This window comes from Nycticebus coucang, chromosome Y (assembly GCF_027406575.1).
Source record: "Nycticebus coucang isolate mNycCou1 chromosome Y, mNycCou1.pri, whole genome shotgun sequence".
Classification (NCBI taxonomy): domain Eukaryota; kingdom Metazoa; phylum Chordata; class Mammalia; order Primates; family Lorisidae; genus Nycticebus; species Nycticebus coucang.
In genome coordinates, this window is record NC_069805.1 from 30,179,213 (window position 1) to 30,323,391 (window position 144,179).

At 40.3% G+C, this 144,179-nt stretch overlaps 2 protein-coding genes and 2 pseudogenes across 6 annotated transcripts; 3 read left to right on the forward strand and 1 right to left on the reverse strand.

Moving 5' to 3' along the window:
* Positions 1-33,920: 33,920 nt before the first annotated feature.
* LOC128579086 (zinc finger protein 679-like) lies at positions 33,921-100,014 on the forward strand. Of its 5 annotated transcripts, none has more exons than XM_053581362.1 (5): positions 33,921-34,030; positions 86,510-86,581; positions 91,832-91,958; positions 92,423-92,518; positions 99,971-100,014. In XM_053581362.1, the coding sequence occupies exons 1-5, from the start codon at positions 34,028-34,030 to the stop codon at positions 99,997-99,999; spliced, it is 327 nt and encodes a 108-aa protein (XP_053437337.1). In that variant the 5' UTR covers positions 33,921-34,027; the 3' UTR covers positions 100,000-100,014. The 5 variants fall into 5 exon arrangements, with proteins under 5 accessions (XP_053437337.1, XP_053437339.1, XP_053437335.1 ...); XM_053581364.1 differs by lacking the exon at positions 99,971-100,014 and adding an exon at positions 98,545-99,234; XM_053581360.1 differs by lacking the exon at positions 99,971-100,014 and adding an exon at positions 96,003-96,100.
* Positions 39,042-40,908, reverse strand: LOC128579085 (actin-related protein 2/3 complex subunit 1A-like; annotated as a pseudogene).
* On the forward strand, positions 60,224-60,323 carry LOC128579224 (uncharacterized; annotated as a pseudogene).
* Positions 100,015-100,369: 355 nt separating the features above from the next.
* LOC128579051 (zinc finger protein 493-like) lies at positions 100,370-104,362 on the forward strand. The gene is made up of 2 exons (XM_053581344.1): positions 100,370-102,514; positions 104,354-104,362. Exons 1-2 carry the CDS (start codon positions 100,370-100,372, stop codon positions 104,360-104,362), a joined length of 2,154 nt encoding a protein of 717 aa, XP_053437319.1.
* The last annotated feature ends 39,817 nt before the right edge of the window (positions 104,363-144,179 follow it).

A 144,179-nucleotide genomic window follows, 5' to 3' on the forward strand; every position in this document is an offset into this window, starting at 1 on the left:
CTGGAACATTTTCTGTAGAGGGGAAGACAAAGAATAAAGTTGGGAATAATGGAGACTTGAACAAGTTCAATTGCCTATATTTGAGAACCTAGTGATGGTTCCCCAAACTGTGTGGTTGAGAGCTTCCACTGAGCTAACCTGAATTCCTAAGGGCTACCTGAACCCATGCTGCTGGATAGGAAGCTTTGTGGAGGCTAAAGTACCCCCATCTTGGATGCTAATATGCTATACTGACTTCTGATTAACCCCTGTTTGGGGAATACTTCTCAGATTTTAATTTATCAACTGTTCCTTGTGTAAGGGCACATATTACCATACATTCTCCTCTTAGGTCAAAAAGCCCTTGGTGTTATCACACGAGTTAGAGATAATGATGCAAATGGAATTGGCATTTTCCTATGTTCCAGGAAGGCCAACTTATTTCTCCTCCACATTAACATGTATACCCATTTCTTATACTATATAAGCACTCTGGGTTGTAACAGCATGGACATCTACCTGTCTTGTTGCTACCCATGTTCATGCACCTGTCCATAAATTCTCTAATAAGTCATGACTTCTACTGATGAACTGAATTTCTCTGCCTTTTCCTGTGGTTTCTTGACTCTGTGTGTGTTTGGGCATCACGTTGAATGTATGGACGTTTTATAAAACAATGATGAGCTAGCCAGCAACAGTCAAGTCACCAAAATATGGGCAAGGGTAAGTAAGTGTTAGAGCGGAAAATCTGGAGTGTTTACTCCTCTTCAATTTGGGGTAGGGTTGGCCAATAGGGAGTGAGATGCAGGTGGACTATTAAGTGACTACAGGGATGCCCCTAAAAGGCAGAGGGACTAGAGAATGTGAAAATAGAAGACTGCATTGTACTGTAGGGTAATTACGGTCACCATGTGACATTAACAGTGAATTGGCCCTTCCTAAGAGCTTTGATGTGTCCACAGACACAAGTTAACTTCTGACATGAAGGTTAAAAAGCTAGATGAAAATTACTGTTATAATAGCATATGAAAATACCAACATCTATGTTAGCATTTAGCTTTGTGGAGAAGTGAGCAACTGAGAAGTCACAATAGGAAACTCTATCCTGCCATTTGGTGCAACTTGGAGAGTTGAAGCTGAAACATCCTAAAGTGTGACTATGTGATAGTCCATCTATGTTCAACAATTTGAGGGAGAAAAAGTTTGCATAATTACCTTAACTGAACAGGTGGCAAGTAAAAAAGAGGATTTCTATGGGAGTGATTCTGCACCCTGCAGACATGAGATATGTTAAGAAATAAATTTAATGTAGAGAAACTAAGTTGGGTTTGAGAATGTGGAAGGTTGAGTTTGCTTGGATATCATCAATGTTTCTGAAATTTTCTGTTTTGATCCACCATTTCCATTTTCTTCTGAAGGTTGGTACACTCACACATATTTCTGCCCCTACAGTCCTCTTACACAGTTTATTTTTGTTGTGGTATTTTTTTGTTGTATTAAATTTAAATCAAGACAAAATATTTCTATCTTTTCAATTGGCGTAGAAAAGGGCCATGTGCAAAAAAAAAATGGGTTAAAATTTTATGAATGGCGATACAGAAATTAAAGGAAACACTTTAAATTATAGTCCCAAATAATCTTTATTATAACAACATCTCCATTGTTATGGGAAACGAAATGAACACAAAATAATAACTTTGAGGACAGTATTCTCTAAAATATTTCAATTTTAGAGCCACAGGAAAGAGATTGTTAAAGAGGTTATTCCAGTGTATTACCGAAATAATACGTTATTTTCACCTGTCACTACAATCTTGTACAAGATAAGAAAGTTTAGCATTAGTGGAAGAATCACATTTCATTCATTGTACATCAATGTTAAAACATTAAAAAACAATTTGTTTCATTAATTCAGGCAAGTTTATTATCTCATGGTCTGAATAAACCATTTGGAAATTCATTATGTACTCCTTGGTCACAAGCACTCAAGAGGCATTACTTTTATCTAAGATAGTACTGCTAAAGCTTTCTTTAAAATGGAGGCTAGGGAGGCACCTGTGGCTCAGTGAGTAGGGTGACAGCCCCATATATTGAGAGTTGTGGGTTCCAACCGGCCTCCACCAAACTGCAACAAAAAAATAGCCAGGCTTTGTGGTTGGCACCTGTACTCACAGCTACTTGAGAGGTTGAGGCAGGAGAGTCGCCTAAGCCAAAAAGCTGGAGGTTGCAGTGAGATGTGATGCCATGACACTCTACTGAGGGCAACAAAGTGAAGACTCTGTCTCTTAAAAAAAAAAGGATGCTGTTTAGAGCACATAATGTCACCTTTAGGTAGGAGTTATCTTTACTATCCTTTTATATCTGTAGAGAAGTAGGGATTATTTTTATTTTCTTGATATCTGTAAAGAATTTTTTTTTGAGACGGAGTCTCATTGTGTCACTCTCTGTAGAGTGCTCTACCATCACAGCTCACTGCAACATCAAACTCTTGGGCTCAAGCATGTCCCTCCATTCAGCCTCCCAAGTAGCTGGGTCAACAGGCACCTGCCACAATGCTTGCCTATTTTATTTTGTTATAGTTGTCATTATTGTTTGTAGCAGGCCCAGGCTGGGTTGGAACATGCCAGCCATGGTGTATGTGGCCAGTGCTCTATCACTGAGCTACAGGCATCGAGTCAGTAAAGATGTTTTTATATCTAATTACATTACATCAATTAATATTCAAGATTTCTATGTGTAGCCGGGCATTGTGGTGGGCGCCTGTAGTCCCAGCTGCTCGGGAGGCTGAGGCAAGAGAATCGCATAGGCCCAAGAGTTGGAGGTTGCTGTCAGCCGTGTGACGCCATGGCACTCTACCCCAGGGCGGTACAGTGAGACTCTATCTCTACAAAAAAAAAAAAAAAAAGATTTCTATGTGTTCTATCAAATCAAATAATAGTCAAGACTTGTATTTCCTTTTACTATCAAAATATGTCAGTTTTTAAAGTAATGGGCCAGTTTGTTTTTTACTTGAGACATAAGTGGTAAAACCATGCATTTTCAAAATTTAGAAAGATTTACTCTTAAATCCAGAGGAAAAAAGTCCAAATTACCCATTATATGCTTATATGCATCATACTTTAATGACTCAAAGCTCCCCCCCCAATTTTTCTTTAGACTTTCTTAGTGTAGTTTACATTTACCATCAAAATTCCATGGAAAATTTGATACTAATCATGTTCACATAACATTAAATGGCCACGCATAGCCCCAAGGCAGAAAAAACAGATCACATATTTTCTTTCTTTCTTTCTTTTTTTTTTTTTTTGCAGTTTTTGGCCAGGGCTGGGTTTGAACCCACCACCTCTGGCATATGGGGCCAGCACCCTAACCCTTTGAGCCACAGGCACCTCCCCACATATTTTCATATGCATGTTAAGAATGAACTTATAGCATCAACTAATATGAGGATTGAACTACATCAACACTTGCTTCTGAATATTTTCTGTGGGTGTGAGAAAGAATCTCACTCTGTCACTTGGGTAGAGTGTCCTAGTGTTTTGACTGACAGCAACCTCAAAATCCTGAGCTCAAGCAATCCTCTTGCCTCAGCCTTCCAAGTAGCTGGGACTAAAGGCACCTGTCAGAATGTTCAGAATTTTTTAATTTAGTAGATTAAAATGGGGTCTCATTTAGTAATCAATGGTGTCTCATTCTTTTGCTCAGGCCGGTCTAGAATACATAAGCTCAAGCTATCCACCAACCTCCACCTCCCACAGTGCTAAGATTACAGGTGTGACCTACTGTCCTGCCCACTTTTGAATAATTTTAAATATTTTCAGTGCAAAACATCCATGAATATACTAATAATCATACATGTCAAACATAAAAGTTATTGCTCTATTGAAAAATAACATAAAATTATCTGGCCTTCAGATTTTTCTCTACAGTAACTACTTGAAGTTAATGTAAAGTCTGAAAATGTCCTTTAGTTATTACTTGTGTGAATTCTCAGAGGCTCTTAGAGTTAAATTTTAATTAATTACTTGTGCACATTTATTGTACCTTTTAAATGTTTGTCTTTGAATGAACTCCCTAATGATGTCCAAGTTGTGTATTTGGGATAAAACTCTTTTCACTTGTATTATATCTGTAGGGTTTCTGTAGTATAAATGTTCAGGTATTTTTATATTAGTAGGGTTTCTCTTCGATATAAATTTCCTGATATTGTGTAAAGCTTGAACTTTAAGAATATGCTGCCAGTCTTTACATACTTCTGTTTCTTTGTGATACATATTTTCTGATGTTGAATAAGCCTTGAAAGACAGTTAAACATTTGGCTACATTTCTCAAATTTTTAGGGTCTCTCTTCAATATTCAGGATTTTTTGATGTGAAGTAAGATATAAAAATGTATTGCCAAATTCTTCACATTAGTATTATTTCCCTTTAGTATGAAACTTCTGATGTCTATAAAACTGAAGTGAGCGTTAAAGGCCTCCTCATATACATCACATTTGGAGAGATTCTCTCCAGTGTAAATTCTCTGGTGTTGTGTAAGGTTTTAGTATTTGTTAAAGTCTTTGCCACATTCTTTACAATTGTAGGGTTTTTCTCCATAGTGAATTCTTTTATGTCCAGAAAAGTATGAGTACTGGTTAAAGACCTTGCCATATTCTTGACATTTGTAGGGTTTCATTCCAAAATGAATTATTTGGTGCCTAGAAAGGATTGGGTACTGATTAAAGGCTTTGCCACATTCTTCACATTTGTAGGATTTCTCTCCAGTATGAATTCTCTTATGTATTGTAAGTACTGAGCCCCATTTAAAGGCTTTACCACAATCTTCACAATTGTAAGGTTTTTCTCCAGTGTGAATTCTCTGATGTCATTTAAGTTTTCAAGCACTGCTTAAAGGCTTTACCACATTCTTCACATTTGTCGGTTTTCTCTTCAGTATGACTTCTCTCGTGAGCTGTAAGATGTAAGCAGTGGTTAAAAACTTTGTTACATTCTTTGCATTTGTAGGGTTTTCTCTCCAGTATGAATTCTCCTATGTGTTATAAGATCTGAGCATGATTTAAAGGCTTTGACACATTCCTTACATTTGTAACGCTTCTCTCCAGTATGAATTCTCGTATGTGCTGTAAAAACTGTGCACCAGTTAAAGGCTTTGCCACATTCCTCACATTAGAAAGGTTTTTCTTCAGTATGAATTCTCTTATGTGCTCCAAAAACTGAGCACCAGTTAATGCCTTTGCCATATTCCTCACATTTGTAAGGTTTCTCTCCAGTGTGAATTCTCCTACATGCTGTAAGATGTGAGGACTGGTTAAAAGCTTTGTCAAATTATTCACATCTGTACGGTTTCTCTCTAGCATGAATTATCTTGTGTGCTGTAAGATATGAGCACCATTTAAAGAATTGCCACTTTCCTTACATTTGTAGGGTTTCTCTCCAGTGTGAATTCTCTGATGTAGTTTACTTTTTGAGCACTGCTTAAAGGCTTTGCCATATTCCTTACAGTTGTAAGGTTTCTCTCCAGTATTAATTCTCTTATTTGTTGTAAGATCTGAGCACCAGTGAAAGGCTTTGCCACCTTCCTCACATTTGTAAGCTTTCTCTCCAGTATGAATTCTCCTGTGTGCTGTGAGATATGAGCACCATTTAAAGACTTTCCCACATTCCTCACATTTGTATGGTTTCTCTTCAGCATGAATTCTCTTATGTAAAACCTGAGCAGCAGTTAAAAGCTTTGCCACATTTCTCACATTGGTAAGGTTTCTCTCCAGTATGAATTCTCTTATGTGTTATAAAAGTTGAAAAATTGTTCAAGGATTAGCCACATTTCTCACATTTGTAGGGTTTCTCTCCAGCATGAGTTCTCTGATGTTTTGTAGGTATTGAGCCCCACTTAAAGGCTTTACCATAATCTTCACATTTGTAGGGTTTCTCTCCAGCATGAGTTCTCTGATGTTTTGTAGGTATTGAGCCCCACTTAAAGGCTTTACCATAATCTTCACATTTGTAGGGTTTCTATCCATTGTTAGTCCTCTGATATTCTTTCTCTAAAGTTAAAAAAAATTAAAATCTTTGCCATATTTTTTACACTTTTAAGGGTTTTCTCCACCATAAATTATGTAATTTCTTAGATTGGAAGACTGAGGCATTTTTGCATGTATTCTATCTGTATAACTTTTTTTACAGTATGAATTTCCTGACTATGGAAAACTTCCATGTATTTAATGCACGAGCTTCAAACATTGATGAAAAACTTTCACACATTTCTTGCATTTGTACAGTATCTCTGGATATTGAGCTTTTAGGCATATTATAGAGTATGAGTCTATATAGAATTCAAGGTCTTTTCACATTCATTGCATTGATAATTTCTCTCATCAGTATAATCACCTAGATAATTATTTAGTTTAAAATTTTGTAAAAAGAATTATCAAATGTTCCTGAATATATAAGATTTTTCCCCAATTATTTAATCCTTGATCATGATCAAGGAATGATTATTGGATAAATATCTTACTATACTGATTTCAGTTGTGGATTTTGGCATGTGAAGGTAAGGTTGTTTGGTGGAAGAATAACAAAGTTTTAATGAAGGAGTCATCAAATTGATGATATTCATAAATATGCTCTTCAATTTTAAATCTCTTTTCTCCAGGAACATCTGGCTGAAAACATATTCCAAACATGTACCCAAATTCCAGGATTTCTCTGGGGCTTTCAAAGGACTAGTTCTTCCTTCCATCAACAGGTGGTGCTGAAAAAATGCAGACACAATTTAAATGTCATCCTGAATCAAGTGAAAATAAAGTAGAATTATTATGGCAGTACCAGACACTGCAGAACATATGGCATTTATCATGGAAGTGAAACATAAAGGTATTTTAACAAGAAGTACACAAAATCTTTTTAGTAGGAAAATACAGAGGAATCCAGAAAAGGCTTATCTTGCCAGCAGTTTGGAGAAGCTCCCAGAGAGCCTGGGAGGGAAGGGGGAGGACTGAATGGTGCTAAATTTTCTGTGAACAAAGCCTTCTCTGAAGGATGAAATGGGAGGCTGTTTTTCTTTTTCTTTCTTTTTATTTTGAGACAGAGTCTAACTATGTTGTCTCAGTAGAGTGTTATGGCGTCATAGCTCACAGCAACCTCATATTCTTAGGCTTAAGTGATTCTCTTGCCTCAGCCTCCCAAGAAGCTGAGACTATAGGTGCAAACCACCATGCCCAGCTTTTTTTTTTTTTTGTAATTGTCATTGTTGTCTGGCAGGCCCAGGCTGGGTTTAAACACACTAGCTCTGGGGTATGTGGTGGCATCCTAGACGCTGAGCTACAGAAGCCTAGCCAGGAAGCTATTTGTCAGTATCACAATCTTATTATAAATGAAAATAAATCAAAGAAACCAAGCAAGATAGTACAATGACTGTCAAAAGTATTCAAGTGACCTAAAGTGAAAATTTATGAAATAATTTTAATGTCTGTCCATAGCTAGGCATTGTGATGGTTGCCTATAGTCTCAGATGCTTGGGAGTCTGAGGCAAGACAATTGCTTAAGCCAAATAGTTTGAGGTTGCTGTGAGTTGTGACGCCACAGCACTTTATGGAGGGTAACATAGTGAGGCCCTATCTCAATGAAATAAATAAATAAATATACATAAATAAATAAACATGTAAAAAAATAAAATATCTGTCTTATGGGAGTTCTATTATCTCAACTAGAACACCTGACAACTAAATAAAAGGAGAAAAACAATGTACAAAGAAAATGAAGTTATTACAAGTAGATTAAAATTAACAAAAACTGCACAAAGTGTGGAGCTGAAAAATTAAATAATGATTTTTAAAAATTCACTAGAAAGGGTCTGCAGCAGACTTGATGTGGCAGGAAAAACAATTCTGAAAACTTGCTAATAGTTCATTTGAAATTATTATGCAAGGCTTGGTGCCCATCTCTCTGTGGTCAGGGCACCAGCCACATACACCAGAGGTGCTGGGTTCAAACACAGCCTTGGCCTGCTAAAACAACATTGACAACTACAAAAAAAGAAAAAGAAAAAAGAAACATCTGGGCATTGTGGAGGACACTTGTAGTCCAAGCTACTTGTGAGGCTGAGAAAGAAAATCACTTTAAGAGTTGGAGGTTGCTGTGAGCTATGATGCCATGACACTTTACTGAGGGCACCATAGTGAGAATAAAAAAAAAAAGAAATTATTAGGCATTAAAACAATGAAGAAAAATGAAGAGAGATTTAGAGACTTATTATCATTAAGCATGCTAAAATATTTACCATGGAAACTCTATAATGATAGAAGAGAGGAAAATAAGCAGGAAGATTACCTGAAGAATTATCTGAGAAATTTCTAAAGTTAAGGGAGAAAATCACATGAATATTAAATAATCTCAACCTGCTTTTACCAGAAATAAAAAAAAAAAAGAAACCTAAATAAGAAACATATACTATCAAAACTTTTAAAGTTACAAACAGGATCTTTAAATCAGCAAGAAAAATGTGACATGGCATGTTCAAGGGCACTCATATGAAATGATAAATAATATTTTTAGCGAACATTCTTACAGACCAGAAAGTTGTAGGATAATATATTCAAAATGACAAAAAATCTATCAAGCACAAAATCTATTTCCTAAAAAAATGTTCTATAAATATAGGCTAATAAAACAAGATTGTTATGGTGGCTCAGAAATGTAATCCTAGCACTTTGGAATGCCTACATGTGTGGATCAGGAGTTTAGGAATTTGAGAGCAGCCTGATAAGAGTGAGACCCTGTCTGTAAAAATTAGCCAGGCACTATGGTGGGTTCTGGTGGTTTCTGCTACTTGGGTGGTTGAGGCAAGAGTATTGCTTAAACCTGAGAGTATGAGGTAGCTGTGAGCTATGATATTAAGGTACTCTAGTGATGGTGACAAAATGAGACTCTGTCTCAATTAACCAATCACTTAATCAATAAAAATTAAAAAATAAAAAATTTCAATGATCAAAATAAAGCTTAATACTTTATACCTAGTCCCAACTCCTGTAGCTCAGTGGCTAGGGCCCACATACATACACTTTGGCTGAAGGGTTTGAACATGGCCTGGGCCTGACAAACAACAATGACAGCTACAACAACAAAAAATAAATATCCGGGTGTTGTGTCATCTGTAGTCCTAGCTACTTGGGAGGCTGAGGCAAGAGAATTGCTTAAGCCCAAGTGTTTGAGGTTGCTCTGAGCTGGGACACCATGGATTTTACCAAGGGTGACATAGTGAGACTCTGCCTCAAAAAAAAAAAAATATATATATATATATATACCTAATTGGCATGGTCTAGAAATATTAGAGATGTTTCAGTTGTATAGCTCTTAAACATCAGAATTTTATGAATTCAGAAATTATACGAATTTCTACAGACTAAATTCTTCATATTGAAAAGAAAAATATTAGCCAGACAGTGATGTGAATTTATAGAATTACATAGACTTCTATAGTTAATGCAATTATATGCATACATATATATTCTGTGACATCATAATGATGGTGAACAAAAATAGTTTGAATTCTGCAATAGATTTGAAAAGATTAAATCTTAAACAAACATAAATTTGTGTTGATGAAAACACAATAGAAAAACAAATATTTCATAACATTAACAGAATGGAATTGAGGATGTGAAAACGCAGTGAGTTTGTATTCAATTAATGATTTTATCTGTTTAAAATAGTTCGTTATAACATTCAGAAGTTTTATGTAACATCTACGGTAACCACTAAGAAAATAACTCTAATACTTACACATCACAATGTTTGGGGAGGTTTAAAGTTAAAAAGAAGAATAATCTAAGAAGTATAGTAGATACACAAAAGGAAATAAGAAAGGAATCAAAATATATCACTGGGAAAATCAACAAAATACAAAGAAAAACAGTAAAATAAAACAAGAACAAAATAGCTGCAAGATCTATGGAAAGCACATATAGTGAGAATAACATAGAGTCTGTCAGGCTATGGCAGACACAACACAGCTGGTCTGGTCGGGTTAGGACCTGCCTGACCTTCACCCACTTTCTCCCATCCTTACTGTTTTGTAAATTTTGTTCCCACCCTAAAGATGCATCTTGAATTGTTTAGGTGGGTTGACCCAGAAGATTAATTTTGAATTGAAATGTTGCTCATTGTTTGAGTCATTAGTTCTGCTGATCATCTTCACTTTGAAGTTAAATTTATAAAACTGTCATTTTGAAATGAAAGAACAGAATAGTCTTGGAAAGGCTACTCTCACTGTTCTCCAGAATCCCAGCCTTCTGACAAATAATGTTTGATGTACCTATCCCCATCTCTGCATTTTGGCTGACAGTTTCAGGACATTGGAACCTCTTAATCCAGTAACATTTCTGGTGTCCAAGAAGGGACCCCAGGCTACTCCAGGAAGTGCTGCTAGGGAACGCTAGCAGTTGCTTGAACAGGCATACCCAGGGAAGAATCCTTTAATGCTCCTGGCAGTGCTGTTCTCTGGAGAATCTTGGGGCTCTGTCCTCACACACATCATTACTAATCAGGAAGGTCCACCTTCTTAATCCAGTTTTATGCTGAGAAATTCTGTTCTCATCAGTTCTGATTTTGTTTTCAAATTTGATTTTCTCTATCTGGTATGTATTATGGGAGCCTACACCTCAATACCAAATGACAGACCTGACTGATCTCAGTATGGGTACCTAACTGTAAGTAAAAAATCAATAAAAGTTTACTGTAACACCACCTAGCCGATTTATTATCTTTGGTCTTTGACTAGGGCCTTGAATTATTATAATGATGTTGATGTTATACGATTTACAATAATAAGTTTGTTTTCTTCTTGGCAAAATTTATGAGTTTAAAACAGTAATTAAAAGTATACATATATAAAATTTATAGAATATAAAATAGCTAACAAAAAAGGAACTTAAAATGATAACTAAAACCTAAATAAATTGCTAAGGTAAATAAATTAGGGAATTAAAGAATTAATTGTCTGAATAAAAATGTATGTTTAAAAGCTGGCGAATAAAAATTCTGCTTCTTGGGTGGGGCCTTGGTTTGTGTCACACCTTTTTGGGGCAAGACATGATTGCAAGAGGGACTTTGCTTAACAAATGCAATCAGTGTAACCTGGTTTATTGTACCCTCAAGGAATCCCCAACAATAAAAAAAAATTCCGCTTTTCTCTATATGTCAGTTTATGTCTCTGTATACATCATGTACCTGTGATATTTCACAAACAAAATGTAAAAAAGAACTCTAATTAATTGACTTTAAAAAAAGTAAATGCTTAGATCAAGCATTTTATCAGAAAAGCAGAAAATAAGTTAAATACCTTTTTGTTCAGATGACTCTTGTACCCTTTGATAAATAAAATATTTTAAAACATATTAAAATTCAGCTGTTTAAGAATTATAGAACTGTGACCTCTTTAATGTTTCTAAATTCTTGTGGATTTGACTGTGAACTTATGTTCTTAATTTTAAGCCTCTAAATTCTGAGCTCAGATAAGTAGGTGGCTGTTGTGAAGCATAAGGACATGTTCTCGTTGCCTCATACAGCAGCTATAAAACTTTATAATCACTTAAAACCTTAAAGTGATGTTACATTTAAAAAAATTCCCGAATCATGTGTAAAATACAATACTGCAGCTGCTAAAATTGTTGGCAAAACTGAGACTTTGTCAAAAATGAGATGTTTGCGGCTCATAGTCCATACACTGACTGGCAGATTTGAGACCAGCCCAGGGCCTGCTAAACAATGACAACTGCAGGCTCAGCTCCCAGAGGACAGTGGACATGGCACCAGCCACATACACTGAGGGTGGTGGGTTTGAACCCAGCATGGGTCAGCTAACCAATTGAAACAAAAAAAATAGCCAGGCACCACAGCACTCTCCCAAGGGCAACATAAAGAGACTATTTCACACACACAAAATAATGATAATAATAATAATAATAGTAATAAGATTTTTGCCTTTTGAATCTTCTAATGATCAGTTTAGCAAAGTAAATAATTAACTTTAGAGTAAACTCTAATTCTGTTTTGGGAAAAGTGGTTTTCTGGGAGTAAGAAACATTAAAGAGAAAGAAAAATAACATTGTAGAAGAAAGAGTCCTACATGATAAATTATGTGTTGAGAAAGAATGACTAGTTATCTAAAAAAGTGAAAGACAGGACAAAACAGAGTTTTAAAATGTTTGTAAGTTGTGTCAACAGGTAAAATAGAACTCACAAAAGGAAATTTGTAATGAAATTTATGCACAATCCAGTTGACTATATATTGCCTTTTGACTTGTGATCTAGTTTGAAAAAATGTTTTAAGCCTTTGATATCTAACAAACCTTTCAAAATCAAAACTCTAAATTCAGTCTGGTCATTTTATCAAAGTTTTAAATAGAATAACACTTTCAGAGGTGTCTAGACTATGTTAAAAAAATAAAGTTGATCCTTACACTCTGGGAGGCTGAGGCCTATGGATTGCCTGAGATCAGGAGTTCAATACCAACCTGAGCAAGGGCCAGACCCCCATGTCTACAAATAGCCAGGTGTGGTGCTGGGCACCTGCACTCCCAGTTACTTGTCAGGGTGAGTCAAGAGTATCACTTGACCCCAAGAGTTTGAGGTTGACTTTCTGACAGGTCCAGAAATCCCACTTTACTTTAGAACTTTGAGAGAAAAAGAATTTACACAATACATACATACCAGTACCTAATAACACAGATAAAACCTGGGAAACTTTCAATAACCTGAAATTCCTTATACAATGTTCCAAGAAAACCAATTCTAAAACAGAAAAAGCCTGGATACATATTATTATTACTATACTTCATGCAAATAATCAGACCCAGTATACTAAAAGTACAGTTTATTTGATAATTAAATTAATTCTACTATGATTTGTATTTAGTAAAATGAGAAATTAGAGAGAGGGAAATATAATTAAAGAAATAAGAAACTGTGGCCCACCTATATTAAATCCAAGCCTTGTCTACAGGACCACTTCATAAAATGAGATATAACTGTTTGACTAAAGTGATCTTTTAACAGGAGGAAAAGACTAGCCAAAAAATTTAAAATTACATACATGAATCAACTTTGCTGTGATTTATTTTTCTTCCTGTTTCTTAACCATAAGATAACACATTAGGTTTTAATTTATAATTTTTTTTCATTTCAAAGTGGACACTGAAAAAAGAAACAAAGTGAAATATATTACCCCAAAGTCCAAGTCTCTGACATATTTTGAGATGACTGTCCCAGAAACAACATTACAAAACCTGACTGAAAATACTTGTCCCAATCTCCAGACTAAATACCAAAAGAAACGTAATTAGAAATTCGTCTGTGGGCCAGGTGTTGTGGCTCATGTCTGTAATCCTAGCACTCTGGGAGGCCCAGTCAGGTAGATTGTCTGAGCTCAGGAGTTGGAGGCCAGCCTGAGCAAGAGCAAGATGCTGTCTCCAAAAACAGGCAGGCTTTGTGGTGGGTACCTGTAGTCCCAGCTACAGAGACTGAGGCAAGAGGACTGGGTGAGCCCAAGAATTTGAGGTTGCTGTTCATACAGGGTAGTAGGTCCTCAGCTTTGGCCAGAGAGGGCCTACATCCCCCTCTGTAGGTACATGGGTCTCATGGAGGTCAGGGCTGGAGAGTCAAATGAAGGAGAGAGGGGTAAGCATGGCCCAAGCCTGGGGATCCCTATTGAGTTGAGAGTGACCATGGCACGACATGTGATGCTGCACATTCCAATCTCAGAACCATCCTTGGACAAAGGGAGACCTCTTCTGGCTGCACAACTCCCCAGTGAGCATTTCACATGCCTATGGGTGATACCGTGTTCTACGATTCAGGGATGAACACTCCCCCCACTTTTTCCTAGGCCTGAGAAATTGAATGGCTCATTCGCCTTGCCCTTTAATCATTCGCCCCCAAAATCCTGGCTAAATTTAACTACAAAGGACAAGCAACTATAGATACCCCTAGAAAAAAACAGGGGTCTTTGTCTCTTCCAAGAGCTCTGCTGCTTTTTTTACTTTTTCTGTATTCTTTTATGTGTAATAAATTTTATCTTATGACTTATCTGTGTTCCTTGGATTCACTCTTTGAATCTCTGAGACCAAGAACTAACAGAAGAAACAATTTCCAGTAACAATGTGAGCTATGATGCCAGGGCACTCAACCCCAGGGAGACTGAGTGAGACTTGGTCTCAAAAAGAAAAAACAAAAATCCAAGCAAATTTGTTTCTGATTCTGAAACTGATAAGAAAATAACTACAAAAGCCTGAAGGCTCAACAAAGATCACCTGCTTGCTACCCAAGAAGAAATCTGTACAATAGTCAACACTGTCTACTGTGTCTATATAAATACCTCAAGAAAAATTAAAACCTGAATAAAAATTTCCCAGTAAGTGATGTGGCTAAAACACGCCCTCACAAGTGACTCCACAACCAACTAATTTTCAGAAATACTTACTTCAATTGCCCACAATATCACATTAGTTCTATAAAAATTTTTAAAACTAAATATAATCTTAAAAACTTTGCTAAAGCTATAAATAAAAAAAAAACTAGTGTTCTCTCATACAAATCCTACACTGAAAATGTAGAACTTCTAAATATTTGTAGGTGACTACTAAATATTTCATTCTTTTACCCTGAACACATCCTTAACTTCATCCCTGTCAGTGTAAGCCAGATTAATGTTCTGTTTCTTTGTATTGGACTAGTTTTTGAGATCTATCTTTCAGATCCTACATTCCAGTAATAGAGCCACTCAGACCAAAAAACTTACTCAGCTGGCCTTAAAGTCTCTACACAGAATACCTTCCTACCTTTTTCACGGCCTCCAGCACATAACCTTTAATCTCTACTATGACAAGCCCTGCTACCTCCTGAGCTACACTGTGCCACACTCTCAATTGCTTAAGAAGAGGTTTCTTGCCCGGCTTCCTGAAATCTATAGACATTGTAGTCATTAACAAAGTTATCCTGAAGACTTCAAAAGACCTGACAATCTCAAAAGAAAGTGTACTAACCTCTGAGACAGCCTACTTACAACCCCTACAATAATCGAGTTGTCTAAATTGCATAATTTCCACTTCTAGGCTTATCCCCTGAATATAAATCCAACAAACTCAAACTGAACCAGTGAACTACAAAACAATCTGAAGACAAGAGTTAAAAATTTCAATTGTGGGTATAGGAAGTGTATTATTATCAGACATCTTTATTTGTTATTAACTTAATTTTATCTTTTATTAATGTTACTACATGTTATTCCCAGTATAACATTAAACCTATCCCTTACCAAAATAAGTTCAATCTCAGAACAAATACAATTAATCATAGTCATTATTTCTATGTGAAACTGTTTCATAGATATGAAATACTATAATAGAAATTGGAAATAGGGAGGCACTTGTGGCTCAGTGGGTAGGGTGCCAGCCCCATATACCAAGGGTGACGGGTTCGAACCCAGCCCCAGCCAAAACTGCAACAAAAAATAGCCGGGCATTGTGGTGGGTGCCTGTAGTCCTAGCTAGTCAGGAGGCTGTGGCAAGAGAATTGCCTAAGCTTAGCAGTTGGAGGAGGCTGTGAGCTGTGTGATGCCACAGCACTCTACCGAAGGAAATAAAAGTGAGATTCTGTCTCTACAAAAAAAAATAAAAATTAAAAAGAAAGAACTGGGGGGCGGTGCCTGTGGCTCAGTCAGTAAGGCGCCAGCCCCATATACCGAGGGTGGCGGGTTCAAACCCAGCCCCAGCCAAACTGCAACCAAAAAAAAAAAAAATAGCCGGTCGTTGTGGCGGGGGCCTGTATTCCCAGGTACTTGGGAGGCCGAGGCAAAAGAATTGCTTAAGCCCAGGAGTTGGAGGTTGCTGTGAGCTGTGTGAAGCCATGGTACTCTACCGAGGGCCATAAAGTGAGACTCTGTCTCTACAAAAAAAAAAAAAAAAAGAAAGAAAGAAATGGGAAATAAAAGCATATATGGTGAAAATAAGATACATTATGTCAAGCTAGGAGACATATGACACAGCTGGTTTGGTCAGTTTAGGTCCATCCTGACTTCACTGCCATTTCCTATTCTTACTGCTTTATAAATTTATCTCCCACCTCAAAAATGCTATCTTAAGTAGTTTAGGTGAATTGATTTAGGAAATTAACTTTAAATTAAAATGTTTATTATTTATGAGTCATAGGTTCTGCCAATTATTGTTTGAACTAAGAGTTGACATAGTTTTCATTTTAAACTTAATGTATCAAACTATAATGTTAAAAATGGACGAACAGAACAGTCTTAGAGAGACTACACTCACTGTTCTCCAGAACCCAGGCTTATAACAAATAAAGTTTAGTGGACCTATCTCTATCTCTACATATTAACTGACAGTGACAGACAGCCTGATCTTCATTATCAGGCAACACTAAAAAAATAAATAAAATGCAACAGTCATTTTTGTTTCAGTATTTCCTTTTATATAAATAAATGAAAAAAAAAGACATCTTTTGTCTGAATAAATTCAAGTAATAACATCCAACATTGCTTTCTTCAAAAGCACTTCAGAGATAAAGACACAAATGGAATGAAAGTTAAAAAAAAAAAAAAAGGAATGTTATTGAAGAGAAGTTAAATACTTGTACATTGGTAAAAAATGTCTTACACCAAAAATTTTCACAAAAGGCACCCTAGCAGGCTGAGGTGGGAGAATAGCTGGAGTTCAGGACTTTGAGACCAGGCTGAGCAAGAGCAAGACCCCAGCTATTCTACAAAGAAACCTTAGCCATCATGGTTGCACCTGTAATGTCAGCTACTTGGGAGGTTGATGGTTCCCTTGAGCTCAGAATTTGAGGTTGCTGTGAGCTAATCTGAAGATACGACACTCTAGCACAGGTAACAGCAATAGGCTTGATCTAAAAAAAAATAAAATTGCCACCAGAAAAGACAAAGAACTTTGTATAATTTTGAACCAATGATCAGAGCTTTTACAAGTATTCCATACATATACACCCACCATACACACAAAGCATTATTTCTGGCTACAGTAGAATAAAACTAGGAATAAAAACCACAATAAGGGATGGGAGTGGTGGCTCATACCTGTGATCCTAGCATTTGGGAGGCCCAGGTAGCTGGATTGCTTGAGCTCACTGGTTCAAGATGAGCTTGAGCCAGAGTGAGATCTCGTCTCTAAAAAAAGCCTGGTATTGTGGACGGTGCTTAAAGTTTCAGGAGGAGGACGAAAGCAGTGGACATGTGACCAGTGGTTGCCATCGGGCACCTGCAGTGGTAACTACAACATCAGTGAGATTGTAGGCAGGGAAGGCCTTTTCTGTGGGTTGTTTGGACTTGGGCACTCGGTTGAATTAACTTGGCAGAACTTGGATGACTTTAAGTATTTTCCAGGGCACAGGACTGGGACACTGGGACGAAAGGAGCTAACATTGTTTGGCTGTGGGCTGTAAATGCAGCCATTGTGGGATAACTGCCCCTGCAGGGTCACAGAACAAGGCTCTCAGCGACCCTGGGAGAGTGATCTCTTGACTGTGAGCATTTCCAAAAGCCACAACTGAGATGCTGGGGAAGAGTGGAGGTATCAGTGTTTGGCAGTGGGAGAGCTATCTTGCATCCTGGGCCCTCACAGGCCAGTTCTGGTGCCTGGATAAGCAAGTAGCCATTTCCAGAGGGATCCCAGAGACAAGTACTTTCTTGAGAAAGCCTCTGCTTAGCCAAGGTTAATGGTTTAAAGTGGGCTGAGGAGAGATTCATGCTCTTAACCCTGCAGGGATTGAGGGTAAATAAGTCAGCAGAGGCCTCCAGTCTCTATCTCATATGCAGTGATTAGCATGTCATACCCCAGAAGATCACTTGTTAGCCAGACAATAACCAGCAAACTACATATACTGCTTTGTTTTTTTTCTTTTTTCTTTTCTACTTCAACATTTTCAACCTAGATTGCTTTTTGTTATTGTTGTTGTTGTTCACTTCTCCTTCTTCCTTTTTCTAGTTTAAATTTAATTTTCCATGGTGGCATTTTTTTTTTTTTTGTAGAGACAGAGTCTCACTGTACCGCCCTCAGGTAGAGTGCCATGGCATCACAGGGCTCACAGAAACCTCTAACTCTTGGGCTTACGCGATTCTCTTGCCTCAGCCTCCCAAGTGGCTGGGACTACAGGCGTCCGCCACAATGCCCGGCTATTTTTTGTTGTTGTTGTTGCAGTTTGGCTGTGGCTGGGTTTGAAAAAGGGTGGCACCTGTGGCTCAGTGGGTAGGACGCTGGCCCCATATACTGAGAATGGCAGATTCAAACCCAATCCTGGCAAAACTGCAACAACAAAAAAAATAGACGGGCATTCTGGTGGGTGCCAGCAGTCCCAGCTATTCAGGAGGCTGAGGCAAGAGAATTGCCTAAGCCCAGGAGTTGGAGGTTGCTGTAAGCTGTGACACCATAGCATTCTACCAAGGGTGATACAGTGAGACTCTGTCTCTACCAAAAAAAAAAAAAAAAAAAAAAGAAGAAGAAGAAGGAGAATATACTTCAGGAGAGAGGTGGAAAACAGTATGTGTTTTATAGTCAGTATTAACGTTCATATTTGTAAAATAAAATAGATATAGAAATTTGTTGACAACTAGGTAAATATGCTTGATAAGACTAAACTGTGCACTTAAAAATATTTGATGACAGTTTTATATTTTTAATCACAATTAACAATGTGCTAAATTTGCTTACCTGAAAGATATAATTAAAACATGTTTTAAAAATTACCTTCAAGGCTTGGTGCCTGTAGCACAGTGGTAAGGGTGCCAGCCACATAAACCCAGGCTGGCTGTTTCAAGCCTGGCCCAGGCCTTCTAAACAACTATGACAACCACAACAAAGAAATAGCCGGGCATTGTGGCAGGAACATGTAGTCCCAGCTACTTGGGAGGCTGAGGGAAGAAAATCTATTAAGCCCAAGAGTTTGAGGTTGCTGTGAGCTGTGATGCCACAGCACTCTAACAAGGGTGAAATAGTAAGAATCTGTCTCAAAAAAAAAATTTACCTTCAAATAAAAAATTTGTTTCTCTTTCAAAATAATATAGATTCAAACAATAAATACATTGTTAATTTAAGAATATTTTCTTCATTGCTCACCAAGACAGGATGAAAAAAATCATTGAACACACACACACACACACACACACACACAAATTTAAGTAATAAATATTGATGGACAATGCAGGTCCTAAACATGCATGGGCAATATTTATAAAAGAAAAACATCACAGATACTTTCATAGTCAATGCACATGCCCAATGCATGTATAACTCATCCCCTACATCATGCTAAAGTGTACAGAGTCGAAAATTCTCATCAAATTGTTAATATTCAGGTTTAAATTTTAAAAAATAAAATTAACTCATCTGGCAAAACATACATTTGAAAAAGAAACAAGGTAATATTGTTTGGCAGAAGAGTTACTATATTTGATAGCTACTATTTTGAATTCTGTGCACCCATGAAGATTGGTGCAATTTTTACACAAAATATATCAGCAATAATACAGCCCTTGGAAACTAAGAAAAGCTTGTGTTTCCAAATGAAGGAATAACAGAAATGCCTAAAGTGTGTTGTGAATTACTCAAATAAAAAGAAAACTTTTGGGATTAAATTATTTCAACATTTAAATACAGGCTGAGAATGATTGATATAAATTTGAGTGATTCCTTGTTTCCTGAAATAAACTTGAAATTACAACCATTTTAATACCTATGTGGGGGCTCGCTAATAATGTAATTTGCTTCTTATATAACATGCAAATTTAGCACTTTATTTCAGAAATTTTTAATCTAAGAACCATGTACAAATTTTTCGTGCAACATTTCAGAAAGTGAAAAATACAGGACAGTAACAGAAGGAAGATGAAAGAAAAGGAGGTCTCCTACTCATATCCCCCACAGCATACTGCGACAACCAAATGAAGAGCCTTTATGGGAGCTTTGGGATTTTTTAGGTCAGTGTTTTGGAAACCCTAGTAGAGAGGAAGATTAAAGAGGATGATTTTGTGAGAGCTGGGACATGACACACTAGCAGACTTTCCAATAATAGTCCTAGCAACAGAATAAAAAATGATCATACTGTACCATAGACTCAGCTATAGCTTTCTTGACCTAGGTTATGCCACTACCACCATCTGCCAAGATCCACAGGATGATTCATACCCTGTGAGCCTCAGGTAAACAGGCCTGTGGACTTTTGAGTCTCAGTTAAACAGGCCTGCAGACTTGGTCCAATCTTTGGCTGCTGAATCAACTTAAAACTCACTTTTTTCACCTCTCAGCCATGTTATGAAAAAATCCTGCCCACATAGGGAGAAACATCCATCTATGCTCCTGAATCCAGAACCACCAAAACTTATCTGAAATGTGTTCTTCGTTGGCAATGTAACCTGGCCTTGGTCACAGTCCAGAACCAATTTTGCTCCATTTGAGGTATGTCTGGAAGCACACATTTCTGTTTCCATGGAGGCAAGCCTGCTAACAATAATTTTACTGTGAATCTTAAAATTGCCATGGTAACAACCTCCAGTTGCTATCAGCCAGGCTCTAGAAGCAGCCCTGCTACTCCAAAACTTGGAAGGGGAACATTATATGGACCTAGTGATAGGCCTAAAAACATTTCTCATAGGCTGAATGCAGTGGCTCACATTTGTAATTCTGGAACTCTGAGAGGCCAAGCTGGGAGGATCTCTTGAGCTCAAGAGTTTGAGACTAGCCTGAGCAAGAGTGAGACCCCCATCTCTACTAAAAATAGGGAAAATTAGCCAACCATTTTGGTAGGCACTTGTAATCCCAGCCTCACAGAAGCTTGACACAGGAAGATCACTTGAGGTTTCTGTGAGGTAGGCTGATGCCATTGCATTAAACATGGGCAGCAGTTAAGACTATTAAAAAAAAAAGACATTTTTCACAGATGTGTATCTGGAAGCAGCCCTATACATCAGTTGCAGACCCTCTCAGCTATAAACAAGGGTGAGTCTGGCCCATTCAACAACCTGTCCAATGAGTGAACACCTACCCACATTCATTGTATCAATGCTGCAATATCAGAAACACTGCAGTTCTTAACCTGAGCATCAGTCCTATGGATCAATACCTTAAAAAAATATTCCACTTCCCAGGGAATAGCCAGGATACACAACTGTATTATCCCTGATAACAAGTCTACCAACCACGAAACACACTCTATTCTGTATAACAGCCATAATATTGGCTTCAACCTTACTCAGCTGCAATCTCATAAAAAAATCCCATCAGCCCAGGCACCCAATAAAAGAAACGTCTCTATAATGACTGGATGAGGTATTTGTTCCTTCAGATTCAGAGTTCAAAACCCTGGGTATCGGGACAATAAAGCATCCAGGTATCCAGACCATAAATCATCAGGCAGATATGAATCGCTGTAAAGGTATCTTTTTAGGCAGAAAACATACAAATAAAGTTCCAGTAAAGAATTTTGAAGCAACGAAGATCTAATAACTGGCTGAAGTTGGCACCCATAGCTCAATGGATAGGGCACTGGCCACATACACCGGGGCTGGAGGGTTCATACCCGCCCCCGAGATGCTAAAACAACGATGACAACTGTAACAACAACAACAGAATAGCCGGGATTGTGACCGGTGCCTATAGTCCAGCTACTTGGGAGGCTGAGGCAGAAGAATTGCTTAAGCCCAAGAGTTTGAGGTTGCTGTGAACTGTGGCACTACAGCATTCTACCCACAGTGACATAGTGAGAATCTTTCCCCATGCTCCCCAAAGAAAGGCTGAAAATGAATTTATCTCAGTGAGACACAAAAGAACCCATATAACTAAAAAAATCATAAAACAACGCATAAACAAAATAAGAATTTTAATAGAGAAATAGGAAAAAAAAGAACAATACAAGAGCTTCAGCTGAAGTCTATGTTGTCAAACTGAAAATGTAATGACATCATAGGAGATTCAGTTATTCAGAATAACAAGTCAACAAATTCAAAGGCAGGCCATTTGAAGTTACCCAAATGCAGAGAAAAAAAGAAAGAGTAAAGGAAATATATATGTCTGAGAGTGCATCATTAAGTGAAGAAATATTTGCATTTTTGATTTTCAAATGAGAAATAAACAGATAAAAAGTTTTTTTAAAAAAGAACATCATCCCCTCAAAACTACATGAACATAGTTTTGTTAAAATCAAAGTATCTGAAGAAAACCCAATAAAAATTGCCCAGGATAAATTTTAATTGGAAAAATCCAAAGAAAAAATGAGAAACTTTTTTGTTGAGATAATCTTACTCTTTCACCCAGTGTAAAGTGCAATGACATCATAGCTCACAGCAACCCCAAACTATTAGGCTCTAGTGATTTTCTTGCTCCAGCCACCTACCAAGACTACAGGAGCAAGACACAGTGCCTAGCTAGTTTCTCTATTTTTAGTAGAGTCAAGACCTTGCTCTCACCCAGGCTGCTCTCAAACTCCTGAGTTCAGCCTCCAAGAGTTCTAAAGAACACCAGCAATAGCGCCCTACTGAGCTACAGGCCCTGATCTAACTTTACTGCCCTTGGTAGAGTGCCGTGGCATCACACGGCTCACAGCAACTTCCAGCTCTTGGGCTTATGTGATTCTCTTCCCTTAGCCTCCTGAGCAGCTGGGACTACAGGCACCTGCCACAAGGCCCAGCTATTTTTTTGTTGCTGTTTGGCAGGGGCTGGGTTTGAACCCACCACCCTCAGTATATGGGGCCGGCGCCCTATTCACTGAGCCACAGGTGCCGCCCAACAAAGGTAACTTTTAAGACAGTCAACATGCCCTGCTCCAGCCACATACTGGGATCTGGCTGGTGGACTCACACATGGCTGAAGACTAAGGAAACTCCTCTCAGGACTTGTCTTAATTGAACTTTGAACTTTGGAAAAAGGGGAGGAGGGATGTAATCTGTGTACCCATACCACACAGAATGTAATTGCTTTAGCCAAAACTCACTTTAGGACATTTACAAGAACAAGGTCACCCTATGAAAATTCTTGCAGCCAAGTAGTACAGGGAAACAAAACAGAAACCCCTGAATTTCTTTTTCTTTTTTTTTTTTTTTTTTGAGAAAGAGCCTCAAGCTGTTACCCTGGGTAGAGTGAGGTGGCATCACAACTCACAGCAACCTCCAAGTCCTGGGCTCAAGCAATTCTCCTGCCTCCGCCTCCCAAGTAGCTGGGACTACAGGCGCCTGCCATAATGACCAGCTATTTTTTGGTTGCAGCCATCATTGTTGTTTTGGCGGTCCTCAGCTGAATTCAAACCCACCAGCTCAGGTGTATGTGGCTGGCGCCTTAGCAGCTTGAGCCACAGGCACCGAGTCAACCCCTGAAATCCTACACTACAAAGCCCCCCTTGAAACCTGGTTTGCTCGCATTAATGGCTTAACCCAATGTACCTCTGGTAGCCTGTTCTCCTATGGACCCCTCCATCTTATGTATACTAGTTCACATTATACCCCAAGTGTACATATATGATGGAAAAGGAGGAAGAGAACACCTAAATTTATACTTTAATCCCTACCATACCAGAATAAAAAGAGCCCCCATTCTCATTCCCCTCTTAATATCAGCAGGCATAGCAGGATCTGCAGCACTTGGTGCTAGCTCTCTAGCCTCACAAGACAGTAATTTGAAATTCCTCAGCCAACAAGTTGCTCGAGATTTAGGACTGTTATAAAGTTCCATCTTCCAGGCTCGGCACCCCTAGCACAGTGGTAACGGTGCCAGCCACATACATGGAGTGTGGCGGGCTCTGGTTCCTGGACAGAACCAGCTAAACAATGAGAATTGCAACCAAAAATAGCTGGGTATTGTGGCGGGTGCCTGTAGTCCTAGCTACTTGGGAAGCTGAGGCAAGAGAATCAATCCCTTAAGACCAAGAGTTTCAGGTTACTGTGAGCTCTGCTGCCAGGGCATACAACCAATGGCTACATAGTGAAACTGTGTCTGAAAAAAAGAAAAAAAAAAAAAAAAGAAAGTTCCATCTCCCAATTAGAAAAACAATTTGAAGGCGGCACCTGTGGCTCAACTGGTAAGGCGCTGGCCCCATATACAGAGGGTGGAGGGTTCAAACCCGGCCCCGGCCAAACTGCAACCAAAAAATAGCTGGGCACTGTGGCGGGCACCTGTATTCCCAGCTACTCGGAAGGCTGAGGCAAGAGAATCACTTAAGCCCAGGAGTTGGAGGTTGCTGTGAGCTGTGTGAGGCCACAGCACTCTACCGAGGGACATAAAGTGAGACTCTGTCTCCACAAAAAAAAAAAAAAAAAAAAAGAAGAAGGAAGAAAAACGATTTGATTCCCTAGTTGAAGTAGTTTTGTAAAACGGAAGAGGACTAGGTCTCCTCTTCATGAAAGAAGGAGGACTATGTGCAGCTTTGGGAGAAAATTGCTGTTTCTCCGCTAACCAGTCTGGAGTCATTAGAGAAACTCTTTAGTGTGTAAAAGTCTAAAAGAAAATTATTATCACCAAGAAGAACAAAAAAACTGGTGGAAATCTCTCTTTTCCTGGTTCCCATGGCTCACAACCTTACTACAGCCACAGCAGGACCATTATCCTCCATTCTGTTGTTTACCCCACCTTGTTACATTTTATTGCCTTGAAAACTGGTTCCACTTGCCTGCGCATTTACTAGTGGTTAGAACTGTAGTATTGTGTGGAAAAATTACTAACTTCCCTTGTTGTGTAAAAGCCCATTACTATCCTCCAGATTACAGCCCTAGTGATCATACCCCTACCCCCTACAATTCTCTTCCTCCTTAGTTTCCCTCAGACCCCACACCTGCCCTTTTAAGGGAAGAATTGTGCTAAGGGCTAATTTCGCTTCTGTAATAACGCTTGCTTAACTTTTTTGCACCCCCTTTGGTTTTATCCTAAAGAAAAACAGAGCCACAAACAACTCAGGGCTGCTCTCAAAAACCCCACGTTGGGACACTGAGGCATTTGCTGGCCAGTTCTTCAATAAAGGACTCTTCTATGAATTTGGCTTGTCTGGCTGTGTTGTCTTTGGAGAACTCCTGGGCATAACACTAGCACTCTGAGAGGTGAAGATGGGTGTACCTTTTTTTTTGTTTTTGCTTTTCTGTAGTTTTTGTCCGGGGCTGGGTTTTAACTTGCCACCTCCGGTATATGAGGCCAGTGCCCTACATTTTTGAGCCACAGGCACAGCCCAAATGGGTGTATTTTTTTAAGCTCAGCAGTTTGAAACCATCCTGAACCAAAGGGAGACATTATTTCTAGTAAAACAAAAGACATTACCCAGGCATTTTGATGGGCACCTGTATTATCAGGTACTGAAAAAGTTGAGAAATGAGGATCACTAGAGCACAAGAATTTGTGGTTGCTGTGAGCCATGATGATGCTGAAGAACCTAAGGAAATTTCATCCGAAAATGTGACTCCCTGATAAAGAATATTTTGAATTAAAGGCCATTTATGATGAAAAAGCATTGGAAGTGTGGCACCTGTAGCTCAGTGGGTAGGGAGCTGGTCACATACACTGAGGCTGGTGGGTTCGAAACCAGTCCGGGCCAACTAAAACAGCAATGACAACTGCAACAACAACAAAAAAATAGCTGGGCATTGTGGTGAAAGAAAGTATTACCATGAGAATGTGACCACCTCTCACCCCCTACCATGAGAATGTGACCTTTTGTAACTGTTCCAGGAGATAGCCCCGAGCTGAAACAGATAAAAGGGCTAAGCAAATGTTTAACTGTTAATCTTGTCTTAAGACAGTTGAGTAATGAACCAGAGTTCTTCTTATCTAGAAAGCCCCTGCTATGTCTGCTCCCCCTTCCTACTTTATGGTTAAAGCCCCTGCTATGTCTGCTACTCCTGCCTACTTTGTGGTTTTTGCCTTTATAAGCTTGTAAAATCTGCTGTTCGGGGCTTAACTCCTCTGCTCCTGAGAGAGTCACGAGCTAAGCCCCAGCATGCTGGAATAAAAACCCTTTTGCTGATTGCATCAAGTGTCGTCTCTTGCGGTTGATTGGGGGTCGCTGTGGCCCAGGACAGAGTGGGGGTCTTGTCCCAAGTCTTTCAGTGGTAGCAGCCCGTAGTTCCAGCTACTTGGGAGGCTGAGGCAGGGGAATCACTTAAGCCCAGCATTTGAGGTTGCTGTGATGCCAAGCACCGTACCCAGGGTGACAGCTTGAGATTCTGTCTCAAAAAAAAGCTGTGGAATGTGGCACCCAAACTCAGTTGTGAGTGTGCAAGCCACATGCTCTGAGGCTGGTGGTTTTGAACCCAGCCTGGGCCTGCTAAACAAACAAAAATGATAGCCGGGCATTGTGGCAGGCGCCTGTCAGTCCTAGCTCCAAGGGAGGCTAAGGCAACAGAACTGCTTGCACCCAAGAGTTTGAGGTTGCTGTGAGTTATGATGCCATAACACTCTAGTGAGGGTGACAAGGTAAGACTCTTATCTCCAAAAAAAAAAAAAAAAAGAAGCATTGGAAGAGTCCTTCCCTCCATGTACTGGACTAACCAGACTGGGAATCAAAGGAGGCTGCTGACTTCTTTGGAACTCAAGAAGACCTGGCCCCAAATAATTTAAAACACAATACCTGTCTCTCCTGTTAATTTGCAAGTCAATCTGACTCCCTCCATCTACACTTGCCCCTTAGCAACCACTTGGTGCACCTATACTTTCCTCATTCTCCCCCTCCCTTCTAAAAGGCATCTATTAAACTCTCTCACCATCATTGAGACATTGGGTAATGATTCTTGTGGTTCCTCCTATGGGCATGGTATTTGGAAATAAACCTTTCTTTTATTAATGTGCTATAATTGTGAATTGATCTTTAATGCCAGGTGCTCAACCCCTGGACAACGCCATTACACTTAAAGGGCAGACAGACTCCATTTTGCGCTAAAAAGCCAGACTGACTCCACTTTGCTTCATAACCTGCGGCACTTCCCCTCGTGCATCTTAAGGTCCCTGTACCTGGTCCATCCCCCCATTTCTTTGCCAGTTGCTCTGCGGTTAAGTACAAACCCTTTGACGAGAAATGGTCTAACTTCTGTTTGATATCCTTTTTAACAACTTATCTTCAGGTGCAAGCTGTTTCACACCCTCTAAAAATATAATGCTGAAAATATTTCTGTTTCTGTAAAATTCTGCTTTGTGCTAGAATACCCCTGCCCAACCCTGGGGGCTGGGAGTTCCTTCTTTCTTCCTACTTTTTTTTTTCTTGAGATACAGTCTTATTATGTCACCCTCAGTAGGGTGCTGTAGCATCACAGCTCACAGCAACCTCAAACTCTCGGGCTTAAGTGATTCTCTTGCCTCAGCCTCCCAAGTAGCTGGGACTACAGGTGCCTGTCACAATGCCTGGCTATTTTTGTTGTTGTTGTTGTTGTTGTTGTCATTATTGTTTGACATGCCAGGGCTGGATTTAATCCCTGCAGCCCCAGTGTATGTGGCCAGCACCTTTGCAGCTGAGCTACAGTTGCTGAGTCTGTGGCTGGGAGCCCACTTGCTGCTAAGGGCAATAAAGGACCCTATACCCAATTTGACCTCAGTGTGGCATATTTTCTGTAATTCCACTCACATTCTTGGGCACAACTATCTCAAAAAAAAAAAAACAAAAAGAAAAAGGAAAAAAAGAAAAGAAGGAAAAAGGAAAGAAAAAGAAGAAAAAAAAAGGCCTGGCACCTGTAGCACAATTGTTACAATGCTGGCCACATACACCCAGGCTGAGGGGGTTCAAACTCATCCCAGGCCAATTAAACAACAATGACAACTGCAACAAAATAATAGCCAGGTTATGTGGAAGGTGCCTTTCATCCCAGCTACCTGGGATGCTGAAGCAAGAGAATTACTTAAGCCCAAGAGTTGGAGATTGCCATGAGTTGTGACCCCATGGCACTCTACCGAGGGAGACATAGTGAGACTCAAAAAAAGAAAAGAAAAAGAAATAAATACTATTTGCATATTTTTAAATGAGTTTAATATAAATGAAAAGACATTTTTTTTTCAAAATCTTTGTTTACTTTTATGTCTTCCATTAGGTGTTTTGTTCTCTTTCTCATCAACCTAAGTGTTCTTTGTTATACAGTCAGAAAACACTGGCCAACAATTCCTAAAATATCGTAGTCTGTGTGGGGAAATTAGAGATTAAAGATCCCAAGCCCTCTAAGAGCAAGATAGAACTTAGAAGATTAACTGAGCAAAGAATCGGCAGTCTAGCTTTAGTATTTCAATTTTTTTTTTTTTTTTGAGACAGAGCCTCAAGCTGTCACCCTGAATAGAGTGCTTTTGCATCACAGCTCACAGCAACCTCGAAGTCCTGGGCTCAAGCAGTTCTCCTGCCTCTGCTTCCCAAGTAGCTGGGACTACAGCCACTTGCCACAAGGCCCAGCTATTTTTTGGTTGCAGCCATCATTGTTGTTTTGGTGGTCCTGGGCTGGATTCAAACCCGCCAGCTCAGGTGTATGTGGCTGGCACCTTAGCTGCTTGAGCCACAGGCACTGAGCCTTTGAATTAGTTTTTAATAAAAATAGCTTTACTGGGTGGCACCTGTGGTTCAAGGAGTAGGGCACTGGTGGGTTCAAGCCTGGTCCTGGCCAAATTCTGCAAAAAAATAACATAAAATATAGCTTTACTGACAAACAACCAGTCTGTGCAGTTCTTGTAGAAAACAATGTTGAGGAAGAAAACAGTGATTGCAAATTGCCTGTTTAAAGATTAAATGCCCCAGGCACATTGGAGTGCACATTGCAGTTTGGCAAGGCCTGACAGGTAATCTGTCAAGCCTGGGGGCCACAGCTCTTAGTATACAAGAATAAGGCTTCAGTTTTTAAGGTGGCTGGAACACAGAAACCCTGGGAGAGAGGTGGGTGTTGCAAAAGTCACTGGAGACAGTGTGCACAACCAATACCTACACAAACAGAGGAAGGAACACTTAGGTGGAGGTAGGAGGAAGGACTTTTTCTCTCCCAGCTTCCAAAGCCTGTGTGGCCCCACCGGTGAACAAGGGGTTTAACCTTCCCTTTGGACTCCTGAAGAGAGAGGCCAACCAAGGAGAAGTGGCACATCATGTTTGCCTTAAGGTTATGTTCCTTGTTTCTCTAGAAGGCAAGGACTAAGTATACTTAACTATCAATTAAGGAGCAGAAGATAATGGAAAAAGGTCATGTATTCATATAATTGCTAATGTATGATGCAAATAGCACCCAGGCTGTTCTTTGCACAGTTCTCTATTAGCTCATAGACCTCCCAAATAAACTTAGCATTGACAGGGGCGCCCCTCTCAATGGTTGAGGTGCTGGCCACATGCACCAAAGCTGGTGGGTTTGAACCCGACTTGGGACTGCTGAACAAAACAAAACAAACAAACAAAATAGCCAGGCATTGTGGTGGGCACCTGTAGTCCAGCTACTTTGGAGGCTGAGGCAAGAGAATCACATGAGCCCAAGAGTTTGAGGTTGCTGTGAGCCATGACGGAATTGCACCCTACAGGGGGTGACAAAGTGAGAGCTGTACTCTACAGTTAATACATAGAACAAGGCTTCTGCCTGTAATCCTAGCACTCTGGGAGGCTGAGGCAGGTGGATAGCTTGAGCTCACGGGCTCCAGTCTAGCCTATGCAAAAGCAAGAACCCCTATCTCTACTAAAATTAGAAAAACTGAGGCAAGAGGATTGCTTAAGCTCAGGTTGGAGGCTGCTGTGAGCTATGTATGATGCGTGCACTCTACCCAGAGTGACAGTTCCAGACTATCTCAAAAAAAGAAAAAGGTCTGGGAAGGTGGCTCATGCCTATAATTTCACCACTTGGGAGGCTGAGATGGGTGGAGTGCCTGAGCTCACAGGTACAAGACCAGTCTGAACAAGAGCAAGACACTATTTCTAAAAAATAGCGGGGCGTTGTGGCAGATGCCTGTATTCCCAGCTACGGAGAGGAAGAGGCAAATGGATCTCCTGAGCCCATGAGTTTGAGGTTGCTGTGAGCTATTATGCCACGACACTCTAAATGGTGACAAAGTAAAACTCTGTCTCAAAATGAAAAAAAATACGTAGAATGAATTTTTTTTTTTTTTTTATTGAGACAGAGTCTCACTATGTTTCCCTTGGTAGAGTGCCCTGGTGTCACAGCTCACAGCAACCTCCAACTCTTGGGCTAACTGATTCTCTTGCCTCAGCTTCCCAAGTAGGTGGGAATAAAGGCACCCACCACCATGCCCGGCTATTTTTTTGTTACAGTTGTCACTGTTGTTTTAGCAGGCCCTCCTGGGTTCGAACCTGCCACCCTCAGTGCATGTGGCTGGTGCTGTAACCATTGAGCTATGGGCACTGAGCCCATGAAATAAATTTTAAAGATACATAACCAAAGTTATCAGTTATGAAAATAATAATATTTTGGAATATATTAGGTGAAATAAACAGTAAAAATCAATTTGACCTATTTCACTATCTTTTCTTTGATGAGGCTACTAGAAAATTTGAAATGACACACATATTCTCAATTCATTTCTTCTTCTTTTCTTTCTTTTTTTTTTTGAGACAGAGTCTCAAGTTGTCACCCTGGGTAGAATGCCGTGTCATCACAGCTCACAGCAACCTCAGGCTTTTGGGCTTAAGAAATTTTCTTACCTCAGCATCCCAAGTAGCTGGGACTATAGGCGCTCACCACAATAAATTCTCATTTTATTTCTATTTTATTTCTAAAATTCTCATTTTATTTCTATTGGACAGGGTGACTTAGAAGACTGCCTCCTATTTCAAAGCTTAGGCTACCTCCTCAAAAGACATAGAGTTCAGGCAAAAAAAAAAAAAAAAACACTCAAACTTTAAAATAATTGTTGCTTTTCACAAGATGGTGCCAAAGGTAAAGAAGGAAGCTCCTGCCCCTCCCAAAGTCATAGCAAAGGTAAAGGCATTGAAGGCCAAGAAGGCAGTGCTAAAAGGCAACCACAGCCACACAAAAAAGGATATTCAGACATCACCCACATTTTTTTTTTTTTTTTGTAGAGACAGAGTTTCACTTTTTTGCCCTCGGTAGAGTACCATGGCGTCACATGGCTCACAGCAATCTCCAACTCTTGGGCTTAGGCGATTCTCCTGCCTCAGCCCCCGAGTAGTTGGGACTACAGACGCCTGCCAGAACGCCTGGCTATTTTTTTGTTGCAGTTTGGCCGGGCCTGGGTTTGAACCCGCCACCCTCGGCATATGGGGCCGGCGCCCTACTCACTGAGACACAGGCGCCGCCCCATCACCTACATTTTGACGGCTGAAGGCTCCGTGCCTCCTCTGGAGGCAGCCCTTCATATCCCAGGGAAGGTTTCCTTATGAGAAACAAGCTTGACTACTGTACCGTCATCCAGTTCTCCCTGATCACTGAGTCTACCATAAAGAAGCGAGAAGAGGACAACACACTTGTGTTCATTTGAATGTCAAACCAACAAGCACTAGATCAACAGGCTCTATGAAAAGGCTCTATGACATTGATGTGGCCAGGGTCAACACCTGGATCAGGCCTGATGGAGAGAAGAAGGCATATGTTCCACTGGCTCCTGATTATGATGCTTTGAAAGTTTCCCACCAGGCTTGGCACCCATAGTACAGTGGTAATAGCGTCAGACACATGAATTGAGGCTGGCAGGTTAGAGCCTGGACAAGGCGAGCTAAACAACAATGACAACTGCAACAACAACAAAAAAATAGCTGGGCGTTGTGGCAGGCACCTATGGTCCCAGCTACTTGCAAGGCTGAGGTAAGAGAATCGCTTAAGCCCAAGAGTTTGAGGTTGCTGTGAGCTGTGGCACCACTGCACTCTACCAAGGTGACAAAATGAAACTCTGGCTCAAAAAAAAAAAGAAAGAAAGAAAGAAAGAAAGAAAGAAAGAAAGAAAGAAAGAAAGAAAGAAAGAAAGAAAGAAAGAAAGAAAGAAAAAGAAAATTGTCCACCTAATTGAGATCTTCTAAAGGAATTACAGCTGGATCTTCTAAAGCAAGTCCAGCTGGCTAATTCTAAATATAAGGTGGACATAAAGTTTGTGTGCAATTTAAAAGGCAAAGTATTTTCATTTAAATTGACATAGTGAAGTTTTAAGTTTAAACAGTAAACTATTGTAAATTGCACACGAACTTTTTGTCCACCCTGTATATAACTTTTCACCATAAAATACTTATATATATAAAATTGTCAATATATTGTTTCCATGAGTAGAAAACATGTATTTACTTTGTGCCTATATTATAAACAGATACTTTTGTATATATAATTGAAATTAATAAAAGGATATAATTTAGGTGGGGCTCAGTGGCTGACACCTGTAATCCCAGCACTTGGGAGGCTGAGGCAGGTGGACAGCCTGAGCTAACAGATTCAAGACCAGCCTGAGCCAGATTGAGACTTGTTTCTAAAAAAGAGTTGGGCATTTTGCTGGGCACCTGTAGTCCCAGCTGCTTAGGAGGCTGAGGCAAGAGAATCACTGTAGCCCAAGAGTTTGAGGATGCTGTAAGCTATGATGCTACGGCACTCTGCCAAGAGTGACAAAGTGAGACTCTGTCTCAAAAAAAATATATATATATATAATTTTTATTTAGAGCTAAATACAAATATCCCTCAGCAGAGCTGCACGCCAGAGAAGGCACAAAGCCCTGTGTAAAAAGAGTAAAGAGAGTTTGTAAGGTAAAATCCACATGGTAGCTGAGTCCTTCCCCCAGGAGGTGTACCACATACTCCTAGTTATGCCTGTAAGTTGGGATCTTAAATACCACCTCCTGCACGAAACCTCCGGCAATGCCAACCCCCTGACTGGAGACTAGAAGTAATTTTACCCTTTGAACCGCCATAGCCAGACTTTGTTTTAACTCCCAATACCCTTCATGTGTCTGTAAGTTCACTGAGTTCGTTATGTGCATGTTTTTACCTAGACATCATGATGTATATTGAAAATGCCTTCAAAGCAGAGTCTACCTCCTATTTAAATAATAGGTGCCCAAGTCTAGCACAGACTACACACTCAGTAAATAGAGTTTTATTGCTTTAATCGAAATTTGTTAAACAGTTACAGTATGGAAAGCATGGTGGCCCTGGAATATGGAGATGAATAAAGTCATTGTCCCTAAGACAGAGGCGGTGGCTCAAGCCTGTAATCCTAGCACTCTGGGAGGGTGAATTCGGTGGACTGCCTGAGGTCACAGGTTCAAGACCACCCTGAGCCAGAGGGAGACCGCCTCTATTAAAAAAAAAAAATAGCAGGGCATTGTTGCAGGCTCCTGTAGTCCCAGCTACTCTGGAGGCTGAGGCAAGAGGATAGCTTGAACCCAAGAGTTGGAGGTTGGTGTGAGCGGTGAGGCCAGGGTACTCTACTGAGGGTGACAGAGTGAGACTCTGTCTAAAAATACGGTCATGGTCCCTGTCGTTAATGAAAAAGAAAAGTGTTAATGAAAAAAATTGGGCGGCGCCTGTGGCTCAGTCGGTAAGGCGCCGGCCCCATATACCGAGGGTGGCGGGTTCAAACTCGGCCCCGGCCAAACTGCAACAAAAAAATAGCCGGGCGTTGTGGCGGGTGCCTGTAGTCCCGGCTGCTCAGGAGGCTGAGGCAAGAGAATCCCTTAAGCCCAGCAGTTGGAGGTTGCTGTGAGCTGTGTGAGGCCACGGCACTCTACCGAGAGCCATAAAGTGAGACTCTGTATCTACAAAAAAAAAAAAGAAAGAAAAAAATTGTTAGCATTTCTGGTCTCTTTCAGCCTCTTGTCCGACGACATTCCTATCACTCAAGGTCAGAGAGGTGGGGCCTGAGGTCCTATTCAATCAGGCATGCGCCTATATGAACTGTCCAATCAGATGCACAGACAGAAAGTAGAAGGCGGCTTGGGGTTCCATAGCAGCGCTGGTTTCCTGACCTGGAACTGAGCGGTTGTCCCACCTTCAGCAGGATCTCCTTGAGATCCTAGTCGTTTCAGTAGCCGTCTTTGTTTCCCTGTGACCTGCAAGTACTGGGAGATCTGTAGAGAGGACACCGGGACATCTCTGAAGCTGTGAAATGGTAAATACAGGAAACTGGGCGTACTGAGAGCGGGGAGGGGCGTGATTGGAGCCAGAAGTGGCTGTGGCAGGACCCAGCAGTTTCACTTCAGTTTTAGATTCTTCAGGCCGAAGTTTGCCACTGGCACCCCTCGGCTCTCAGACCCCTCTTGGCAAAAGGTGGAGTGGGGCAGGGAGTTGGGACGCTGGGTTGCTTGTAGCCTTCCTGAACCTGTTACTTTCCCCAAGCCCAGAGCTCTCCCTGAGCAGCTGCGTGGCTGCACCGCGGCGTGTCCCTCCCTGGTGGTGACAATGGAAGGGTCCTCAGGGAAGAATCCCAAGAGTGTGTGTGTCGGGGCTTGTTCATGGGGGAGGGGGTAGTCCATGGGGCCCTCAACCCCTTCATTCTTTTGTTAAACTTAGGGCCGGGCGTCCTGGCTCTCCCTGTTGGGGAACCGGAAGTGGCTCACCTGCCTGCTGTTGTAGTTTAACACCGAAGGGGAGTTGATGTGTAAAAACGCTTTTTTTTTGGAAAGGCTAGTAATTCCGGAGGACGGCGAGAGTAAGTTTTTAAATGTTGTTTTGTCTATGTAACAAATTTTAATAATTTATATAGGGAAGAATTTCAAAGTATACTAAAAATATACTCATGTGATTAACAACATGTAGGCAAGTTAAATACATATAACAATTAAAAAACCAATAAACAAAACGTCATCAGTAAAACGCCATTAAACTTGCGATTAACTTGTTCTATAGTTCCTCATTACTTCCTTGGTTTTTTTTTTTTAAAGATTATCTTTGTTCCCTATTTCTGGTTTGCCTGTTTGACTGACTTACTGTTCCTATGCTTTAACGTGCATTCTCAGTTCAGAAAAAGCTAAGAGGGGTTTGTGGGGGTGTCTGTGTCTACCACATTCTCTACTTTCGTTTTTTTTTTGTTTTTTTTTTTTTAGTTTTGGCCAGGCTGTGTTTGAACCCACCATCTCCAGCATATGGGACCAGCGCCCTACCCTTTTAAGCCACAGGCGCTGCCCTACTTTCATTTATTTTATTTTTATATCTATGAAATTGATTTAAAAAGAAAGTAATTGTTATGGTTAGTTAATTTGACACACGGGCTGCGCTGATTAATTTTGTTCTTTGAAATCTGTGAAACAGCGGGTACATATGGATGGTATACATTGTATTTTGTAGCATTAAGGAACTTAATATAACGCAAGAATGAGTATAAAGGTTCAGACTTAGGTAATGTTGGGTAACTATGACAATACTTTAGTTAGTAGGTATTGGATATTCTGAAAAATCTTGTATTGTTTCAACTACGTCCTTTAGGCATTTTAACTTGTTTTTAATGAGTTAGGAACTGTTAGATAAATTGAAAGAATATATAGATTTTAAAGTTTTTACATCTGTGATTGTGTTTTAATCAATAATGGCTGCTCGATTTTTTAAGTATAGCTTCTCATAACTTGTTTTAATTGACTTTTCAGAGCATTAATGGCTGGAGAAATTGTATTAAGGGCCTTAATGATGGCACAGGGCAATGGAGTAATTTTCTGATTGAGTCCAATAGTTATTGTTGGTATGACAAAAATGGCTGAAGTCGTGTATTTAGCAGTGCTAAAAAGGTGTAATCGGCTATTACAGTTTTCAGGGAGGTTAATATCATAAATTACTTTATTACGGTTGGACTTAAACTTTGTACCCCGGGTAGAAAAGCTCTTAATTTTAGGGAACAAGGCGCCCCTGTGTTGTAGATGGAATGTATGAAAAACCCTGGGTGCCATATAATAAGAACTATCTTTGAGGTAGCTTGGTGTGTCTATTGATATAAATTACAAAAGTAGTTAAGTTACTTTACGTAAGGAATTATTCTGGTTAGTGCATTGTAATGGGCACCTTTTAAATTGAATATATTTATGACTAGTAGTTTCAGTTTTCAGTTGTAAATCTTTTTTTCTTAACAGTAGCGGGTTTTTTTTTTTTAACTATAAGAATCACAGGGGCGGTGCCCGTTGTTCAGTGGGTAGGGCTCTGGCCACATATTCCGAGGCTGGTGGGTTGGGACCCACCCAGGGCAGCTAAACAACGACAACTGCAACAAAAAAATAGCACAGTGTTGTGGTGGGGACCTGTGGGCCCAGCTACTTGGGAGGCTGAGGCAGGAGAATTGCTTAAGCCCAAGAGTCTGAGGTTGCTGTGAGGTGTGACGCCACAGCACCTACTGAGGGCAACTTAATGAGACTTCATCTCAAAAAGAAAAAAAAAAAAGGAAATCTTGAGTATGTGGGCGGGCCCATAGCTCAGTGGGTAGCCACATACCCTGGGGCTGGTGGGTTCAAACCCGCCCAGGCCAGCTAAAATAACAATGACAACTGCAACAACCACAATAGTAGCCTGTAGTTCCAGCTGCTTGGGAGGCTGAGCCCAGAGAATCGCTTAAGGCCAGTAGTTGGAGGTAGCTTTGAGCTGTGACACCACTCTACCCGGAGCAAAGCTTGAGACTGTTGTCTCAAGGAAAAAAAAAAAAAAGAAAAAGAAAAGAAAGAAAGAAAAAAAGAATCTGAGTATGTGATAATCTTGCAGATAAATGGGAAAAGTAATTTCTGATAAGTTGTAGTGGGTGCACATCTCCATTGGGCATGAAGTAAATACCTGTAAATACCTTCTAGTTAAGACAGAAATGATGCATATTTATGGGCTAAAGAAGTCTATACATTTTTATTTCTGAAAATGGGACAAGGATGCCAGGTGTGGTGGCTCACACTTATAATCCCAACACTCTGGGAGGCTGAGGTGGGTGGATCATCTGAGCTCATGAATATGAGACCAGCCTGAGCTAGAGCCAGACCCCTGTCCCTAAAGTAGTTGGGCCTTTTGATGGGTGACTGTAGTCCTAGCTACTTGGGAAGCTGAGGTAAGACAATCACTTGAGCCCAAGAGTCTGAGGTTGGTGTGAGCTACGAAGCTATTGGCACTCTGAGAGGTGTGGGGGGTAAGTGAGACTCTCTGTGTCTCAAAATAAAATGAAATAAAAAGGGGACATGGTTTTGGGATGAGCACACAGCCCTGTATAGTCTCAAGGGGAAGTTGACTGGGGATTATATCTCTTTAATAGTTTTTTTTTTTTTTTCTTTTGAGACAGAGCCTCAAGCTATCGCCCTGGGTAGAGTGCCATAGCATCTCAGCTCACAGCAACTTCTAAATTCTGGTCTTAAGCCATTCTCTTGCCTTAGCCTCTCAGGTAGGTAGCACTACAGGCACCTGCCACAATGCCTGGCTATTTTTTGGTTGTAATCGTCATTGTTTTTTGGCAGGCCCGGGCTGGATTCAAACCCGTCAGCTCTGGTGTATGTGGCTGGCACCTTAGCTGCTTGAGCTACAGGCGCTGAGCCTTTTTTAATATTCGTTAGGCTGGGTGTCGTAATTCACACCTATAATCCTAATAATCTGAGACCCAAGGTGGTGGGACTATTGCTTGAGCTCAGGAGTGTTAGACCAGCCTAAATAAGGGGGAGACCCTGTTTCTACTAAAAATATAAAAGTTAGCTAAGCATTGTAATGGTTACCTATTGTGTCACCTACTGGGGGCAAGTGGTAGGGATGAGGCTGGAGAATTGCTTGAACCCAGGAGTTTGAGTTTGCTGTGAGTTAGACTGGTCCTATGACACTCTAGCCATGGCAACGGAATGGCACTATGTCTGAAAAAAGTTTTTTTTCTTGGCTCGGTGCCTGTAGCTCAGATGGCTAAGGCGCCAGCCACCTATGTCAGGGCTCGTGGGTTCAAATGTAGCCCAGGCCTGCTGAACAACAATGACGACTACAACCAAAAATAGACTGGCATTAAAGCTGGTGCCTGTACTCCCAGCTTCTTGGGAGGCTAAGGCAAGAGAGTCACTGAAGCCCAGGAGCTGGAGTTTGCTGTCAGCTGTGATGCCATGGCACTGTACCAAGGGCAACAGCTTGAGGCTCTGTCTCAAAAAAAAAAAAGTTTATTTTTCTTTAGTATCATCCAAAATATGTGAATGAAGTGGTGATGTTAGTGTTTGGTTCAGAAATCCCAGAAACACCACAAATAGTTGTATTTTTTCTGTTTTACATGTTTTTTTTTTTTTTTGTGGTTTTTGGCCAAGGTTGGATTTGAACCCACCACCTCCAGCATATGGGACTGGTGCCCTATCCCTTTGAGCCACAGGTGCCACCCTGTTTTACATTTTTTTATTCTATAAATGTTTCAAATAAGATTCTGCAGAAATTATAGTCAATAATTTTATCAAAACAACTAAGGATGTCCCCAAATTTCAAAATTTTGTTTTTATATGTACTGTGATAAATAATTTAATTTCTATGTGTTCTACTTTGCCACCCTTAACATAGTTAGATGTATCTACTCCTTACAATTCACTCTTTTTTTTTTTTTTTTTTGCCACAAAGTCATGTGCCATGGCATTATACATCACAGCAACTTTAAATTCTTGGGCTCAAAGGATCCCCTTGCCTCAGCCTTTTGAGTGCTGGGACTACAGGCTCTGTCCACTACATTTGGCTAGTTTGGAATTTTTAGTAGAGTTGGTGTCTGCCTCTTGCTTGAGGCTGGTCTCGAACTAATGAGCTCAAGCAGTCTATTTGCCTTGATCTCCCCGAGTGTTAGAATTAGAGGTATGATCCCCTACATCCAGCAGCTACATTTCTTTTCTTTTCTTTTTTTTTTTTTTTGGTAGTATTTTAATTTAATTTTCTACTGGCCAAATTTACATAAATCCCTCACCCTTTCCTTTAAGTTAGTGTGACAGTTCTCCATAATAAACTACTTAAAGAGAAGCTTTGATCAAGAATGGAATGAAATAGCAAAAAAAAAAAAAAATCACTGCTGCTTTAAAAAAACCAATACTTTCACCAATTTTATACTCAAACAAAACCACGCAATATGTGTTTTCAGTCTTTCCTTGGGGCTGGCTTTCCTCTCCATCCAATGGCAGAGCTGCTGTCAGCGACTGTTTGTCGTTCTGGAGGCAGAGGCTCACTCAGCTTCACATTATCAGGAGGCCCTGGATAGAAGATTCTAAGGTCTTGAAATCCCAAATTGTCATGGCTCCATCAATGCCAGTAGTGCAAAATTTGCGACAGTCTTGCTTGTTCACCTCATAAGTAGACCCTTGAGTGATGCTATTCGGGTGCAGCTTCTCCAGGGCTGTATTACAGTCCTCGGTCATGGCCCTCTTGTCCGTGTTGCGGAAACGTTCCATGGCAGACATGTTGCGCTGGATGCTCTGTTTTGGAATGTCTAACTTGGACACAAAGGTCAAGCAGCCGCGATCATTGTAGTTAAAGAGCATTGGCCGGCAGCCACGACGCTATTCTCTGAGACAAATGACACACTCAGGAGTGATAGGAACTCTGTTTTCATAGTTGAGACCTGTACACTTTTTGAAGCATCAGCAACAGACACGGTGCTGCCATGACTGACCCAGGGCAGGCAGCTCCCACTGGCGGAGAAGCTGACCCCATGGACCCAGCCACCTGTGCAACTGCCCCCTAACTCTGACATCAGCTGACCAAAAGGCAACTTGCTGCCTGAGGGTGTACCTCGCTGGCTTTTCATCCACTCCTTTAATATAGGCAGAAAACTCTCTGCATTTGAAGTCACATTGTTGTAACTCATTTGCCACCTGGAAGAAAAACTTGGATCCCACTTCAGGTATGAATCAGATGGTGATGTATTACACCTGCATAGGTGGGCTGCTGCCCCAAAGGGCAAATGACCCTGAAGAGAAAAGCAGGCTGTCTTTTATACCCTTTTTGTGCTACTTGGCAAGTTAAGTAAAAATAGAAGCAGAAAGCGGTCGGTTAGCTCAGGGATGGGGTTATAGTCAGGGAGCCTATAGCGTGGCAGTTGGCATGAGGATAGCTTGGGAGATAAAGTAGCCTGGGAACTTTGTGTAGATAATTTTTTTCATCATTGTTTACCCCTTGCTAGGAGTTGGGGTAAGTTTTCCCATTGTTACCTGTTGCTAGGAGTTCTTGGGAACTCAGGGAAATTCCTTGTTCTGTTCTGAAACTTGTTTGAGGAATTAACCCACAGAGTGGGGGGTTGAGACATGCGGGGACTCAGGCTAAGACAGTAAGGTGCCTTTAGGGGTCTTTTTGCTGGGTCAGTTATTACAACATGATCTACTGTCAGCAAACATTGTTGGGATGCCAATCCAAACTGAGGATTGACTGTGGAGCCAATCAGTTTTTTAATGTATTTGCTTACGGGCGGCACCTGTGGCTCAGTGAGTAGGGCACCGGCCCCATATGCCGAGGGTGGCGGGTTCAAACCCAGCCCCGGCCGAACTGCAACAACAACAACAAAAAGAAAATAGCCGGGCATTGTGGCAGGCTCCTGTAGTCCCAGATGCTCGGGAGGCTGAGGCAAGAGAATCGCATAAGCCCCAGAGTTAGATGTTGTTGTGAGCCTTGTGATGCCACGGCACTCTACCCGAGGGCTGTACAGTGAGACTCTGTCTCTACAAAAAAAAAAAAAAATGTGTTTGCTTACTCACCAGCCATTTTCAGACTCGAAGTAACAAACAGAAATGAGTCTTGCTCCACTTTTCAAAGCAAATTTGTTCTCTTAGGGGGACCAATTCACAAAAGTGGCTGCATGATTAGCTCTCAGGATCACCAGGGTTGGCTTCCAGACACCATCTTTCTGACTCCAGACATAGGGATTGCAGTCTGCCCCACAAGGGACGATGTGGTCGCTTTTGGGAGCCCAGTCAATACCTGTGATATGTCTGTTGTGCTCCTTGAGTTCATGAGCTTTTATCCACTGCCTCCCATTTTTCTTAAAGATATGCACTTTGTGATTATTGGGGCTAAGGGCAATTTGGTTACAATCCTTGTTCCAGGCATGACAGGTGATTGGCTCTAGTAAAAACTGATGCAGTGAGATTATTCTTAGAGTTTTCAAACAATGGATAGCTGGGGTGGGGGAAGGTCGGATGGGATCAGAGTGGAGAATTCACAGACTGTGGTCAGTAGATGGGAACGGGCTCAGTCGGAGGGGGTGAAGGACCGAGGCTCAGAAGGCTACATTTCATATTTATTTTATTTTATTTTATTCTAGAGACAAAGTCTCACTTTGTCACCCCCTGGTAGAGTGCTGTGGCATCACAGCTCACAGCAAGCTCAAACTCTTGGGCTTAAGCCATTCTCCTGCCTCAGCTGGGACTATAGGCACCTGCCACAATACCTGGCTTTTTTTAGAGGCAAAGTCTAACTCTGGCACAGGCTAGTCTCTAACTCCTGAGCTCAGGACAATCCACCCGCCTTGGTGAGGTGCTAGGATTACAGGAATGAGCCACAGTCACCAGCCTACATTTCTTTTTTTTTTTTTTTCTGTAGTGACAGAGTCTCACTTTATGGCCCTTGGTAGAGTGCCGTGGCCTCACACAGCTCACAGCAACCTCCAACTCCTGGGCTTAAGCAAGTCTCTTGCCTCAGCCTCCCAATTAGCTGGGACTACAGGTGCTTGCCACAATGCCCAGCTGTTTTTTGGTTGCAGTTAGGCCGGGGCCGAGTTTGAACCCGCCACCCTCGGTATATGGGGCCGGCGCCTTACCTACTGAGCCACAGGTGCCACCCGGCCTACATTACTTAAATATATTATGTCATTCAGGAGTTTATAGTATTCCTGAGGATACATTAGTGTCTCTGTTGCTACAAAATAATTCTTATAATTATCTCTGGCTTAGGATATACTTATTCATACACACACAGACACAGACACATACACATGTAGCAGAACCTCTGAACTTTCACCACTTCAGGGACTGTAACAAACTTGTCAACATACAGAGGTGATTAGCATAAGGAACCAGGCCTGCTGTACCTTGTACACATCTGGTGCATGTCTACTCTATGCAAATCAGGTCAGCTTCAGGAGATGGTCAATGTTGGGAGATGGCCCACTATGAACATTCCAGTGTGTGTTTGCATGTGTATTTTTGTATCTATCCATATACGTATATGCTGTTTGTGCATGTTGTGTGTGTGTATACATAACACATGCACAAATAGTTATATAAACACATATACATACACAGAGTGCCAAGATCTGCAGGACTGTCTCCATGGTCATGAGTGTGCATCTTCCTCCAGGTCTCTGGATGGGTAGCACCACTCCCAGATTATGGCTGGGAGAAGTTGTGGAGGCCCACAGTCACTTGAGAATTCTCAGTGGGAATTCTCCAATCAGTAACCAAGATCAGTGGTCCTCTGGTTGCCAAGTAAATGAGGGTCTGCCTTCTCTAAGTGACCCTCCTTAAGAGCATTAGGAAAATTTCACAACTTCCTTTGTGAATTCTAAAGCTCACATATAATCACTTTTTTGTGAGATGGCTTCTGATTTTATTGCCTAGGCTGGTGTCAAAGTGATCCTCTCACCTCAGCCTCTAAGTAGGTGAGATGACAGATGTGAGTCACTGTCCTGGGCTGACATGGAAGCCTTTTTTTCCCATAGATGGCTCCCAAATTTTTGTTACTATGGGAGGAATACATGAACATGGGACTTTTGTTCTACCATCTTGCTGATTTTACTGTCTCTATATATGTTTGTACTTTCTATTTCATTCTGTATTCAATTTTCTATAATTTTAGATTTAAATATTCAAAACTATGTGTTAGAATTTCAACTTATGTAACAAGTAATTTAGATAATGAGTAGGCATTCCATATTTATTAAAAGGCTCACTTGAAAGTCTAGTTTACTCTGGGAAAAAAGAAATCCGCAGGATTGTCATCACTTTCCTCAACCTATACTGAAATGATATTTTAATTTTTCCCAAATGCTTATTTTAAATAGTATGATTTATCATATTTTACAAGGTTAATATTTTTATTTTATTTAAACTTTTTTGATTGATTCTAAATGGTGAATTAAACCTTTTCAGGTTTTGTAAAAATAGCAATATATTAATAACATAATAAAAATTATCTTTTTTTTTAATTTTTTTATTAAATCATAACTGTATACAATGATATGATTATGGGGCATTATACACTCACTTCATAAACCATTTGACACATTTTTATCACAGTGGTTAACATAGCCTTTCCGGCGTTATCTCAGTTACTGTGCCAAAACATTTACATTCTACATTTACCAAGTTTCGCAAATACCCCTGTAATATGCACCACAGGTGTGATCCCACCGATTCCCCTCCCTCTACCCACTCACCCCCTTTCCCACTTCCCCCTATTGTTAAGTTGTAGCTGGGTTATAGCTTTCATGTGAGAGCCCCAAATTAGTTTCATAGTAGGGCTGTGTACATTGGGTATTTTTTCTTCCATTCTTGGGATACTTTACTAAGAAGAATATGTTCCAGCTCCATCCATGTAAACATGAAAGAGGTAAAGTCTCCATCTTTCTTTAAGGCTGCATAGTATTCCATGGTATACATATACCACAATTTATTAATCCATTCGTGGATCGATGGGCACTTGGGTTTTTTCCATGACTTAGCTATTATGAATTGGGCTGCAATAAACATTCTGGTACAAATATCTTTGTTATATTGTGATTTTTGGTCTTCTGGGTATATGCCCAGCAGAGGAATTATAGGATTGAATGGTAGATCTATTTTTAGATCTCTGAGTGTTCTCCATATATCTTTCCAAAAGGAATGTATTAATTTGCATTCCCACCGGCAGTGCAGAAGTGTTCCCTTTTCTCCGCATCCACGCCAACATCTCTGGTCTTCAGATTTTGTGATATAGGCTAGTCTCATTGGAGTTAGATGATATCTCAAAGTAGTTTTGATTTGCATTTCTCTGATGATTAAAGATGATGAGCATTTTTTCATATGTCTGAAGGCCGTGCGCCTGTCTTCTTCAGAGAAGATTCTCTTCAAATCCCTTGCCCAGCCTGCGATGGGATCCCTTGTTTTTTTCTTGCTTATGCGTTTGAGTTCTCTGTGCATTCTGGTTATTAAACCTTTGTCAGAGTTATACCCTGCAAATATCTTCTCCCATTCTGAGGGCTGTCTGCTTGCTCTGCTTACTGTGTTCTTAGCTGTGCAGAAGCTTTTTAGTTTGCTCAAGTTCCAGTAGTGTATTTTTGAAGCTGCTTCAATTGCCCGGGGGGTTCTCCTCATGAAATACTCAACCAGACCAATTTCTTCAAAGGTTTTCCCTGCATTCTCCTCTAGTATTTTTATAGTTTCATGTCTTAAGTTTAAATCTTTAATCCAATGAGAGTCTATCTTAGTTAATGGTGAAAGGTGTGGGTCCAATTTCAGTCTTCTGCAGGTTGCCAGCCAGTTCACCCAGCACCATTTGTTAAATAGGGAATCTTTTCCCCACTGAATGTTTTTAATTGGCTTGTCAAAAATCAAATAGCGGTAAGTAGCTGGATTCATCTCTTGGTTCTCTATGCTAGTCCAGATATCTACTTCTCTGTTTTTGTGCCAATACCATGCTGTTTTGATCACTATCGATTTGTAGTAAAGTCTGAGGTCTGGTAGTGTGATTCCTCCTGTTTTGTTTTTATTTCTGAGTAATGTCTTGGCTATTCGAGGTTTTTTCTGATTCCATATAAAACGAAGTAATGTTTTTTCAAGATCTTTAAAATATGACAGTGGAGCTTTAATAGGGAGTGCGTTGAAATTATATATTGCTTTGGGTAGTATGGACATTTTGATAATGTTGATTCTTCCTAGCCATGAGCATGGTATGTTTTTCCATTTGTTAACATTTTCAGCTATTTCTTTTCTTAGAGTTTCATAGTTCTCTTTATAGAGATCTTTCACGTCTTGTTAGGTAAATTCCCAAATATTTCATCTTCTTTGGCACTACTGTGAATGGGATAGAGTCCTTAACTGCTTTTTCAATTTGACTGTTGTTGGTGTATATAAAGGCTACCGATTTATGAATGTTGATTTTGTAACCTGAGACGCTGCTGTATTCCTTGATCACTTCTAGGAGTTTTGTAGTAGAGTCCCTAGTGTTTTCCAGATACACAATCATATCATCTGCGAAGAGCGAGAGTTTGATCTCTTCTGACCCTATATGGATACCCTTGATCGCCTTTTCTTCCCTAATTGCGGTGGCTAAAACTTCCATTACAATGTTGAAAAGCAATGGAGACAATGGGCAGCCTTGTCTTGTTCCTGATCTGAGTGGAAATGATTCCAATTTAACTCCATTCAATATGATATTGGCTGTGGGTTTGCTGTAGATAGCCTCTATCAGTTTAAGAAAAGTCCCTTCTAGACCAATTTTCTTGAGTGTTCTGATCATGAAGGGATGCTGGATATTATCAAAAGCTTTTTCTGCATCAATTGAGAGAATCATATGGTCTTTGTTTTTTAATTTGTTTATGTGCTGAATTACATTTATAGATTTACGTATATTGAACCAGCCTTGACACACTGGGATAAAACCAACTTGGTCATGATGTATCATTTGTTTGATGTGTTGCTGGATTCTGTTTGTTAGGATCTTGTTGAATATTTTTGCATCTATATTCATTAGTGATATCGGTCTATAATTTTCTTTTCTTTTTGGGTCTTTTCCTGGTTTGGGGATCAGGGTGATATTTGCTTCATAGAACGTGTTGGGTAGTCTTCCTTCTTTTTCTACATTTTGGAACAGGTTGAGTAATATAGGTACTAATTCCTCTTTAAAGGATTGGTAGAATTCTGACGTGAAACCATCTGGTCCCGGGCTTTTCTTTTTAGGGAGGTTTTGTATAGTTGATGCTATTTCTGAACTTGATATGGGTCTGTTCAACATTTCCACTTGATTCCGGTTAAGTCTTGGAAGGTGGCGTACTTCCAAGTATCGGTCTATTTCCTTCAGATTTTCATATTTCTGAGAATAAAGTTTCTTGTAATATTCATTAAGGATTTTTTGGATTTCTGATGAGTCTGTGGTAATTTCGTCTTTGTTGTTTCTGATTGATGATATTAGAGATTTTACTCTTTTTTTCCTGATTAGGTTGGCCAGAGGTTTATCTATTTTATTGACCTTTTCAAAAAACCAGCTTTTTGATTGATTGATCTGTTGTATTATTCTTTTGTTTTCAATTTCATTTAATTCTGCTCTAATTTTGGTTATTTCTTTTCTTCTACTGGGTTTGGGGTTGGAATGTTCTTCCTTTTCCAGTTGCGTGAGATGTCCCATTAAGTTGTTAACTTCCTCTCTTTCCGTTCTCTTGAGGAAGACATGCAGTGCTATAAATTTCCCTCTTAGAACTGCCTTTGCAGTGTCCCAGAGGTTCTGATAGTTTGTGTCTTCATTGTCATTTTGTTCCAAAAAATTGGTGATTTCTTTCTTAATCTCATCTCTGACCCAGCTATCATTCAGCATAAGGTTATTTAACTTCCATGTTTTTGTATGGGTATGCAGATTCCTGTTGTTACTCAATTCAAGTTTTATTCCATGATGGTCCGAGAAGATGCATGGAATAATTTCTATTCCTTTAAATTTACTGAGGTTAGACTTGTGACCTAAAATGTGATCAATTTTGGAGTAAGTTCCGTGGGCTGATGAGAAGTATGTGTATTCAGTTTTGTTGGGATGAAATGTTCTGTAGATGTCTGCTAAATCTAAATATTGGATGGTTAGGTTTAAATCTAAGATTTCTTTGCTCAGCTTCTTTCTGGAGGATCGATCCAACACTGCCAAGGGAGTGTTGAAATCTCCAACGATTATGGAGCTGGAGGAAATCAAGTTACTCATGTCTGTTAGAGTTTCTCTTATAAATTGAGGTGCATTCTGGTTGGGTGCATAGATATTAATAATTGAGATCTCATCATATTAAGTATTACCCTTAACAAATATGAAGTGACCATTCTTGTCCTTCCTTACTTTTGATGGTTTAAAGCCTACTGTATCTGCAAATAAAATTGCAACACCTGCTTTTTTCTGATTACCATTTGCCTGAAATATGGATGACCATCCTTTCACCCTGAGTCTGTATTTGTCTTTTAAGTTGAGATGTGACTCTTGTATGCAACAAATATCTGGCTTGAGTTTTTGTATCCAGTCAGCTAACCTATGCCTCTTTAGAGGACAGTTTAAGCCATTCACATTGATGGAGAGTAAGGATAAGTCTGGTGGAATTTTGGGTATCGAGTTTTTCAAAGGTCCAGTGGACATTTTTAATCCTTTCGCCAGTGTGGAAGTTGGAGTTTGATCCAAAGTTTCTGAGTGAGTTTATTTTTGTGGTATAGGATTGGGTTGGTCATTGTGGAGGATAGGTCTGAGAACATCCTGAAGAGCTGGTTTACTTATGGCAACTTTTTTCAACATATGAATGTCATTGAAGTATTTCATTTCTCCATCATAGATGAAACTCAGTTTAGCTGGATACAAGATCCTGGGTTGAAAGTTTTTTTGCTTTAGGAGATTAAAAGTTGATGACCAGCCTCTTCTTGCTTGAAAAGTTTCAGCAGAGAGATCTGCAGTTATTCTAATATTCTTACCTTTGTACGTTATAGTTTTCTTTCGCCGGGCTGCTTTGAGAGTCTTCTCTTTCATGTTAACTTTAGTGAAGCTAATTATGATATGTCTGGGAGATGGCTTATTGGGGTTGAATCGTGCTGGGGTTCTGAAGCTGTCTGCTATCTGAATTTCAGATTCTCTAGGCATGTCTGGAAAATTTTCTTTCATAATTTCATGTAGAAGGGCCTCTGTGCCCTTGGCTGCCACTTCATCAGTCTCCGAAATTCCTATAACCCTTATGTTATTTTTTTTCAAATTATCTGAGAGCTCTCTGAGTGAGTGATCCGTTTTTGCTCTCCATTTCTCTTCCTCTTTGAGAGATTGGGAACGTTCGAAGACTTTATCTTCAATGTCAGAAATCCTTTCTTCTGCTTGCTCCATTCTGTTACTGAGGGATTCTACTGTATTTTTCATATCTTTGAGGGCTGTAAGCTCTTGTTTCAGTGTGTCTAAGTCTTTGGTGGTTTTGTCTTTAAATTCGTTAAATTCTTTTGACAGTTTTTGAATTTCTCCTCGAATTCCTAATTCCATTTTATTAATCTTGTCTGCAAACCAAATTCTGAATTCGACTTCTGACATCTCAGCCAGTTGTTTATGAATGGGATCTTCAATCACATCTGCCGTATCTTTTCTTGGGGGGGTTGATCTATTCTGGTTATTCATGTTACCAGAGTTTTTCCGCTGATTCCGCCCCATGGTTTACTCCCTTTGGTTTTTCCCCTGGGGTTTTATCGAGGGCCCGTACAGTGTTGTGGCCTGAGAAACTGGGGCCCTGTCTGGTGTGGTGGAGCAAAGTGGTTCTGTCTTGTTTTCAGCTGGTTTCTGTTCGATCCTATTGCAACTTCTACTCTGGCTTGAAGTCTCAGCTGTGTGGAAAAATCAGCAATTAAGTCACCCCGCCTGCCCACCTCTGGCCCCAGTTGGAAAAGGAGAATCAAACCTTCCTACAATCGCACACCCAGGGCACCGCCTGAAAAGTCCTCAGTCTATTAGCCCAGTTCAAAAGGTCCGAATCAACTGTCTCAATCGGCACTTGTCTCGGGTGGAAGGGTTCAAGAGGTCTCTGGGAACTGGATCACAGGGGCCTGGTGACTCCTCTGACACAGTTCACCCCAGTGCAGCGTTCAGTCAGGAGGAGCCACCCAGCAAACAGAGCAGTCTAGGAAGGTTGACGTCTCCTTCCCCACTTTGCCCCTCCGTCGGACCCAGTCACTGGTATCTCTGCAGATGGCTAACCCAGTTGCCTGCAGTGAACAGACACTCCAGGGGTTTGCACCTGCCTGAATCGCAAGGAAGTCTGCCAGGCCCCCGCAGACTGCCGCTATCTTGCAGGAGGAGATGGGGCCTGACATCTTTGAGTGTTTGATGCAGGTGATGGGAAGGAGGTGTTCACTCAGGCTTAGCCCCGTCCCTGATGGATGCTGCTAACAGAACAGAACAGAACAGACAACTTTGTGAGGTTCTGTCTCTGTTCCTGTCGTCGCCTACAGAAGACGGGCTGTTTTGAGTTCAAACGTCTTTGCTGCTGGAGAATTGCGTCTGAACACCTCTCTGGGTCGGCCCCGCCCTGGAAGCTTCCCGGGTTTGTGAGCCGCGTCACCCGGTGGCCTCCTCTGGTTGCCCAGCGGGACAGGGGGTGTGGCCTCAGAATATCCAGAAGTGAGCGTTCTGCCGTTAAAGAAAAAACGGCTGTTGATCTACCTCCAGGGAACTGCTGCTCTGGTGTGGGCACTCAGGCGACCCTTTTCTCCTCTGTCCCGCGCCCCAGAGTCAGCACTGAGCGGCCGCAGTTTGTGCTGGGTCCACACCCCTTAAGAGATCCCCCAAGAATCAGAACTCTTGGGGGATGGGCCCCCAGACCCCGATTGGGAGTGGGGGGTGGAAGCTAGAGTTTCATTCAGTTTCACACAATACTAAGGTCCGGGGAGGGCTCCTGCACTGCACCGCAGGGAAGTGCCGCCAAGGCTTGATTTCCCCTCAGCAGAGTGCCCTCTCCTCGCTCACGTATCGCAGAGTCAGCGCTGACCTGACGCAGCTCAGGCACTGTGCTCTCCCCTCGAGAAATCACCCAAGGAGCCGAACTCCTGGGGGATAGGCCCTCAGACCCCGAGTGAGAGTAGGGGTTCTCAGCTCTCAGCGGGGAGGCCAGAGTCTGATTCAGTCTTGGGCCCCCTATGCCCGGGGAGGGTTGGTGCACTGCACCGCAGGGAAGTGCCGCGAGGCGTGACTCCCCCTCAGCCCGGTGCCCTCTCCTCACTCGCGCGCCTCAGAGTCAATGCTGACCAGTCGCAACTCGGGGACTGTCCACTCACCTTGAGAAATCACCCAAGGATCCGAAGTTCTGGGGGACAGGCCTCCAGACCTCAGTGGGTGGGAGGGGAGCGCCGGGGATTCAGGGTTGCCGGCAAAGGATTCCCAAAGTTTTATTCAGCCCTATGTCCGGCAGGAGAACGCCAGGGCACCCCAGTAGGGGAGGTAGGTCCAGTTTTTAGAAGGTCTCTCCTGTGGAGTGTAGTGGGAGGGGCTTTAATTTCTGCCCGCTTGTTCAATTGTGGGGCTCTAGAGCCGGTCTCATGGGGGAGGGGGACTCCCGTCCGCTTGGTGGTGGATTTTGTACCTTTTGTTTGCGTCCTTGTGATCACAACTTGCCTCAGCGGTGTTGATGTGCGTTCTTCAGCCTTCTCTCTTGGTGAGGCTCAAGTCCACCAGGATACTTACTAAATTCCTGTCCCTTAACTCTCCTTCTGGATGGGAGCCTTTGTTGAAAGCTGGCTTTAGTCCGCCATCTTGTCTCCCCTCTTTCAATAAAAATTATCTTTACTGTTTTTAAATCTTTATTAACATTTTCTGATAAGTATCTCATGTTAATGAATTGTACATTTCCATGAAATTTTATTGTCATGTGCTGCATATAATATTCAGTATACCTGCTCATTTGATTAGCTGTTAACTAATATTAAGAAAAAATACCTGCTTGGGATAGGTCCATAGTCACAGTGGAGCATTGTAGTTGTCTAGAAAAGAGAATTTTTGTTTGAGATAGAGGCTCACTGTGTTGCTAGAATACTGTAGCATCATCCCAGGTTAGAGCAACTTCCAGCACCTGGGTTCAAGCGATCCTCCTGCCTTAACCTTCCAAATAGCAGGAGGTACAGGTGGCCACCACATCTCCTGGCTATACTTTTCTTCTTTAAGTAGAGATGGGGTCTCACTGTTCCTTAGCCTGGTCTCGAACTCCTGTGGTTCAGCTATCCTCCTGCCTCATCCTCCCAAAATACTAGGATTGTAAGTGTGAGCCACCACATCTAGCCACATTTTGGCTTTTATAAATATTGCTGTGATGAATGTGAGTGACTACATGTGTCTTCCCCGTTCTGCAGTGTTTATTTTGGATATATGCCCAGATGTGAGATCCCTGGATCAAATAATAAGTTTTAATTTTAGTTTTCTGAGAAACCTTCATACATTTATTTTTTATTTTTTATTAATTTATTTTTTGAGACAGAGTCTCAAGCTATTGCCTGTTAGAGCGCTGTTGCATTACAGCTCATAGCAACCTCAAATTTCTGGGCTCAAGCGATTCTCTTGCCTCAGCTTCCAAAGCAGCTGGGAATACAGGCGCCCACCACAACGCCCGCCTATTTTTGTTGTTGTTGCAGTTTTCATTATAGATTTAGCTGACCCAAAGCAGCCTTGGTGTGTGTGGTTGGCACCCTTCCCACTGAGGTAGGGGCACCGCCCTCCTTCATCATTTTAATAGCGTCTGCAATGTTTCCCCTCACCAACATTTCAAAAGGTTTCTAATTTCTCTATAGCTTCGACACGCTTTTTTTCCATGTTGATTGCGAGTGTGATGTAATATTTTATTGTGATTTTGCTTTGCATGTCTCTAATAATTAGTACTGTAGGTATCCTTTGAAATGCCTACTGGCCATTTATATTTCTTTGAAAAATGTCAGTGAGCTCCTGCCATCCACCTGGTTCTGCTCCCAACCTCTTTTTAATTTTTTAATTATTTATTTTTATTTTTTTGTAGAGACAGAGTTTCACTTTCTCACCCTTGGTAGAGTGCCGTGGCATCACACAGCTCACAGCAACCTCCAAGTCCTGGGCTTAGGCGATTCTCCTGCCTTAGCCTCCCGAGTAGCTGGGACTACAGGCGCCTGCCACAACGCCCGGCTATTTTTTTGCTGCAGTTTGTCCAGGGCTGGGTTTGAACCCGCCACCCTCGGTATATGGGGCCGGCACCCTGCCCACTGAGCCAAAGGCGCCGCCCCTCTTTTTAATTTTTTAAAGTAGGTCACCTCACCTCAGTCAATTTCATTTGTAGTTTTATCTGTACAGAGTGTCCTAAAATTTGCCAGACATACATGGAAAGGAAAATGGGAAATAATAGCTAATGCATCATTATATACCAAATATTTATCACATAATTTTCCATCATATTTTTCTATGTATTAACATAAAGATATTAAAAATAGAAAATATAATTCACTTTGCTAGCTATGAGTAACTTTGGGACACTTTGTTTATTATTATTTTGCATGACCGTATTCAACTCTGTTTACTTTAAGACATTGAGAACAAAAGTTAAATCAATCAAGTGTCTATTGGCAATTTCATTTCTTTCTGCTTGTTTGCCTACATGTTACTTATATTTGGTTTATGAATAGTACATTTTCTCTAGCACTCTGGGAGGCCGAGGTGGGTGAATTACCAGAGCTCGCAGGTTAGAGACCAGCCTGAGCCAGAGCTAGACCTCATCTCTAAAAATAGCTGGGCATTGTGGCGAGTGCTGTAGTCCCAGGTACTTGGGAGGCTGAGGGAAGAGAATCAATTGAGCTCAAGAGTTTGAGGTTGCTGTGAGCTATGATTCTATGGCACTCTACCAAAGTGAGACTGTGTCTCCAAAAAAATAAAAAAGGACATTTTCTTTTGGTTGCTGGGCAATGGTTATTTAAGCTTATAGGTGAATATTTATGACAAATCTTTTTTTCTGGGGGGGAACAGAGTCTCGTTTTGTTACCCTCAGTAGAGGGGCATGGCATTATAGCTCACAGAAATTTCAAACTCTCTGACTGCAATGATTCTCTTGCCTCATCCTCCTGAGTAACAGGGAATGCAGGCACTAGCTACAACACCTGGCTATTTTAAGAGACAGGGTCTCGCTTTTGCTCAGGACAGTTGTAGTGTTCAGGAGTTCCACAAAGACAACACTGCCAAACAAGCCAAATTTATAGCAGTCCTTTTATTGAAGAGCCAGCTGGCGACTGCCTCAGTGTCACAGCATGGGGTTTCTGAGAGCAGCCCCAGGTGCTTAAGGAGTCAAGTTTTTAAGGCGTGATTTGCATACTGGTTGGCACACAGGCTGTCTAGGTGCATTTGGGCTGGGGGTGTGGGGAACGAGTAGCAAGTAAGTATTGTACAGAAGCAGAATTTTGCAGTTAGCCATACATTATGCATCTTTGTTTTAATATTTTCCCATACATTTTAGTTTCAGTACTTTTCCTCCATACATCTTTGTCTAAGTATTTTCTCTACCTGGCATTGTTTAAAGGTCAAGCTGGGGACAGTCAGTTTGTTTCCCAGGCCCAGGAGTTAGTCAAGCAAAAAGTTAGTGACTATCCCGTGTCTCTTGGGAGTGAATCAGACTTACTCCATTTGGTTGAGGGCTTGCAGTCCAGAAATTTGTCAGGAGTTAACTGGTATTTTTCTACTTTAGCCTAGACCTAACACAGTCTTGAACTCCTGAGCTCATGTAATCCGCCCAACTCAGCTTCCTATAGTGCTAGGATTAGAGGTGTGAGCCATCGCACCCAGCCTTACTTTCATTATTTTATATAATTGCATTTAATGTATCTAGTTTTGGGGAGAAGCTGTATTATTTCATTTACCATAATGTTAAGATTTATCTTTATTAGAGATGTTAAAATATTCCCTGATTTTTAGAAGCTGAGTATTACTCTATTACTTTTATATCTTAAATTATATTTCACCATTTATTTTTGAGGCAGGTGTTGATTTTTTTTCCCTATTGCCTTATGTAAATAAAGCTGCAATAAATATGTGTGCAAATAGCTCTTAATTTGACCATGTATGTGAGGGCTGTATATCTGTCCGAAAGTTTGTTTCAGTTCGTATTTTATATATATGCAAAATAATAAAAATGAATTAGAGCTTTCTTTTTTTTTATTTGTAGAGGCAGAGTTTTACTTTATGGCCCTCGGTAGAGTGCCATGGCATCACACAGCTCACAGCAACCTCCAAGTCCTGGGCTTAAGTGATTCTCTTGCCTCAACCTCCCGAGTAGCTGGGACTACAGGCACCCACCACAACACCTGGCTATTTTTTTGTTGCAGTTCGGTGGGGGCCGGGTTTGAACCTGCCACCCTCGGTATATGGGGCCAGCGTCTTACCGACTGAGCCACAGGTGTTGCCCAAATTACAGCTTTCTAAGAAATAAGTCCTTATCCTGTTATTTTGTGTTCTTTATGGCTTTTGTGGCCATTTTGACTTAAAGTACATGTTATGCAATAAGAAATGTTTTGTCTCAAAAGATATGTGCTGAGTATTACTCAGCCCTGGCACATATCTATAATGATACCAGTCTGGGAGGTTGAGATGAGAGGATGTCTTGAGCTCAGGAGTTGGAGACCTGCTCAAGCAAGAGCAACACCTCATCTCTAGTACAAATAGAAAATAAAATTACCTGAATGTCTTTGCAGGCACCTATAGTCCCAACTATCAGAAGGCTGATTCAGGAGGATTGCTTGAAACCAGAAGTTTCAGGTTGCTGTGAGCTAGGGTGATGCCATGGCACTCTAGCCTAGGCAATAGTTTGAGACTCTGTTTCAACATGTACACTCTGCACAAACACACACACACATATACCAATCTCCTTATGATAATCTCCCTTGCTGTCATTTGATTAATATTTGAACAAAATATTTTCCAGTCCTGCAATTTTTTATTACATTTTTTGTCAATACATGTAAGATGAGTATCATTTAAATAATATAGAGTTGGATCTCAATTTTTAATTTATCTTTTTATTTTTTTATGTTTTGAGACAGAATCTCACTATATTGTCCTTGGTAGAGTGCTGTGGATTCATAGCTCACAGCAACCTCAAACGCTTGGAGTGAAGCTGTTCTCTTCCTCAACCACCCAAGTAGTTGAAAGTACAGGCCCCCACCACAACACTGGCTATTTTTTGGTTGCAGTTGACATTGTTGTTTGGCAGATCCAGGCTGGGTCGAAGCTGCTAGCTCTGGTTTGTGTTGCTGGTGCACTACCGACCGAGCTACAGGTGCTGATTTTTTTATTTTTTAAATCTCTATCTTTATTTGATGTCTATCATTTTATAATGAAGTTTAGTCCCCGAATGTGTACCTAATTTTGTTTTTTTTGAGACTGAGTCTCAACCTGTCACCCTGGGTAGAGTGCTATGGTATCATCATAGTTCATAGCAACCTTCAACTCTTTGGTTCAAGTGATCCTCTTGGCTCAGTTTTTTATTTTTAGTAGAGACAGGGTCTCACTCTTGCTCAAGCTGGTTTCAACTTAAGAGTTCAAGCGGTCCACCCACCTCAGCCTCCCACACTGATGCAAAAGATAAAACTAAGCAATGGACTCTCACCAAATAAGACGAATAGAATACTACCACACTTATCAATTATCTCCATAAATGTTAATGTCTTGAATTCCCCACTTAAGAGACATAGATTGGCTGACTGGATTAAAAAACACAAGCCATCCATTTGCTGCCTGCAAGAAACACACCTGGCTTCAAAAGACAAATTAAAGCTCCAAGTCAAGGGTTGGAAGACAATTTTTCAGGCAAATGGAATTCAGAAGAAAAGAGGACTTGCAATCTTATTTTCAGATACATGTGGATTTAAAGCAACTAAAGTCAAAAAAGACAAAGATGGTCACTTTATATTGGTCAAGGGAAAATTACAACAAGAAGACATTTCAATTCTAAATATTTATGCACCCAATTTAAATGCTCCCAGATTCTTGAAGCAGACCTTAATCAGTCTGAGCAATATGATATCTGATAATACCATCATAACAGGGGACTTTAACACACCTCTTACAGAGCTGGACAGATCCTCTAAACAGAAATTAAACAAAGATATAAGAGATTTAAATGAGACCTTAGACCAAATATGCTTGATAGACGCATATAGAACACTCCACCCCAAAGACAAAGAATATACATTCTTCTCATCACCCCATGGAACATTCTCCAAAATTGATCATATCCTGGGACACAAAACAAATATCAACAGAATCAAAAGAATTGAAATTTTACCTTGTATCTTCTCAGACCATAAGGCACTAAAGGCAGAACTCAACTCTAACAAAAATGCTCGACCCCATCCAAAGACATGGAAATTAAACAATCTTCTGTTGAATAACAGATGGGTGAAGGAAGAAATAAAACAGGAAATCATTAACATCCTTGAGCATAAAAACAATGAAGACACAAGCTACCAAAACCTGTGGGATACTGCAAAAGCAGTTTTGAGAGGAAAATTCATCGCTTTAGATGCCTACATTCGAAAAACAGAAAGAGAACACATCAACAATCTCACAAGAGATCTTATGGAATTGGAAAAAGAAGAACAATCTAAGCCTAAACTCAGTAGAAGAAAAGAAATATCCAAAATCAAATCAGAGATCAATGAAACTGAAAACAAAAGAATCATTCAGAAAATTAATGAAACAAGGAGTTGGTTTTTTGAAAAAATTAATAAAATAGATAAACCATTGGCCAGACTAACTAGAAATAGAAAAGTAAAATCTCTAGTAACCTCAATCAGAAACGATAAAGGGGAAATAACAACTGATCCCACAGAGATACAAGAGATTATCTCTGAATACTACCAGAAACTCTATGCCCAGAAATTTGACAATGTGAAGGAAATGGATCAATATTTGGAATCACACCCTCTCCCTAGACTTAGCCAGGAAGAAATAGACCTCCTGAACAGACCAATTTCAAGCACTGAGATCAAAGAAACAATAAAAAAGCTTCCAACTAAAAAATGCCCTGGTCCAGATGGCTTCACTCCAGAATTCTATCAAACCTTCAAGGAAGAGCTTATTCCTGTACTGCAGAAATTATTCCAAAAAACTGAGGAAGAAGGAATCTTCCCCAACACATTCTATGAAGCAAACATCACCCTGATACCAAAACCAGGAAAAGACACGAACAAAAAGGAGAATTTCAGACCAATCTCACTCATGAATATAGACGGAAAAATTCTCAAGAAAATCCTAGCCAATAGATTACAGCTTATCATCAAAAAAGTCATTCATCATGCTCAATTAGGCTTCATCCCAGGGATGCAAGGCTGGTTTGACATATGCAAGTCCATAAACGTTATCCACCATATTAACAGAGGCAAAAATAAAGATCACATGATCCTCTCAATAGATGCAGAAAAAGCATTTGATAAAATCCAGCATCCTTTTCTAATTAGAACACTAAAGAGTATAGGCATAGGTGGCACGTTTCTAAAACTGATTGAAGCTATCTATGACAAACCCACAGCCAAGATTTTACTGAATGGAGTAAAACTGAAAGCTTTTCCTCTTAGAACTGGAACCAGACAAGGTTGTCCTCTGTCACCTTTACTATTCAACATAGTGCTGGAAGTTCTAGCCAATACAATTAGGCAAGAAAAGGAAATCAAGGGAATCCAAATGGGAGCAGAGGAGGTCAAACTCTCCCTCTTTGCTGACGACATGATATTATACTTAGAGAACCCCAAAGACTCAACCACAAGACTCCTAGAAGTCATCAAAAAATACAGTCATGTTTCAGGAAATAAAATCAATGTCCACAAGTCAGTAGCCTTTGTTTACACCAATAACAGTCAAGATGAGAAGCTAATTAAGGACACAACTCCCTTCACCATAGTTTCAAAGAAAATGAAATACCTAGGAATATACCTAATGAAGGAGGTGAAGGACCTCTACAAAGAAAACTATGAACTCCTCAGAAAGGAAATAGCAGAGGATATTAACAAATGGAAGAACATACCATGGTCATGGATTGGAAGAATCAACATTGTTAAAATGTCTATACTTCCCAAAGCAATCTACCTATTCAATGCCATTCCTATCAAAGTACCTACATCGTACTTTCAAGATTTGGAAAAAATGATTCTGCGTTTTGTATGGAACCGGAAAAAAACTCGTATAGCTAAGGCAGTTCTTAGTAACAAAAATAAAGCTGGGGGCATCAGCATACCAGATTTTAGTCTGTACTACAAAGCCATAGTGGTCAAGACAGCATGGTACTGGCACAAAAACAGAGACATAGACACTTGGAATCGAATTGAACACCAAGAAATGAAACTAACATCTTACAACCACCTAATCTTCGATAAACCAAACAAGAACATACCTTGGGGGAAAGACTCCCTATTCAATAAATGGTTTTGGGAGAACTGGATGTCTACATGTAAAAACTGAAACTGGACCCACACCTTTCTCCACTCACAAAAATTGATTCAAGATGGATAAAGGACTTAAATTTAAGGCATGAAACAATAAAAATCCTCAAAGAAAGCACAGGAAAAACACTGGAAGATATTGCCCTGGGGGAAGACTTCATGAAGAAGACTGCCATGGCAATTGCAACAACAACAATAGTAAACAAATGGGACTTCATTAAACTGAAAAGCTTCTGGACAGCTAAGGAGACAATAACCAAAGCAAAGAGACAACCCACACAATGGGAAAGGATATTTGCATATTTTCAATCAGACAAAAGCTTGATAAGCAGGATCTATAGAGAACTCAAATTAATCCACATGAAAAAAGCCAACAATCCCGTATATCAATGGGCAAGAGACATGAATAGAACTTTCTCTAAAGACGACAGACGAATGGCTAACAAACACATGAAAAAATGTTCATCATCTCTATATATTAGAGAAATGCAAATCAAAACATCCCTGAGATATCATCTAACCCCAGTGAGAATGGCCCACATCACAAAATCTCAAAACTGCAGATGCTGGCGTGTATGTGGAGAGAAGGGAACACTTTTACACTGCTGGTGGGACTGCAAACTAGTACAACCTTTCTGGAAGGAAGTATGGAGAAACCTCAAAGCACTCAAGCTAGACCTCCCATTCGATCCTGCAATCCCATTACTGGGCATCTACCCAGAAGGAAAGAAATCCTTTTATCTTAAGGACACTTGTACTAGACTGTTTATTGCAGCTCAATTTACAATCTCCAAAATGTGGAAAGAGCCTAAATGCCCACCAACCCAGGAATGGATTAACAAGCTGTGGTATATGTATACCATGGAATACTATTCAGCCATTAAAAAAAATGGAGACTTTACATCCTTCATATTAACCTGGATGGAAGTGAAAGACATTATTCTTAGTAAAGCATCACAAGAATGGAGAAGCATGAATCCTATGTACTCAATCTTGATATGAGGACAATTAATGACAATTAAGGTTATGGGGGGGGAAGCAGAAAGAGGGATGGAGGGAGGGTTATGGGGCCTTAGTGTGTGTCACACTTTATGGGGGCAAGACATGATTGCAAGAGGGACTTTACCTAACAATTGCAATCAGTGTAACTGGCTTATTGCACCCTCAATGAATCCCCAACAATAACAAAAAAAAAAAGAAAGTCATGAATATCAAGAAATGTAGATGGTAAAGAAAATTAAAAGGAAAGGGAATCATTTCGTGTAGGAAAAAAAACCTAATATGCCAATGTTTGTCCTAAAATAAGTTACGGTTTAAGAAGAAAACTTTGTGACAAAGATAGAACTTAGCCATGTGAAAAATGGTCTATGTAAGGCATAATATTTGGAAATGTGAATTTATTTTGTATGTGAACAAGTTAACCTACCTGAAAGGAATTGCTAATTAAAACAACAAAGTGTTCTTTTTGTTCAGACTTTGTTTGAAACCTCTTCTGATTGCTTGTGTATATGTTGAAACTGATAAAAACAAGTCATTTATTCATCGTCAGTCTGCCACTATGGAGTTAAAATAAATCTACCTATCTATATTTTCTTCTGCCTGTCTTAAGCTGTACTTGATTAGTTGTAAGTATTGAGATCAAGATTATGAAACTGATATCACTATTCAAGGTCATCATTACTCCTTTGAACCCAAAGTAAAGAAGAGTAGGAACCATCTTTATCCTTTAAAACACCAGACTCTTTTTCTCAATTGCCTGACATTTTCACCCCTTCCTCTTTGTCTTTAATTCACTCTTCACACCTCTTGGCTTTCTGCTCCTAAGATTAGATAACAGAACTTGTATGTGTAACTACTGTTATACTTGAACAATTTGTATTTTCTTTCACAAGTGTGGACTCTGGCCACATGGGACCATTTCTGGTTGTGGAACAAACTGGGTGCTCCTTGCCCTTCTTGTGGTCCCTCCTTTTTTTTTGAGACAGAAGTGTCACTGTGTCACCCTCGGTAGTATGTTGTGGTGTCATAGCTCACAGCAACCTCAAAGTGTTGGGCTCAGTGGTCCTTTTGCTTCAGCCTCACAAGTAGGTAGGACTACAGGTGCCCACCACAGTGCCCAGCTATTTTTTTAAGAGACAAGGTCTTACTGTTTCTCAGGCTGGTCTGGAACTCCTGAGCTCACTCACCTCAGCCGCTCAGAGTGCTAGGAGCCGGTTTCCAACCCAGGTCGGGCCTTCTAAACAACAGTGACAACTACAACCAAAAAATATATAAAAATAAACGATACAGAGAAGATTAGCATGGCCCCTATGCAGGAATGACACACAAATTTGTGAGGCATTCCATAAATTTTTGCATGGCTTGTCAAAAAAAAAAAAAAATATATATATATATAGCTGGGCATTGTGGCAGGTTACTATAGTCTTAGCTACTTGGGATACTAAGGCAAGAGAATCACTTAAGCCGAAGAGTTTGAAGTTGCTGTGAGCTGTGATGCCAGAGCACTCTACTGAGGGTGACATAGTGAGATTTTGTCTCAAAAAAATAGGCTCTGCTCCCCTAGCTCAGTGGTTAAGATGCAGGTCACATACACTGGGGCTGGCGAGTTTGAACCGGGCCTGGGCTTGCTAACAATAATGGCAACTATAACAAAGAAAATAGCCCGGCTTTGTGGCACCTGTAGTCCCAGCACAAGAATTCAAGGTTGCTGTTAGCTTTGATGCCACAGCACTCTACCAAGGGTGATATAGTGACACTCCTGTCTCAAAACAAAAAAAAAAAAGAAAGAAAGAAAAGAAAAGAAAAGAAAAGAAAAGAAAAGAAAAGAAAAGAAGAAAGCTCTCATTAGCCACCACTGAACTTGAGGCAAATGATCTGTCTTAAAACGCTTCACAGACCCCCTGAAAAAGATCCAGGAAGACTCAGGCTGATCCAGACTCCTGTCAGGCTGGATCAATGGGCAGCTCTTTCACGCTGGTCACTGGAAAATATCAGGGCAGACAGGGAGGTCATCTGAGCAAGAGGACTTGATGAGGCAAAGGCTAAAAAGAGGTACCCAAACACAGTTAAGTATGAAACCCAGGAATTGAACGTAGAAAGGGGGTACATGCTTTGTAAGGGATGCCTTCTTCCACTGGAATCTGATGATGTGATTCTCGGTAGGAAAGTGCAAAGCTCAGAGAACTCTGACCACCTGAGATGGGCACAGCATTGTCCACAGGTATTACTTGGTCCATGAAAATGGTGCCTTTCTGGACAGCAATAATTTGGCCCAATGTCTGTAGGATGCCCTGTCCAATGGGTAGTCTGTCTTTTCTTCTCTACCTATGGAAAGCTGTGGGCTAAGACTTTCTAACAAATGCTAGGGCTACATATTCAGTGCTTAATACTCCACTCTCCCCTCTGATAAACAATCCGACTCTGTAGTAGGAGTGCCAGGACAGCTGGAACACAAATTGTTTCTTAAACCTCTTACATGCTGGATTGGAGAAAAAGAGGTGGCTCATTGGTTTCCTGATTTCCTCATTCTCTTGTTGGTGAGACACTTGTCTAAATTATATACTCATATTACCTTTATTCTAGAAAACAATAGCCTTCCAATGAAGGTACAGGAAGAACATGACTAATAGGTATCACTCCATCATCTGGAGGGTGATGTCAAATGGCCAGAAGAAATCAACATCCAGGTAAACTCTTATCTGGGAAGAGCATACCTCTAGGAAAGCCCTCAGGACCAACCCATATTGAGGTCCACTTAGAATCAGGTCAACCAACACATGTATACTTTTAAACATGAAGCATTAATAGACATAGCCCCTTTGATTGACAATTTTATGAGATACAGGCCAACAAGTCCTGTACCATTGATTATTGTACCATTAATGGGCAATTAATTTGTGTTGTACTCTGTGTCTCTCTGCCTGTATCCCCAGGGGTACATGTTCCATTTTAAGTCCATTTTCTACTTGATGATTGGAAACTTGGACCAATAAGAGGGTAGTGGAGGAGAAAAGTAATAGTTGGCTTTCTCTGTCTTCTGGTGTCCCAAGTGAAGTTGAGCAGTGGTGGGTTCTGACTAGTTTTCACCAAGAATGTTACTTCTCACGTTTTGCAGCAGTGATTTTTTTGTGTTAAATTTTTCTACTGGGTTTCAAAAGTTTGTGCTGTGAAATAATGAATGCTACAAATACAGATGAAAGTCATTCTGTTACCCAAATACTAAATGGTAACTCTGTTTTTTGTTTTTTTTTCGAGACGGAGTATCACTATGTCACCCTTGGTAGAGCACAGGAAACTCCAGCTCCTGGGCTTAAGCAATTCTCTTGCTTCAGCCTCCCAAGTAGCTGGGACTACAGCCACCCACCACAATGCTTGGCCATTTTTTATTTTAGCGGGCCTGGGCCAGTGCTTCTTGGTCTGTTTCCCAGGGAGTTAGCTAAGAAAGAAACTGGGAATGAACTACAAGCAAGAAATCAATTATTACTTTCTCATTTATCATGGGGGTGAACTAGACTTCATTACTTTTTTGAAAGTTTGCAGTCCTAAAACTTTCCAGGAGTTAACTGGTATTTTTCCATTATAGCCTAGGTCTAACAAAAAATACTTAACTTAAGTTGAAATTTAAATTATCATAACTTTATAGAAAGAATTCTAAATTATGTAATATTTAAAAAACTGAGTTAAATTTTGTAAAGGTCTTGAAATACACATTTTATAGGAAGTTATAAGAATTGTTTGTCATTGTGTCAGGGACTGAATTTGCAACAACTCTGTAAAGACCAACTATGCATGTGGGATACTGTTACTTGTGAATAACATATCTACTCGGAAAACTTTGCTATTATTAAGCACTGCCTTCTTAGGATAGTAGAGTTTTTTAGTCTGAAGGACCATTTCCATGGAAACCATAATAAGAATTTGCTAATTTTCATTACAAAAATATTTGAAAATTGTTTGGTGATTTTATATGATTGTCAAGTTAGTACTGCAGGTAGAAAAAGGCACAGGTGTTTTAATTGATCTTTTTGTGATCTTTTTTGTGATTTTGCTTAAAATCACTTTTTTGTAATTTTATTCATCAAATTTTATTTACTCTAGATAACAGCAACCTAATAGTTCTCAGAAACTCCACAGATTTATACTTTGTTTGGACGCCTGATCAGAGAGCTGGGGCTTCTGGTTTTGGAGGAGCTGAGAGATGTGCACGTGCAGATGAAGGACATCTTGGGGTGTATGGGGCATAGTTACAAGTAAGGACTGGTGGTGAGAAGATGGAGACCTCTTAGGAGAACTGGCAAAAATCTGTAAGAAACCAGCCAGGGAGATGGAGCTGGGGGAACCCAGGGCAGCAGATCCAAAGGGTCGGTGGGAATGTTGCACCCAGCTACTTTCTTGTCCTGATTCTGGTCCCTTCTCTCTATGTCCCTGCTTGCCTCTGCCCTCCTGCTTGTCTCCCTTAAGAGTTGGATGCTTCTGACCTGTGTGGTGTCAGGCTGTGAAGGTCACTGGGGGGACCACTTTTAAGAAGGCTCCATCTGGCAGTGGACAGTGGTGAGTCCTTGATCCTGGGAAGCAGCTCCTGCCACAGCCTGCTGGGTTCCCTCTGTGTAGATCATGAAATCTAAACAATTCCTAGAATGTAAAAGCAGCTGATGACCTTAAAAAAAAAATTCTGTTTCATTGAACTGCCACTCAGTAAACATATCTTATTATAGATCTTAGTTATGTCTCACTCATTCCTGTTTCTCTTGCATCTTCTTCCTTTTCTTATAAAATGTAGTCAGGTTTTAGTTTGAAGCAACAGTTCCTGAAAGAGTCCTTTCTTAGATCTGGGAATACATTTTTCTCTATGGTTACACTCTTTGATAGATGCCCTATACCACCCTGTACTTGTTCAGCTATTCTACCAGATTGTAAATTCTATGAGGGTGGGATCCAAATTTTTTGTTACTACTGTGTCTTCATCACTTAGTACAGCACTGTCACTTCATAAGTGTTCTATAAATATTGGAATGAAAGAATGATCATTGAATATTGAAACACCAATTAAATTCCTGTGATGCCAGGAATAGGTGTGTTGCTGTAATACAAGGAAAATATTAATATGAATGAAAATTTAGAACTATGTCCCAATTTCCATCTTTATTAGTTATAATATAAAATGAAATGAAGTCTGTACCAGTGTGACCATTACAGATTACACACGTATGTGGACATGTATAAATGAGAGCCTCTATGTTGTCCACAGCCACTCCAGAAAAATTTACAAAAATGTGTTTAAATAAAGTTAAATCATTAGGAGGAAATAATTATGTAGATTATTTTTGCATTTTCAAACTACTTTGAGGTTTGGATGCATTTCTAAAAATAGAACTACTTTCTGTGTTTTTTTTTTTTTTTTGTCTTGTGCAACATGTCTCTTATAAAATTATAATACAACATGTCAAGTAGAACGTTTTTTTGAGACAGAGTCTCCCCAGCGTGGGAATTTTTGTATTGAGCCCTAGCTCATAATGAGCTAGTTTCATAGTAGGGCTGAGCACATTGGGTAATTTTTCTTCCATTCTTGAGATACTTTACTAAGAAGAATATGTTCCAGCTCCATCCATGTAAACATGAAAGAGGTAAAGTCTCCATTTTTCTTTAAGGCTGCATGGTATTCCATGGTGTACATATACCACAATTTATTAATCCATTCGTGGATCGATGGGCACTTGGGCTTTTTCCATGACTTAGCAATTATGAATTGGCTTCAACAAACATTCTGATACAAATATCTTTGTTATAATGCGATTTTTGGTCTTCTGAGAATATACCTAGTAGAGGAATTATAGATTGAATGGCAGATCTATTTTTAGATTTCTAGGTCTTCTCCAAACATTTTTCCAAAAGGAATATATTAATTTGCATTCCAACCAGTAGTTTAGAAGTTCCCTTTTCTCCACATCCACACCAACATCTCTGGTCTTGAGATTTTGTGATATGGGCTAATCTTACTGGAGTTAGATGATATCTCCAAGTAGTTTTGATTTGCATTTCTCTGATGATTAAGGATTATGAGCTTTTTTTTTCATATGTCTGTAGGCCGTGTGCCTGTTTTCTTTAGGGAAGTTTCTCTTCAAGTCCCTTGCCCAACCTAAGATGGGATCACTTGTTCTTTTCTCGCTTATAAGTTTGAGTTTTCTGTGGATTCTGGCTCATAAACCTTTGTCGGAGACCTAACCTGCAAATATCTTCTCCCATTCTGAGGGCTGTCTGCTGGCTTTACTTACTGTGTTCTAGGCTGTGCAGAAGTTTTTTAGTTTGATCAGGTCCCAATAGTGTATTTTTGGAGCTGCTTCAATTGCCTGTGGAGTCCTCTGCATAAAATATTCGCCCAGACTGCTTTCTTCAAGAGTTTTCCCTGCACTCTTCTTCCAGTATTTTCATAGTTTCATGTCTTAAGTTTAAATCTTTAATCTAGTGAGAGTTTATCTTAGTTAATGGTGAAAGGTGTGGATCCAGTTTCAGTCTTCTACAGGTTGCCAGTCAGTTCACCCAGAAACATTTGTTGAATAGGGAATCTTTTCCCCACTGAATTTTTTTAATTGGCTTGTCAAAGATCAAATATTAGTAGGTAGATGGCTTCATCTCTTGGATCTCTGTTCTATTCCATACATCTACCTCTCTGTTTTTGTGCCAGTACCATGCTGTTTTGATCACTATTGATTATAGTATTGTCTGATGTCTGGTAGTGTGATTCCTCCTGCTTTGTTTTTATTTCTGATTAATGTCTTGGTTATTCGAGATTTTTTCTGATTCCATATTAAAAGAAGTATTAGTTTTTCAAGGTCTTTAAAGTATGAGAGTGGAGGTTTAATAGGGATTGCGTTAAAATTGTATATTGCTTTGGGTAGTATGGACATTTTAATAATGTTCATTCTTCCCAGCCATGAGCATGGTATGTTTTTCTATTGGTTAACATTTTCAGCTATTTCTTTTCTTAGAGTTTCATAGTTCTCTATGTAGAGTTCTTTCATGTCTTTTGTTATATAAACTCCCAAATATTTCATCTTCTTTGGCACTACTGTGAATGGAATAGAGTTCTTAACTGTTTTTTTCAGCTTAACTATTGTTGGTATCTATAAAGGCTACCGATTTATGACTGTTGATTTTGTAACCTGAGATGCTGCTGTATTCCTTGATCACTTCTAAGAGTTTTGTAGTAGAATCTCTGGTGTTTTCCAGATATACAATCATATCATCTGTGAAGAGCGAAAGTTTGATCTCTTCTGACCCTACATGAATACCCTGGATTGCCTTTTGTTCCCTAATTGTGATGGCTAAAACTTCCACTATAATGTTAAAGAGCAGTGGAGACAGGGCGGCGCCTGTGGTTCAAGCAGTAGGGCGCCAGTCCCATATGCCAGAGGTGGTGGGTTCAAACCCTGCCCCGGCCCAAAAAAAAAAAAAAAAAGAGCAGTGGAGACAATGGGCAACCTCGCCTGGTTCCTGATCTCAGTGGAAATGATTTCAATTTAACTCCATTCAATACGTCATTGGCTGTGGGTTAGCTGTAGATGGTCTCTATCAGTTTAAGAAATGTCCATTCTATACCAATTTTCTTAAGTGTTCTGATCATGAAGGGATACTGGATATTATCAAGAGTTTTTTCTGCATCAATTGAGAGAATCATATGGTCTTTGTTTTTTAATTTGTTTATGTGCTGAATTATATTTATAGATTTACGTATATTGAACCAGCCTTAAGACCCTGGGATAAAACTGACTTGGTTGTGATGTATAAATCGTTTGATATATGACTGTATTTTGTTTGTTAGGATCTTGTGGAATATTTTTGCATCTATATTCATTAGTGATATTGGTCTGTAATTTTCTTTTCTTGTTGGGTCTTTTCCTGGTTTGGGGATCAGGGTGATGTTTGCTTCATAGAACGTGTTGGGTAGTCTTCTTTCTATTTCTGTATTTTGAAATAGGTTGAGTAACATAGGTACTAGTTCCTCTTTAAAGGTTTGGTAGAATTCTGACGTAAATCCTTATGGTTCCGGGCTTTTCTTTTTAGGTAGATTTTGTATGTTTGATGCTATTTCAGAACTTGATATAGGCCTGTTCAACCTTTCCATTTGATCCTGGCTAAGTCTTGGAAGGTGATGTGCTTCCAAGTATTGGTCAGTTTCCTTCAGATTTTCATATTTCTGATAATAAAATTTTCTTGTAATATTTATTAAGGATTTTTTGAATTTCTGAAGAGTGTGTTGTTATTACATCTTTGTAATTTCTGATTGAAGAAATTAGAGATTTTACTCTTTTTTTCCTAGTTAGGTTAGCCAAAGGTTTATCTATTTTATTGACCTTTTCAAAAAACCAACTTTTTGATTTGTTGATCTGTTGTATAATTCTTTTGTTTTCAATTTCATTTAATTCTGCTCTAATATTAGTTATTTCTTTTATTCTACTTGGTTGGGGTTGGAATGTTCTTTCTTTTCCAGTTGCTTGAGATGTCCCATTAAGTTATTAACTTCCTCTCTTTCCGTTCTCTTAAGGAAGGCTTGCAGTGGTATAAATTATGACTGCCTTTGTGGTATCCCAAAGGTTTTGATAATTCGTGTCTTCATTATCATTTTGTTCCAAAAATTTGGCAGTTTCCTTCTTAATCTCATTTATGACTCAGCTATCATTCAGCATAAGGTTATTTAACTTGCATGTTTTTGTGTGAGTATGCAGATTCCTGTTGTTACTGAGTTCAACTTTTATTGCACGGTGGTTTGAGAAGATGCAAGAAACAATTTCTATTCCTTTAAATTTACTGAGTTTAGACTTGTGACCTAAGATGTGAATGATTTTGGAGTATGTTCTGTGGGTTGATGAGAAGTATGTGTATTCAGTTTTGTTGGGATGAAATGTTCTGTGGATGTTTGTTAAATCCAAATGTTGGATGGTTAGGTTTAAATCTAAAATTTTTTTGCTCAGCTTCTTATTGGAGGATCTATCCAACACTGCCAAAGAGTGTTTAAATCTCCAAGTTTTATGGAGTTGGAGGAAGTCCAGTTGCTCATGTCTGTTAGAGTTTTTCTTAGAAATTGAGGCACATTTTGGTTGAGTGCATAAATGTTAATAATTGAAATCTCATCATATTGAGTATTACCCTTAACAAATATGAAGTGACCATTCCTATCCCTCCTTCCTTTTGTTGCTTTAAAGCCTATTGTATCTGCAAATAAAATTGCAACACCTGCTATTTTCTGATTACCATTTGCCTGAAATACAGACAGCCATCCTTTCACCTGAGTCTATATTTATCTTCTATGCAGCAAATATCTGGCCTGAGTTTTTGTATCCAGTCAGCCAACCTGTTCCTCTTTAGAGGACAGTTTATGCTGTTCACATTAATGGAGTATATAGATAAGTCTAGTAAAATTTTGGGTATCAAGTTTTGGAAAGTCCTTTTTAATCCTTTTGCTACTGTGGACGTTGGAGTTTGATCAAAAGTTTCTGAGTGAGTTTACTTTTGTGGTAGAGGATTGGGCTGGTCATTATGGTGGATAGGTCTGAGAATATCCTGAAGAGCTGATTTGGTTATGACAAATTTCTTAAACATGTGAATGTCATTATAGTATTTTATTTCTCCATCATAAATGAAACTCAATTTAGCTGGATTGATGAAGCTCAGTTCATCCATGGTTGAATGTTATTTTGTTTTAGGAGATTAAATGTTGAGGACCACCCTCTTCTGGCTTGAAAAGTTTTAGCAGAGAGATCTGCAGTCATTCTAATATTCTTCCCTTTATAGGTAATGGTTTTCTTACACCTGGCTATTTTCACAATTTTCTCCTTCATATTAATTTTAGTGAAGTTAATATGATGTGTCTGGGGGATGTCTTGTTCAGGTTGAGTCATACTGGGGTACTGAAACTGTCTGCTATCTGAATTTCAGAATCTCTTGGCATGTCTGGAAAATTCTCTTTCATAATTTCATGGAGAAGGGCCTGTATGTCTTGTGAAGCCACTTCATCGCTTTCAGGGATTCCAATGAGGTGGATATTAGCCTAATTCGAATTATCCTAGGGCTCTCTGAGAGAATGATCCATTTTTGCTCTCCATTTCTCTTCCTCTTTGAGAGTTTGGGAGTGCTCAAAAACTTTGTCTTCAATGTCAGAAATCCTTTCTTCTGCTTGCTGCACTCTATTACTGAGAGATTCTACTGTATTTTTCATATCTTGAAGACTGCAAATTCTTGCTTCAATGAGTCAAAATCTTTGGTGGTTTTGTCTTTATATTCATTGAATTCTTGAGACAACTTTTGAATTACTGCTTGAAGTTCTAATTCCGACTTTTGAATTGCTCCTGGAATTTCTAATCGCAAATTTTCCTTCATTCTTTTAATCTTGTTTGCAATCCAAACTCTGAATTCGATTTCTGACATCTTGGCCAGCTGTTTATGAATGGGTTCTTCAGTTACATCTGGCATATCTTTGCTTGGGGGTGTTGATCTACTCTGGTTATTCATGTTACCATAGTTTTTCTGCTGGTTCTGCCCCATGATTATTTTACACCATTTGCCTTTTTCCCTGGAGCTTTGCCGAGGACTTGTACAGTGCTGTGGCCTTAGAAACTTGGGACCTGTTTGATGTGGTGGAGCTAAGTGGCTCTGTCTAGTTTTTAACTGGTTTCTGTCCGACCCTAGTGAAACAGTTACTCTGGGTTGAAGTCTCAGTTGTTGAGAAATACTAGTAATTAAGTCACCCCGCCCCCGACAGGCAACAATTGGAAAAAGAAAATCAAACCTTTCTACAACCACACCCAGGGCACCACTTGGACAGTCCTCGGGAGATTGGCTGAGTTCAAAATGTCCAAATCAATTGTCTCAGTCAGCACCTGTCTCAGGTGGAAGAGTTTAAAAGGTCTCTGGCAACTAGATTGCAGCAATCTGCTGTCCACTCATATATGACTTGCTCCGGTGCTCCATAGGGTCAGGAGGACCCACCCAGCAAGTAGATTAGTCTGGGGAGGTTGATGCCTCCTTCCCCACCTTGCATCTCTGTCACATCCAGTCACTGATAACCCCACAGGACTGTGACCCAGTTGCCTCCAATGAGCAGATACTCCAGGGGTTTGCACCTGCCTGAATCACAAGGAAATCTGTCTCCTCGGCCAGGCTGCTACTCTGCTACCATCCGGCAGGGAGAGTTGGGGCTTGACGGAGGCTGGGGATGTTCACTGAGTTCTAGCCATCCCATGATTGATGTTACTGACAGAACAGAACATCGTTGCAGGATTTGTTTCTGTCCCCGCTAAATTCTCCTGCATAAGAAAATCTGTTTTGAGTTCCCAGAACCTGTGCCTCTGGCCCTGTCTTTGCTGTTACCTGGTAGTTTGTATTCGCAGCATGGTTAGCTGTCAGTTCTAGCCTCCTGCTTTCCTTTGTGTAGCCTGATGATTTCCTGAGGGCTGTGTGCATCTTAGACTCAGTAAAGCAGTCATCTATGTCAGCCCCGCCCTGGGAGTCTTATCTGCACTGTATGTATGTTTTCTAGTCCCCGTGATCCACCCAGGCCAGTACCGCCTAAGGCAAACACTTGCTCAAGGGGTGTGTATCTCTGTCCCAGATCCACTCTGCCTGTGGTTGCCACCTGAGAAGATGCCCCACCTCCTCTGCTTGCCCAGAGAGACAGGGAGTGTGACTCCAGAACATCCAGGGTCAGCCCTATTGTTGCCAAAAACCACTGCTGCTCTGAGCCTTGGGGGCACCTCTGCTCCAGCATGGTTCCTTCTCAGTGAACCGTCCTCTCCTCACTCCCATGCTGCAGAATCAGCACTGACCAGCTGCAGTCCAGTCCCTGTCCACACCCCTCGAGAAATCACCCACGAATTTTGACTCCTGGGGGACATGCCTCCAGACCTCAGAGTGAGAGTTTAGGGGACTGCTTGGAGCTCAGAATTACAAGTAGAGAATATATACTGTTTTACACAGTTTTATGCCTGGCAGGAGAGCACCATTGCACCATAGTAGAAGAAGTTGGTCCAGTTTTTAGAGGGTCTCTCCCATGGAGTATGATGGGAAGACTTTTGAACATTGCTCGTTTGTCTATGTGGTACTCCGAGCTGTTTTTATGAGGAAGGGGACTCCCGTCCACTTGGTGGTGGATTTTGTACTTTTTTTCGTATCCTTGGGGTCGCAGCTCACCTCAGCAGGGTTGATCTGTGTTCTTCAACCTTCTTTCTTGGTGCAGCTCTGATCCGTCAGGTTACTTGCTAAATTTCTGTCATTTAACTTTCCTTCTGGATGAGAGCCTCTTTGGAAAGCTGGCTTCAGTCAGCCATCTTGTCTCCGCCCCCTAGTTATAAATTATTTTTACACACCATCCAGAATTACCAGAACTGATATGAACATAGGTGATTCCCACCAAGTGTAACTCCAGAGGGCACTTTCTAGCTCCACTTCACAGTCACAACACCCAGTTGTACAGGAATGTGCATTCTGTCCCAAGTAATGAAGCTACAATGGTCTCTCTACCAGTTTTCAATCTCCCTTCTTGAGTATTTACAGTACATGGTGTCCCAAAAATTGCCCCTACTGTCATCATGCATAGGCAAAGAGGGAAATTGCACCTATATATAGTTTTATTTACAACAAAATTTTATGAAACATTTAAAAACTATTTTCTGTGTGTTGCTACTTCCTTGTAAAATTTTGTAATGAGTATTTCACAAAGATATATTTTAGCTACAATTTTCTATTTTCTGTATGTATGTTGACTTTGGGACAACCTGTAGATTTTTACAAACTATCTTTATAGGGCAGCAATCACCTATTCTGTCTCTGTCTTTCAATTATCTTGATCTCTTTAGACCTAAAACTGATCCTGAGACTAGGAGGCCAGAAGCTCAACCTGGATCCCAGATGTGCATTGAGTACACCTGAGAATGTCCCCATTCCCATTTTTCTGTTTCTCTAATTCTCATGAATATACACAGGGCACTAACTACATCCCCACATGTGCAAGACCCAAATCTGCAGGTCCAAATTGTGACTCCAGGTATTTCCTCGGACACTGCTGGCTTCTTCAGAATCTGGAAACTTTAAAGTGCCAGCAACCTATGTCATGTTTCAAGATTGTGATTGTTGGTCTTCCTTGAACCAAAGATATTCTTGTTATTTATAAAGTGTTGAGCTGAGAGGACTCTGTGCTGGGTTTGCTTTCTCTAGATGAGTGCTGCTATAGTCTAGAACGGTGGCTCTCAACCTTCTTATTAAACCTCTTATTAACCTTCTTCTTATTAAAGCTGTGGCCCTTTAATACAGTTAAAAGGGGATGTGACCCACAGGTTGACAATCGCTGGTCTAGAGGAGTAACAGCAGCAATAGGGGCAATTGTTAAATAAGCCACTTCAAAGACTCACTCAAAACCTTTGAAAATTTAAACAAACCCAAGATTGACCATTCCCTCCTGAAAAGTATAAGTCACAATGCAAGAGTTGATGGAAGAACAAGCAATTAATTCAAGAACATCATGAGGAGATGGCTGACTAATGTTGCAAAGACCACCTCATGTTTTTAGGTTGACCAGATGGTGGTGAAAGGGGAAAAGAGCTTGGGAAACTGTGTGGAAGCTTTCTGCGTGTATGTCTCCACGTCTCATTGAAATGGTTTCTTGCCTTCTGGTTGTCTGGCTGATACCAGCTAGACTAAAACAGAAATGGGGGTTAACTGCTCACTATTTTCCTTCACAGGAAGTTCTGTTATCTTGGTTCTATAGTTAATGGCTCAAAACACTTCCTGAAATTCTTGTTTTTTTATTTTTTTAATGAGACATAATCTCACCTTGTCACTCTCATTGGAGTGCTATGGCATCACAGGTAACAGCAACCTAAAACTCCTGCACTCAAGCCATCGTCTTGCCTCAGCCTCCCGAGTAGCTGGGACTACAGCTGCCCACCACAACACCCTGCTATTTTTACAGACAGGGTCTTGCACTAGCTCAGGCTAATCTGGAACTCCTGAGCTCAGAAAAGCCACCTGCCTTGGGCCTCCAAGAGTGCTGGGCCTACAGGCTTGAACCATTGGGCTGGCCTTCTTTCTGAAATTCTTAAGGAAGATCATAGGCATTATAAGAAAACTGATTATTTGCTTGAAGATAGAGTAACTGCTGCTGTTGCAGAATCAGATGCTTCGAGTGGGCATACTGTGAAATGCCTTGTATGCATATTAAACTCAGAGAGGTGATGTTTAGCTAAGTGTTTCTCAGCCCAGGCTTGTAGTTAGGATTCTATGGCTAGTTTGAAGAGGTACCATCATCTGCGATTCTGCCTGCCCACAGATTCAAATAGTGTGGGTTGTTTCATCCACGTGGTTTTAATTAAGTGCCCCCTGTGATGCTAAGGGAAGGCCAATGTCTAGCATGAGGGTTTCCATATACATTTAAGACAGTTGAGTTTATTTATTTTTTTTTCAGAAAGAGGGCACAGGCTCCATTTCCCATTTCCATAGCAGAAATTGCTGGCAGGGGAGGGAACTGGAAGCCAAGAAATTAGAAACTCACATTTTGGTCTTTACGTAGAACCTCCTTCCTGACTCTCTCCCATGATAAAGAATAGGTAAGGGTGAAATTTTCACTGTACTTGGAGGTTCCTATGCCTGTGGATGTGGTGGTAGCAGTTGAAGAGTTTGGGCTGATGTTTTTAAATGCATATTATCAAGATGGAGGAATAATGTGTCCAGATAATCTCACCTGAGAAGGAAATCAAGGGAAGGAGGAGAAGGAGAAAGAAATGATTGCTTTTCCGATAAATGAGTCCAAGGTCCAGGGTTGTGCCCACTTTTTCTCCTGCACTATCATGTTAGAATTTTCAAACCTCTACATCTCTACTTGTGATGTTCCTGCTTAATGAGTTTGTTTCAAATACTCTTTTCCCATTATAATAGTGAAAAGTCTCAAAAAATTCTTCTCCTCTACATATGACAGTCTTCTTTCCCTTTTCTCCATCCAGGCTTGCCATATGCCCTAGAAAATTCTCACATTAAACTCATATCCTGCAATAGTGAAAATGTTCTCTTTCTTTCTGTTGAAAGTGGGAAAATGTGGATGTCAAGATTTCCACTGTGGATGAGGTTGGATCATTGTATATTAGCAGAAATGGGGAATATGTACTGTTTAGCTTCCATCTGGAAGCTCTATGGGGTCTATGTAAAAGAAGTTGATATACGTGTACTTTTACAGAAGGTGGCATGAACTGCCTAAAGTAACTCAAAGTTCTGAAAAACAGGATAATTATCAAAGACTTGCTTTCTAGAATGCTAAGAAGGACATATTTAAAGACAGGATTTGTGATTAGAAAACATGCCCGATATCTATACCTTAAACTTTGTCCAAACTGGGTTTTTCCAACGAGTTTTTATCAGGTTATAATTTACTTTTTCTGTCCAGTACTGTCACAGCCGTGATATCGTGTTTGCATTTGTGAATCACCACCTGATACTAATTTGTCCTGTTTACAGTGAGGTTAATTTTATTCACTCAGTTCTGGTGTTCTTTGACACATATTCCATTGTAGGGTTCTGTATATTTTCTTTCTTTATTTATTTAACTTTTTTTAGAGACAGTCTCACTTTATTGCTTTTGGTAGAGTGTGGTGGCATCACAGCTCACAGCAACCTCCACTCCTGGGCTTAGGCAATTCTATTGCCGCAGCTTTCTGAGTAGCCGGGACTACAGGTGCCCGCCACAATGCCCAGCTATTTTTTTGTTGCAATTTTTTCAGGGTCGGATTTGAATCCGCCACCCTTGGTATAAGGGGCCAGTGCCCTACCCATTGAGCCATAGGTGCTGCCCAGTACATCTTCTGTACTCTTAATAAGTACTTGGGGAGATATCACTAATGTGCACAAACCAAAACATTTATTGAGGAAGCATCCCTTTCTTTTTAGATTCTCTTTTCTATACCTTGCTTTGGAAAGCAAAGTTTGTCATCTTTGTTTACTGGTTCAGAAATCAGTTGGGGAAAATACAGTATGTACAGTTCACTGCATGTTTGACAAAATATTTTAATGGGACAGAGCATTATCATTCCTGTTTAGCTTGTTGGAAATTTAGAAATGGAATCTTCATCCCATATCTTCTGAATGAAAATCTACATTTTATCAAGATCTTCTGGTCTTAGTATTATTTTTTTTTTAGTTGTTGTTTGTTTTTTTGAGACAGAGTCTCAAACTGTCGTCCTGGGTAGAGTGCTATGGCGTCATAGCTCACAGTAACCTTCTACTAGGGCTCAAGTGATCCTCTTGACTCATTTTTTTTTAATTTTTAGTAGAGATGGGGTCTCACTATTATGCTGTTTTCGAACATGTGAGCTCAAGCAATCCACTCCCTTGGCCTCCCAAAGTGCTAGGATTATAGATGTGAACCACCACCGTGCCCGGCCTATCTCCTGTTCTTTCTTATACATGTTAAAATTTTAGAGGTACTATTTACCTCACCATGACATTGTCATATAGAAAAATACACACAGCTTACATGGAATGATATAGATAAGTCACAAAAATATACATGCCTGTATTGGTGGCCTTTTATTTTTACCGTGCAAACCAAAAAACTATAGTGTCTACACTGGTTGTGTGGACACTATGCCGTCCCCTTCAGTGTTAGAGAACACTTGAGGGAATTTGTCTCTTCTGTACTGATTAGATAATGCCAGTCACTCATATACATCAGCAACAGTTCTCTTCACTCATTTAACTAAAAGTGAAATTCAATCACCCCTTATTTCTTGGCAAATATGTTTGTTTTTCAGGGAGTGTTGAAATACACGGATGTGTCTATAGAATTCTCTATTAATGAGTGGGCCTGCCTGGACCCTGCTCAGCAGCATTTGTGTTGGGATGTCATGTTAGACAACTATAGAAACCTGGTCTTCCTCGGTGAGGATAACTTAAATACACACTTCTGGGTCTACACTAAGCATTTCATATTCTTTCTTTGTAAAATGTTTTTTATTCAGTTTCTTCTTTGACTGCATGAATGTCAAGTTCTTGTTTCTAAGGAAAACTTAAGGATGTCTTGATATAGTCAAGGAAATTTTGGAGATATTTTATTTTGGCATTAATCTTACCAATTTTTGAGCCAATGTATATCCTTCATTAGATTAATGGTAATTTCAGTAATTCAGTGGCATAGATTGTTACCCATACCTTTAAATCTGCTTGCTAGCACAAATTTTATTTCAGTAGCTCTGGGGAGTGGAATCAAGAGTTCTCCAACTTTAAGTACCTTTTTTTTTTTAATTCTTGGAGATTCATTGAGGGTACAAGAAACTAGGTTACACAGATTGCATTTGTTAGGTATAGTCCCTCTTAGAATTGTGCCTTGCCCCCCAAAGCTGTATCACACAAGACCCCACCCACCTCCCTCCTGCCCTCTCTATGCTCTTTCTTTCCCCATCCACTCTTCCTTCTCTCTCTCTATCTCCTTCCCTCACCACCACCACGTCACTAGTTATCATTAATTGTCCTCATATCAAAATTGAATACATAGAATTCATGCTTCTCCATTTTTGTGATGTTTTACTAAGAATAATGTGTTCTACTTCCATCCAGGTTAATATAAAGACTGTGAAGTCTCCATTTTTTAAATGGATGACTAGTATTCCATGGTATACATATACCACAGCTTGTTAATCCATTCCTGGGTTTGGGGGCTTTTAGGCTGTTTCTACATTTTGGTGATTGTAAATTGAGCTATGACAAACAGTCTAGTGCAAGTGTCCTTATGACAAAAGGGGATTGTATTAGTTTGCAGTCACACCAACAGTGTAAAAGTATTCCTTTCTTTCCACATCTACACCAGCATCTGCAGTTTTGAGATTTTGTGATGTGGGCTATTCTTACTGGGGTTAGATGATATCTCAGGGTAGTTTTGATTTGCATTTTTCTAATAATTAGGGATAATGAGCATTTTTTCATATGTTTGCTAGCCATTCGTCTGTCTTCTTTAGAGAAGATTCTATTCATGTCTCTTCCCAATTGATATATGGAATTCTTGGCTTTTTTCATGTGGATTAATTTGAGTTCTTTATAGATTCTAGTTATCAAGCTTTTGTCTGATTCAAAATAAGCAAATATCCTTTCCCATTGTGTAGATTGTCTATTTGCTTTGGTTGTCTCCTCAGCTGTTCAGAAGCTTTTCAGTTTAATTAAGTCTCATTTGTTTATTTTTGTTGTTGTTGCAATTGCCATGGCATTCTTCATAAAGTTTTTATTGAGGCAGATATCTTCCAGTGTTTTTCTTATGCTTTCTTTGTGGATTTTTATTGTTTTGTGCCTGAAATTTAAGTCCTTTATCCATCTTGAATCAGTTCATAAGTGGAGAAAGGTGTGGGTCCACTTTCAGTCTTTTATATGTGGATATCAAGTTCTGCCAACACCATTTATTGAATAGGGATTCTTTCCCCCAGTGCATGTTCTTGTTTGGTATATTGAAGAGTAGGTGGCTGTAAGATGTCAGTTTCATTTCCTGTTTTTTTAAATTCAATTCCTAATGTCTATGTCTCTAATTGTGTGCCAGTACCATGCTATCTTGACCACTATGGCATTGTAGCACAGCCTAAAATCTGTCATGCAGATGCCTCCGGTTTTGTTTTTATCACTAAGAACTGCCTTAGCTATGCAGGTATTTTTCTGGTTACATACAAAACCCAGAATCATTTTTTCCAAGTTTTGAAAGTACGCTGGTCGGTATTTTAATAGGGATGGCATTGAATCAGTAGATTGCTTTGGGAAGTATAGACATTTTAAGAAATGTTGATTCTTCCCAGCCATGAGCATGGTATGTTCTTCCATTTGTTAATATCCTCTGCTATTTCCTTTCTTAGGGTCTCATAATTATTTTTACAGAGGTCCTTCACTTCTTTAGTTAGGCTTATTCCTAGGTATTTCATTTTCATTCAAGCTATGGTGAAGGGAGTTGTGTCCTTAATTAGCCTCTCATCTTGGCTGTTTTTTGTGTATACAAAGGCTGCTGACTTGTGGACATTGATTGTATATGCTGAGACATTACTGTATTTTTTTTCAATTAAATCATAGCTGTGTACTTTAAAGGAATTATGGGGTACAATGTGCTGGTTTTATATACAATTTGAAATACTTCATCAAACTTGTTAACATAGCCTTTACTGCATTTTCTTAGTTATTGTATTAAGACATTTATTTTCTACACTTAGTAGATTTAACGTGTACTGCATTTTTTTGATGACTTCCAGGAGTCTTGTAGTTGACAAGTTTGGAGTTTTCTAAGTATAAGATCATATCCTCAGAAAGGAGGGAGAGTTTGACTTCCTCTGCTTTCATTTGGATGCCCTTTGTATTGGCTAGAACTTCCAGTACTATGTTAAATAGTAATGGTGACAGAGGACCACTTTGTCTGGTTCCAGTTCTAAGTGGAAAAGCTTTCAGTTTTACTCCATTCAGTAAAATATTAGCTGTGGGTTTGTCATAGATAGCTTCGATCAGTTTAAGAAATGTGCTAACTATGCCTATACTCTTCAGTGCTCTAATTAGAAAAGAAAGCTGGATTTTATCAAATGGTTTTTGTGCATCTATTGAGAGAATCATGTGGTTTTTGTTTTTGCTTCTGTTGATACGTTGAATAATGTTTATGGACTTGCATCCCTGTGATGAAACCTAGTTGATCATGATGTATGACTTTTTTTGATGATATCCTGTAATTTGTTGGCTAGGATTTTGGTAATAAGTTTTGCATCAATGTTCATTAGTGAAATTGGTCTGATGTTCTCCTTTTTAGTTGGGTCTTTTTCTGGTTTTGGTATCAGGCTGGTGTATGCTTTGTAGAACGTGTTGGATAAGATTCCTTCCTCCTCAATTTTTTGGAATAGTTTCTGCAGTATGGGAATAAGGTTTGATAGAATTCTGGTGTGAAGCCATCGGCACCAGGTCATTTTTTTGTTGGGAGAGATTTTATTGTTTCTTTGGTCTCAGTGCTTGAAATTGGTCTGTTCAGGAGATTTATTTCTTCCTGGGTAAGTCTAGGGGAGAGGGTGTGATTCCAAATATTGATCCATTTCCTTCCTTCACATTGTCAAATTCCTGGGCATAGAATTTCTTGTAGTATTTGGAGATAATGTAAGAGTATCTCTGTGGCATCAGTTATTATTTCCCCTTTATCATTTTTCCTTTTTCTTTTCTTTTTGGAGATAGAGTGTCCTATATCACCCTCGGTAGTGTGCTGAGGCATCACAGCAAACTCAAAGTCTTGGGCTTGAGTCATTCTTCTGCCTCAGCCTCCTGAGTAGGTGAGAGACTACAGGCACTGCCACAACACCCGGCTATTTTGTTGTTGGTGGTGTTGTTGCAGTTGTCATTGGTGTTTAGCTGGGTCTGGCTGAGTTTGAACCTACCACCCTTCTTGTATGTGACTAAAACTGTAACCACTGTCTATGGGTGAGGAGCCTCCACTATATCATTTCTGATTGAGGTTACTGGAGATTTTACTTTTCTGTTTCTAATTAGTCTCTTGTTTTTTCATAAAACCAATTTTTTGTTTCATTAATTTTCTGAATGATTCTTTACTTTTTGATTTCATTAATCTCTGATTTAATTTTGGATATTTTTTTTCTTCTGCTGGGTTTAGGCTTGGATTGTTCTTCTTTTCCAATTCCATAAGATGGCTTGTGAGTTTGTTGATATGATCTCTGTTTTTGAATGTAGGCAACTAAAGTGATCAATTTTCCTCTCAGGACTGCTTTTGTTGTATCCCACAAGTTTTGGGAGCTTGTGTCTTCATTGTTGTTATGCTCAAGGCAGTTAATGATTTCCTTTTTTATTTCTTCCTGCAATCAATTGTCATTCAGCATAAGGTTGTTAAATTTCTGTGCCTTTGTGTGGGGTTGGATGTTTTTGTTGGAGTTGAGTTCCACCTTTAGTGCCTTGTGGTCTGAGAAGATACAAGGTAATATTTCAATTCTTTTGATTCTGTTAAGGTTTGTTTTGTGTCCTAGGATACGATCAATTTTGAAGAATATTCAATGGGGCAATGAGAAGAATTTATATTCTTTATCTTTGGGAAGGAGTGTTCTATATACATCTATCAGGCACAGTTGTTCTAGAGTCTCATTTAAGACCCTTATATCTTTGTTTAATTTCTATTTAGAGGACCTGCCCAGCCCTGGGAGAGGAGTGGTAAAGACTCCTGTTATTATGGTATTATGGATATCATATTGCTCAGATTAAGTAAGGTCTGTTTTAAGAATCTGGGAGCATTTAAGTTGGGTACATAAATATTTGGAATTGAAATGGCTTCTTGTTGTATTTTTCCCTTGACCAATATAAAGTGACCATCTTTGTCTTTTTTGACTTCAGTTGCTTTAAATCTACATGTAGCTGAAAATAACAATCCCTCTTTTCTTCTGGATTCCATTTGCCTGAAAAATTGTCATGCAACCCTTAACTCTGAGTTTTAATTTATCTTTTGAGATTGGGTGTGTTTCCTACAAACAGCAAAGGATGGCTTGTGTTTTTTAATCCAGTCAGCCAATCTATGCCTCTTCAGTGGGGAATTCAAGCCATTAACATTTGTTGAGATAATTGACAAGTGTGGTAGTGTTCTATTCATCTTATTTTGTGCCATTTAGTATTTTTTTTTTTTACATCATTATGGAAGCTAGGCTCTGTCCTTTAATTTCTGGGTGTTTACTTTGCTGATGGTCCATTGTGATGGTCAGTGTGTAGAACAGATTGAAGTATTTCCTATAGAGCTGGTCTTGTTGTGGCGAATTTTCTCAATGTTTATATCACAGTAAAAGATTTGGTTTCTCCATCAATTTTAAAGCTTACCTTAGTGGGATATAGCATTCTAGGCTGGAAATTGTTCTGTTTAAGTAGATTAAAGGTAGATGACCATTGTCTTCTGGCCTGAAAAGTTTCATTAGAGAAGTCTATGGTCACCCTAATGGATTTGCCCCTCTAAGTCAATTGGCACTTAGTACTGGAAGCTTGCAATATCTTTTCTTTTGTCTTGACTTTGGACAAGTTCATCAAATGTGTCTTGGAGAAGCTCCATTAGAGTTAAGGCAACCTGGTGTCTGAAAAGAGTGTGTCAGAATCTTTGGTGATATTTGGAAAATTTTCATTCTTAATATTCTCTAGTATGGCTTCCATTCCTCTGGGTCATTCTTCTTCCCCTTCTGGGATACCAATAACACATATGTTTGAACTCTTCCCAAAGTTCTATAATTCTGTCAGTGAATGTTCTGCTTTCTGTCTCCTCTTTTCTGCCTCATTAACTATCTGATTTATCTCAAGAGCTTTGTCCTCTACCTCTGAATTTTTTTATTCTGCATGATCTAATATGTTGGTAATACTTTTATTGAATCTTTAAGTTTCTTAATTGACTGCTTCAATTCCTTCAGGTCTGCTATATCTTTTCTATATTCTGCATATCATTCATCTCTTAATTTGATTCTGTTTTTGGATTTCCTTTTTGTCATTTTCCATTTTATGAGCAGTTTCCTTCATTGTTTCCATCATTTCCTTCATTGTTTTAATCATGTGTATTCTAAATTTCCTTTATGTCATTTCTAACATTTCTTTATAGGTGGAATCTTCTGGAGTAGCTACCTCATGGTCCCTTGGGGAGGTTCCTTGGACTGGTTTTTCATGTTGCCAGAATTTTTCTGCAGATTCTTCTGCATGAGTGTTTTCTTTTACCTGTTTCTTTGCTTTAATTTTTCTTTCACTTCGTCTTGCTCTTTATGTTACTGTGCCTCTGACCTAAGGTTTTGATGAGTCCTTTTGGTACGGGAGCAGAAGGATGAGCAGATTTAAGAGCAAGAAGGGAAAAAAGATTTAGAAAGAGAAATAAAAAAGAGAAAGAAGAAAGGGTGAGTAAAAGGGAATATTGATGGGAAAAAAAGTAGAATCACAGAACGAGGGAGACAGGATTAATAAAGGTGTACAGTGGGTGCTTTGACTCAACCTTAAAAACCCCCAACCTGTGGGGTTGTTGGGTTGGGTGGTTCCCTTGAGGTCAGTAGCACCTTGTCAGCCTGTTGAGACACAGTACTCCACCTCCACTAAGTAGACAGGAAAGAAAAAAATAGTATAAATGAAACCCAAACAGAAAACCTAATGGGATAAAATTGTGGGAAAAATTCAAATAATAGGGGCAGATACTCTAGCAAAAATGAAGTTCTAATTGTTATAGAATGCTAGAATAGAAAATTATATTTAAACTAGAATAATGAAGAAAGAAAGAAAAAGAAATAAAAGAAAAATCTAAAGGGAAAATGTTATACTAAAAAAATTAAAAACATTAAATAAAAAACAAAACAAAAACAAACCAGTATACATATATATCTTGCTGAATATTGTCCTGTAGTGGTGGTCTTCTGGGGTATGAGATGTTAATCACAACACTGATACAGCTGTACGAGATGGAGACTGGGAGCCTCTGCTGATTTCTCACACCTGGCAGGGTTGAGAGCCTAAATCTCTCCTCAGCCCACTTCAAAGACACTTTAAACCATTGGCCTTAGCTAAGCAGAAGCCTTCCCTGGAAAGCAATTGTTGCTGGGATCTCTCCTGAAGTGGCTGCCCGATTATCCAGTGTTCCAAAATTGGTCTCACTTAATGCCCCTGAGGGCCAATATAAGGCAAAACTGTTACTGCCAATTACTGAAATCTCCACTTTTCCCCATCGTCTCAGTCACTGCCTTTGTTCTACTCAGTCACTAGATTACTTGCCCAAGGTCTTCCAGCTCCATCCTTCCTCTTCGACCCTGAGGGCATATCCTACAGGGGCAGTTCTCCCATAATGGCTGCACAGGCTCTGTCTCCTTGAGGGAGAAGCCTGAAGAGGCAGTTCTCCCACAATGTCTGTGCTAGCGGCCCACAGCTGAACAATATTAGCTTTTTTCAGGCTCAGCGGCTAAGTCCAGAGCCCTAGGGAATGTTTAAAGTCATCTACACTCTCACCCAAGTTCTCCCAAGGTAATTCAACCAAGTGCCCAAGTCCAAACAATTAAACAGCCCACAGGTAAGGTCTTTCCCGTTTGCAGTCTGTCTGCTGCTGTACAGTGGCAGGCAGCCTCTGACTGAAGAAACGCATGCAACTACTTGCCAGTTTCCACTGCTTTTGTCCTCCTCGTGTGGTCCAGACATCTCTCGCTGTCTCCCTGTGTCCCCAAAGAGATGTTTCTGGTCAGATCCCACCAGCCAGAGATGCCTGGATTCTTCTCTCCCCCATTTCATTGTGTACGGTTGCAAAGAAGCTGTTACTCGCCTGCCAACTTGCTCCTCCCCTAACTTTAAATATTTTTTAAAGATTCTAAAGTTTTTATAAGGATCCTCTATGTGAAGATTATTATTTCAAGACCTGCTGTACAATTGAAGGAAAGGTTTTTCCAAGGCGCATATGCAAATCAAATTCAATAACTGGTTGCAGTTATGCATTGAAGTTTTTTGGACTTTTCAGTTGAAATTTTCCTGGTTTTGTAATCAGAAGATAATTAGTAGTTTGTGATTGGTAAAGTCTATATTTGTTTTCCTTCTAAGTTGATGTTGGGGTGCAGAAAATGATTCTTAAAAAACTGTAGCTTAGGCATGCTGAGTGCTTTTCAAAATTGGAAAGCTTTTCAGAAATCATTCTGAATGTCAAGTTCCTTAAAACCTAGCCTTGCTTCACTCAACACCAGGGTAGAGGTAGACTGTCTAACATGTTCTTATGTAACAAAGTTTCTTACCAAAATAAAAACAGTTGCCTTCTATTGCTTTCCTGTAACCTCCTTATTTAGTGCAGATAGAAAATACAACCACTCCTGGAAGGTTTTTTCCGCAACATGATTTCTGCCTCTCTGGTGCATTCAGATTCCTAAAAAAGCATTAACAAGTTAGTTACCTTCTTCCCAATCAGTTCATCCTCTGTAATCATTTTTTGCCTCTCAAAAAAATTACCATCTCTTTCTTCTGTTATGAAAATGAGAATTTAAACTTCTGTTCCCCAGTGGGAGTTTGGGGTAAATCTCTCCATGATTTCATCACATATGTAGTATATGAGTAAATTCATATGCCTTTTATTACTCTTCCATTTGTCAGTTGGTAATTGGGGAAACTTCAAAGAATTAATGGGAAGTTTTTCCCTTGGCTCTTGCATTAGCACATAATAAGAAATAAATTGGTGCTGGATTTTGGGTTCCTTGGGTATAAATGCAGAGCAGTAGAGTCTTTTTGGCCATATTGCCTCATATATATTTTAACACTCTATAAGGGGACTTGTTTTCCCCAGCATTTTCCAAAGTTTGGGAACCAGAGTCAAAATTTACCACTTTTGTTTCTTCTGCCCAATTCTTCTAGGTCTTGGAGAAAAATACTCATTTTTCAGTTTCGTTTTCACTTTTTCAAACAGAACTTCCCATCCAAGTTACATTATCACTTTTTTTTTCTTATTGCCCATTTCAAACACTTGCAGTATTTTTGTGTTTATTATTTGTTTACATAAGGTGGGGGGTGATTATTTTTTAAACTTTTTTACATTTCACATAAGAAAAAATGCGGACAATAGTCCTGTGATACTCCATGGTAAAAACTTTGTGCCTTACTCCTTTTATCTTGCCTGGGAACACACAGCTTACCAGAATGTCTTGGAATTGATATTCCCTATTGGTAACTGTACAGGATGACAGATCCTCATTCACACTCCTGTCTTTTCCCAGTCCTGAGCTTCATACTTATCTGAGGATGACCCAAGATGTCCATAGCATTCATATTTTCTTTAGAGTTCCATAAATATCAGTCCCTGGGACATTTCCTCCCAGAAGACATTCTGAAGAATGGGAGTAGAGCCTCTCAGAGGAGCAAATAAGTGTCCTTGAGGTTGAGAGAAGTCTTCTGGTATACTCTTCATGTAAAAAGCTAATCCATTAAGACTTTAAGATTTTTGATACTAGCCTCAGTTTTCATTTCTTAGAGAGACATTCCCGGTCAGCCCATCAGATGCGGGTATTCAGGGGAAAATGCACAACTTATTTCTCAAATATTTCAAGGGAGCAAATACCAAAGGATAAATATACACCACCCCCAGCAAAGTCTTTTAAAAATCTGCAACCCAATACACACTTCATGTGCATTGAAATCAAGAGTGAAGTTTCTCCAGTGAGGGTGGCCACTAAGCAATTCTGTGATCAGAATAAGGGTGGGAGGTATAGGATAAGGATTCAAGGTATAGGGTGACCTTACTTGACAATTGAGAGGGGCATGTCTATATTCCAGTCACCAGTCTCATTCCCTGAATTTTGTGTCTTGAAAAGCTTTGCTCATTTATTTTAGCTTCATTTTTTCCATTAACTATAAAATGTAATTCATCCATAGCCCTTGAAGAATATGAAAATATTCCTAAAGGTAAGACAGAAGTGAGTATTAAATATGGAGTCATATATTTCATTTCATAAAAAGTATGGTTTACCTTGTTTCTGCAGAGTAAATGTTATAAGGTTCTGAGATTTCTAATTTTTTTAGGGTGTTTTCAAATGGGAATCCTGAGCTTAGCTTTGGAAAGATACCATGAAAATAAAAGACAACTGGGAGGCTGATGTGGGAGGATCACTTGAGTCCAAGAGTTTGAGACCTCTCCAGGCATGGTGGCTCGCACCTCTAATCCCAGCAATAGGGAGATCGAGGTGGGTGGGTTGCCTAAGCTCACGAACTCAAGATCAACCTGAGCATGAGCAAGGTCCTGTCTCTAAAAACTAGTCAGGTATTGTGGTGGGCACCTATAATCCCAGCTACTTGGGAAGGTGAGACAAGAGGATCATTTGAACCCAAGAGTTTGAGTTTGCTGTGAGCTAAGATTCCACAGCAGTCTACAGAGGCTGACCAAGTGAAACTCTATCTCAAAAAAAAAGAAAAAGAGTTTGAAACCAACATGAACAACATAGCAAGAACCCATCTCTACAAAAAATTAGAAAAATTAGTGGGGCATGGTGGTACATGCCTGTAGTCCCAGCTAATAAGGAGTATGAGGTCTCCTGCCCACAGGCTGTCACACCACAAATTGTGTAGTGATTACACATCACCTCTTGTTGTCAGAGGGGACTAGGGTCTTTGAGAGGAGGAGTTCTGAGGTTGGATTCCTTCTCCCTATTGTGACACCCATTTTTTTATGGACATGAAGACTAGACAGGGATGTGGTCATATTTCTACTGGAATCAAACTCATAGGTCCTTCACCTTTAGAATGTCCCATCAAAACCCCACACCAGTGTGAAGAGACTTCTGGCTTGTCCCAACCCTCAGATCTTGAATTTGTAGCAGCAACCTGGCTCTTCAGCCACGCTGCTGTCCCAGGCAAAGGCAATATCATCTCTCTGCATGGAACAGAAAGAAGCCTGAGCATATCCCACCCTTGGCTATCATTCCTAGCATTTTCACACCAAAAGAAGTTACTGAGGCAGATATAAATCAGTGGAAGATTATTAAGACAATGTTTATAGCCATTACTGGAAAAAAATGCAAATTACAGATGTATCTTTTATTTTTCAGAAGGAGCAGTTGGGAACTTCAGTATTTAAACATGAGAAGGCATACAGAAGAACTAGGGCAATGGATACTGAGGTAAAATATTTACATTTTTGTAAAGCGTAGGAAATTTACATTTTACACAGGATAACCTGAATTCAAACTTGAACAGAAAAAGAGAGTGAAGGAAAAATCAATTTTCTGGCTCTGTGCCCATGGCTCAGTGGTTAGAGCACTGGCCAGGTACACTGAAGCTGGTGGGTTCCAAACCAGTCCAGGCCTGCTAAACAATAGTGACAACTACAACAAAGAAATAGCTGGGCGTTGTAGTGGGCAACTCTAATCCCAGCTACTTGAGAGGCTGAGGCAAAAGAATCACTTAAGCCCAAGATTTTGAGGTTGCTGTTAGCTGTGTTGTTACAGTACTCTACTGAGGGTGGCATCATGAGACTGTGTTTCAAAAAAAAAAAATTTTTTTTTTTTTGGTAAATGTCCCTGGGTTGATCTTGTCTCTGTCCTATACCTGCAAAGATAAACTTGTACAAAACATTATTAGTATGCAATCAGTCTTTAGTTTTAGGAGGTAGATTTGGGCTGCAAACCAAAAGTTGGGTTACACATTTTTGCTTTTGGGTTACCAGCAAGAAATTCCTTTATGAATTATCTGAGGGCAGTCTTTACGGAAGGACTGCCTATTTTCAATCTCTCATTTAGGGCAGTTTCACTACAGGGTGTCCCCCTCCCCCAATTTTTTTTTTTTTTTAGGACAGAGTCTCACTTTATCACCTTTGGTAGGTGCCGTTGCATCACAGCTCAGAGCAGGCTCCAACTCCTGGGCTTAGGAGATTCTCTTGCCTCAGCCTCCCTTGTAGCTGAGACTATAGCACCCGCCACAACACCCAGCTATCTTTGTTGTTGTTGTAGTTTGGCCAGGGTCTGGTTTGAACCCTCCACCCTCGGCATATGGGGCCGGCGCTCTACCCACTGAGCCACAGGCACTGCCCCCACAGAAAATTACCTCTGAAGTCACCATAGATAGGGAAACGGGAAATTGTAGCTAAAGGTACCTTTATTTACAAAATATTTATTATGAAATTATAGAAAATATTTACAAAATATTCTCTATGTGTTGGCTACCTCTTTGTAAAATTGGTAATGAATATTGTGTAAAAATATGTTTAGGTCCAATTTCTGATTTTCCATACATATAGAGACATTGGGGTGACTTTGGGGACAATCTGTAGAGTTCTTCAAAAACACATTTATAGAACAACAATCAACCCTCTTTCTCTGTCATATAGTGACCCTGATATCTTTAGACCCACAACTGATACAGAGATTATGGGGCCCAGAAACAAATCCTGAATTACAGATGTGCATTAAAGTACTTGAGGATTTCCATTTTTCCATTTTCCTTCTTTCTGAATTCCTTTGGATGTACACAGGGCACTAGCTTGCTCCCCAGTTCTCCAAGACCCAAATCTGTAGTTCCAAATTCTAAATCCAGTTCTTTCATCAGACACTGCTACCTTCTCTAGCCCTTGGAAACTTTGAAGGTCCAGCAGAGAATGCCATGTTTCAAGATTATGATTGGTGTTCTTAACTTAGACTAAAAGTATTGGTGTTGTTAACAAAGTGCTGGGTAGAAGGGACTCTGCTGTGTTCTCTAGCTGAGTGCTGCTCTAGTCTAGGACAAGTAACACCAATAATAGGGGGAATTGTTGAAGAAGTCATTTCATAGACTCGCTCAAAAAGTGAAAAATTTTATTCAAATTCACTTCCCAAAAGCCTAACTCAGCATACCAGAGTTGGTAGGGAAAAAAGCAGATTATTCAAGAGCAACATAAGGGCTCAGTGTCTGTCGGTCAGTGGTTAGTGCTCTGACCACATGGTCTGGGGCTGGTGGATTCGAACTGTCCCAGGCCTGCTAAACAAAACAAAATACCAGGGCATTATGGTGGGCACCTGTTTTTCTAGCTACTATGGAGGCTGAGGCAAGAGAATTGCTTGAGCCCAAGAGTTTGAGGTTGCTGTGAGCTGTGACACAACAGGACTCTACAGTGGATGACCTAATGAGACTCTGTCTCAAAAAAATAAAAAATAAAAAAAGAGCAACATGAGGAGATGGCAGACTAATGTTGCAAAAACCACCTCATGCTCCTCAGCTGACCAAAAGGTTGTGAAAGGGAAAGGAGCATGGGAAGCTATGTGCAGGAGCTTTCTATTTGTAGGTCCCCCTGGCTTGTTGCAAAGGTTACTTGCCATCTGGCAGTCTGCTGGAGGACGACAGAAGTGGAGGTTAACTGCTCAGCATTTGTCTTCACCGGAAGTTCTGCAATCTTGGTTCTTTGGTTAATTGCTAAACACCCATTCCTGAAATTCTTTTTTTTTGTTTTTTGAGACAGAGCCTCAAGCTCTCACCCTGGGTAGAGTGCAGTGGCATCACAGCTCACAGCAACATCCAACTCCTAGGCTCAAGCGATTCTCTTGCCTCCACCTCCCAAGTACCTGGGACTACAGCCGCCCACAACAACCCCTGGCTATTTTTTAGTTGCAGCTGTCATTGTTGTTTGGTGGGCCCAGGCTGGATTCGAACCCACCAGCTCAGGTGTATGTGGCTGGCGCCGTAGCTGCTTGAGCCACAGGTACTGAGCCCATTCCTGAAATTCTTAAACAAGGACATAAATAGCCATTGTAAAAAAAAGTGACAATTTGCTTTAAGATAGAGTAATTGCTGCTCTTGCAGGATCCTGTACTTAGAGGGGCCCAGGATACTGAATAACTTGTGTGCATATTAAATCCTGGGAGGCGATGCTTACCTGAGTGGTTCTCAGCCCAGGCTTCCAGATAGGATTCCATGTCCAGTTTGAAGAAATGCCATCATCTGTGATTCCACCTTCTCACAGTTTCTGTTAGTCTGTGTTGTTTTATCCACATGGTTTTATTGATGTTAAGGTTAGGCCAGTGTCAAGCATGAGAGTTTTAAAATGTGTTGAGGCTCTTTTCCCAAGAGAGGTCACAGGGCCTGACCTGCTTGTGCTTCATGGGGACAGGACAGTACCACCAATATTACCTTGGCATAGCCGAAATTGCTAGCAGGGTAGGGCAAGAAATATGAAAGTCACACTTTGGTTTTTATGTGAAAGCTCCTTGTTCCAGACTGTCTCCTGTAATAAAGAAGTGGAAAGGGTATATATATACATATATGCACACTTTGTTTTGCTTCAAGGTTACTCAGCCTTTGGATGTGGTGGGAACAAGTGAAGGGGCTGTGCTGATGCCTTTAAAGCCATATTACCAGAATGCAGTTGGAATATATATCCGGGTAATCTCACCTGAGAAGGAAATTAAGGGCAGTCAGGGAAAGAGAAGGAATTGGTTGCTTCTCAGCTAAATGTGTCTTAACGCAGGGTTGTGACTACCTTTTCTTCTGCAATATCTCACGTTTTGAAGTTGGAAATCTTTTCCTCTCTATGTGAAATGTTCCTGCGTAATGAGCTTGTTTCAAATACTCTTTTGCCCTTTTTTTGTAATAGTGAAGAGGCTCTGAGAAATCCTCCTCCCCTCCGTATACAGCAGTGTCTTCTCTCCATTCTCTCCATCCAAATTCCCATATGCCCCTGGAGAATTTTCATCGCAAATTTATGTTTATAATAAATTATGTTTTTTAATTCTGCAAATGTTCCCTTTGTGCCTGTTTTAACTTTTTTTTTTGCAGCTGTCATTGTTGTTCGGGTAGGCCTGGGCTGTATTCAAACCCGCTAGTTCAGGTGTATGTGGCTAATGCCTTAGTCACTTGAGCCAAAGCACCGAGTCTTGTGCCTATTTTAAATGGAAATGAGTGGATACCTGGGGTGGATGATGTTGGGTCATTGGATATTAACAAAGCAGGGGACTAAGTACTGTTCAGTTTTGGTCCGGAAGCGCCCTCAGTGCTGTGTAAAGTAAGGTGATACACGTGCAGTTTACAGGAGATGGCATTAATGGACTAGAGTAACTCAAAGTTCTCAAAATCAGAAGTATTAGAAAAGCTTTGCTTTCTAGGATGCTAAGGAGAGTTTTTAAAGATAGCATTAGAGATTAGAAAATAGGGCAGATATCTGTACGTTTAGTGTTTTTTGTTGTTGTTATTGTTGTTCCTTTTTTGAGACGGAGTCTCAAGCTCTCACTCTGGGTAGAGTGCCTTGGTATCACAGCTCAGAGCAAACTCCAACTTTTGGGCTTAAGCGATTCTCTTGCCTCCACGTCCCAAGTAGCTGGGACTGCAGGCACTTGCCACACAGTGCCCGGCTATTTTTTGGTTGTAGTTGTCATTGTTCTTTAGCAGGCTCAGGCTGGATTTGAACACACCAGCTCCCGTGTATGTGGCTGGTGACCTCACTGCTGAACTACAATCGCCAAGCCTGTATTTTCAACTTCAAAAAAATTTTTTTTCACTGGTTTTTATCAGAATATGATTAAGTGCTCATGTGCACCTTCTGAGATTCTCTTTTTATACCTTGTTTGGAAAATAAAGGCTCTAATGGTCGTTTACTGGATCAACATTCAACTGGGATAAATCCAGTCTCACATGTGATAAAATACTATCAAAGGACAAAAATATTGGCATCCCCATTAAGCTTGTTGGAAATTCAAAAATGAAGCTTTACCCAATATCTTCTGAGTAAAAAACTGCATTTGAGTCTTAGCGCTCATATTACAGTGGTTACTTGCCAGCCACTTGCACCAAGGCTGACTCCTTCCACCCCGGCCCATGCCAGCTAAACAGCAGTGACAACTGCAAGAAGAAAATAGCCAGGTGTTGTAGTGGATGCCCGGAGTCCCAGCTACTTGGGAAGCTGAGGCAAGAGAATCTCTGAAGCCCCAGAGGTGTGAGCTGTGACACCATTGCACTTTACCAAGAGCGATATAGTGAGACTATGTCTCAAAAAAAAAAAAAAAAAAACACAACCCACAAAAACTTCAGTTCATGCTTGCACACTTTAAAATCTTAGGGCTTCCATTTACCTCACCATGATATTTTCACGTAAGAAATATGCACAGGTTATAGAGTATGATGTAAGCAGGCACAAGAATCCACATGCCTGTATTGGTGGCCTGATTTTTGCATTGTAAAGCCAAAAAGCACATTATCTACACTGGGGTTGTGGACGTTATCCCATCCTCTTTCCTCAGTGTTAGAGAGCACATGAGGGAGTATCTCTGTGCTGTACTTACTACATAATACCATTCAGTCATGTAAGTCAAAAGAAGTTCTCACCCACTCATTTATGTAAAAATGAAATTAAAACATCCTATGACATCATGATAAACATGGTTTTTGTTAGTTTTTTTCTTCTTTTTCAGGAACTGTTGACATTCAGAGATGTGTCTATAGAATTCTCTATGGATGAGTGGGACTGCCTGGACCCTGCTCAGCAGAATTTGTATCGGGATGTCATGTTAGAGACCTACAGTCACCTGGTCTTCCTAGGTGAGGATAACGTACATACACATTTCCTACTATACACTAAGCATTTCTCTGTAGGTGGGTTTTGTGGAGATTCTTCTTTGACTGCATTACTTTCAGATTGTTGTTTCTAAGGAAAACATAAGTTCTTGGTGTAGAAAAGACAATATTTCAGATGTTATCTTGGCATTATATCCTTCCCTACATTGATGGTAATTTCAGAAATGCAGAGGCTTAGAATTGTTGCCCAATTCTGTTTCTCTTGTTTAAGCCTCATTTCTAGCACCAAATTTTATTTGCATAGTACTGGGTAGTGGAGCATTTTAAATCCTTTTAAAATACTGTAAAGTATCTGTCAGAAACCTCAATTTTTAGATTATTCTATTGGGATCTCTAAAATGTTGTGTTCTCTATTCTACGAAGTTACTAGATTGTTAACTGATGAAGCCCAACAAGCGTCATGTTATTTTTTTTTTCTAATGAAACAGGGCTTGCCATCTCTAAGCCTGAGCTCATCACCTGTCTGGAGCAAAGGAAAGAACCCTGGAAGGTGAAGACTCACCAGACAGTGGTCAAGCACCCAGGTAGGTTGGAGTGAATGAAGCAGATAACACTGGTCAGAGGTCCAAAGTTGAAGGAGGAAACCAAACAACGCAACGTGATTAGGGAAGCTCAGCTTAATTGGAAATAATTTCTGGGAAGCCTGGGTTTCTTTCTCTTGTTATATAAGGGCACCTCTGTTCTTGTTTTCATTTCTTATGTTTATTTTCTCATTGAGACAAAGGCTCACTGTGTTGCCATCAGACTAGCATGCCATGGCATCAGAGTAGCCTGGCCTTTTCTTTTTAATTTTTAGAAAAAGTTTAGTTTTCAATGATGTTCTTTCTCATTTATAGTGAAAAGAAAGAACTTTCTATAGCTTATCCAGGACTGCAAAATTGGACTGCTGTTCTATTTTCAGAATATAAAAATATTTCTGTATTTTTGAGGATCTCTGAAACATTTTTAAGAAATTTTCTTTAGGCCTGGTGCCTATAGCTAAAGTGGCTAAGGAGCCAGCCACATACACCAGAGCTGGTGGGTTCGAATCCAGCTTGGGCCTGCCAAACAACAATGGCAACTACAACCAAAAACTAGCCAGGTGTTTTATCAGAGCACTTAAGAATCTCCCCCAAATATTAAAAAAAACTCACGTTATTTAATTTTAACATTTTCTTTACATGAACTGTGATAAATAATTTAAGTCGTGTATGCTCTAATTCCTCAACTTTATTTTATTTCTTTTTATATTTTTGAGACAGAGTCTCAAGCTGTTGCCCTCAGTAGAGTGCAGTAGCATCTTAGCTCACAGCAACCTTGATCTTTTGGGCTTGAGGGATTTTCTTGCCTTAGCCTCCCAAATAGCTGGGACTACAGGTGCCTACAACATCACCAGGCTATTTTTTGTTTGTAGTTGTCCTTGTTGTTTGACAGGCTGGGGCTAGATTCGAGCCTGCCAGCTCTGGTGTATGTTTCTGGCGACGTAGCTGCTGAGGTACAGGTGCTGATCCCAATTTATCAACTTTTTGTTGTTCTTGTTTTGAAACAGAACCTCAAGCTGTTGCCCTGGGTGAAATGCCATGGCATCACAGCTCACAGCAACCTCCAACTCCTGGGGTTAAGCGATTCTCTTGTCTCAGCCTCCCAAGTAGCTAGGACTAAAAGCACCTGCCTCAACGTCAGGTTACTTTTTGGTTATAGTTGTCATTGTTGTTTGGCAGGCCGTGGCTGGATTTGAACGTGCCACCTCTGGTATATGTGGCTGAGCTACAGGCGCCAAGCCCTGATTTCTCAACATTAACATAGTTAAATGTATCTACTCTGTACATTTCTTACGTATACTATGTCATTGGGGAGTTACAGTATTCTCAAGCATATATTAAATTCTCTCTTGTTACAAAATCACTCTTATAAACTTTTTCTGGGCATTTTCTCCCTCTATCACCCTGGGGTTGACTTCAGAGGCATTGTAGATCACAGCAACATCAAACTCTTGTGTACAAGTGATCCTCTCTTTTCAGCCTCCCTGGTAGGTGGGACTAGACCCATTTGCCAGAGTGCCTGGGTAGTTTTTCTATTTTTAGTAAAGAAGTGGTCTTGATCTTTCTCAGGCTGGTCTTGAACCAGGTGATCCACTGGCCTTGGCCTCCTAAAATGATTAAGATTACAGATACGGGCCACCATACCTGTCATAAATCACCCTTTATAGCTATCTCTTGCTTAGGTTTTGCTTATCAGGACTGTATTACGGACACACACGCACACACATACACAGAAACACAGTAGACCTTTGTAAGTTGACCACCCAAAGGATTGTAAAAATCTTGTCAACACACATAGGTCATTAGCATAAGGAACTTGGCCTAGCGTTCTGATATGTACTTGTGTTGCATGCCCAGTCTTCGTACATTAGGTGAACTTGGAGAGTTGTTTAATGTAGGGAGGTGGTAAATTGGGTGTCTGTCTGTATGTACATATACACACAAGTAGATATATAAACATCTCATATACACATACAAAAAAAGTGCCAAGGTCTTCAGGCCTGTGTCCATTGTCATGAGTAAGTATCTCCTTTCAGGTCTCTGGATAGGTGGGAACAGCCCCAGATCATGGCTGGGAGAAGTAGGAGATGCCCACATAACCACTTCAGCATTCTCAGTGGGGCTTGGCGCCCATAGCCCAGTGGTTATGGCACTCACAACACACACCAAGGGTGGCCGGTTTGAACCCAGCCCAGGCCTGCTAAACAACAACTACAACTGCAACAAAAAAATAGCCAGGCATTGTGTTGGGTACCTGTTGTCCCAACTACTTAGGAGGCTGAGGCAAAAGAATCACTGAAGCTCAAGACTTGGAGGTTGCTATGAGCTGTGATGCCGTAGTACTCTACCTAGCACAACATATTGAGACTCTGTCCCCCCTCCAAAAAAAAAGAAACAAAATTCTCAGTGGGACAATTTTATTTTAGTGTTCATTCTGAGTATGATGTATGATATTTCATTGTGATTTTGCTTTGCATTTCGTCAGCAGCTACTAATTTTGAGCACCCTTTCAAATGCTTGTTAGCTCTATATCTTGTTTGAAAAATGTCAGTTCAATCCTATGTCACTTTTTCTTTTCTTTTTTTTTTCTTTTTAAGAGACAGAGTCTCACTTTGTCACTGTTGGTAGAGTGCTGTGATGTCACAGCTCACAGCAACCTCCAGCTCTTGGGCTTAGGTGACTTTTTTGCCTCAGTCCCAAGTAGCTAGAACTATAGGCGCTCGCCACAAAGCTTGGCTATTTGCTGCAGTTTACCCTGGACTGGGTTTGAACCTGCTTTTCTAGGTATATGGGGCCAGCGCCCTACTCACTGAGACACGGGCTCTGCCCTTTCATTTTTTTTTTTTTTTATTGAGAGAGAGTGTCACTGTTGCTCTTGGTAGAGTGCTGTATCATCATAGTTCACAGCAACCTCAAACTCCTGGGATAGAGAGTATCTTGCCTCAGCCTCCCAAGTACCTGGGAGTACAGGCACCCGCCTCAATTCCCAGCTATATTTTAGAGAGGAGGCCTCACTGTTGCTCAGGCTCTTCACAACCTCTCCTGGCCTGAAGCAATCCTCCAGCCTCATCCTTCAAGAGTGCTACTATTACAGCCCTGAGACACCATGGCCAGCCTTATTTTGCTAGTTTTGACTAGAGAGATCTGTCATGTTTCTTTGTTAGGTCTAAGTAATACACCATGTTCAAGTTGTCTGTTACCTTATTAATCTTTTTTCTAACCTTTAGTTGATTATTAAAAGTGGTGTGTTATGTAAGGGTATATGGCACACCTCCTGGGTGAGGGACATAACTATAAGCAGGACTTTACCTAACAAATGCAAACATTGTAACCTAATTTTCTAATTTTTGTTTTTTGAGAGTCTAAGTTGTTGACTTGGGTAGAGTACCGTGGTGTCTTAGCTCACAGCAACCTCCAACTCTTGGGCTCAAGTGATTCTTTTGCCCCAGTTATTCTGTTTTATTCTGTTTTTATTTTTTTGAGACAGAGCTTCAAGCTGTCACCCTGGGTAGCATGCTATGGCATCACAGCTCACAGCAACCTCCAACTCCTGGGCTGAAATGATTCTCCTGACTCTGCCTCTCAAGTAGCTGAGACTACAGATGCCTGCCACAACACCCGGCTATATTTTGGTTGCAGCAGTGATTGTTGTTTGGCGTGCCAGGCTAGATTTTAACCCACCAGATCAGGTGTATGTGGCTGATTCCTTAGCTGCTTGAGCTACAGGCACCGAGCCCGGTTATTCTATTTTTAGTAGAGATGGGGGTCTTGCTCTGCTCAGGCTGGTCTGGAACACATGAGCTCAAGCTATCCACCCTCCCAAAGTAGTATGATTATAGGTGTGAGCCACCATGCCCAGTGTGTGATCTAATTGTTTATATCCTCATATTAATCTGAAATTTTAAAAAAGAAAAAAAAAAACTAGGGTCTAAAATTAAAAATGACCACACAGCTGTTTCTTCCTTTGCTTTTGCCATGATTTATTTCTTATGTTTGGAATCAATGGTGTTATACATGTTTATATTATACAAGATATGTGATATACCTAAATGAGGTTTGTGAGTATAAGTAATAGATAGTGAGGATTCTTTGTAAACCGGCCTATTCTATTACTACTACTACTACTATTTTTGTAAATAATCTGATTTCTTTCTTAGTTTACTTCAGATGAATTCTATAGATATTTTCTTTCTGAACACCTTGAAGAAGGGAAATTATAAAAAGTTCTTAAAGATATAACAATATTATTAATTTTATTTAGACTCATATCAAGCTAACTTCAATTGAATGCAAAAATTATAACTGTTCATATTCCTTATTTTTTTGTTCTATGGTTTTTGTTTTGTTTTGTTTTGTTGTCATAGTCTCACTCTTTGTCCCTGAGTAGAGTGCTGTGGCATCGTCATAGCTCACAGCAACCTCAAACTCTTGGATGAAGGAGATCGTCTTGCTTTAGTCTTTCCAATAGCTGGAAATACAGGCCTCTGTCACAATGCCTGACCAGTTTTTGGTTTTGTTTTGTTTTGTTTTTGAGACAGTCTCACTTTTGTCACCCTCATTAGAGTGCAGTGCTGTCATAGCTCTCAGCAATCTACCACTCTTGTGCTGAAATGATTCTCTTGCCTCAGACTCTCTAGTAGCTATGAATACAGGTGCTTGCCATAATGTCCAGCTACTTTTAGAGATGAGGTCTCTCTCTGGCTCAGGCTGGCGTGGAACCTGTGAGCTCAGGAAATCCACCGGCCTTGACATTCCAAGTGCTAGGACTATAGGCGTGAGCCACCTCGCCCTGCATTTCTTTCAACTTACTGATGTCACCAATTTCATCTTCTTACACTGAACACTTATACCATTAATAGAAGTTTCATATTAAGATTATGTTTTTGTCTTTCAATTTTAGCATGATTAAAAAATTTTCTGGGGCTTAGCGCCTATGGCTCAAGCGGCTAAGGTGCCAGTCACATACACCTGAGCTGGCGGGTTCGAATCCAGGCCAAGCCCGCCAAACAACAATGATGCCTGCAGAAAAAAAAAAAAATAGCCAGGCATTGTGGCGGGTGCCTGTAGTCCCAGCTACTTGGAAGGTGGAGGCAGGAGAATCCCTTGAGCCCAGGAGTTGGAGGTTACTGTGAGCTCCAGTGATGCAAAAGCACTCAACGCAGGGTGACCATTTAAGGCTCTGTCTGAAAAGAAAAAAGCTTTCTGGGCTCGACGCCTGTAGCTCAGTGGCTACAGCATCAGCCACATATACCGGAGATGGCAGGTTTGAATCCAGCCCTGACCTGGCAAATAGCAATGACAACTACAACCAAAATATGCCCTGGTGTTATGTGAGGTGCCTGTAGTCCCAGCCACTTGGGAAGCTGAGGCAGGAAACTTAGTTAACCCCAGGAGTTTGAGGTTGCTTTAAGCTGTGATGCCATGGCACTCTACCCAGGGTGTCAGCTTAAGACTCTGTTTCAAAAAACAAAAATTAGGGCAGCACCTGTGGCTCAGTGGGTAGGGCACTGGCCTCATATACCAAGGGTGGTGGGTTCAAACCTGGCCCTAGCCAAACTTCAACAAAAAAAAAAAAGCCGGGCATTGTGGTAGGCACGTGTAGTCCCAGAAACTCGGGAGTTGGAGGTAAAGAGAGTCGCCTAAGCCCAGAAGTTGGAGGTTGCTGTGAACTGTGTGATGCCATGGCACTCTACCAAGGGCAATAAAGTGAGACTATGTTTCTACAAACAAACAAACAAAAGAAAAAAAAACTAAAACTAAAAGTGCTTCCTGCCCTATCATTATAATACTACAACATTTTACTTAAATGTACTTAGTTTTTTTTTTTTTCAGATTTACTTATTGTTACCTAATTTAGGATCGTTCCCAAGCATAATTTTATGATTTCAATGAAAGGGGCTTCCTTTGACATATCTTCTTTGGCAGTTTTCAGCATTCATTTATCTTGATAAATGTTTATTTTTTTCTTTATCTTGAAGGGATGTTTTGCTGGATAAAATGTATGAGTTTTGAAATTTTTGTTCTTTCAGCACTTTGACTATATCATCCAACTCTTTTTTGATATGGAAGGTGTGTGTTGAAAAATCCACTAGTAATCTCAGAAGAGCATGCTTAGAGGTGACACATCTGTTTCCTTTCATGGCTTTCAAGATACTCTTGTGTAGCTTTCAAATCTTTGATCGTCATGTGTCTTTTTATGGGTTTCTTTGTGTTTCTCCTAGCTGAAGTGTGGTGAGCTTGATGTTCTGTATTTTTTTTCTTTGAAATTTTCTCAGTCTTTTCCCTGTGTTCTTCAACTTAGGAATTTCTCTTTTTTTAAAGCTTTTATTTTTTTGTTTATATCTCCATTTTTATGACTTTAGTTAGTTTGTATCATTCCCATTTCATCCATTTACCATCATGAAGATAAAACTCTTAGGTAATATATACATCTCTCTTTTTTTATGGTTGATTGTACATTATTTATTTTGTTTCCTCTGGTTTTGTCACCCTATTATTTTTTACATGTTCTAATCTTTCATTGACTTTTGAGGATCACAAAAGTCACCTTTCTTTTGTTGTTTTTTTTTGAGACAGAGTCTCACTTCTTTACACTTGGTAGAGTGCCCTGGCATCAAATATCACAGCAATGTCAAACTCTTGGGCTTAAGGGATTCTATTGCCTCAAACTCTCAATTAGCTGGGACTTCAGGCGTCCACCACAGTGCCTGGCTATTTTTTTTTTTTTGGTAGTTGTCATTGTTGTTAAGGTGGCCCAGGCTGGGTTCACACCCGCCAGCCTCCGTGTTTGTGGCTGGCACCATAACCGCTGTACAATGGGCGCCTAGCCACATAAGGCACCTTTCACAAAATCCATGATGTGGCTTTACCTTACAGGACTCTGACACACATTACCAGACTAGAGGCAGTTTAGTATACATTCTGAAAGTGTTTTGTTTGTGGATGTGTGTGGCTATTTTCTAGCTGAAGCATTTTCTCCACATTTCCTCCTAAGAACTTGTAATCACTTTCTAGACCTGAATCTGTCTGTTGTCTTGGAGTCTCTCTGGTGCTGTAACAATATTTTACCTTTAGTTTCAGGTCCCCCATCAGTTTTATAAAAACAGCACCATTCTCGGGTGGCACCTGTGGCTCAAAGGAGTAGGGCGCCAGCCCCATATGCCAGAGGTGGCGGGTTCAAACCCAGCCCTAGCCAAAAACAAAACAAAACAAAACAAACTGTACTCTCTGCAGTCTCTTCAGCACTCTCCCTCATGAGACACATAAGCTATCTTTAGAAAAGCCCTGAAAAGCAAGTAGAGTTAATGCAGGTCTCTATTTTTCTTTTGAGAAAAAAGTTTACTTTCATATGGGCAATGCTGTTTTCAGATGGGGGAATGGAAGTGGTCTGAGCTGCTGGGACTACAGGTGTCTGCCACTCACCCCACTAATTTTTTCTATTTTTGGTATAAACAGGGTTTCGCTCTGGCTCAGACTGCTCTTGAATGCCTGTGTTGAAGCAATCCACTCACACATTCTCCCAGACATGTAGTTGGGAGCAAACATGAACTACTGTACCCGGCCTGTATATGCCTCTTCACATTGTGGTCACCTGCTGGGCTGAAAATTTTCACTTTGTTTTTATAGTCCCTAAAATATAGTATATATTTCTAACTTATACGTATTTTGAAAATTATTAGGGCATTTGTGCTGTCCTGTGCCATCTTGCTACTGTGCTGGGCATAATTTTACAGACAGAATTTGTAATGTATATTTATTCACTTGTGATGAAACTCAATGGCATAATTTTGTATTTTTAAATTTCTTTCAGTTATATCTAATCATTCCACCCAGAGAAATTCACAAGTGCTGGGCATGAACATTTTATTACCAGAGATAATCCTGAGAAGATATGAAAATGACGGCCCTGAGAATTTAAACTCAATAAAAGACTGGGATAGAGTGTATAAGTATAAGCAGCAGAACGTATCTTACAACAGACTAGATGAAAGTTTAACAGCTATGCATGGTAAAATCTACCAATGCAGTAAATGTTTCAAAGTTGTCAGAAAGTTATCAAATGTAAATAGACATAAGATGATATATACTGGAGAAATAACATTGAAGTGTAAAAAATATGAAAAAGTCTTAAAACTATGCTCAAACTTCCGTAAACATAAGATAACCCATTCTGTGGAAAAGCAGTACAAATGTAAAGAATATTGCAAAGTCTTTAAATCTTGCTCAAGACTGTCTAAACACAGGGAACTTCATACTGCAGAGAAAATTTACCATTGTGAGAATGATGACAAGTATCTTAGCCACAGCTCAAAATATTATAACTATGAGACAATTTATAATGTAGACAATCCTTACAAATTTGAAGCATGTGACAAATCCTTTAACCATTACTCATCCCTTTCTGTACATAAAAGAATTCATTCTGGAGAGAAACCCTACAAATGTGAAGAATGTTGCAAACCCTTTAAGGATTCCTCAACTCTTTCTGTACATAAAATAATTCATTCTGGAGAGAAACCCTACAAATGTGAAGAATGTGGAAAAGCCTTTAATGATTCCTCTACTCTTTCTGCACATAAAAGAATTCATTCTGGAGAGAAACCTTACAAATGTGAAGAATGTGGAAAAGCCTTTAACCATTCCTCAACCCTTTCTGTACATAAAAGAATTCATTCTGGAGAGAAACCCTACAAATGTGAAGAATGTGGAAAAGCCTTTAAGAATTCCTCAACCTTTTCTATACATAGAAGAATTCATTCTGGAGAGAAACCCTACAAATGTCAAGAATGTGGAAAAGCCTTTAACTATTCCTCAATCCTTTCTGTACACAAAAGAATTCATTCTGGAGAGAAACCCTACAAATGTCAAGAATGTGGAAAAGCCTTTAATGATTCCTCTACTCTTTCTGCACATAAAAGAATTCATTCTGGAGAGAAATCCTACAAATGTCAAGAATGTGGCAAAGCCTTTAATTATTCCTCTACTCTTTCTGCACATAAAAGAATTCATTCTGGAGAGAAACCCTACAAATGTGAAGAATGTGCAAAAGCCTTTAATGGTTTCTCTAAACTTTCTGTACATAAAAGAATTCATTCTGGAGAGAAACCCTACAAATGTGAAGAATGTGGCAAAGCCTTTAACCAGTACTCACATCTTTCTGTACATAAAAGAATTCATTCTGGAGAGAAACCCTACAAATGTCAAGAATGTGGAAAAGCCTTTAACTATTCCTCAATCCTTTCTGTACACAAAAGAATTCATTCTGGAGAGAAACCCTACAAATGTCAAGAATGTGGAAAAGCCTTTAATGATTTCTCTAAACTTTCTGTACATAAAAGAATTCATTCTGGAGAGAAACCCTACAAATGTCAAGAATGTGGAAAAGCCTTTAACCAGTACTCACATCTTTCTGTACATAAAAGAATTCATTCTGGAGAGAAACCCTACAAATGTGAAGAATGTGGAAAAGCCTTTAACCATTCCTCAATCCTTTCTGTACACAAAAGAATTCATTCTGGAGAGAAACCCTACAAATGTGAAGAATGTGGAAAAGCCTTTAATGATTTCTCTAAACTTTCTGTACATAAAAGAATTCATTCTGGAGAGAAACCCTACAAATGTCAAGAATGTGGAAAAGCCTTTAAGGATTCCTCAACCCTTTCTGTACATAAAAAAATTCATTCTGGAGAGAAACCCTACAAATGTCAAGAATGTGGAAAAGCCTTTAACCGGTCCTCAAACCTTTCTGTACACAAAAGAATTCATTCTGGAGAGAAACCCTACAAATGTCAAGAATGTGGAAAAGCCTTTAACCAGTCCTCAAGCCTTTCTGTACACAAAAGAATTCATTCTGGAGAGAAACCCTACAAATGTGAAGTATGTCGAAGAGCCTTTAAGGATTCCTCAACCCTTTCTGTACACAAAAGAATTCATTCTGGAGAGAAACCCTACAAATGTGAAGTATGTCGAAGAGCCTTTAAGGATTCCTCAACCCTTTCTGTACACAAAAGAATTCATTCTGGAGAGAAACATTAGAAATATGAATAGTGTGGCAAACCCTTTAACTCAGGGTCATACCAGCCTTTACAATAAAAAAAAAAAATGAGATAACATGGAAACCCTAGAAATATGAAGAATCTGGCAGTACTTTAATTGGTTTTCATAACTTAGGAAGCTTATTAGAATTTACACTGGAGAGAAATCCTACAACTGTGAATGGTATGGTGATGCACTTAAGCAGAGCTGAAACTTTACTACACATAAGAAAATTCATATTGGAGAGAGATCTTACAAATGAGAATAATATGGCAAACGTTTTAACTGATTCTTGGCCCTTAGTAAACAAGAGAAATCATGTCAGAGAAAAATCATAATATGAAGGTGTGTGGAAGCTTTATACCAGTAATTATAGTTTTCTGTAGAATTACAGTAGAATTCATGTTAAACAGAAAAGCTATAAATGTGAAGAAGGTGACAAGTGTTTAACTTCTGCTCAAACATTTCTCTATGAAATTTATGATCAAGAAAACCCCTACAACTGTGAAGACAATGTTGAATCTTATAACCAGGCTTTATTGCTCATACTTTTCTAATCGTAATTCATAAGAAAGAAATATCCTGCAAATATTTCAATGATGTCTTAAAGGTGTGTTTATCCTGTTTGGTAGGACTAGGGAGAGACAGGGGCAGATGGTTCTAGGGCATCCCTTGTCCATAATAAGAAGGAAGAAAATTACCAGAGTGGGCTGCCAAGAAAGAAAAGCATTTCAGGAAAATAATTTCAAGCCAGAAGTGTACTTGTCAAGAATGCTATGGAAAATATTCCTTCATAGGCAGAAAGTTGGAACAGATAACTTCTAGTTACCACAACTGTGGTATGTGTGGAGTTCAATACAGCCAGAGTTTAAAACACAATGAATTAAAGAAAAAAAGTATCTGTAATTATTCAGATAACTCATGTTTAAATCTATCTACTTGTTAAAATTGTACAAAATACTACATGGTCATTGTAGATGGTTACAGAGTATTTTCACAGAAGAAAATTGTGAGAGTTGTAATAAAATTATTCACTTCTATTTTCAGCAGTTTTAAAATAAAGTTGATTTTTCTGGGAAAAAAAGAAAAGCATTTCAGGAAGGCTTTCAAAAACTAAACTGATGTTTGCTTTACAAAAATGACTTGCAGAGCTGGAGAAACCCCAGTGTAGAGATATGGCCAAAGCCACAAAAACAGGTCTTTGCAGCATGCATACAAGTAAGGTGACAGTAGCCTCAAGTGACCCATTTTCATAAACACAGTAAAATTCTTATCACTTTTATCACAGATTACAAATACTATGACAACTTCTAGAAATTGCTTTACAGGGATAGAAATGGGAGGACAGTCCATTCCGGAATTTGTCCCCCTTTCCAGTAAAAATAGTAAATATATTACCACCACCACCCCCACCGCATCACTTAAGATAGATTGGAAAATTATCATGAAGGGGAAAAATCTCACTAACCCAGGGTGTTCTCCACTTGATAAGGTAGATGTCTTCCTTCTCTGGAGTGTACTGTGCTTTAATAAACTTTGACCTTCTGCTCACTTGTATCTACTTGTTCTGCTCATTTGTTCCGCTGTCTTGGTACCAGTAAGTTTGCTTTGTCACCTGGAACCTAAAACCAGGGAACACACACTTGACATCTGTTCCCCATATGTGACATTTTAGTGCCAAAATCTGGGAGGAAAGTGCATTTTCAGCAAGATAAGGTAATGGAACATTAGACATTCTGAATTCACGCTGCCTGATGTACAGTACTTATTACACTTACAGCTCTCACTCTTTTTGCTTTCCAGGTAATGTAGCTCCTTACCTACCCCTGCTCCATTTTCCTTCATTTTTGTTTTTTTTTTATCTCCACAATGCTCATCATCTCCCAGTTGGATCTAATATTGGAAAGCATACAAAGGGGCCTCTAGCTCCACAAGCAAAACATTAAAGCACATTTTTAAGGTCCTGATAAGGAGAATTGGGATGAAGAGACAGCAAGAGAGAGCCAAGTCAGCATCAGTCCCCAAGAGCAGTAGGAAGCTTTTGAAATGCTGGTTACCACTAGGAAAGAAGGTTGTCAGGAACAGAGTTACTCTAGGGTCAGGCAAGAAGCCACCAGGCCAGACCCTTTCCCGCATCATGACAATGGGTTCCTGGAGTCAGGAATGGCTCAGGAAGCAGCCTCTGCTGGGACCATCCATTCAGTACTAGAGAGATGCCCTGGAAGTGACATTTCCCTCCCCTGGAGATAGGGGATCAAACTTGATTTCCAGACCTCGTGAAATCCCTGAAGCAGCTCTGAATTTCTGAAACTCTTGTGGTTTGGTGGACACACTCCAGCTTCAGCACAAGGCCCACTTTCAGATGCTGGGAAGGCTGTTTGTTGGGTAGTTGTCTGTGTCACTGTAAACAAATTGATGTTCATAACATGAGAGCCACACCTCTGCTCTTCCTGAATATTCTGGGACTGTCTTTCTCTCTCACATCTTTCTTTAAAATGGAAGGCAAAATATAAACCTATAGGGTACTCTAAAATCCCTCTGCTCCCTGGTTGATGATGCCTTATTTTTTTTTAGTGCTTTCCAGCTGGCCTACCCCATTGTTTGATGAAGTCTAAACTTTAACCTAGAGACCGAAATCCTGTAAAACCACCTTCCCAGGTCTTTAAATAGAAAGGACTTAATGGGGTTTGCATTTTCATTCAAAGCAGGAAAAAAACTTAAAGCAAGAAGAAACCAGTATGTAGTAGAGAGATGTGAAGAAACTCATGAATATTAAGAAACATGGGCGGCAAGTCACACTAAAAGGAAAGACAAAGATTTTGTGTATGACAAAACCTAATAACAATATTTCTCCTAAAATAAGTGATGGTTTAAGAAGAAAATATATATATGTGTGTGTATATATATATATATATTTTTTTTTTTGAGACAGTCTCAAGCTGCGGCACTGGGTAGAGTTCTGTAACATCACTGCTCACAGCAACCTCAAACTCTTGGCCTTAAACGATCCTCTTGCTTCAGCCTTCCAAGTAGCTAGGACTAAGGCGCCCACCACAAAACCCAGATATTTTTTGATTATAACTGTCACTGTTTGGCAGGCCTGGGTTGGATTTGAACCCACCGGCTCTGGTGTATGTGGCTGGCATCTTAGCTGCTTGAGCTACAGGCGCTGATTCAAGAAGAAAATTTTTTGACAAACATAGGGCTTCACCATGTCAGAAATGGTCTATGTAAAGGATAACATTTACAAAGATAAATTATGAAAAATGTTCTATGTGACCAGGTTGGCCTAACTGAAAGGACTTAATGGGGTTTGCATTTTCATTCAAAGCAGGAAAAAAACTTAAAGCAAGAAGAAACCAGTATGTAGTAGAGAGATGTGAAGAAACGTCCAGGTAAGTGTTAGTTTTGTTTTGAGAATTTGTTTAAAACCTCATCACATTGCTGTGTATTTGTTTAAAGTGACAAACATCAATTATTGAGCATCAATCTGCCACAATAGTGTTAAATCTGCTGCTTTGTAATTTATTCTACCTGCCTGAAGCTGTATTTCCTTAGTTATGGGTTTTGAGATCACCACTCAAGGTTATGAGTTACTCCTTTGAAAATGAAGCAAAGAAAAATAGGAGTCAACTTTATCCTTTAAAACAATAGCCTCTTTTTCTTACTGCCTGACTGACGTTTTCACTCCTTCCTCTGTCTTTAATTCACTCTGCACACCTCTTGGCTTTTTGTTGCTAAGATGACAGACTATTAATGTGTGACTGGTGCCATCCTTGAACAACATATTTTTTCTTTCACAAGAAATGACAAAACTGGACCATTTCTGGTTATGGTACAAACTGGGGACTACCTGCTCTCTTTGCTGCCCTTTTTGAGTTGTGACTTTCTCAATCAGGTAATGTGTTTGCAATGGATTTTTCCCTGCTGCATCAGTTGTGTCTTTTATAAACCTGTAGCCTTGATCTGCTCTTGGTAAGCTTTAGTTAGCCACCTCTCAAGTGGAGGCAAATGGTCTGTGTTTAATCTCCTCACAGACTCCCTGAAAACATTCAGGAAGACACCCCAGATTCCTCTAAGGCTGAATCAATGGACAGCTCTTTCACTGTGGTCAGTAGTAAAACTCCTGGCAGACAGGGAGGTCATGTGACCAAGAGGACTTTGTGACACACAGGCTAAAAAGAGGCACCCAGGCAGAAGTAAGTCGGAAAGACAGGAATTGAGTGTTGAAAGTGGGTGCATGATTTGACAATGTGAAAGAAATGGATCAATATTTGGAATCACACCCTCTCCCTAGACTCAGCCAGGAAGAAATAGAGCTCCTGAACAGACCAATTTCAAGCACTGAGATCAAAGAAACAATAAAAAAATCTTCCAACCAAAAATGCCCAGGACCAGATGGCTTCACTCCAGAATTCAATCAAACCTTCAAGGAACAGCTTATTCCTGTACTGCAGAAATTATTCCAAAAAATTGAGGAAGAAGGAATCTTCCCCAACACATTCTATGAAGCAAACATCACCCTGATACCAAAACCAGGAAAAGATCCAAACAAAAAGGAGAATTTCAGACCAGTCTCACTCATGAATATACATGGAAAAATTCTCAACAAAATCCTAGCCAATAGATTACAACTTATCATCAAAAAAGTCATTCATCATGATCAAGTAGGCTTCATCCCAGGGATGCAATGCTGGTTTAACATACGCAAGTCTATAAACGTTATCCACCATATTAACAGAGGCAAAAATAAAGATCACATGATCCTATCAATAGACGCAGAAAAAGCATTTGATAAAATCCAGCATCCTTTTCTAATTAGAACACTGAAGAGTATAGGCATAGGTGGCACATTTCTAAAACTGATTGAAGCTATCTATGACAAACCCACAGCCAATATTTTACTGAATGGAGTAAAACTGAAAGGTTTTCCTCTTAGAACTGGAACCAGACAAGGTTGTCCTCTGTCACCTTTACTATTCAACGTAGTGCTGGAAGTTCTAGCCAATACAATTAGGCAAGACAAGGAATTAAAGGGAATCGAAATGGGAGCAGAGGAAGTCAAACTCTCCCTCTTTGCTGACGACATGATCTTATACTTAGAGAACCCCAAAGACTCAACCACAAGACTCCTAGAAGTCATCAAAAAATACAGTAATGTTTCAAAATATAAAATCAATGTCCACAAGTCAGTAGCCTTTGTGTACACCAACAACAGTCAAGATGAGAAGCTAATTAAGTACACAACTCCCTTCACCATAGTTTCAAAGAAAATGAAATACCTAGGAGTATACCTAACGAAGGAGGTGAAGGACCTCTATAAAGAAAACTGTGAAATCCTCATAAAGGAAACAGCAGAGGATATTAACAAATGGAAGAACATACCATGCTCCTGGATGGGAAGAATCAACATTGTTAAAATGTCTATACTTTCGAAAGCAATCTACCTATTCAATGCCATTCCTATCAAAATACCAACATCGTACTTTCAAGATTTGGAAAAAATGATTCTGCGTTTTGTATGGAACCGGAAAAAAACCCGTATAGCTAAGGCACTTCTCTGTAACAAAAATAAAGCTGGGGGCATCAGCATACCAGATTTTAGTCTGTACTACAAAGCCATAGTGGTCAAGACAGCATGGTACTGGCAAAAAAACAGAGACATAGACACTTGGAATCGAATTGAAAACCAAGAAATGAAACTAACATTTTACAACCACCTAATCTTTGATAAACCAAACAAGAACATACTTTGAGGGAAAGATTCCCTATTCAATAAATGGTGTTGGGAGAACTGGATGTCTACATGTAAAAGACTGAAACTGGACCCACACCTTTCCCCACTCACAAAAATTGATTCAAGATGTATAAAGGACTTACATTTAAGGCATGAAACAATAAAAATCCTCCAAGAAAGCATAGGACAAACACTGGAAGATATTGGCCTGGGGAAAGACTTCATGAAGAAGACTGCCATGGCAATTGCAACAACAATAAAAATAAACAAATGGGACTTCATTAAACTGAAAAGCTTCTGTACAGCTAAGGAGACAATACCAAAGCAAAGAGACAACCTACACAATGGGAAAGGATATTTGCATATTTTCAATCAGACAAAAGCTTGATAACTAGGATCTATAGAGAACTCAAATTAATCCACATGAAAAAAGCCAACAATCCCTTATATCAATGGGCAAGAGACATGAATAGAACTTTCTCTAAAGACGACAGACGAATGGCTAACAAACACATGAAAAAATGTTCATCATCTCTATATATTAGAGAAATGCAAATCAAAACAACCCTGAGTTATCATCTAACCCCAGTAAGAATGGCCCACATCACAAAATCTCAAAACTGCAGATGCTGGCGTGGATGTGGAGAGAAGGGAACACTTTTACACTGCTGGTGGGACTGCAAACTAGTACAACCTTTCTGGAAGGAAGTATGGAGAAACCTCAAAGCACTCAACCTAGACCTCCCATTTGATCCTGCAATCCCATTACTTGGCATCTACCCAGAAGGAAAAAATTCCTTTTATCATAAGGACAGTTGTACTAGACTGTTTATTGCAGCTCAATTTACAATCGCCAAAATGTGGAAACAGCCTAAATGCCCACCAACCCAGGAATGGATTAACAAGCTGTGGTATATGTATACCATGGAATACTATTCAGCCATTAAAAAAATGGAGACTTTACGTCCTTCGTATTAACCTGGATGGACGTGGAAGACATTATTCTTAGTAAGGCATAACAAGAATGGAGAAGCATGAATCCTATGTACTCAATTTTGATATGAGGACAATTAATGACAATTATGGTTGTGGGGGGGAAACAGAAAGAGGGAAGGAGGGAGGGGATGGGGCCTTGGTGTGTGTCACACTTTATGGGGGCAAGACATGATTGCAAGAGTGACTTTACCTAACAATTGCAATCAGTGTAACCTGGCTTATTGTACCCTCAATGAATCCCCAACAATAAAAAAAAAAAAAAAAATTTGTTAAGTGAATAAAGCAACGAGTTTGGAAGAAAAAAAAAAAAGAGAAAGTGGGTCCATGTTTGTTAAGGGATGCCACCTGCCACTGGAATCTGACCTTAGGACTCTGAGTGAGAAAATGCTGATCTCAGCCCACTGTAGAAACCTGAGATGGGCACAACATTGTCCACAGGTAATACTTGGTCCATGGCTATGATGTCTTTATGGGATCCAACTATTTGGTACAATGTCTCTAGGGATGCCCAGTGCAAAGGGTAGTCTACTTTCTATGTATGGAAAGCTGTGGGCCAAGGCTTTCTAAGAAATACTGAGGCTACATATTTATTATTTAATACTTCACTCTCCCCTCTGAGTGAAGAATCTGCTTCTGTAGCAGGAGTGACAGGACAGCGGGAACACAAATTCTTTCTTCAACACCTTACATGCTAGATTGGAGAAAAAGAGTTCACTCATCAGTTCCTTTCGATGCCTGATTTCCTTTCCCATTGTTGGGGAGCGAATTATTGTCTAGATTATATACTCAGGATTATTGATTCTCTGGACAAACAATAGCCTTCCCATGAAGGTAGTCTATGAACACTCCTTGTAGGTATTTACTCTAGTGTCTGGAGGATGGGGAGAAATGGCCAGAAGAAATCAACATCCAGGTAAATTTCTATATCTGGGAAGAGCGTCCCCCTGGAAAACCTCAGGACCACCGCAGTAGAGATTCACTTAATACCAAAAATGTTCACACTTTCTGAAATAGGAAGCATTAGTAGATATAGCCCCATTGATTGACAAATTTATGAGATACGGCTTTCACAAGTTTGTGCTGTTGAATAACATGCTACAAACACAGTTGACAGTCAGTTACAGAAATAGCAAATGGTAATAACACTTTTTAATCTTTTTTTTTTGCTAAATGTTAATGTCTTTAATTTATCATGTGCCTTATATACATTGTTTTGAAATTATTTTGTGAATTATTTTATTATAGGTAAGTCAATCATGAAGTAACTCAAAGACAGACTCAACACCTTAATTACTATGTATTTCCAAACTGGAGCTGACCAAAGAAGCTTCTATTTGCACAGCCTATGGGACCAAAAGGTATTTTTATCCCCAATGCTTTCTTGGAAAATAAAAAGAAGTAAAAATACATTATTCCAAAACATCAATTAACATGTTCAGAAATTGCCATTTAATTTTCTACTCATAGAGTCAAACACAGAAACTTTCTTTAACTATTGCCAGAATAGACAATTTTTATTAAAAAATCGCTGTTCAGTGGTGAAACCACAGGCTGTATAAGATTTGTAGGGCAAGCAGAGATTGTTATATTTACATGAGCAAATTTCTAATATCTAATTCTGATTTCTAATATCTGGTTAGATTAAATGGGTAGTCATTAGAAAGAACTGAAGGTGATACTAATTAAAATACATTTATAATAACTGTGTATAATACATATTATTTAGATATAATGAATATACCTAAGCACACACATATAAATGAGCTTTCTAAAAAAAAGTAATAAACGAAATCTAAAATTAAATTATAGGGTTATAGGTTAATTTATAATTTAATTATACAGTTATAGGTTAACTGATGACTCCATGCTGAACCTCACAGTTAAAGCATTCTATAGTGGACATACCCACTATTTGACAATGTGAATGTTGCTTACTTGGCACTGTTGATATTGCTTGATATTGTGATGCACCAACCATCTGATTTCTTTTCTGAATGTATTTATCTTCATTTGTTCTTTGTAAGGATTTTGTTTCTAGTCCTTGTCTTGAACATTGTTATTGTTGTTGAATTTTAAGCCTTTTTCATTTTGTGAAGGCAAAGGGTGGAAACCTTATAAATACATGTATATGTAAAAGGAAAATAAAAGTAAGACACAGAAGACTAACTTTTCATTCAGCAAATATTTACTAGAGTTTTACCCTGAACAAGATTATCTGCTGAGTATTTTGGGATAACAGTAAAAAATCAGTTTTGAACGCTATACTCTAAAATAGTGTGATCTGATATAAAACATATGTTCAAAATAAGCTTTTTACAGTGTTGTCATCTTTACTGGGCCAATATTTACATTAAAGCAATGATGGAAAATACAAAAGAAAATGAAATTTAATTATCTATCTGTGTTAATTTGAAGATTCCACAATATTTTTTATTTTTATTAGTTCCCTAATTGACCTTCATGACAATATTCCAACTATGAAGACACTGGGTTCTTTTCTGAGACTGCAGTCTTCTATTTGTAAAATTTGCAAATCGATTTTCCAAGTATTAAAGAATTGAATCAATGTAAGTTTCAATATATTTGTTTCCTTCAGTTCACAAGGAGAGCTCTAGACTATACACTTCATGACTTAGGTGTACAGTAAGAGTAAATATGCAATAAAATATTTCTAGTAATAAACACTTTAATCTCATATGGTATAGCACACAGGTTTAATTACAGGAATTGTAATTTATGATATTACTTACGATGAAAAGACTCTGGCAAATTCACCTGCTTCTCACTGCCATTCTGGTGTTATTTACATACAAAATGATGGTTCCATGCTACACACTATTGATGAGGTCATGGCCAGACCATCATGTTGCCTCATATTACTACTGGTCTCCCCGCAGCCATCATTGAGGTATGTGGACACAGCTTCTTGTCCAGGACCAGAAGCTGAGCAAATAAGTGCTGTCACTGCAAAGGTATAACTCAATCCTTTGCATCAGGATTATCCTTATCTTTGAACAAACCCAGTTCTTCTGGACCAAGAGAAAATAAAGCTTCTCCGAATTCAGGTGTAAAATGAAGTGTCCGAAGAAGGGAATGGAGATGACAGGATCTACCGTGATTTCTGATTCTGCTTAAATTGGTGAATTTTCTAGGAGCAGTTGACTTCAAAACTTTAGTGTCTAATTTTTTACCTTATCCATACTGATTATTTGGCACACTGGAATAATCCTCTCCAAATAGATCCCCAAACGTTGTACAACTAAATAGTACCTGGCTAAAGCCCAGCCCCAGCCCTAGCCTGAATACTCAGTAGATGAACCTGCCCCAACTGGGCACCGCCATGTTGGCAAGGGTATGTCTTCAAAATGTGATTTTCTTTTTTTTTTTTTTTTTTTTGTAGAGACAGAGTCTCACTGTACTGCCCTCGGGTAGAGTCCCGTGGCGTCACACGGCTCACAGCAACCTCCAACTCCTGGGCTTAAGCGATTCTCTTGCCTCAGCCTCCGGAGTAGCTGGGACTACAGGCGCCCGCCACAACGCCCGGCTATTTTTTGGTTGCAGTATTGGCCGGGACTGAGGTTTGAACCCGCCACCCTCGGCATATGGGGCTGGCGCCCTACTCACTGAGCCACAGGCACCGCCCAAAATGTGATTTTCTTAATTTTTAATTTTTTTCTAATTATGAAGAAATTTATTTGAGATCTGAGAATTATGTTTGTGAACTTGCCACTGTGCGCTTACAGTGGCAACACTGTTCAAACAACTCGTCAAGGTTCCATAATCTCAGTATATAAGTGTCTCACAGTTGTGTTCTCATTGACTTGTTTTGGTGTCTTGCCGCATTTTGTATATTTTTATTATTGTGTGTTTTTGTGTGTTCTTGGGAGAATGTCAGAGTTTGACACAGAGCAATGAACAAACTTTTGGAAATTTCTTCTTCTTTATTTTTTTGTGAGATACTGTCTTACTATGTCACCCTCTGTAGAATGCTATGGCCTCATAGCTCAGAGCAACCTCAATCTCTTCGGGTACTCTAGCAATTCTCTTGCTTCTCTCTCAAGTAGCTGGGACTACTGGCCCCCAAATTAATGCCTGGCTATTTTTCAAGACAGGGTCTTGCTGTTCCTTAGGCTGGTCTCGAACCCAGGAACTCGGGCAATTCACCTGGCTCAGGCTTCCAGAATCCTGGGATTACAGGCTTGAGGGGGCAATCTTTTTTTTTTTTTTGTTGGTTTTTTTGAGACAGAGGCTCAAACTGTTGCCTTGGGTACAGTGCCTGGTATCACAGCTCATAGCAGTTTCAAACTCTTGGGCTCAAGCTAATCTGTTTCCTCAGCTTCCCAAGTAGCTGGAACTATAGATGCCAGCCACAATGCCCTACTATTTTCTGTTGTTATTGTTGTTATTGTTGTCGTTGTTTTTGCTGGCCCAGGCTGGGTTCGAACTTGCCAGCCTTCGTGTATTTGACCGGCGCCTCCCACTGAGCTGTTGGCACCACCTGATCAAGAAATATTTTTTTAAAAAGATATTTTACTGACATTCTTAATGTCAAGGAAAATACAACAGAAGCCATGATGGACATTCTGAGAAAACTAAAGACTTACAAAATTGCAATGAAGGGTAAATTACCTAGCTTTCCACATAGAGTACTTTAAATGTGACCATAGTGATATTCAGGAATGAGGTATGTAACAGGGTCTTGATACAATAAAAATGTCAAGTTATAACAATGTACATGAGGAGAAAATCTTTAGTTTCCTCCAATGATTCATAGAAGAAACTATTAACAGTGTTTATTCTTCTGGATACTTCTTATGAGTTTATAAATACACATTTTGACCTTTAAAGAATAAGTTATATAATTTTCCATTGTTCTTTTATTTACTGTTTTCTTATCTATGGTTAACTGACATGTATTTGTATCAGTCTGAGATCAGTTCTGAGGCCTATTTCATAAATTCTCAGGACTAGTGTCTATTGTATGTCAATAATTCTTACTGTTAAAATTCGGGTGCCAACACAACTGAAACATGTAAACTAAAAATTTTAGTGTACATGTAGGCACTTGTCTTTGAAGATATGTTCTTATTTTAAACTGATTTCTAGTTTATCATCATTAAATTGTTTTCATTTACTGGAATAATAAAATATCTTACAACTACAATGAAAACTGTGGGTTTGGGAAGCTCAAGGTTGGAATGAAAAATTAAAGGAAAATATGACTTGTGATTCACACATGCAGTTAAAATGAATTTTATTGGATAAAATGCAAAATTATCTAAAATTAAAAATAATCAAAACCACTAATGTTTTCTTATGGTGTATAATATGAAATTTAGTACATTTATATGATAAAGTGTTGCATGATCTCAGTGTAAAATGCTAATGAAATAGAGCAAAATTGGCCATGCAGGTAACTATCACCTGTAGTCCCAGTTTTTTGGGAGACTATGGTGGGAGGGTTTTTTGAGCACATGAGTTCCAGACCATCCACAACAAAAGTGAGACCCTTTCTCTATTAAAAATAGAAAAACTAACCTCAGCGCTCATAGCACAGTGGTTGTGGAGTCAGCCACATGCACCAAGATTGCGGATTCTAGCCCTGAGTCAGCCACATGCACCAATTGTGGATTCTAGCCCTGAGCAGGACAGCTAAACAACATTTGCCACTACAAAAAGAAAATAACCGGGTATTGTGGTGGATGCCAGTAGTCCCAGGTACTTGGGAGTCTGAGTCAGGAGAATTGCTGAAGCCCAAGAGAGTTAGAGGTGACTGTGAGCTATGATGGCTTGGCACTCTAAAAAAATAGAAAAAATTCACAAGGGTGATGGTGCACACCTGTAGTCTCAGCTCCTTAGGAGGTCAAGGAAAGAGGATTGCTCTACATCAACTATTTGATATTGAGCTATGATGCCATGGCAGTGTAGCCATGGTGACAGAGTGAGAGTCTATCTAAAAACAAAAATGCAACAAATGTCACACAAAGGTCAATACATATATTAGATTTAACATCGTATAATAAAATAAGATCCATCAAAATAAACAGAATTTGAAAATTAGGCAAATAATATTAACCAGGTAGAGGATTTTTTTTTGTTGTTGTTAGTGACCAATATTAAAAGTATAGAGGAGGATCGGGGCCTATTGCTCATTGGCAAGGGTAGCAGCCACCTACACCAGAGCTGGAGGTTTTGAACACAGCCCAGCCCTGCCAAAGAACAATGACAACTACAACCCCAAAGTAGCTGGGTATTGTGGTGGGCACTTGTCCCAAATACATGGGAGACTAAGGCAAGGGAATCACTTAAGTTCAAGACTTTGAGGTTGTAGTGAGCTGTGACACCATACCACTTTACCCAGAGGAAAAAAGTGAGAGTCTGTCTTAAAAAAAGTATAGATGGAGCAGTCTTTTGATTAATGTTTTAATGTTTTGTTGATATTAGAGAGGAGATATGATGAGAGAAGTGGTAAGAAGGAAAGGTGGGTATCAGAGAAAAAGAGGAAGGAGAGAATGAAAGAGATGTTACATTGCTGGCTTTAAAGATGGAAGAAGAGGGTCTTAAGCCAAGGGCTGTAGGCCTCCTCTAGAAGCTAGAAAAGGTAAGGAAAATAATTTTTCCCTGGAGGTTATAACATACTAAGATGGCGGCCAAGTAACAGCTTTCTTGCAACTGGGCACAGTGAGTTTGGACTCCAGGCATTTCTCTCTGATGGGATCTGCCCAGAAACATCCCTTTGAGGACACAGGGAGTCAGCGTGAGACCTCTGAACCCCATGAGGAGGACCAGAGCAGTGGAAAACTGACAAGTGTTTGCATGTGTTCATTCCGTCTAATCCCACTGGCAGCTGTAAGTACCACAGCAGTGATATTGAAAACTGGAAACGCCTTACCCGTGAGCTGTTTGTTTTTTTTTTTTTTTGACTTGGCACTCAGTTAAACTACCTTGGGAGAACTTGGGCAAGAGTTCAGAGAACTTTAAGTGTTGTTTAGAGCCCAAGACTGAGTCACTCAGCCGGTCGGAGCTAATAGTGTTCAGCTGTAGGCTGCCTGGAGTCATTGTAGGAGAACTGCCCCAGCAAGCTCCACTCTCAGTGATGCAGAGCAAGGTTCAGGTGGGAGTGAGTAATCTAGTGCTGTCTAGAGCAGTCTAAAGGGGGGGGACTGAGACACCTTACAGCCCTAACCCTCAGGGGCATAGAATGATACCAGTTTTGGCCCACTGGGTAAGTGGATAGCCACTTCAGGAGTGATCCCAGTGACAAGTGCTTTTCTGGGAAAGCTTAAGCTTAGCCAAGGTTAGCAGTTTAAAGTGACTTGTAAGTGGGCAGAGGAGAGATTTAGGCTCTGCACCCTGAGGGGTTTGAGAAATCACAGAGGCCAAAAGTCTTCATCTCATACAGCTGTACCAGCACTGTGATTAACAACTCATACCCAAGAAGATCACCTGATGTCCCAACAATATCCAGCAAGATATATATAATGCCTTCTTTTTGGTTTTGTTTTTTGCTTTTTTGTTTTTAATTTTAACATTTTCCCTATAGATTTTTCTTTTCTTTTTTTATCTTTTCTTTCTTCCTTTTTCTAGTTTAAATACAATTTCCCATTGTTGCTTTTTTCAACAATTAGAACTTCATTTTTGCTAGTGTTTCTACCACTATTATTTGTTTTTTTCCACAACTTTATCCCATAAAGTTTTCTGTTTGCTTGTTTTGGTTTCATTTATAGCAATTTAGCCTTTCATCTCTACTTGGTAATAGTGGGGTACTGTGTCTGAACAGGCTACCAAAGAGTTGCTGACCACAAGGGAACCACCCAACATGGCACCCCCCAAGGTTGGGGTTTTTTAAGGTGGGTCAAACTACCCTACTGTACACCTATATTGCTCCTGTCTCCCTCTTTCCGTGGTTGTCTTTTTTTTTTGACAGTATTTTCTTTTACCCACCCCCTCTCCTTTTTCTTTTTTTTCTCTTTCTTTTTTCCATTATTGTTCTTCAATCTTTTCATTCTTCTGCTACCAAAAGGACTAATCAAAACCCTACTCCAGAGGCATGACAACTTAAAGATCAAGAGGAAATGAAAGAAAAACTAGGGCAAGGAAACAGATAAAAGAAATCACTCATGTGTAAGAATCAGAAGAAAACTCATGGTATCAGGAAAAACTAGTCCAGAGCAACCCCCCTCACCCCCCAGGAACTGTGAGGTAGCTACTGCAAAGGATTTCACCTATAAAGAAATGTTAGAAATAACAGAAAGGGTAGCCAGGCATTGTGGTGGGCACCTGTAGTCCCAGCTACTCGGGAGGCTGAGGCAAGAGAATCACTTAAGCCCAGGAGTTGGAGGTTGCTGTGAGCTGTGTGAGGCCATGGCACTCTACCGAGGGCCATAAAGTGAAACCCTGTCTCTACACACACACACAAAAAGAAATAACAGAAAGAGAATTTCGAATACAGACAATGAAAACAATGAAGGGAACTGCTGATAAAGTGGATTATAACCAAAAAGAAATCCAAAAACAGAATCAAATAAGACATAAACAATATGAAAAATATAGAAAGAATGTAGCAGAGCTGAAGGACTAAAGCAGTCAATTAGAACTTAAAGATGCAATACAAAGTATCAACAACAGAATAGACCATGCAGAAGAAAGAATTTCGAAGGTAGAGGACAAAGCTCTTGAAATAACTCAGATAGTTAAAGAGGCAGAAAAGAAGAGAGAGAAAGCAGAATGTCCATTAACAGAATTATGGGACTATATGAAGCGTTCAAACATACAAGTTATAGGAATCCCAGAAGGGGAAGAAGAATGCCCCAAGGGAATGTAAGCCATACTAGAGAGTAAATGAAAATTTCCCAAATATCACCAAAGATTCTGACACACTCCTTTCAGGGGAATATTGGACCCTAAGTCGCCTCAACCCTAACCTACCTTCTCCAAGACACATTGTGATGAAACTGTCCAAAGTCAAGACAAAAGAAAAGATTCTGCAAGCTGCCAAGAGTAAGTGCCAGGTGACTTACAGGGGCAAATCCATCAGGGTGACTGCAGACTTCTCTAATGAAACTTTCCAAGGAAGAAGACAATGGTCATCATCTACCTTTAATGTACTTAAACAGAACAATTTCCAGCCCAGAATTCTATATCCTGCTAAGCTAAGCTTTAAAATTGACAGAGAAATCAAATAATTTACTGATATACAAACATTGAAGAAATTTGCCACAACAAGACCAGCTCTACAGGAAACAATTCAACCTGTTCTACATACTGACCATTACAATGGATCAGCACCAAGGTAAGAACTCAGTAATTCAAGGACAGAACCTAACTTCCACACTGATGCAAAAGATAAAACTAAGGAATGGACTCTAACAAAATAAGATGAATAGAACACTACCACACTTATCAATTACCTCAATAAATGTTAATAATTTAAATTCACCACTGAAGAGGCATTGATTGGCTTACTGGATTAAAAAACATAAACCATCCATTTGCTGTCTGAAGGAAACACACCTAGCTTCAAAAGACAAATTAAAACTCTGAGTTAAGGGTTGGAAGAGAATTTTTGAGGCAAATGGAATTCAGAAGAAAAGAGTAGTTGCAATCTTATTTTCAGATACATGTGGATTTAAAGCAACTAAAGTCAAAAAAGCCAAAGATGGTCACTTTATATTGGTCAAGGGAAAGATACAGCAAAAAGTCATTTCAATTCTAAATATGTATGCACCCAATTTAAATGCTCCCAGATTCTTTAAACAGACCTTACTCAGTCTGAGCAATATGATATCTGATAATACCATAACAGGGGACTTAAACTCCTCTTACAGAGCTGGACAGATCCTCTAAACAGAAATCAAACAAAAATATAAGAAACTTAAATGAGACCCTAGAACAACCTTGACATATATATATATATTGGGATGGAATATATATATATATATTCCAATGATAAAGAATATACATTCTTCTCATTGCCCCATGGAACATTCTCCAAAATTGATCATATCCTAGGACATAAAACAAACCTCAACAGAATCAAAAGAATTGAAATTTTACCTTGTATCCTCTCAGACCATAAGGCATTAAAGGTGGAACTCAACTCTAACAAAAACGTTCAACCCCACACAAAGGTACAGAAATTAAACAACCTTCTGTTGAATGACAGTTGGGTGCAGCGAGAAATAAAACAGGAAATCATTAACTTGCTTGACCATAACAATAATGAAGACACAAGCTGCCAAAACCTGTGGGATACTGCAAAAGCAGTTCTGATAGGAAAATTTGTTGCTTTAGATGCCTATATTCAAAAAACAGAAAGAGAGTTTATCAACATACTCACCAGCCACCTTATGGTGGCTCTTCAGTGGTGAATTTAAACCATTAACATTTATTGAGGTAATTGATAAGTGTGGTAGGTAGTGTTCTATTCATCTTATTTTGTGAGAGTCCATGCCTTAGTTTTATCTTTTGCATCAGTGTGGAAGTTAGATTCTGTCATCTTATGGAATTGAAAAAAGAAGAACAATCTAAGCCTAAACCCACTAAAGGAAAAGAAATATCCAAAATTAAATCAGAGATTGATGAAATTGAAAAACAAAAGAATCATTCAGAGAAGTAATAAAACAAGGAGTTGTGTTTTTTTTTGAAAAAATAGAGAAAATAGATAAATCTTTGGCCAGACTAATTAGAAATAGAAAAGTAAAATCTTTAGTAACCTCAATCAGCATTGATAAATGATAAATTACAACTGATGCCACAGAGATACAAAAGATCATCTCTGAATACTACCAGAAACTTTATGTCTAGAAATTTAACAATGTGAAGGAAAATGATCAGTATTTGGAATCACACCCTCTCCCTAGAATTAGCTAGGATGAAATAGAGCTCCTAAACAGACCAATTTCAAGCACTGAGATTAAATAAACAATAAAAAAATCTCCCAACCAAAAAAATGCCCTGTTTTGTATGACTTCACACCAGAATTCTATCAAACCTTCAAGGAAGACCTTATTTCCATACTGCAGGAATTATTCCCAAAAATGGAGGAGGAAGGTATCTTCCCCAATACATTCTACAAAGGCAAACATCACCCTGATATCAAAACCAGGAAAAGACCCAACTAAAATGGAGAACAGACCAATTTCACTAATGAATATAGATGCAAAAATTTTCAACAAAATCCTAGCCAAAAGATGACAGCTAATCATCAAAAAAGTCATACATAATCAAGTAGCTTTCATCCCAGGGATGCAAGGCTGGTTTAACATATGCAAGTCCATAAACTTGTTATCCACAGTATTAATGGAAGCAAAAACAAAGACCATATGATTCTCTCAATAGATGCAGATAAAGCATTTGATTAAATCCAGCATCCTTTTCTAATTAGAATACTGAAGAGTATAGGCACACATGGCACATTTCTGAAACTGATCAAAGCTATCTATGGCAAACCCACAACTAATAGTTTACTCAATGGAGTAAAACTGAAACCTTTTCTGCTTAGAACTGAAACCAGACAAGCCTGTGCTCTGTCACCATTACTATTCAACATAGTGCTGGAAGTTCTAGCCAATACAATTAGGCAAGACAAGGAAATAAAGGGCATCTCAGTGGGAGGAGAGGAGGTCAAACACTTCCTCTTTGCTGACTATATGATCTTATAATTAGAGAACCCCGAAGCCTCAATTGCAAGACTCCTGGGAGTCATAAAAAAAATACAGTAATGTCTCTGGATATAAAATCAATGTCCACAAGTCAGTAGCCTTTGTATACACCAATAACTGTCAAGATGAGATGCTAATTAAGGACACAACTCCCTTCACCATAGCTTCAAAGAAAATGAGATACCTAGGAATATACCTAACAAAGGAGTGAAGGACCTCTATAATGATAATTATGAAATCCTCAGAAAGGAAACAGCAGAGGATATTCACAAATGGAAGAACATACCATTCTCATGGCTGGGAAGAATCAACATTGTTAAAATGTTTATACTTCCCAAAAAATCTACCTATTCACCACATCCCTATTAAGATACCAACACTGTACTTTCAGAATTTGGAGAAAAATGATTCTGTGTCTTGTATGGAACCAGAAAATAAAAACCCGTATAGCTAAGGTAGTTCTTAGTAATAAAAACAAAGCTGGGGGCATCACCATACCGGATTATAGGCTGTACTACAAAGCTGTAGTGCTCAAGACAACATGGTACTGGCACAAAAATAGAGACATAGACAATTCAAAATGAATAGAAAACCAGGAAATGAAACTAACATCTTACAATCACCTAATCTTTGATAGACCAAACAAGAACATACCTTGGGGGAAAGACTCCCTATTCAATAAATGGTGCTGGCAGAACTGGATACCCACATGTAAAAGACTGAAGCTGGACCCACACTTTTCTTTACTCACAAAAATTGATTCAAGGAGAATAAAGGACATTCATGTAAGGCATGAAACATTAAAAATCCTCAAAGAAAGCATGGGAAAAACACTGGAAGATATCAGACTAGGGAAAGACTTCATGAAGAAGACTGCCCTGGCAATTTCAGCAACAACAAAATAAACAAATGGGACTTAATTAAACTGAAAAGCTTTTGTACAGCTAAGGAGACAATAACCAAAGTAAATTGACAACCTACACAGTGGGAAAGGATATTTGCATATTTTGAATCAGACAAAAGCTTGATAACTAGGATCTATAGAGAACTCAAATTAATCCACATGAAAAAAGCCAACAATCCCATATATCAATGGGAAGAAACATGAATAGAACCTTCTCTAAAGAAGACAGATGAATGGCTAACAAACATATAAAAAAATGCCCATCAACCCTAATTATTAGGAAATGCAAATCAAAACCACCCCGAAATCCCTACCATCTAACCACAGAGAGAATGGCCCACATCACAAAAATCTCAAAACTGCAGATGATGGTGTGGACGTGGAGAGAAGGGAACACTTTTACACTGCTGATGGGACTGTTAATTAATACAACCTTTTTGGAAGGAAGTATGGAGAACCCTCAAAGAACTCAGGCTAGACCTCCCATGTGATCCTGCAATCCCATTAGTGGACCTTTACCCAGAAGGAAAAAAAATCCTTTTATCATAAGGACACTTGACCTAGACGGTTCATTGCAGCTCAGTTTACAATCACCAAAATGTGGAAACAGCCGAAATGCCCACCAACCCAGGAATGGATTAACAAGCAGTGGTATATGTACACTATGGAATACTATTCAGCCGTTAAGAGAGATGGAGACTTCACATTCTTTGTATTAACCTGGATGGAAATGGAGCACATTATTCTTAGTAAAGCATCACAAGAATGGAGAAGCATGAATTCTACGTACTCAATTTTGATATGAGGACAATTAATGGCACTGTGGGGTAGGGAAAGGGGACAGCAGAGAGAGAAAGAAGGAGGGAGGGATGGGAAAAGAGAGCAAAGAGAGGGAAGGAGTGAGGGGGTGGGGTCTTGGTGTGTGCCACACCTTTGGGGGCCAAGACACGATTGTAAGAGGGTCTTTACTTAATAAATGCAATCAGAGTACAGAAATCTGGTTTCTTGTCACTGGTATCTGGGGGATGAGAACACATGTCTGATGCTTTTGCACCTTCCAGGATGTATCCCCCAATTGCTCTCCTTAATTCCCTGTCATAGTTGCTGATGGTGTCCCCTTGTGTGGGTTTACTCTGTTCTGTGCTATTTTGCACTACTCAAATGCTACCCAGTAAATAAGTCTTACTATCCTGTGCAGTGTGTATCAAGTTGATTTTTATTTTTTTTTAGGGTAAGGATCTTGTCCCTTTTTCCTTTGGTATCTTTTATTCTGTCCCAATAAAGGTCAGTATACACTTGGCTAATGAAAAATAAAAGTTGGTTGAACAGAAAAAAAAAAAATGAAGGAAAAGAAATCTGTTTTGTTGTATTCTCAATGATCCCCAACAATAAATTTAAAAAATTCAAAATAAAAAATAGAGGGAATATGTATTATCAATAAGCATTTAATATACCTTTTTTGCGATTTTATGCAAAGAAAATCTAAAGTAAATGACAATAACAAGATAATTTCTCAGAAGAGAAAGAAATATAAACATTTCTCACTACAAAGTGCTATCAAAGCTTAGTGGATTACAGTCCTCTATGTACTGAGACTAGAAGAGTGAAGATCTCCATTTTCTGAATCAAAGAAATAGAATAACAATATATATTCCATTTGCTGCTTATAATATACAGAGGCAAATGAATAATGAAATGAAACCCTCATATGTTTTTAATTGTAAAGAATGGCATGACTGTCACAAAACATCCAAAAATATAAACCGTGTTACATGATTATAAAATTTGTCAGTCATCATAGCCTCAAGGAAACTAACCGTTCGGCTTTCTGATTATATTGTCCAAATTCTTATATTAAGACCTCCACTAGTTCCGTCATTTTTTTTTTAGTGTGTGTCCAAAATTGTGAAGCTTATCATCTGGAAAAATATGAGAAGAAGAAGACTTTGTCCTCGCACAGAGCTGCATCCTCTGCTGAATAGGGTCAGGAATCCTGCAACTCAAGTCTCATCTGATTCACTGACAGGCTGCAATCTCCTGTCCAGGGATGGGACATGCCCATGTCTTTCCCAGCAGGAGCTGTTTCTCCACCCAGGGCTGGATCCCTACGGTCAGGCAGTGTAGGGGAACAGCCCTCAGGAGAAAAGAGAAATTCCACCTGGGTGGCCATGACATAGCTCTGCACTGCAGAGATCACAGGCTCCTGCACCAGGTGAGCTAAGAGAGCTGCTCTCAGATTAGGAGAAAATGTATCTCCTGTGTCCTCACCCAGGCTATGTCTTGATAAATGGCCTCAGACATAGCACTGAGGGAGGTCACCATTCCTTTGGCAACACAGTAGGTGATATTTTGGGAACTTCAATCTAGGTGATTTGGAACTGTAATCAGGGCCGCTTGCTGTACCCAGTGAAGGACCTTAGGGGATCCCTATCACAGACATCATAGTCCATCTCCATTTCACTTCTGTACAATATCATAGACCATTGACTTAATTCTTTCCTTTTTTTTTGAAGATTTTGGCCAGGGCTTGTATATGGGTTTGATCCCACCACCTCTGGTATATGGGGTTGGCGCCCCACTCCTTTGAGCCACTTGTCTCTCCTACTCCTCCCTGATCCCATCACACTCCCCAACGCTGACTCCACAATGTTCTCTGAATGCAGAATGCTAAAATCTTCTCACCAGTGAGACACCCACTTGCTGCCAAAGCCCTGTATAAGTTACCTGTTTGTCTTTTTCTTGTGCCAAAAAAGCAAAATTCTACCTGCTACTTTATCTTGTAAGCTGCTCATGGAAATGATTTTTCTTTTTCCAGGAATTCCCCCATCTGAGCTAAAATCGGATTCTGTGAATAAAATGAGCGAGTGAGCACCTCTAAGTGAACACCTTAGAAGCCCTAGTATATGCTGGATAATCAGGAGCTGAAGATGTCACTTAAAATTGATTCTTCCTTTTCCAGAGTCCTGTCAAGAAGCTCCCAGTTCCCTGGCCAGGGAATACTGGGTTAATCCTTCCCCTATCACCTCTCACATGGAAGAATCAAATCTTATCTGGTCTAGCAGAGCTGTTTTTGGCTTTGAGCTTCGATATTTGGAGTTCTCTTTATCATGTGCAGTGAGCTCTAATTCTGGTGCAAAAGTAAGATTAGAATGCTCAGCAACTGGGCAGCACCTGTGGCTCAGTGCATAGGGCACTGGCCCCATATACTGAGGGTGATAGGTTCGAACCCAGCCTCGGCCAAACTGCTAAAACAACAAAAATAGCCGGGCATTATGGCAGGTGCCTGTAGTCCCAGTTACTGAGGAGGCTGAGGCAACAGAATTGCCTAAGCCCAAGAGCCAGAGGTTGCTGTGAGCTGTGATGTCACATCACTCTACCGAGGGTGACAAAGTAAGACTATATCTTAGAAAAAAAAAAAGGAAAAGAATGCTCAGTGCCCATAGAACAGTGGTTTCAGCGCCAGCCATATACACAGAGGGTGATGGGTTTGAACCCGGCCCTGGCCAGCTAAACAACAATGACAACCGAAAAGGAAAAAAAAAAAAAAAGCCAATTGTTGTGGCAGCACCTGTAGTCCAAGCTACTTGGGAGGCTGAGGCAAGAGAATCTCTTAATTCCAGGAATTCAATTTTGTTGTGAGCTGTAATGCCACGGCACTCTACCAAGGTTGGGAGACTTTATGAGACTCTGTCTCAAAAGAAAAAAAAAAAGATTAGAAGACTCCTTTGTCATGAAGCCCAGAGCTCATAGTCTATCTCTGGGAGATGTTTGTGGGTTAATTTCTCAACTGAATCAGTTCAGTTGTATCAAAGTAAATAGGAAAATTTCTCATCCAGGGGATATATCCTGCATTCCTCAAAGCTCCTTGACAGATATAAGCCATTTCTTATTTCCAATCTAAGAATGAAAGACTACTGGGCGGCGCCTGTGGCTCAGTGAGTAGGGCAACGGCCCCATATGCCGAGGGTGGCGGGTTCGGACCCAGCCCCGGCCAAACTGCAACAAAAAAATAGCCGGGCGTTGTGGCGGGCGCCTGTAGTCCCAGCTGCTCAGGAGGCTGAGGCAAGAGAATCGCTTGAGCCCAGGAGTTGGAGGTTGCTGTGAGCTGTGTGACGCCACGGCACTCTACGAGGGCCATAAAGTGAGACTCTGTCTCTACAAAAAAAAAAAAAAAAAAAAAGAAAGACTACCAAAGACACACAGACTCAGCATCTCTGACTCTCACCCTCCTTTCAACCTCCATATAAAGAGTCCAAGGCAAGGTCTCATGTAAATTTGGATGTGGTTATTACTGGAAAAATAATAGTGTCTTACTGATTCCTCCATATGATCAATTGTGTTTATCTGGGTCTTTTTCTGTAAAAAAAAAGTCTATTTTTTGTTTATTTGTTTGTTTGTTGTAGAGACAGAGTGTCACTTCATCGCCCTCAGTAGAGTGCCATGGCATCACACTGCTCACAAAAACCTTCAACTCCTGGGCTTAGGCGATTCTCTTGCCTCAGCCTCCCAAGTAGCTGGGATCACAGGTGCTTGCCACAATACCTGGCTAGTTTTTTGTTGAAGTTCAGCTGGGGCCAGGTTTGAACCCGCCACCCTCGGTATATGAGGCTGGTGCCCTACCCACTGAGGTCTGTTGTAAAGGATGTAGGTCAGTGGGGAATTGCATACAGAGGCAGACGATATCTGGGTCTTCACCTCTGAATTTCATTTTTTTTGGAGGGGAACAGGGCTTGATTTGAACCTGCCACCTCCCGTATATGGGGCAGACATTCTACTCCTTTGAGCCACAGGCGCTGCCCCCAATTTCATGTTGAAGCTGAAAAGAAAAGTCCCCTCCCTTACACGTCCAGATTCAGCGTGTGTGTGGCCCTGCTGGAGTGGTCTTTTATAAGTAGGTATACTGAACACATTTTTCCTTTCTACTACTCTTCATGACTTCAGTAAGAAAGGCTAAGGTGGTGATTGCCCTGGGGACCTACAAACTGAGTGCTGTTACAGTGTTATGAAGCAGCGCATGAAAGACATGAGACACAAAAGAAAAAAAATGCAATGGTTTCCTTCCCATGGGATTCCTGACTCAGTTCTCTCATAGAAGTATTTAAAATCTTGCCCAGATTTCAAGATGCGGAATGAAGCAGGTGATTGACACGTGTATATATGTTGCGTGTGAGGACAATATTTAGTGTTAAAATAGTCTATATTGATGTTCTAATTTTCAAATGCTTAGAAAAGACAAATATTGTGTTATGTTCAGTAGTTCCGCAGAGACCACACAACCAGACAAGCTGAATTTGCAAAGGAATCCTTTATTGAAGAGCCAGCCAGTGACTGCCTCACTGTTTCAATGACGGGTTTCGGAGAGCAGCCCTGAGTGCTTACGTGGTCAGAGTTTTAAGGCTTGGTTTGCATCCTGGTTGGTGCGCAGACCGCCCAGGTGCATCCAGGTAGGGTAGCAAGCAAACACTGTACAGAAGTAGAATTTTGCCGTTAGTTAGCTATACATTTTAATTTTAGTACTTTTCCCACCAGGTATTATTTAAAGGTGAATCTGGGGACAGTTGGTACCTCCTGGTCCTTTCCCAGGGAGTTAGCCAAACAAGAAATAGGGAGTGAACTAGAGGCAAGAAATCAGTTAGTACTTTCTCATATATCTTGGGAGTGAACTAGACTTACTTCATTATCGAAAGCTTGTAGTCCAGAAATTTGCCAGGAGTTAACTGGTATTTTTTCTACCTCAGCTTAGATCCACTAGGCCTAATACTCCCCACTGTTTTTTTTTGTTTTGTTTTGGTTTTGGAGACTGGGTCAAACCACTGACTTAGTGGCAGGTATAGTTCATATTGGTTTTTAATTATCATCAGTTTGACAGTGCTTATTTGCTTTTTAACATATATAGTAGTTTGATTTAAGATACAGAGTCCTACCGCCAGAAGGAGGATAAGAAGGATGAGTGGCCCCACTGCAGCTGTGAGTAGGGCTGTAAGTCACGGGGACCAGGAGAATAGAGACTGGTATCAGTTTTTATTCTCTTCCTGGTGGTAATACTTCTTTTTTAAATTTTTAGGAACCGGAGATAGAGTTTTTTTGCCGCGGACCGCCGGTCGATGGGCCTCAGTCCGAGGGTGCTCAGGGCGAACGGTACAGGTTGGCTGAAAGGTCGACGCAGGATAAAATGACAGACTGCCACACACCACGAGTGATGAAGAAAGCAGCTGTACTTTACTGAATTTTTGTATTGGTATTTATACATTTTTGACAAAGCATTACAAATTACAAAAGGTATTTTTACAACTTGCTGAGCCTTACAAGTTATTATCTAACCTTGTAGATGTGAGTATTCAACCATCCCACTTGAACAATGTCCTGCCCGCAAGGGGTTTTGCCCGCAAGGGGTTCTGCCCGCAAGGGGGAATAAAGGTTATTGGTTATCAGTTGTGTCTTTCACTACCCCTTATCTAAGTAAATGCTTCAAAGGTTAAAGTTTTAAAACGTGAAAATTCTTTCTTTATAACTACTAGTATTAGTAATAATTCACAAATTATTTACTTCTAATGTGCTGAAAAGATTTCATATATGTGTAAATTATGCAAGTGATTATAGTATTAGGAAATATATGAAATGTAAAGGTATGTGGAAAGTTTTAAGTCGTGGGTGGGTGTGGGTGGTGTAAGCACATATCTGGATGGAACATCTTGTTTGCTGCTCCTGTATTGTCTCAATGCACTGTCTCAATTCACTGACATTTATGATAGGAACGTGCTCTTACATCGTTCCCCCTGGAGACATTGAGTCTTCACAGGCATTCTTTGCTATGTTTAATTATGGATCAGTAAGTCATTATGTTTATTCTTAGTCTCTCAGGACAATCAGGCATTCAACTGAACAGACAGGTTTCATTCACAGGCATTCCTCAGGCTTTATGCCGCACCTTAAGTAATTACGTTCAACAAACAGCATGCTAGGCAACTTCTGCGCTGCTGTGCATACTAGGGGTGCTGGGGGCTTCGCTCCGGGGAGCACAGACCACCTACCCATGCGTTTTACAACGCGGACAGCGCCACCTCGCTGCGGCTTGATGCCGAGGGTGCGGCATTTTTTTAATGACTTCAGAATGGTTTGTATAAAAACAGCATTTTTCTCCAAAGGTTACACATAGTCCCCCGTCTTTCATGAAGGGGAGGTTTAGTAGTAAAGCCTGGTATTGGGTTAGATGAGCATTTGACAGTCACTTGTCTGGGGTTTCCCTCTATCTGGAGTTGTTATTAATCAGTTCTGGCCCAGTGTTAACTTATCTGCCTCTTTTATTAGGGAGGCAGTGGCTGCTATGGCCCTGAGGTATGAGAGCTACCCCGTGACTACCAGGTCTAAGTGTTTTGAGAAGTAGGCCACTGGCCTTTTCCAGGGGTCTAGGTTCTGGATCAAAATGCCTTTGGGAATCTTTTGTTTCTCTACTATAAAGAGGTGGAAAGGCTTGGTGATGTCAGGGAGAGTTAGTGCAGGAGTAGACACTTGAATGTGTTTTTAAGTTTCAGATGCTTTTGCTCCATTTCAGTTCATTTCAAGGGGGTTTCCCCTAGCCGTGGCTGCATAAAGGGGTTTTGTTATCTTGCCAAAAGCTAGAATCTATAGTCTGTAGTACCCAATGGCTCCCAAAAATCCACGTACCTGTTTTTTGGTTGTGGGGGTCAGGATCTGGAGGACACCTGCTGCTTGCTGTATTGAGAGGGCTCGACTTCCTTCTTTAAGTACATACCCCAGCTACGTGGTTTGACTGGGACACAACTGAGCCTTCTTCGTGGATACTCGATACCCCAGTTCTTCTAAGGTGCTCAAGAGATTTTCCGTGGTCTCCATACACTTAGCAGTAAAGGTGGCAGCTATGAGTAGGTCATCTACATACTGTAAAAGGTTTATAGCTGGGTGCTGCAGTATGAACTGTTGGAGGTCCTGGATTTACACCTCATCAAACTGGATTGGGGAATTTTTAAACTTCTGGGGCATGTGTGTTCACATTAACTGTCTAGAAAACCCACTTTTAGGGTTTATGCATTCAAAGGTAAAAATCGCCTGACTTACAGGACGTAAGGGAATATTGAAGAAAGTATTTTTTAAGTCCAGTACTGTATATATGCAGTGGTCAGGGGAATAAGGCTTAGGAGGGTATATGAGTTGGGGACTGTGGGAGGAATTGTTTCTACTTGTTTGTTAACCTCCTCCAGGTTTTGAACTGGGCAGTAGTCTTGGGTGCCTGGTTTCTGGACGGGAAAGAGGGGTGTATTCCAGGCTGGATGGTAAGGTATTAAGATGCCTGTTTTTTTAAGTTGTTGAATGAGTATAGTTATGCCCCTCTTGTTCTCTGGCTCATGGGGTATTGTTTTACCCTTATGGGGAGGGCATCTGCCCTTAACTGGACCACCACCGCGGGGTGGTGGGAGGCTACTCCAGGTGGGTTGGTTTCAGACTATACCCGTGGGATCCAGATTTGTAAATCCTGCAGAGAATTTGGGGGGCCCACGGGAAGGTCTAGAGGCTGGAGGAGAGGGGGCATGTTATCAGGAGTTGGACTGGCTCTTCCTAGAAAGACAGTCATCTAGGCGTACTTTCAAAAGAGATGGTAGCTTTCAATTTTTTAAAAAAGTTATGTCCAGAAGGCACTAGGTTTAGTCAGGGATTACCAGAAAGGAGTGGGTGACCATCCCATTTCCTAGGTCTATTGTGTGAACAGTGGTCCACGGGTATATGACAGTTTGACCTTTAGCCCCCGGCACTTAAGTCCTGATGTTAACAGGCCCAAGTGCTTTAGTCAGAACTGACTGAGCTGTCCCCCATACCAACCAGGAAGTTCACAGGAGTGTTCCCAATTTTAGGAGTTACCATAGGCTACTGGGGGCACATAGGTAAGGAGCCATGGCTTCTTCATTCTTCAGCTAGGGACAGGACAGGTTTTGTCCTTTGCCCCCTCCTCTTGGCCCATTCATTTTTTCCACTGTTCTTGCTCCTTACAGTAGGCACATTGATTTTTTTCTAAAGGTGGTTTATGGCCAATCTTTCTCCTGTTCCAGGGCTCCCAGGAATGGAGATCTGCTTCTAAGGCAGCAACAGTCACTCTTCCTAATTTCCTGGCCATTTTTTTCCTCTGGAGCTTCCCGGTTATTGTAAACTCTCTGTGCTATGCTCATGAGTTCCTCCCTATTCTTTGCCTCAAAACCTTCTAATTTTTGCATCTTTTTCCTAATATCTGGGGTCAACTGAATGACAGAAGCCAGGCTTACTGCTTGTCTATTTGTGGGTGGGTTGAGATCTATCAGAGTGTAAGGCAGATATGCCTCGAGCAGCTGCTCTGAAAAGGCTGCAGGGGAATCTGAGGACCTTAGTTAGGTTTGTAGATTCTCAGGCTGCTCTTTTCAGGTCAGTTAAAAGAGCCTGGAGATAGGCAGCAAGGACCTGCTTACCTTGGTCAGTATTTGGATCTCGTTTGGGGTGGTTGGAAGGGAAAATATGTGCAAGTGGGGAGTGCATCCTGTTGGTGGGGGAGTGCATCCTTCCTGGGGACCAGGATAGCCTTACAGGCCTTGGTGAGGATGTGCTCCTTTCTTCTGAAGTGAAGAGAGTCTGCGACAGTTGCTGGCTATCATCCCAAGTGGGATGATGGGTGAAAAAGACAGAATTCCAGAAGGGAAATAAGGGCCTGAGATTTCTCTGAAAATGGAGAGTTTTGTTGTCTCTAGCTATATAGGTCCCTTATGGTAAAGGGTACATAAACAACTCCCCTTCTTCCTGGAGCAACTGAAGAATTTCAGGTGGAGATGTGGTGGACTCAAGAGAGGACGTCCTCTGACCATAAGAGGAGCCTGCTTGAGTGTGTGTGTGTTGTGGGAGAAGTAGGTGAGGCTGAGGGACCTGGGTGGGAGGGAGATAGGATGGAGGGCCCAGTAAGGGGTCCTCCATTTACTCTGGAGCTGGAAGAACTGAGCAGCTCCTTGGACTTGCGTTTGTTACAAGGACCATGGTCCCTAGGTGGAGGGAGCAAGTATGGAGTCAGGTTGGGGGATTATTAACTTGTTCATTCCCAACATCAATACAGGGGAACTGTTCCAAGTGACCCGGTTTTCCTGTCACTGTCCACCAGACCTGATGACAAAGGGAGGCATCAAAGGAGCCTTAGGGGGGTGGGTCCACACTGAAGGTTGGTCATTTGAGCACACAAAGGGTATAAAGACCTCTCCCAGAAAACTTGGTTCCATATTCATTACTCTTATTTGTAGAGAAAACATCTTTAAAGTACCTTAATAAACAACCTAGTGGGATACCTGCCTTAGAAGAGGAGGAACCCATTTTAAAAGGACAAAAGCATCTATGAAGCATAGAGAGGCACAGAAAGGAACCATTACAGTGCACCAACAAAAACCAAACTGACAACCAGAGAAATTAACTAGATTAACCAGAGGGACCCAGACTAGAGGAACACAAACCAGAAGGACCCAGACCAGAGGGATCCAGTCCAGGGACCCAGACCAGAAGGACTCAGACCAGAGGGATCCAAACCAGGGATCCAGACCAGAGGGATCCATACCAGCGACCCAGACCAGAGGGATCCAGACTAGGGATTCAGACCCATAGGGACCTCCAGAACTATCATTGTCCCCAGCCCAGGGAATTATGTCACGTCCAACTTCCTCTTAGAGCCACTCCATGTCTGTGGACCCTGAACCGAAACAGAAACCATGCAATGGCTTACCTCTGGAGGTGACCAGATGGACTCACCTTTCTTATTTAGGGTGGTCATGGGTCATTTTTCTGAGGGCTCTGGGTTCTCTGGAGGCCCTGGAACATCTCCGTTGGCATCTCCCATCAGAGGAGCCATGGCCTCTCCCTCACTCGGAGGCCACCTGAGGACCAGTGAGGCTGGGGTCTAGAGGATCTCCCTGGGGCCTCCAAATTTTATGCCCAGTAGTTCCCCAGAAACCACACAACTAGACAAGCTGAATTTGCAAAGGAGTCCTTTATTGAAGAGCCAACCAGAGTTGGCTGTCTCAGTGTCCCAATGAGGAGTTTCTAAGAGCAGCCCCGAGTGCTTAAGGGGTCAGAATTTTAAGGCTTGGTCTGCATCCTGGTTGGTGCACAGACTGTCCAGGTGCATCTGGGTAGGGTAACAAGCAAGAATTGTACACAAGGGCGGGGCCTGTGGCTCAGTCGGTAAGGCGCCAGCCCCATATACTGAGGGTGGCAGGTTCAAACCCGGCCCCGGCCAAACTGCAACCAAAAAATAGCCGGGCGTTGTGGCGGGCGCTTGTGGTCCCAGCTACCCGGGAGGCTGAGGCAAGAGAATCGCTTAAGCCCAGGAGTTGGAGGTTTCTGTGTGAGGCCACGGCACTCAACCGAGGGCCATAAAGTGAGACTCTGTCTATACAAAAAAAAAAAAAAAAAAAGAATTGTGCACAAGTAGAATTTTGCCACATATACCAGAGCTCATAGGTTTGAATCCAGCCCAGGTCTGCCAAACAACAATGACAACTACGACCAAAAAATAGCCAGGCGTTGTGGTGGGCACCTGTAGTCCCTGTTACTTGGGAGGCTGAGGTAAGAAACTTGCTTAAGCCCAAGAGTTTGAGGTTGCTGTGAGCTATGATACCATAGCACTCTGCCCAGGGTGAAAGCTTGAGACTGTCTAAAAAAACAAAAATGAAATAAAATATAAACAATGTCTGTCTCCTTGTTTAACAAACCTCAAGTGAAACAGCAATTCAAGAGAAGTCTAGGTATTTAGCATAGATTGTTCTATATTAAGTAGAACTTTGGAAGAGCTGCAGAGAAAAAGCCTACTGGAGAAGATTCCCAGGATACCTCAATTGTGGCATCAGAAAACAGAAGAAAAATGGCCTCTAGGGGTGTCTCTTCTTTCCTGGGTTCTTTACTCATTTAATCTTTATGTGTTCCCTGGTTTGTTTTATTTCTGAGGACTTAGGTGGGATTATCTTAAAAACACCAGATGACCATATGATTTCTCACATATACATACAAGTAATTTTTAGTCCTCCTCCTCCTCCTTTTCCTTCTGTCTCTTTCTCGTCTCTTTAATTTTTAAAAAATTAAATATTTTTTTTTAATTTAGCATAATGTTAAGATTTTCCTGCTCCTCCTCCTCCCCTCCTCCCCTTTTCCCTTCCCTTCTGTCTTCTTCACCTCCTTAACCTTCTTCACTGTTATTTACATATCTATCAAAAGCATGCCAGTGTGGGCATTTTGGTTCAAGCATCCTTATCACATGCCTTTTAAAAGGTAGATTCCTATATACAAAAACATGCAACTTTCAAGTCTTACTGCATCTTTCTTTCTTTCTTTCTTTCTTTCTTTTTTCCTGAGGCAGTCTCACTTTATCTCCTTCCATAGAGTGCCATGGAATCACAGCTAACAGCAACCTCCAACACCCGGGCTTAGGAGATTATCTCACCCTAGCCTCCTGAGTAGCTGGGACTATAGGTGCCCACCACAATGTCTGACCATTTTTTGTTGCGGTTTGGCTGGGGCCCAGTTTGTACCTGCCACCCTCAGTATATGCAGCCAGAGCCCTATCCACTAAGCCACAGGTGCTGCCCCTTATTTCTTAATTGTTCTCAAGAGTTCATTGGCCAGCTTGGCACCCATTGAACCATGGTTATAGCGCCAGCCACATACACCAGGGCCGGCTAAACAATAATGACAACTGCAACAAAAAATAGCCAGTCAATTGTGGCAGGCACCTGTAGTTCCAGCTACTTGAGAGCTGAGGCAAGAGAATTGCTTAAGCCCGATCATTTGACTTTGTGAGATGTGACACCATGGCACTCTATCTAGGGTAACATAGCAAGACTCTGTCTCAATAAAAAAAAAAAAGTTTGTTGGCCAATTATACTCCATTTTCAACATATATTGGTATGTAATATATGATTCTGTATATAACCTATATAATTTTCAATATATAAAATATATATATCCTGTGTTTGTGAGTATATGTAGATATTGTAGCTCCTGGGTAGATGGGCCCATTTTATGATTATACGACTTCAATCTTTTTGTCCTGGCTATTTTGACCTAATCTGCATTTTGTGTAATATTATAGCTAGTGTACTCAGTTTTAGTTACTTTTTGCATAGCCTATTTAAGCCCTTATAACTATATGGAGTCTTCTGTAGACCTAATGTTGTTGAAAAAAACTCATTCTAATTCTACTCAGCCATATTATCTTTTTAGTTTGGGGAATTTAACTCATTTATATTTAATGTAACTAAGTTACTATTATCTCATTTCTTCTAGGAATGTTATCTCTCATTTCTTTTCTTTCTGCCTTCATGTCAGTTTTATGGATTGTCAAACCCTCCAGCCTTTTGTATGTGCATAGTGATGTGCTTTGACTACTTAGTTTCTTTCACATAAATTGTTTAGATATTTTCTTTCTGAACACCTAAATATACCATTATTTTCAAAACATTCATTACATAATTTTATAAAATATTTCTCTATGTATTGATATCAAAATATTAACAATACAAAATTTGTGTTTCCTATGTAGGTGTACTTTCAGGACACTTCTTTACTTCTTTTTTTTGAGACAGACTCTCACTATGTTGCCCTTGGTAAAGTGCTGTGGCATCACAGCTCACAGCAACCTCAAACTCTTGGGCTTAAGCTATTCTCTTGCTTCAGCCTTCCAAGTACCTGGGACTATAGGAGTCTGCTACAACGCCTGACTATTTATTTATTTATTTATTTATTTATTTATTTATTTATTTATTTATTTATTTATTTTTTTGGTTGCAGTTGTCATTGTTCTTTAGCAGCCCTGGCCAGGCTCAAACCCTCCAGCCTCTTGTATGTGCATTTGTGAATATATATTATTTTGTGTTAAAAATTTGTCTGATGAGGATGTTGTTTGAAAAGCCATGTAAGTCTAGGTAACTCTATTTTTTGTATTGTTGTTTTCCTGTAAAAAACAAAATCCACATAAAATGACAATTTTTATTATTTAATTATACAAATTAGTTCTGTTAAGTATATTGACATTTTTATGCAATATAGATCTATAGAATGTTTTCATCTTGCAAAACTGAATTTCAATATACATAAAGTTACTCTCAAATTTCCTTTATGAACACTACTCTATTTTTCTTTTGTTTCTACAAATGTAACTGTTTTAGATTATATAATGGGATTCAAAGGTATCAGTCTTTTGGAGAAATTGCATTTTTTTAATTTAGCATAATGTTAAGATTTGTCTTTATTAGAGATTTTGGAAGATTTCTTGATTTTTTTTTCTAGATAGAATCTCACTATGTTGCCCTCTGTAGAGTGTCAAGGTATCAAGGCTCTCATCAACATCCAACTCTTGGGCTTAAAGAATTCTCTTGCCTCAGCCTCCCAAGTTGCTGGAACTACAGGCACTCACCACAACGCCCAGCTATTTTTTGTTGCATTCGTTATTGTTTGTTTGTCCTGGCCATTTTTGAACCCACCAGCCTTGCTGTATATGGCTGGTGCTGTAAACACTGTGCTACGGTCACCAAGCCTAAAAAAGCTTTTCTTATCAGATTGTACATGACAAAAGAAAATAAAGGTGAGTTAGAAGTTCCAGCATTTAGAAGATGTAATTCAAGTTAAATGGAGTTATTATAATAATGATACCTTAATCCAATAGGATCAGTGGTTCTAAGAAGGGAGCTTGGTGTGATGTGGTGGCTCACACCTGTAATCTGAGTCCTCCAGGAAGCCAAAGTAGGAGGATTGCTTGAAGATGGCAATTCTAGGCCAGTGTAAAGTAGAGTGAGACTCTGTCTTTACTAAAAACACAACAAGTAACGGGGCATGGTAACAAGTGCCAGTAGTCCCAGGTGTTTGGGAACCTGAGGCAAGATTATTACTTCACCTTGTGAATCTGAGGTCACTGTGAGCTACAATGACACCATGGCAATTTATACAGGGTGACAGACTGAGACTGTGTCAAAAAAAAAAAAAGAAAAAGAAGAGGAAGCAAACACATACAAAGAAAAATCAGAAGAGTAAGATACACGTACATGTGTATGTGAAGACAAAGGCGATAAGAAAATGGTCAAACATGGTGGCTCATGCCTGTAATCTTAACACTCTGGGAGTCTAAGGCAAACGATAACTTGAACTCACATGTTTAAGACCAGCCTGAACAAGAGACCTACTAAAAGCTTAGAAAATAATCAGCCAGGCATTGTGGTGGGTACCAGCAATCCCAGATACATGAGACCGGAGGATCGCTTGAATCCCGAATTATGAGGTTGCTGTGAGCCAGGCTGATCCCAAGGGAATTTAGTCAGGGCATCAAAATGAGACTCTGTCTCAAAAAAGAAAAAAAAAACCAAGACTTTTTGTAGTGATGGATTATGATAATGTTTTCACACATATCTATATAACAAATTGCTTCTAACTTATCAATTTATATATTTCCAATGTGTACAATTGTTTGTAAATTATATCACAATAAAAAAGGTAGGAAAACATGTGGATGTATTTGCTGTGTGTACAATCTCCATTATTAATAAAAAGCTAGGGGTGCCCGTTGCTCAGTGGTTACGGTCCTAGCCACAGGGTACAGGGCTGGTGGGTTCAAACCTGGCCCAGGCCTGCTAAAAAATAAAAAAAAATAGCTGGGCATTGTGGCAGGTGCCTGTAGTACCAGCTACTAGGAAGGCTGAGGCAAGAGAATCGCTCGAGCCCAACAGTTTGAGGTTACTGTGATCTGTGAAACCACAGCACTGTACGAGGGTGACAAAGCAAGACTCTGTCTCAATAAAACAATTTACAAAACTAAAATTAATTATTCCAAAACACGAAATATTCTGCATTAATTCTAACATCTAAGGAAAAGAGTCATCAAATAATATAAAATTAAGACCTTTAACACGTCCTTCTATGGCTGTCACAAAGATTTATGCAATCAGCCATGTCCAATAGCTTTCAAGTAGTCTTGAGACCTAGACTTCTATGTATTTTTTGTTAGGCTTAATATCAACTTCAGCACAGTTACATTCCCAAACAATTACATTAGTGTTACACAAGACCTATGTTCTAAATAAGATAGCAAGAGAAGCAGGCTATCACACAATCCCTAAGGAGCCGCTGCTATTTCCTTGCATATGGTATATTTATATATTTAATGAATATTTTGGAATGCATAAAGGAAGAATTTCACCCTAGGTGGCACCCGTAGCTTAGTGGGTAGGGTGCTGGACACATACACTGAGGCTGGCAGGTTAAAACCTGGTGCAGGCCAGCTAAACAACTGCAACAAAAAAAAAAACCAGGCATTGTGGTGGGTGCCTGTAGCCAGAAGTTTGAGGTTGCTATGAGCTGTGATGCCAACAGCACTCTACTAAGGGTGACGTAGTGAGACTCTTTTCTAAAAAAAAAGAAAATTCTTATTCCTAGTATCACTCGGGTTCCAGTTATGATTCAGTGTTTAATTATTTGGGTGAAACAAATCACTTGAGCCCAACAGTTTGAGTGTCTTATCTTTCCAGCTTCCTCTTCCTCCTGCAATGAGGATGTAGCATCTGCAATGCAGCAGACAGTTCAAGTGGGTAGAAAAATTTCCTTTTTCCTCCTTGAGTTACACAGCATCTGCTCCTACCAGCACCCCCAACCCCACCCCCACTCTGACAAGGTGCTGAACTCAACCAGCTGCCTCCTGCCAACAGCAGCCCCCTGGTACAGCTCAAGAGGTGCTGATTCCTGAAGGGGCCTGGCAGGCATTTGGCAGTGACAGAATCTGGCTTTGCCAGTTATTGGCCCCATATACCACTTCTCCCCAGTGTGGCAAGATAAAAATCCTAGCCTGAACGCTAGTGGCTCAGAGCTCTCACTACTTCATGTTACAGGGCTGAAGAATGTGAAGGCGGTGGGGGTGAAAGATGTTCCCTAAGCTGAGTCACTTCCTTGGGGACTGAGATCAATTAGGCCACTGCCAGGGTGCTGAGGAAAGACACATGTCCTGCCTGAGAAACTCTTCTCCAGTTCTGGGTCTCTAGAATTGAGGCAGGGATAGGATAAAGGTGCCAGCTCCCCTTTTATAGCCCCAGAGCCACCACACCTCTTGGTTTATCAGGAAAAAAGCAGTAAATTCAGCCTCCTCTGAAGCTGGCCACGCCAGGGGATTTGAATTCTGGGGTGGCAAGAATCTGGGGTGAGTGAACAAAGCCCTCTGGTTTTGAACACACCTGAAGTTTCTTGCAGCTCTCTGAGGTACAGCAACTGTTACCAGATGCATGGTTCAGAGAACCTAATGAAACAGGGGAGGCACCAGGAAGGGCCCCTGAAGCCAAGAACAAAAGTCATGAAGCTTCCTGCCTCAATGCCTGTTTCCCCACTTGGAGACTTCAGTTTCTTGAGAAAGTGTGTGCGGAGTGACAGGAACACCAAGAACAGGCAGGCTGAGTACTTACCGGGAGTATAAATCTGATCATTGAAACAAGGCTGCCATTGCAGGGCCTGTTAGACAGATGAGGAAACTTAAGTACCAGACAGACACCCACACATGGGTGGGCCACTGGCTGCCTGGAACCCCGCAGATCCAGGCAGACCTTCCAATTCCCAAGAGAGGCGGCCCCATTCCCTGCTTGCTCCCTCCTAAACCTCCCTCCTCCCACCCGCTTTTCACTAGGCCAGGGCTTCTTTGTTCCCTGCTGTCTGGCTGAAGACTGAGGTACCTGTGGTCCCTGTTCCAGGCAGGGAGCTGACTGTCCCCAGGGGAGGACTTCTGGCAGTTGCCCTCTAGGCCACCTCTCTGCATGTAAACCAGGAGCGCTTACCCTGTTTATCAGGGAGCCATGGGGACCGTAGCGCCCACCCACCATGTGCACCTGGTAGCCCCTCTTAGACCCTCAACGTCCCACAGGGCCTTGACCTCCAGTGGCCCCTTATCCCTAGGATATCCTTGACCTGGCTTTGCCAAGGTAGCCCCACGGACAGATTCTTGAGACCACCAGGTCATGAAAGCAGGGAGAGAAATAGTGGCCCCAGGGGGTGTCATCTCATCTGTATTGGGGTGAAGGGGCCTGCTTCAGCTGAGGCACACACACCATCTAAAGTCCATCCTCTAGCTTTGACGGAGGCTAGCCAGGAACCGCAGCAAGGGGCAAGGGTCGCTGATGTTGCTCCTAGGCTGGTTCCCCAGCTGTGGCTTCGTCTTTGGGTGGTTATTGTTAAGTCTAATAAGAGCAGAATTAGGGGTCCAGCTATGGCAGAAATAAGGGTGTTGAGCCACGGGAGCCAATTAAACATAGACTCATACCAACTCTGAGCTTGCTCTCTTTCGTGTCTGCATTTCTATAGTCCTCCCAGTTCTAGGGTCATGGATTCTTTAACTATCTCAGAATGGTCAGCATAAAAACAGCATTCCTTGCCTAGAGCAGTGCACAATCCTTGATGGCAAATGGGTCTGCTACCTGGATGTGGGTGTGATGGACCCATGCAGCGATGCCGTCCACCTTGAGTGCAGTAGGGGTGTTCAGAATCACAGTGTAAGGCCATTTCCACTGTGGTTGGAGAGTTTTCTGCTGAAGTCTCTTGACATAGACCTAGTCCCCTGGCCAGAACTTGTGAGGCTCTGGGATTGGGCCCGCCATGTAGGTGGCACTCAGGTGGTTCCAATTCTCTTTCTGAACCTGCTAGTAACAGTGAAGGGAAAGGAGAAAATCCTCTTCATCTGCCTCTGTTAAAAGGTCTATGCAGTTGTTTGGACTAATAGGAGGTGGTCTCCCATAGAGAATTTCATAGGAAGAGAGACCCAGGGTATAGGAGGAATTTCTGACCCTATATAAGGCAAAGGGAAGGAGAGTCACCCAGTCGCTGCCAGAATCCAGGATTAATTTAGTTAAGGCTTCTTTTAAGGTTCTATTCATTCTTTCTACCTGTCCTGAGCTCTGGGGCCTGTACGCACAATATAATTTCCAGGTTGTTCCCAGTGTAGTGGCTACCCACTGACTTATCTGAGAAATAAAAGCTGGCCCATTGTCTGAGCCAACTAAAGCTGGCAGTCCATACTTGGGAAAAATGTCCTCAAGCAGCATTTTTGCCAGTTTGCGTGGTTTCATTTTTGGTGGGCTAGGCCTCCACCCACCCAGAGGAGGTATCTACAAAGACTAAGAGATATTTGTACCCATACCGACCAGGCTTAATCTCTGTGAAGTCACTTCCCCATATGCACCAGGCTTGGTCCCTCTGGCTCAGGCATTAGTCAGTTGGCAAGCTTTGCAAGCGCTTACTATCTGTTCCACTTTTGCATCCATTTGCTCGATCTTAATCCGTGCATGTCAGATTAGATCTCTTAACTTTCTACTGCTCACATGGGTTGTCTGGTGCATGCGCTGTAAGATGTCTAACCCTAGCTGCGAGGGGAAGATAGTTTTTCCATCAGCCATGAGCCACCAACCGTTATACTGGGAGGGGTTATGTGCCTGAGGGATGGTGCGGATCCATGCCAAGTCCTCAGGGGTGTATTTAGGCTCTTCTGGCAGGACTGGAGGCCCAGTGTAGGGTAAGTTAACCATCAAGGTCTGTGTGGCTCTGAGGACTGCACTTCTGGTGGCTTTGTCCGCCTGATGATTGCTCTTTGCCACTGGGGTAGTGGGCTTTTCATGTCCTAGGCAAGAACCAGATTTGTGGTGGGTTAAGTAACAAACAAGCTCTGGTAGTGTGTTAGACACACATTGCTCATCCACTGGTCCAGGGGTTGTTTCAAGACCCCTTCAATGGCATGGGGTGTGGTCTGCAACAGTTCCTGCCCCAGAGTGAGTTTGTCTGAGTCCTTTATGAGCAGCGCAGTGGCTGCCACAATGCTGAGGCAGGGGGGCCATACTGATGCTACCAGTCTAATTTTTTTGATAAGTAGGTACTGGGCGGTACAAGGGCCCCAAGGTCTGGGTCAACACCCCCTTGGCTGTCCCTTTATGTTTGTCTACATAGAGATGAAATGGTTTTGTAATGTCAGGGAGCCCCAAACCAGGGGAAGAAAGCAGAGCAGTCTTAAGTCTATGAAAGGCTAATTCTCTTTCTGTTGTCCACTCAAAGGAGTGCCCCTCCCTTGTGGCTTCATAGAGGGGTTTTGCAATTTCAGCAAAGTCTGGTACCCAAAGTTGACAGAACCCTGCAGACCCTAAAAACTCTCGCACCTGCCTAGGGTTGATTGGGGCTGGAATCTTGAGTACAGTCTGCTTCCTGGCCTTAGTGAGCCACCTTTGACCATCTTTAAGGGTGTATCCCAGGTAACTTACAGTTTGCTGACAGATCTGGGCCTTCTTCGCCGATGCCCGATACCCCTGGTCCCCCAGTGTGACGAGCAGGTCTCACGTGCCTTGTAAACTGTCCTGTTTGCTGATGGCTGCCACTAGGATGTCATCTACGTATTGGAGGAGGGTTAGGTTGGGGTGCTGCCTGCGGAACTCACCCAGGTCCTTCTGCAGGGCCTCATCAAAGATAGTTGGAGAATTCTTAAACCCTGTGGCTAGCGGGTCCACGTTAGCTGTCCACTGATGCCTCTCTCCGGGTCACTCCACTGGAAGGTGAACAGGGCCTGGCTCTGGGGTGCCAGCGACAAGCTGAAGAAGGCATCTTTCAAGTCTAATACTGTATGGCAGGTCTGGGATGGGGACAGTGAGCTCAAGATGTTGTAGGGGTTTGGTACAGTTGGGTGTATATCCATTACCCTCTTATTTACGTCCCGGAGGTCTTGAACTGGCCAGTAATCGTTAGTGAGGGTTTTTTTTTTTACCCGTAACAAGAGGGTGTTCCATGGGGACTGGCAAGGGGTTAGAATACCGGCATCTAATAACCACCAAATGTGTGGCATTCGGGGGTCATGGGGTACTGCCTTACCCACACCGGTTCAGTTTCAGGCTTGAGCTTGACTATAACTGGGACCCGGTGTTTTGCCACCCCCACTCTCCCATTTCAGCCCAGGCTGACGCCGGAGATATCTGCTTGGGCTGGTGGCAGAGGTTGTTGATGGAGTTGATATTCATCGTCCAAGTGCAGAGTGAGAACATGGAGAGGATGTCCTTGTCTGTCTGTAACCTGTGGCATTCCTTGTTTGAAAGAAATTTGTGCTCCGATTTTACTAAAAATGTCTCTAGCAAGTAAGGGGTAAGGGCAGTTTGGGATAACCATGAATGTGTGTGACACTTGGCCTGCCCCTATGTCCACTGTTTTTAGACTTCTTTCAAAAATAATTTAATTAATAATTTAAAAAATTTTTCAGGGTACACCTAAGATCTTCTCATAGCACACCGTTTGAAAATCACTGCCTTACAACCATAATTCTTCTCTATCAAGTAGTTTAGATTCCAACAATTCTGTTCATATACTAAGCAATTCAGTCTATACATACACATATACAATATATTGGGGAAAAAAAAGAATGATTTTTAGCTTATGCTGAAGACTTCATTTTATCATTTTCTTATTAACTATTACAAAAAGACAAAATCATCACCTGTAGTTTGAATTCATTAAACAATATCAAAGAAAACAGAAAACAGAAAGAAGTAGGCAAACTTATGCCTGCACTCACTCAACTAGCTTTTGGCATGAGCTAATTGTAATTAAGTTAAAGGCCATGGTCCATGAATTTACACCGGATGCTAGTGTCCAATCTCCATCCTGGCACTTGTGTATCCTCTAATCTGTCCTTGAAGATGGCGTTTTCATGAAGGCAGATATATACTAATGTTACTTATTTCATTATCATGTCCTTATTTCATTTCACGTCCTTCCCCACTAGGACGTGGACCTGGTTTCGAGGGGGATTCTCATGGTCCCATTTTTTGGACATTCTCTGGCCCAGTGGTCAGTGTTCCTACAGTACGCACACTGATCTCTTCGTAGCTGAGGTCGACCCCCCTGGGGAACTCCCTACCTTCTCCAGTGGCCAGTTTCCGCAGCCTCTGCTCCTTCTCTTCGGAGCAACTTCCTGTGGTGGCAAGCAGGATCTTAGCGAGGTCCTGGGTTTGCTTGTTGCTGGCACACGTCTGTTTTTTTCCTCTGGGCTCTCTTGGTTGTTGTATGCTTGTTCAGCCACCACCAGCAAGTCCTGCAGGGACTTCTCTGACAACCTGTCTATTCTCTGAAGTTTTCTTTTAATGTCTGGAGCTGACTGATTAACAAAAGCTATTATAACCGCTGCCTTACTACTCTCTGCCTCTGGATCCATGGGTGTGTAAGTGCCGAATGCTTCCATGATCCACTCTAGGAAGGCAGAGGGGGGACTCATCTTCTCCTGCTGTACATTCCCTACCTTGGCCAGATTAATTGGCTTCCTGCTGCTTTACGGAG

Coding starts and splice junctions, on each gene's coding strand:
- LOC128579086 (XM_053581359.1), top strand. Junction 91,959..92,422: donor CAGTCACCTGGTCTTCCTAG/GTGAGGATAACG, acceptor CTAATGAAACAG/GGCTTGCCATCTCTAAGCCT. Junction 92,519..95,643: donor GACAGTGGTCAAGCACCCAG/GTAGGTTGGAGT, acceptor TTATTTTGCTAG/TTTTGACTAGAGAGATCTGT.
- LOC128579051 (XM_053581344.1), top strand. CDS start 100,370: ATGAACATTTTATTACCAGAGATAATCCTGAGAAGATATGAAAATGAC.